This window comes from Miniopterus natalensis, chromosome 8 (assembly GCF_054644295.1).
Source record: "Miniopterus natalensis isolate mMinNat1 chromosome 8, mMinNat1.hap1, whole genome shotgun sequence".
Classification (NCBI taxonomy): domain Eukaryota; kingdom Metazoa; phylum Chordata; class Mammalia; order Chiroptera; family Miniopteridae; genus Miniopterus; species Miniopterus natalensis.
The window spans coordinates 34200563-34320348 of NC_142088.1; the positions used below are offsets into that span (position 1 = coordinate 34200563).

A 119786-nucleotide genomic window follows, 5' to 3' on the forward strand; every position below is an offset into this window, starting at 1 on the left:
TAAAATATCTAAAGTGCTTCAGAAAACAATCCAGGAGGGAGAAAATAGCACATCAGATGGAGCTGGCGGTGATGGTGGTGTTTGTTTTCTGTTGGTATTTTTCCAAGCTCAAGTAGGAGCACAGTGCTGACAAGTCAGCTTCTGGTTGTTATCAACCCATTTTGCACCTGGAGGAGAAAAAGAAAATAACTAACCACTCCAGAGCCAGTGGAAATGTTCCAGAGAATGCAGCGTCATGTCACGTAAATCTCTGTAACGGGAAAAATCTGTAGGCAGCGCTTCAGAGCAACAAAGCTTGTGTGATCGGACAGAGTAAATTATCCAGCTGGTGGTTAGTGGGAGGAAGTTTTTCCTGGAAGGACTTTTAAATCTTTAAAAACAAACAAAAAACTGATCACTTTTTAGATCATTTTCTAGAAGTTTTAAAAGACAGACAACATAATTGGTTACAATGGTCACCACGTGCACACATATGTGTGTGTATTTCTTACTCGAACGATTTTGTCCCGCTGGCTGTCATACAAGCGACGACATACCCCTTTTCCCTTCCAATCCCACCATCCCTTCCGATTGCTGGTTTCTGTCTATTCCTAATTTCTCTCTTTTCCTTTGCTTCTTGCCTGCAGTTCCTGAAAAAGAATCAGAGGAGAGAAACAAATCTTAGTGTTGAAAGGAGTCTCACAGGGTTATGTGGTCACCGCCCTCTCACCCGCCTCAAATTATTCTGCACGTTTTACTGATCAGAAAACTGAGTCCCAGAGTGATTAAAGGGCTTGCCCAGTGCCACCCTCTGCCACATCATCTTGTTTTATTTTCTCCTGGGAACTTATCACTATCTGAAATGGTCCCATTTATTTATTAATTCATGTATATATTGGCAGTCTTTAAACACTAGGATACGCATCCTTGGATTTAAAGGCCTCGGCTGTCTTGTTAATACCCAAATCCTCACCACTTAAACAATGTCTAGCATGCCCTAGGATTTCATGCGTATTAACGAAATAATGAACTACAATAGTGGGCTCTTGTTTCTAATGTAGACTTTTAAAATCTACACCAAATTATTCCCTGAAAAATAGTATAGAATAATTAAGGATATCTGCTTGTTCTGTCTAGCTTCAACTCTATCATAAATATTACCAAATTTATCCATTTTAAGAAGCAAAAATTTCTAGTATTAATGTTTTCAACTCCTTGAGATGTCTAAGTAGCCTGTGCTTTCTTTAGATGCCCCAGGGAAAAAGTCCTGAATTCTGTTTATCTGGAAAGCAGATACTGCCAACTGTTCAACTGATAACCATGATCACTTTATACCCTACAAAGAGACCCTTAATTTAGTTGGAAGGTGGCAAGGACAATGGTGTGATGAGGGACTGGGGCGAAAATGGGGAGGAAAAAAAGGCATCTGTAATATTTTGAACAATAAAAAAAAATTTTTTTTTTGCTTTCTCCAACTCCTTTGACTCAAGGGGTGGTCTTGTGACATAGTTCTGGCAATGAGACATTTGTTGAGGGGTTCTGGGCTGGCTTTGCTTCTCTCTGCTATGGATCTTTCCCTTTCTCTTCCTACTGGTCTTTTTGCTTGGAACAGACCAGAAGCCTGGAGCAGCAGCTCTCTTGAGACCATAAATTAACAAGTTTGAGAATGTTAAGAAAAATGAAAGGAATCTGGTGGCCCATTAGCACCTTGAGCCATAATTTTAGTCCTGGACATTTTATTGCATGACATAAACAAAGCTCTCTGCCATTGTTTTCTGGGTTCTCTATTATTTGCTGCCAACTGCTTGTCCTGGATGATAATAAAAAGTCATTTGTTGAACATACTCTAATATTCTGTTACTTTTTAGGATTTTTATTTGGTAGTGTAATATACTCCTGGAGTTCACTGTGCTCAATCCCTCAGATTAACCTCATTGTTACTAAAGTCAGGAAAATGCTGTCATATTTGTAGAGTAAAAAAAAAAAAAATAAAGATGAACCCAATACTATTTTAATGTTCTTTCTCCAGTTTCTTCATCAAGTTTCCAGAATTCTTTGCATTCTCTCCTTCACCAACTTTTCTCTCTGATCCACTCTCATGTACGTCTTCTCTCTACAGACCAGTCTTAATCACCTGCATAAACTAGTAGGAAATGCAATGAGGAAAGTGACTGCACCAATGTCTGTCCACAGAATGAAGGGGCCTCACAATATAAACGTAAAGGAAATAGCTATAGTTGAGTGATAGCCTCTTTACAAAATGCAACCAGGCACCTGTGCATACATGTAGATTATTTCATTTAATTCACAAAACACTGCAAGGTAGAAATCTTACCCCCTTTCTGGGTGAATTAAGTGGATATTAGTTTCTCACCTTGAGTACTTACAATGCCATTTAAAACCACGATGCCATCCATCATTTTCTGAAGCATTTCTTCCTCTGGTATTTAGTTCTTCAGAATGTTATGATGTCATGAAATCTAATAATTTATTATCTTTAACAAAGTTCACATTTCAGAAACATAAAAATGTTTAATAATTAATATGCATGCTGGAGCTTTGAAGGCTGGTTTGTAAAATCAAAGACTTAGAAGAGTAAAGACATTGCTTCCTCCATCTTCCTCCTTCAAAAAAAGCAAATTCTCAAAATTATGTATAAGCATGAACATTTCATAGTTAGACAGGCTTTTTCTATTCAGTTTGCACTTACACTATTAATAATTGTTGCCTAGTATTGTTATTATTAGATTGAGGCTATCTATCCAAACCTTATCCAGCCAAACTTGACACTGCTTTTAGATGCAGGTGAAGAAACAGAGTTTTTAAATTAATACGATGTGATTTATTTATGAATTCATAAATTTATATTGCAATTAAGTGAACTTTGAAATACTTACCTTTAAGTTATTTGCTATGACAATACCCAAAACCAGTTTCCAAAACTTTATTCAATTGTATATCACTTTTGTGATTTTGTGGTACCACCTCTACTGTAGTTATTTATTATTTTTCCTTAAATTAATTTAAAAAATACTCACACCTTAAGCTCACTTCATCCTAAGCAACAATAGCTATAAAATTATAAACTTAGGGTTGCTGATTATGTGTCTTTTGTAATGTATATTATAATAGTATTTATAAATATAAAAATAAACATATTTTGTCCCTGGCCAACTTAAAATAATGTTTCCATAATGTAGAAAAATATTGACATAATTGAATTACAATTAAAAATGGATATCAAAAACCTTATTGAGAACAGAAAATCATCCAAATTTTTATTTTTATAGAAACCCTTACCCTGGGTAATTCTGGGACGAAAATAGGGTCACCAGGTTATTGTCTAAAAGAAAGAGCCCTGGCCTAGAGTCCTGGTCTGCCTTGCCACACTCTATGCTTCAGTTTCTCAAGTTTGGGGGGATAAAAAAATGATCCTCAACTTATCCACTGGACATAACCTTCTTAGATTCGGGATACACACTGGAAGAAGACCCCAAGGCCAGAGGCCAACATGATGAGAAAAGTTGGGAGGAACTGGTGATGTTTTATCACAAAGATGAGATCACTTAGGAAATGACATCAGCGTGCTCCTCAGTATCTGAATGGCTTGGATGCAGGAAGGGTGGTGACGTGTAGGAGAAGGAGAGAGTTTAACATAGAGATGAAAAATTAGAGCTCGTTGGCTGGGCTTGGGGTTCAGCTGGAGTTATTCAAGAATAAATGAGGGAACCCATCACTTGTCTATGACGCTGAAGAGGATCATGCATTAGATAAGGTTTGGATAGATAGCCTCAGGTCTTTTCTCACTCTAATAATTAATAATAATAATAGGCACCAATTATTAAATGCTCATTAAGCTGAGCTAAGCATTTTATAGGTCTTACTTAATTTTCACAAAAACCCAAGAGGGGTAGGTATGATTGTATCCATTTTGCAAATAGAGAAACTGAGTCAAAAATTTGGTACAGGTTTAATTTGAACCCAAGTCAGAGTGATTCAAAGCCTGTGTACTAACCGTTATGTTATACTATAAATGTGGTCTGGGAAAGATAAAGTTATTGTTTTATTTTGTTTTGGTTAGAGAGTTTCTTTGCCCATTCAGCCAAACTGAAGCCAAGTTATCTTCTTGAAAAAAATTTGTTGTAAACTGTAAGGACTGTGCGAAAAGGAAACTGAAAAGCCATTATCTCAGCTGGTTTCCTTCAAATTTCTGAGAAAACCAACACATTTCCCAAGGACAACTTATGCTTTTAATTGTGATCTCTGTGTTTTCAGAGTGGAGAACAGACTAGAAGAAACCAATATTTCAAAGGAAAATTTATGTTTTTAATTTTATCTCTTTGTGTTTTTAAGGATGTAGAACAGAATAGAAGAATCCAGAAGCCATGCTGTTTATTTTTCAAATGATGTTACAAAATCAGCAAATGCTTTAGTTTCTTTTGTTTGTCTGAATCCTTTTGAAAAAACATTTATGAAAGTGTCTGTTCAAGGAAAGGGAAGGGCAGTTTTATTTTTTAGCACCTCAGGGTGCTCAAATAATCTCAAGGGGTATCGGGATGTTTTCCAAACATAAATAATTTAAAATCACTTAGAGCAAATGTGTGCCTTAATCAGGTTTTATGTAAAGTGAAACCTAGGAAATCAAACACTCACAGCAGGTGGTCTAGAAACTCCAGCAAGTTTTGGGCGAAACTGACTTAAAAAACAACAACAAAACAATAAAGGGCAGGGGAGGGGAAGAGGAGAAGGAACGGAGGGAGGGCGGGAGGGAGGGACGGAGGGAGGGAGGGGAAACTTGGAACTAGAGAACTCATTCATACTTGAGATACTGCTTATCACCCTGTTTTGCATTTAGTTTCTTGCAGAAAATATACTAAGGAAAATGATCATCTCTACTATTTTATCCTATAAATTCGCACATTTTCTCTTAGTCTCTATAAGTATCACATTCAAAATCTAAAAAAAAAGTTGTATTTCTTTGAATCTTGCTTGATATTATTAAGATTCCACACTGGAGTTCACATTTGATTTTTTTCTTTCTGTCCTAATTTCTCTTTTCACTGACTTTTGAGAAATTTCTTTCTGTGTTGTTTTTTTTAACCCACGAAACATTTGAACCTCACTAATATCACCAGTGTGGGAACCAAGCTGGGCATTCTTTGGTCCCCACTACATTTTTACATTGAAATGCCATAAACAATTAACATTGTTCAGGAAGCCAGAACTTTGAACTATCAAAAACCATTTTTAATAAATGTACACTGTCTTAGAAAGCCTTGCTTTATACAAATGCTTTATCTCCTCTGCCAGTCCTATAGGAAAGAAATTATTTTTCCTTTATTTTCATAACCCTCAGCAAAGTGCCTTCCTAGAGATCTACTCCTAATAAATAGTTGTTGAATTAATGAATGACTACTGGCATGAATTAATGGAATTTCTTATGCTATGATAATAGATTTATAAAATGCTAATGATGAATTAAAATGCAATAGGAAATAACTCATTTCAAATAATAACCAAAAAAACAAGGCAGGGCAGATTTTGCATATTTTATTTTAGATTTAGCATTTTTCTTCTTTAATAACTAGTCTAAAGACTAATACATTGTGGTCTTTTGAATCAAGAAATCTGGCATTTCTTCATCATTCTGAAATAAATATTGTGTACAGATCTTAACTTAAAAGTTAACAAAAATATTAAATATTAATATTTGTTAAATATTCCTCTGTAAGTTAAACCCAAAGACACATTCATGTCTAAATGTATTTCATATTTATTTTTAACTCTTCAATTGATGCTATTTACATTTGACCTTAGAAGGCAACCTATGTCAGTAGAAGGTCAGGGATTAAGCTCAGCAGTATTAAAGTTTGCGAATGTCAGTGTCATGAAAAAGAGAAATCACTGTAAAATAAATGCTTGTTCTTTACTTGTGAGTGCTACGGAACAATCTCTACTTCGTTCTCAAGTTCAATCAAGGAGGGCTTCGCAGGAGGCGCACTCCTAGTGTATGGGTGCGGAGAGCCGGGTGGGGAGCGCTTCTGGAAATCAATCAATCCGTGGGTATCTGGAAAAGTGAAAAGTTCAGTCACTCCCAGGAAGCCTTCTTCTGCAGGCCCGTCACTAATGGCCCCACTGCTTCTCCCTCTCGCCGCCGCCTTCTTCTTCCTCTGGGAACGCTGATCCGTTCTGGCCTTTCAGATGTTTAACCCCTGGAATTATAAAAATTCATTTAAGTGAAATTTATCCTGACAGATTCACTGCTTGGCTGCCACAGATAAAGAAAACGAGTGGAGAGCTTTCGCTGCCGTGTATGTATTTCTCCAAGAATCTCGGCAATCTAATCCTATGCAGCCCCTTTAACTCACCAAGGAAAAAAAGCATCCCCAGTCAAACTTCTATGAGAGGCGGGCAGTCTTTGGCCATTTAATCTTCTTCATTAAGACCTGCGTCACAGCCTGCTAAAAGCCCGTCAACTAAAAAAACCTGCTCACAGGCTCCTATTGTAATTCTGATACATCATTTTAGTTCAAATATTTCTTTTGGCGTCCCTGGACTCTATTACAGGGAGAACCACTGAAACTCCTGGGAACAAAGGGGTTGCTGTTTGCCATTTCTGTAACTTATAAACAACAAAAGAATCATAATATTGTTACTGGGAATAGGAACATGCCCATATGATTATGAAACTTCTGTACTCGAAATTCTCCAGTAACTTCCCCCACCACCTACAGAGAGAGAAAACACTGGCGGACCTTTGCCTGCTCCCCAGGCTGGTGTGATCTGGCCTCTCCCTGCCTGTCCTCATTTCTCACCAGCGCTTCCTGCTTTCGCCTTTCACAGCAATTTGCCCTTTAACAGTACAACCTACTCTTCCACATTCCCCTGTCACCCCAGGTTCCACCAGGCCCCCCTGCTTTTCTTGTTCTGGTCTCTGACAAATAGCTCCTTCTATTCCCGCACTTGATAATCTCCCACTCATCCTTCTGGTCTCGGCTTGCCTCCTCTGTGAAGGCTCCTAATTCCCTGAGCAGAACCACCTAGATCTTTCTCTTATTTCTCCACTGCTCTTGGGTTACTTCCTCTTGGATCAATCACCCAGCAGAACTGTACTTGCTTACATACCTTTCTCACAGAGCAAACTTATTGATGTCAGGATTTGGTAGTTTTACTTTGGTGTCCCAGACACAGTGCCTGGCAAACAGTAGGTGCTCAATAGTATTTATACTGCATAAATGGCTGGTGGGACTAATGAAGTAACAATTTGGTATATGTTTTTGGCTGTTGAGCAATAATGTATATTTGGGTTTTCTTTTTCAAAATTAATTCAGATTTGGAATATAAATCAGAAGATAATTTCTACAACCATATTCAATCTACAAAATTATCTTTAATTTCACTTGTGCCTATTCTGTTAAAAGATCACACTGACACTTTGTGCATATGGGAAGTCTTATATATATTTTATATTTTTAGAAAGTCAGTTTATGAGATTTTTATAAGTATTACTGATAAAGAAAGTCACTGCTCATGCTTGCTATGAAACAAAGAAACTAAAAAAAAAAAAGTGTACTGCGATTAGTAAGCCGCGGAGTACTGTTTGGCAAAGAAAGGCATCCCTCAGCTTTGTGGATTATCTTGCAAAAATATTTGATCAGGTTGTAATAATATTTAAATACTTTAATTTGATCTGCAGACACAGATCACTCACAATTCCTGTTGACCCAAGACTGTAGAGAGACTTTTGTTATTAACAAATGGAACCTTTTCATATTATTGCAAATTACATGGGTTAAAAAAAAGAAAAAGTCTAAAGGCTAAGGAGAAAAGAGTTCAGAAGCACCCAATTAATCACTGCTATAGTCTTACATACCTCACTAACAACTTTATAAGGTAAATACCTGGATGGTGAAATTTAGACTCCAAGAAGATAAAGTTTGCTCACAGTTATAAGGACAGTATAATTCTAAGAGAAGGTCTGATCCAGCATCGTCCCTCGGTGTAGATTGACTGACTGACTGAGGCATAACATTCCACTGTCAGGAGACTCTAACTTATTTTCACCTTTAGCTTTTTGGATGCTGACTTAGATTTTTTCTAACATTATCTAGGATTTATTGTAGGTTTACAGTATCTATTAACCTGACACGGATGATCTCAGGATTCCTTCTGAGATATTAAAGCACAGTAACTGTTTAGCTGTCTGTGACTCTCTTTCCTGGGCTGAAATCGTCTGTGCCTCTCTGAGTTTGCAAAGGTTCTATTGCCTCCAGAGCTCATCCCTTTCATCCACAAGGTAACTAACTACAGAGTAATAAAGTTGTGTTCAAGACAATTTTCTTTACATCAGGGTTAATAACTTAATGCCAACATTAATTTGTCTATATTAGGGGGTTAAACATTAAAAAAATCAGTAACCAAAATGCCCAACTTATTAAACCACGAATCAACTGTTAAATCAACTTTCCATACTTGAGTATAGGTCTACTTGCTTACCCTGATCCACATTTAATTGATTTAATAGTATTAATGATTACAAAGTTATATAAGTAAGCTTTTTAAAAAGTAAAACCTCTCACTTGGGCACACCTTGGAAAGGGCCTTTCTTAGCCTTATTCGAGTGTGACATTAACTGTTTCCAGGTAAAAGGTTTTGATGAGGCAAGAGTTGGTGACATATTCCAGAGATGTTCTATAGAACCTTTCTACAAAACCACAAAATGTTTGGCTCCCAAAGCAGTTTACACTAATGCCATCTTTCCATTAGATAATGGATGGCTGGTAAATTTGTGGTTTGAATCCCCCCCCATTAGCAATATTCATTTGGTTGCAGGTATAACAATGCTGAGGTTAAAGCGTGAAGTCTGCGAGGACTAATCCTTTCTCCCGCTGCCCTCCTCCCCTCTCCAAACACCGCATACACGTTGTTTGTAAATTTTCTTTGAACCCTTCTTTGGTATTTGAATAGCTCTGGAGGTGGAGGAGAGTAACCTGGTCTGGGGGTGCTGATGAAATGTTCAGATCCCCCTGGTCTGCCAAGTGCTAATGAGCATGCAGGAGACCCCCCCCCCACGGGCTGGCTCTCGGGGGGACCAGGAGCCTCTGCAGCGGCATGGCCCCGGCCAGCTCTGCGCCCAGGCGGGGGACACAGGGCTCCCCAAAACACAACACAGGTTCTTTTCTCCGTAGTGAAATGAACACATGGCAAAGGGGACCATATAGAAGAGCAGGGTAGGCAGTGTGAATACAAGCAGGAATGAAAACAGAGTCTGAGGAAAAAAGGAGCCTCAGTGAAAGAAAAGGAAACGGAATGAGCACTGTCCCCACACAGAACCTCAGACCCAAGCTCCTCTCCGCGCTGCAGACCAGGAGGTGAAATGCGACCTGGATGAAGGTGGGCAGAGTGACTGAGGGAAGGGTCGTGAATACTGAATCCAGAGGGAGGCCTATACTTGGCAAGCCACGGGTCAATATGTTTACCAAAAAATCTGAAGGGGGAAAAAGGCAGGTTTATTACATTGTAGAAGACACAAAACTTGGAAGAAAAGGTGATATAACGAATGACAATACTAGTATTCCCAAGGGCTTCTAAGAGCTGGGTAGATGGCCTAGACAATTGTGGTAGAGGTCAACAGGGAGTTTTGTTTTTAGAAAGATTATTTTCAATCTAAAATATAGAGAATGGGGGCAACCTATATCGGTTATAGTTAGGGGTTTCAGGTGACCACAATTTCAAAATGACCCACTTGAGTCACCTGTTTCTAGGGACAGAGCTCTTGGTGGTGTTGGCGGCATTCCTAACAGCAGGGTCAGCAGTGTAAGAGAGGGAACCACTCTCTAACCATGCGTTAGTCTCAACTTTTCTGGATCACGCTGCCTAATTCTTGGCTCTGAGTTTCAAGAGTTTCATTGAAGAAAGTAATTAGGATTAAAATTAATCTTATGAAATCACTTTTCTAGAAGAATTATATATGGAACTGGAATGTTTAGCACAGAGAGAATTAACACAGGAAAGAGGCTGCCACTAAATTCCTCAAAGACTGGAGAAAGAAATACAATTTATTTATGTAGCTCCTGAGAGCAGAAATGGGGTCAATGGTTAACATTTAGGTGACGAGGGCTGATTACAGCCCAATATAAAGAAGAAAATTCCTAAACTCTTTATGTTCGCTCAGCAATAAACATGTGAGTGAGCTCTCCATCACTGTGTATGTTCAAGCCAAAGCTACATTTTGATCTGTGAGCCAAGTTATAGAAGGAATCCTGCATTGAGTAGCAGGGTAGACTAACAACTTCACTGACCCTGAGATGTTATTAATGAACAAGAGACAGCTTTCTTTCTTTTTTTTAACTAAAATGTTTGTTCTGCTGTGAGTACTCTAAGTTACAAAAAGTTATTATAGCGTCAAAAGACATAAGTGGCTCAAATCTACACTTTAAAACTAATTCACATTGGGAGTTGCAAATGTAAATGGATTCATCTTTTTTTAACCACATACTTTAGGCTTTAGAAATCATCTGAAAGTCCTCTAATGAATCTGTGGGTGGATTATAGAGAACCTCTGACCCCTTTTGGAGTTTTATTTATAGTTGCATTTGTGCCTTTTTGGAAAAGAAGGTCCATAGTTTTTAAATTGTGCTTATGAATCCTAGTCCTTTAGCTTAAAGATGAAGGAACAATGTCAGATGGCAAAATGACTTGCTTAAATTCATAGAGCAATAATTGGCTCAGTTGGGACACAAACAAGGGTCTTTAATTCCTATTGGGAGCTGTTCATCTGAGTCACCAGGACTCCATCTTCCACTGTCATTGATCTTTTTAAAGGTGAAACCTGGAGGAAAATCTGGTGACTCAAGATCATGAGGCCCTTTTTATCATCAAATTCTTTCAAAGGACATTACATAGCTGATAGATTAGATGTAACTTTTCAGTCTTTGTTGTTGTCATTGTTTTTAATAGAATTTGGAATCAGGAAATATAGAATTTAACTTCCAGAAACGTTCCCAGCATAGAACCAACTTACAATGTTTAGGTTATTAGAAAAGAAGCAGCGTTTCTCTCTGCTGTGCTCAGACCTGGGACTAGACTCTGGGAAACACAGAAATTATATCATGATCTTGTCTGGAAGGTGAGACATAGTAGCCATCAAGCAATATGAGTTAATATTAAAAAAAACAGGCTCCCCACCCCACCCTGCAAGGGTGATGGTGTAAGCATAAATGTAGTTAATTTGCTGAAGAGGTGTTATGTACCAGTAGAACAAATAATGCATTTGTAAAGTTCTGATATAGGAAAGAAGAGCTCCAACTAGGAATATAATTTGAACAGCTATTTAATGGTTAGATTAAGGGAAAGGACAAATCTGATTTCTATATGAGAAAACTATGTGCAAAAACACTAGTTTTTGGAAAGCCTACTATATACAAAAGTGATTTCAGTGGCCCTAGAAAATAAGTTTTCTAATAGTTCCTTGTGTATTGATCCTTCAAATTTTATCAAAATGATCATGCTAGATATACTTGAGAAATATGATTTAAGCTATAATATGGTACCTCAAAACTCCTCAGGAAAGGCCCGTCTTCTCTCAGATTAAAAATGTGCTTTACATTTCCCCAAATGCTTTCACATATAGTTTATTTAATCTTCTTGTCATTCATTTATAATGAATAGCTATATGCTGATACACTGGGGGTCACAGACATCAAATGACATTGATATCATTCCAAAGCTAAACACATATCATGTTCTGAACTCACCTTAAATCTCTCTCTTTCTACTTTATTTGAAGTACACTATATATACACAGCACAGTTAATCTCTGCTTCAATATGGTGACTGGTCAGTTAAGATAAGCAGTAAATAAACACAAAATCATTTCACTTAACTGCCTATTAGTTAGGGAAGCATTTTTCTACAGGAGAATCAATGTATAATATGCTTCTATCTTCATAATAGATAAGAACAGGGGCAGCATGTTTATTTGATATTTATAAGTATTATATATTTTATATATATTTTTACCTGTCATATATTTTACTAATGCTGGTGCCCAAGAGTAAAGCCTTAGTGAAAGATTTAGCAGTAAATACCGAGAAGGCAGGCGAGGAGGTACACTTGCATACTATTGTTAGAAGTATGGATTCAAATTAAATCTTTGGAGAGTAATCAAGGCTCACTTGTCAAAATGTAAAGTGCCGACATCTTTATCAGTAAGTCTGAGGTTGGGGCCAGGCACGAAAATATATATATTAATTTTTTGAGGATCCTGCTACTCAACCTAGGATGAGAATCACTTTGATAAACTGAGTGCCTCTTCTGCCCTCCATAGCCAAGTGCTCTTCTACTGCCTACTTTTTCTTCTTAGCTAACCTGTTCCCCATGAATTCATAAGTAAAGTTAAATTTTTAAGCCTACACGTAATGGATCTAAACTGTGTTGGGCAATTTCACTTTAGAAAGAGACAGAATGGCTCCCTAGCCTGCGAGACTTGACTGCCATTGATTGAACACAATAGCATATCTAAAATAAAGAATGCATCAATCAACAAATGTCAGTGGTTAGCCTTGAAAGCACTAAAAATAAAATAATAAAAAGAGAATTGCATATACAGCCACGAAAGCAAATGCTCTCTGTGTTTTTTAAGTGTGTCCACAGGAGGATGTCCTGTGCTGGTATTTTTGAAGGCTGTCTTCCAGGCAGTACCTTCTTATTGAAGCCATGCTCATTACAGGGTACCAGATCCTGATGCCAGTATATGCCCAGTCACATAACCAAATCATCCAGCTCTGATTCTAAGTTCACGGAGAAACCTTCTAATAAGAGAGTTTGCTCACAAGAAGAAAAGACCCTGACCAGACTTAAAGATAGCTCATGGATCTATATGGGTAAAGACCATCCCAGGCAGATAGAATAAGAATTACAAAGGCTTTAAGTTTAGAGAATACCTACCATGGTCAGAGAACATCAATGAGACTGGAGTTTCAGAAATAAGTTGAATGATGGAGCGTAGAAGAAGGTAGGCTTAGAGAAATGCATGCAGGCCGAGAGGAGGAGCCTGCCCATGTAGGACCTTATTGGACATTATAAGAGTTTGGGCTGTTATTCTGAGGAACCACTGGCAGATTTTTTTTTTTTAATAGAGGAGCAACATGATCTGACTTATAGTTTCAAAGACTCACTCTAGGGTCTTGGATGTAAGAAATTTCGAAGTCACCACTCTGTTCTAACAAGTAAAATGCTGAAAAAGCTAAAAAAACCCCAAAAAACTCTTGGATCCATTAGAGAAGTAAGGGCACAAGGCAGATCACTGCCACAACATGCCAAAATATAGAGAGACAGACAGGCAAATACAGACAAACACAACTTACTAGAGCAGTAGCCTGTGAAGGAACCAGTGCCAGGGTAGGAAAACCTAAACTATAATTGATAAATGGCTGGAGGCTCAGTGTGGACAAGATGGAGAGATAAAAAACTCTGGGTGGGTGGGGAGTGGGGGATCAGCTACAGGGGGACCTCAGACTTTTGTAAATTTTACCTCCTGGAGCTCTACTAGTTTTTCACAATAAAAATCAAAGAAAAATCTCATGCTTCTGATGGGGAAGGGGAATAGTGGCCATTTTCGAAAACAGAGAACTCTGTTCTTAACAAAGTTTGCTCTCTGGAGAAACTATTTTACTACAGCCTAACCTTTTGAGGTTTTATCAGAGACTAATCTACCTGGGGGAAGGAAATGACAATTCCACTCCCTTCTAGTCATTTTGTGTCACCTAACAGGGGAAGGGGAGACTGGGAAGCACTGGTGAGGTTCATAGTTTAGAGACACAGGTTCCCTGAAAGACTGAGACCTGATCAGAGTCTATAGAACACTTCTTCTCCACACATGACTTTACATTACTAAATATCTATTTACCACCGTTTCTTTTACCCGGTACATCATGTTCACCTTTTCACAAAAAATTACAAGGCATACTATAGGCAAGGTACACAGTGAAGAAGTCTCTTCACAAGCATCAGAACCAGAGTCAGATACTGCAGGAATGTTGGGATTATCAGGCCAGGATTTTTGTTTAACTATGATTAATATGCTAAGGACTTTAATGAGAAAAATAGACAATATGTAAGAACAGATGGATAATATAAGCAGAGAAATGGAAATTTTGAAGAAGAACAAAAAAGAAACGCTGGAGATAAAAAACACTGTAATAAAAATAATAAATGTCTTTGATAGGCTCTTTAGTAGACTGGACATGGATGATGAAAGAATATTTGAGCTTGAAGATATGACGCTAGAAACTTCCAAAACTGAAAAGCAAAGAGTTAAAATGCAAAAATACAAAACACTATATGCAAACTGTGGGACAACTACAAAAAATGTAACATAATGGGAATACCAAAAGAAGAAAGAAAAAGAAACAGAGGCAATAGTTATGCCATAATGAGTGAGAATTTCTCTCTAATTCATGTCAGAGACCAAACCACAAAGCCAGGAAGTTCAGAGACCACCAAGCAGGAAAATGCCAAAATAACAAGAGGTAGGCATGTTATATCAAATTACAAAAAATCAAAGATAAAGGGAGGGGAGAAAAATATGAAATAAACTGAAAGATAAAGCTCACCTGTAAAGAAACAAAGATAAGATCTACATGCAACTTCTCCTTGGAAACTATGCAAGAAAGAAGAGAGTGAATAGAAGTATTTAAATTTTGAGAGGGAAAAAAAAACCCCAGCATCTACCAACCCAGAATTTGGTACCCTCTGAAACTATCCTTCAAAAGTCAAGGAAAAATAAAGACTTTCTCAGACAAATAAAAATGGAAGAAATTTGTTGCTAGTGAGCCTGCCCTGCAAGAACTTGTGAAAGAAGTTCTTTAGATAGAAGGAAAATGATATAGTCAGAAACTTGAATCTATATAAAGAAAGAAAGAGCATTTTTAAAGGAATAAGTAAAGATAAAATTAAAATTTTAACTTTTCTTATTCTTAATTGATTTAACAGAGATGAGTTGTGCAAAATAATAATAGCAACAATGTATTCAATTTATACAAGCTAATGTATATGTTTTATGTAGGTATATATGCATATGCATGTCTGTAAGTAAGATAAATGAAGGTAATGATACAAGGGACAGGAAAAAAGAATAGAATTAATTTGTTATTTTAAGTTACTCACACTTCCTGTAAAGTGGTATAGTGTTATTTGAAAGTAGACTTGGATTAGTTGTAAAATATATTGCAATTTCTAGTACAACCACTAAAAAAAGTTAAAAAAAAAAGTATAACTGATATGCTAAGAGAGAAAATGACAAAAATAAACTGATGAACGAAATAGAACCAGAGGAATGGATACATGGAACAGACTGACAGATGTCAGATGGGAGGGGGTGGGAGGGTCTGGATAAAAGAAGGTGGAGAGATTAGCCAAAGAACATATATGCATAGCCCATGGACACAGACAGTAATGTGGTGAAGGCCGGCAGGCTGGGGGGAGGTGGGCAAAGAAGGGGAAAGTGGGGGACATCTGTAACAATGCTAACATAAAAAAATGATCAGCTAAAACTACAAAAGGCAAAAAAAGGAGTGGAAGACTAAGAAAAGGGGCAGAGAAAAAGGGCAACAAATAGAAAGCATGGTATTAATCCAACTGTATCAATAATCACTTTGAATGTCAGTGGTCTAAATGCACCAATTAAAAGACAGAGATTGTGAGAGTGGATCAAAAAGAACCAACTATAGATTGCTTACAAGAAATTTACTTTAAATATTAAGATATGTAGACTGAGAGTAAATGGGTGGATAAAAATATACTTTGCTAATGTTAATTTTAAAAGGTAGAAGTAGCTATATTACTTTCAGGTAGAACAGACTTTGAAGCAAGGAACAGTATCAGAGATAAAGAAGGTCATCACACCTAACAAAACTACAATTGCTACGAAACCCAATTCTCTGTAATTATAATGTATGGACAAAAAAGCTTACTACCGTGATGACTGCTTTCACGTAAAACTTGTCACCACATTTTTCAAGTGGGCTTCAACATTTCCTGAAAGATCTACTTTATTTTTATAAGTAACAAACTATTCCTAATTAAGGATCAACCTTCGTTCCCTTGCAGTATAATATGGAGAACATATTAACAATCTTTTTCCTGAAGAATATATATTTCTTTATCATATTTCCAAAGAAATGTTCAATAGCAGTTTTAATCCAGGTGTCAAGAAAGACCATGTTAGGTGAAGAGGTTTCAGGAAATCAGGACTTTGTACATCGTAATATTTAGATAGGTCCTTGTTTTCTGCCTATTTGTAAGACTGATGCTGCTTAGAAATAAGACAGCTAGTAATTTCAAATACTCTTAAGTGCTTGTCCCATAAATTATAGAAATGTCCTAGGAATTCCAACATCTAAACTACTTCCTGCACCAATATAGGGCGTTCCACCCGAAATGTATACACACTTTGAATGATTATAAAGTCAGTGTTTATTAACATACAGTCATTTCTAAATTTTAAAAGAATCTACAAAAATGAATAATTTTTTTTGTCAACTCCTGTTTTCAAACTGATGACCATTCTGGTCCAGGCACGGCTGATAATGAGAAGTGATGGAATCGCAAACATCCAGAATCATTTTGTTCATTATTTGTGCACCTCAATTCATCAACTGTTGCCAGTTTTGTACCATAAACTTTATCTTTTATGTATCACCATAAAAAAAGTCTAGTGGATAAATTTTCTTTGTTCAAAGCTTAGTCTGACTTCACTCATTATTTCAAATCAGTTAAACCTGAAAAAGAGTGAAAATTGAGTTATCAGCTGTTAAAGTGAGTATATAGTTTTGGGGGTGACACCCTGTGTCCCAAAACAACGTATGCATACTTTGAATAATTATAAAGGCAGTGTTTGTACTTCAACTGCATTTTCAAACTTCCAGTAGTATTTTAGGATGAATTTCCTTTGTTCAAAGCTTAGTCTGATTGAAAAGAAAGAAATATCAATTGAGCCATCTGCTGTTAAAGTGTGCATGTATGTTTTTGGGACACCCTGTATTATTGCAACATTGCAAATGACCTTTGTCTTGATTTTTTTCCTAGAAATTATGCTCACCAAAAGAATGTAGAGACAGATTACATCTGTTGAAGAGTCAATTACTTAAATCAAATTTTTCATGTTTTTGTCCAACAAAGTTATTTTAGGGAGCTTATTATGATCTCCCAATTATTTTTAGATATTTGTTCTTAGGTTAATACTCTGTACACAAATAACTGTAGATTAGTGTGTGTTGAGACAGCACAGCTTGTACCTTTTTGTTACATGCCAGATACCATCATAAGAAGCCACATCCATTATATTTGACAAAAATAAAAAATAAAAATTTGTAATTATGCAGGAATACTTTATTATTTATCTTATAAAAGCAGTATGTGACTTTTGCTGGAAATCCAGGAAAGTACAAAGTAGACAAAAATTATTCATGGTTCCTCTAATTAGTGAAAAATACTATTAACATTTTACCTTTTCCCCTCAGCTTTTGTTCCATACATTTTAATCATGTTAGATCAAAATATAACAAAATATTTTGAGGTAACTCCATACTACATTCCACAGTGGCTGCACCAGTCTGCATTCCCATCAGCAACACACGAAGGGTCCCTTTCCTCCACACCCTCGCCAACACTTGTTGTTTGTTGATTTATTGATGGCAGCCATTCTGACGGGTGTGAAGTGACATCTCATTGTGGTTTTAATTTGCATTTCTCTGATGATTAGTGACATTGAGCAACTTTTCATTTGTCTCTTGGCCATCTGTATGTTTTCTTTGGAGACATGTCTATCCAGGTCCGTCACCCATTTTTTAATTGTATTGTTTGTTTGTTTGGTGTTGAGTTTTATAAGTTCTTTATAAATGTTGGATATTAACTCATGAGATGCATCATTGGCTAATATGTTCTTTCATTCAGTGGGTTGTCTTTTCATTTTGTTAATGGTTTCTTCTGCTGTGCAAAAGCTTTTTGGTTTGCTGTAGTCCCATTTGTTTATTTTTTCTTTTGTTTCCCTTGCCCAAGGAGATATATCAGAAAAAATATTGCTACAAGAAATGTCCGAGATTTTACAGCCTATGTTTTTTTCTGGGGAGAAAACATTTTAAGTCTTTAATCCATTTTGAGTTTATTCTTGTGCGTCATCATAAGAAGTCACATCTACCATATTTGACAAAACTAATGAGCATGTTTTCCTATTTCCATTAGTCAAGAACTCTCCAAATTAAGGAGAGATTGTGTTCCAAAACATATTTGTAAGGTGTTTTGAACTCAACCTATCTTTCTATAAGAACAGATGTAACACTGTGGGATATTTACTTTTCTTTTTCTAGGCTGCTGACATGCACATCCTTCGGAGGAAGAGACCTATATTTGCTGTTTTGATAAACTCATTCACAGTGAAAGCTGGAGCTCTGGAGCCTGTGCTATCACTTTGTATCTAGAATTCAGAGAAAATGGTAAGGCTGTATGCCTGTAAAAGAAAAAGAACACTTATGTTTTTGGAAGAGAAGAAGGGAAGGGATCAGCAGGGTTTGCGTGGCTTCTAAGGGAAGGGAAGAAGAAGAGAGGACATCTGTTTGATCACATGTGAGGTAGAAGAGACCTGAAAGAAGAGTGATGTCTCATGAGAAATTTAAGAGAGTTGACCTTGGAGTGGAGTATTTGACATTAGATCCTCTCCTTAGTTTATCTTATGAAATTCAGTAAATTCTATGTTGCTACCTACATGGGTGTAAAATAATTTTTTTGGAGAAGCAGGAAGAAAAAAGGAGGAAGGGCCTAACTTGGGTTTTATGATAATTATTGAAGGAAGCCTGAAATGCCTATTTAACCCATAAAGATCCAGAAGTGCAAACCAACGTCTCCATTTTAAGTAAAATCAAGACTGGCTTTGTTTCTGTGACCAAACACACTTAAAGTTACAATGGAAGATACCAGAAACAATTTCTTCAAATTCCATATGAACCATGGAAAGAGTAAAGGGGTGAACCAGATACTCTTAGTTCCAACAGCAAACTAACCTGTTAGTCTCATGTCAATTTGCTCAAAATTGGTCTTGGGGGCGGTCAGCGCAAACAGGATTCTGTCATTTGTTCTATGTATGAGTGATTCTCTAATTGTTATGTTTTTCTATGATTTACTTTAAAATATATCAGAATAGAGAATATAATATGTGTGAGAATATCTGTATAGGAGTGAGTGTGTATTAATTTTATCTACCTCTTAGGGATGGTTGATTAATATTTCAAGTACACTAATAAGGACTAATACTCCAGGGATATTTTGTTAGCATTTGAAGGACTCTAATGGAAAAACCTACATCAGAGGAGCACTATTTTTAACTCCAATCAATACCAGAAAGTTTATTAATTAGCATATGATCTGCTAGAAATAATTTTTCTTGAGAAAAATAAGTGGTGTTCAAGATCTATCTATTGGCTAGATACACTGAAAGAGTAACCTTGCATTTGAATAGGGTTGTTAAATCTAGTATACAGAATAGCATACATTCTTCAAAGTGGAACATAGTCTTGTGATTCCAATTTGTTCTGTGTGCAGTCTTTGTGACCTGATTCTGACTAGGATTTTAAATTAATCCTGCCAATAGGAAATTGTCTCCTTTGCCTTGAGTAAACTTTTTGAGGAAGGTATTTGTTGGAGAGCTTGAAAGGGCAGAGGGCTGAAATGCATTGAGATTTCAGAACATCTTGTATGGTTTTGAGAGAAGAAGCTGTTTTTTAATAAATGTTTGCATGTGTGGCAAAATTAGGAAAGAAATTGCAGTAAAAGGAAACTGAAAATATAAAGGCACTGAGGCTGGTGGGAACTTGGTATATTTTAGAAAAATGAAGAAGGCATCGAAGGCTGAAAATAGGCATGCAAGCCAAGTGGAGAGTTGTGAAGGCAAGGTCAGAAGATAGGAGCAAACAGGTCATATAGGGCCTGATCAGCCATGGTGAGGAGTTTAATAGCCAGGCATACCTCGGAGATATATTGGGTTCAGTTCCAGACCACTGCAATAAAGAGAGCATTGCAATAAAGTGAGTCATAATCTTTTTGCTGGTGGAGAATCTTGGCTTCAATTTGTAAAAAAATTAACATCTATGAAGCGCAATGAAGTGAAGTACAATAAAATGCAATATGCCTGTGTTTCTAAGGCTATCAGAAAACCCCCTTGGAACACAAATTGTTAGTTGAATACTATCAATATCATGGATTTTAATCACATCTGACTAAAGAGGCCAGGCAGGTAACATAAATGGATAAAGCAGCCATACTATAAAAAACAATAACTCAAGTTCAATAATAAATGACAATTGATAATAGACTTAAGAGTTACACTACTGTAGAGAATGGTGAAGACTTTGGCAAATGAAGTGCTTTATCTTGTGAACCTATGTGCTGGGGGGTGGTGATGAGGGGACAACCTCGAATCGCATCTGGGCAATTGTTGTCAAACAGAAATGTGAGTCAAGTGTTGCTATCCTCTTGCTTTCCAAGACAAGCCATACATCTGAACCTGTACCTTAAATCTATGTTTAAATGATGACAGGTAACAATAAAGAAAAACTGTTATATGGGATAAACAAATCATGAACTTAAATAGCACTCATGGGCTTCCACAAATAACCTTGGATCTATAGAGCAAATATTTAACTTTCAGTATGTATGAAATCTCTCTTCCACCTGCCTTTCTTGTAAATCATAGGTTATTAATGAGTTATTCCTACTTTGCGTGTAAACAATTAAATATTTTAAGCTAACCTCAACAATTTTTATTGTACATTCCAATATTTGTTCATTCAACAAGTATTTATTGAGTGCCCACCATGTTCTGGGTACTTGAAATATATGCATGAATAAAAGATAAAGATCCCTGCCCCTGTGAACTTCATAAAGTCCTGGGAGGACACTTGCATTTAAGGGATAAGAAGGAATAGTAGAAAATGAAAAGATCACAGAGGAGATTAAGGGTGGAGAGGTGGAGAAGACAAGTGATAAATGTAATAGATACATGAATTACACAGTATCATAGAAGGTAATCAGCACTGTAGAGAAAGAAATATAGAGCAGGTGAGGGGGATTTGGAAGGCTGATGGCCTTGGGAGGGTTTCTACACACCCTCAATTCCAGTCCCCTTTGGGATCTGCCTCTGCCCTTATCTAGAGCTTCAATCTATCCTCTCTCTACTGCCTTCTTCCCTTAGTTTACAACATGGGCTCCTCTATCAATCTATCCTAAAAATAAGCAAGCAAACAAAAACCTAGTCTAACCAGGCATGTCCTTCTTGCTATGTCTCATCTTCTAAGAAAGGAGCTGCCTGCACTACTGGTCCCACTTTCGCGCTTCCTTTTCTCTCAGCCACCAACTCCGAAATGACTTGCACTCCAATCTCTTTACCAAAACTGTTTATAGATGACTTTTGATTGGCCTACTCCAGCTGGCTTTTATTAAGCTTTAGTCTTATTTCACAATCCCTCAGCCTTTGTCATTGTTAAATGTTCACTCTTTCTGGAAGATTCAACTTCTCTTGCCTTCTGAGCTGTAATTCTACTGGTGGTCCCTTCATTGCCTTTAATTAACCCTCATCTGTCTCCTTTGTGTTCTAATTTTCTGTTTTTACTATCTCCTGAAATGTAAGTGTTCCCCCAGAGTAATTTATTACTTAAGACTAGAAAAAGTCCTTCACGAATACAGGCACCATAGACTCAACAGAACCCAAACTATGCAATTATTTATTCTCTTTTAATCCTGATTTTGCTTAACTGCTTTGAGTATTTGTTCCCGGGAAAGGAAGGTAAAACTTGGATGATTTTGTCTGCCCTGGGAAACAGATTGCCTATTATTATTTTTAAATTTTAAATTTTTTATTTTTTAAATAATAGTTGACATTCTCATGTAACTGTGAAGACAGTGCATGTGTGAATAGAGAATTTGGGTATTAAATATTTAGTTTGCAGCTTTACATGTTGTGAGAAACTTACTGGCTATCATCTAAAAACATTTGACTTCCAAAACCTAAATTTATTCCTAAAGAAATTAAGATCATAGTGTCATTTCTGGAAGATTACACTTGAGATGTTTTCAACTATTCATCCTAGACTATCTTTTCAAATAAGATCCAGTTTATTAAGAACAGCATTTAAAGAAATTGAGTTTATCTAGTTATCAGAGGTTAGAGCAGAAAGAAATTCTTGTCTGGTTTTTATCTGCTGTTAATAGCAAATGTCACAGAATATACCACTTGTTTAAGGTTGAAGAAACATCCTTCACCAATTAACTCTCTGCAGCCTTGTTTTAAGAAGGTATGTTCAACTACATAACCTCATCTCACACATGCACAAACACAAATTTAGAGTTCAAGAGAATTGTTTTACAGTAATATGACATAACATCAAGTGGCAAAGTGAATTTTGGCTATGGTTTCAAGCTGCTACCCAATCATAATTAGCATATATCTTTATACAAAATATTTTATTGGGTAAGCTTATTAAGTTTCCATAGATAAAAGTGTCCAAATGAAGCATACAGCACAGTACATATACTAAAGGAAAATAAATCCATTTCTTCTTGAGAGACCAAATATTTATACTTGAAATGATTTGCTGTTGGTTGGGCGTTCAAACAAAAACCATATTCAAATATATAATTCATGAATATGTGAGTATTGGGAGAATATACTACAAGTGTATGTAAAAATAGCACTTTGATTCATATTAATTTTATATTTATTAATTTATATTAAATAAATATAAATTGTTTTAAAATATTTTTGCTATTGGAAGATAATTCTGGATACAAAGCAAAACTGAGGAGACATATTTACTTAGAGTACAAATTATTCAATCTAATTTTCAGAGATTGATATGAACTATCATTCATTTTAGTAGTAGGACTGTATATATGACCAAGACAGATTACTACCAAATTCCAGAACAATATAGGGACGGCTATTGTTGTCAGAGGAAATTACCATCTGGTTATTTGCCGCGTTCCTCTTTGAATATTTGTGTATGCTTTAAATAATACCTGCTTTATGCTGTGTAATAAAAAATGACTTTATATATAGAAATATCTATACCGGCTTGCATTTATAAAAAGGCAAAAAAGCTGCATATGAGACAAAAGACACAATCCGAAAAAAGTATGATACATGAAACATTTATCTCAAAACTGGCAAATTCTTAAATTTCCTGGAAAAGGGCTAGCTTTTCCAACTTGGAAATATGCACATCTAGCAAATGCTCGTACTTATGCTTGGAACAATTTAAGATACCAGGAGACTTGTGGTAGTTGGGCCAGTTGAAACCACAAGTAAGAATTAATCTCTTCCTCTTACTACCCTTCCAAGCTACTGCTGAGTGGGAGGGGTCTTTAAGGATTTGGCTTTCTACCTCCCTAAAACTTCGAACCAGAATTTACTACTGATAGTTCTTTTCAAGGCAGTATTTAGTTGTTCTTGGGTTGACATAATCTAAACAGCTGGGATCCTTTTCAGAGTTGTCTGGCTCCAGCTGGACATGCCTTTGAAAAAAAAACCCAAAAACTCTTGTTCAGAGCTGAGTTTTCACTGTAATCACAGAATTTAGTTTACAAAACTAAGACATAAATGGTGTTTTTGGATGGGACTGGTTTGACCTGGTTGTCTAGATAGAAGAAAGCCCAACTGTTTATTCTTTTCTCTAGCATTTAAAATTTTCTCATTTTATTAAAAAGGTCTAGAGATCTAGTTCCTACTGGTATTTTGCTAAAATAGTGTAAATTAATTTAAATAAGAAATGCTGTATGCACCAAGGAATACTTGTGATTCATTTAAATATAGCATGTTTATAGCATGCTTGCTAGTAGTGACTCTATTAGTAAATTGGTTTTAGTCTTGATTACATTGAACCAAACATGTAGAGCTAAGAAAAGAACATATTACTAAGGAGTAGAGACAAAAAAAATAATGAATGTAGTTGAAATATCCACACAAGTTTTCAGGGCAAGAGTAATAGAGAGATAAGAAAACTGCCAGACCCTCAGTCAGCCTTGGGCTGATTGTCAGTCTCAGCCAAGTTATGGGAAATCACATATATTCCTAGGTGAGTGCCTCTCTCAGTGTCCCCATCACGTTGGCTGTTACCCATGAACTTTATGACCAAGCAGGTAGATAAATACTACTTACGGGGCTGCTATGATGAAAATCAACAACCATCTTCCAAATGTCTATAGTCCTTTCATATCTATAGTCCTTTCTCACTTTTTTGGTAAATTCTTAACTTTTCATTTATGTCTTAGACATATTTTGCAAATATATTTCATATGTATTCACATTGTCTTCTGGGTTATTTTATTTATTACATTTTTTAATTCTATGATCCTACTGAGTTTATTTTTTATGTTTTTATCAACACACTTTCATTTGATCAAAACACTAAAATATACTGGAGGGCAAAGTAGACCAATTATATATGTTATGTGATCAGCTTTTTTTCTGTCCCTTTTCTATTTAAAAACAATTTCCCTTGTGGCATGTTGCAGTGTAGTTTATTCTTTGAAGAAATACCAAATATTTGAACTTCAACAAGTGTAACCGAGGTCAAGTCTGTCAGAGAGTCAGGGCATATAGTTGCCTTGGGCTGCAAAAGCATTCCATGCAGCAAATTCCTTAGGAATTGTTTTTAGTGTGAGAAGCTAAAGCAATAAAATACAAGACATTTCCCATTTTATCTAAAGTGAATTGGACCAGAATTTAATCATCTCTTAGAAACATTACGTTTGGTATCCACATTCATGTTTACATTCCTTTGGGGGCTAGAGGGTAAAGCTACATAAATTATTCAAGGACATTTTGGAAAACAATTTTTTTGTATCTACCCATTTCCTGCAATTAAGGACAAATATTCAGAATATTTTACTTTTATTGGATAGAAGTACGTGTGTTTATGTGCATGAGGCGAGTACATATGAGAAGACTTACAAAATAAAATTGATAAGAAAAATTAATTTTTATCTTTAATCTGGTTATTCACCTCTGTCAATTAGAAGACCCAAGCCAAAAACCTATAAACCACTGGAAATATTAAATTTAATTTTTTTATTAAAAAATTTTTAAATATGTCGATTTCAGAGAGAGCAAGGGAGAGGGAGAGAGAGATAGGAAGACAGAAACAGAAACATCAATGATGAGAGAGTCACTGACCGGCTGCCTCCTGCACTCCACCTACTGGGGATCGAGCCTGAAACCTGGGCATGTGCCCTGACGGAGAATCGAACCCCAATCTCCTGGATCATAGGTCGATACTCAGCCATTCCAGCTGTTGATTTTTCCTAGACTTTAGCAACTTGAGAAACTAATGGGATCTTAAAATCAGTAATATGTCCTTCAAATTTCTTTGACTCTTGACCCACCTAAGTCTTCTTTACAAATCCACTCTGCCTTGGTCCTGTCCTGAGGTGCTCAGGACTTTCCAGGGTGTAAGGATGTAATTTTGTCCACACCTAAGTGTATTCCAGTTGGACTGTATTGATTCTGTCCTACCCTGTACCTTGGTCTCCCACTGGGTGTCACCAGACTCCACTCAGTGGAGCAGTTTCCCATCAGGTACATCTTTGCCTCATAAAGTGTTGTCAACTAAGGTCCTCCTGACACCAGGCAGAGGATCATCTGGGGCAAGGTAAGAAAGAAAGTCCTTTCTCCCTTCATGTTGCAGCTGATTAGAGCCCCCCCACATAGTAATATTGCTTAGACGTCAATGTCCAATAGTGCCTTTACTGAAACAACTCTTTCAGTCTCTTAGTTTCTCTGTTATTTACCTTAGTCTCTCATATTATTTCTAATGAGTCAACATATATTAAATACTTATATTCTTCTAGGGCTCAGACCCAAGGCCAATAAAGAGAGCAGGAAACAAGTGTGAGTGACAGGATGGACCCTGTGCTCAGAATCAGTCCCTCAATGACTAAGTCTTTCTTACTAGGTCAAGCAGCAACTCAGGGAGCCTGGTCCCTGTGTCCTTCAGAGTAACTTTACAACTGAGTTTTCTATGCCAAACACATACAAATGTTCTTTAGAGACAATGAGTCATGATTTTGTCAGACATAATCTGGATCATTCTTTAAAACCTGGTGAGACCTTTGCTACACAATAGTTTCATAACATACTCCCTCTGATCACCTCTCTAAGTGCTATCACTTTAAAAGCACATGACTGCCAGTATCACAGGCATGCATTCATCTCTTGCTTTATGAGTGTATCTCTGTCCTTTGTGTGGGTGCAGTGAGGATTCCTAACCAGCTCACGAGCTTCTTATGAGCAAAAAATGTCAGTGGTAGCTAAAGGGCAATATATAACCCTGAGCAAATCTCAGTATGTTCCTATCTGCTTTGTCAAAGTGATAGCTCTAAAAAAAACGGGGGGGGGGGGGGGATTTTTAAAAGGATGTGTGTGTATGTAGTTCGAATACTTTTGGTATTTATTTTCCTTTAACTACAAAGTTTATACACATGAGGCTTCTCTCCTAGACATTTATGACAATATGTAAGATATTGGTAACATGCAGAATAAAACATGCAGTTATGGTAAGATCAGCATGGTCTTACATAGGATATAAGGTGTATGCGTAGAGTTGTCTGAGTGGCTTTTCAACCACACACTTTAGACCCAGTTAATGTAATTGCTGCTAAGTACAGTTGTTATTGATGGTATAATATTTTTAAAAGAAGCCATCTATATTGCTTTTAAAATAAGCCGTATGAAAGCTCACCTTTACTTTAACCCTGCTAATTGTATCTCAGAATTCAGGCTCTCGCATTCACTTTAGTGAGCGATCACTTTCACCTGACCCAGCGTTCTCCAGCATCTCAACTTTCCGTAGGTGTTGAATGCATGTGGATTATTCTAGCTTTAGAACTATAAGGATTTCAAGAGTTTCTATCACAATGCTCAAATGTTTTCTGTCCAGATACCTCGTATAACCTCTGCACCGTAATGGATTGCACCCATTGATATTCACATAGAATCTGAGACCAGAAAAAATCATATAACACTGATAACCACCATTTATTGAGTGTTTACTATGTGCTATTTAGTTCATCTTACCCCCCCCCCACCCTTATAGATAAGGACACCAGAGGACACTAGGCTCAGAAAGAGCACACCTCTTGCCTAGGGAGTTGTCCAACAGCAGCTGATGACTCAGAAGCCAAATTCTTCCTAAGAGTTGCACACACTGCACCCAAAACACACTGCCCTGTGAAAATGCAGCAGTGTTTGCAAATACACTATCAATGAAATGAGCCACCAAGTGAAGCAGCAAACAAATAGGTGCAAGAATTTTAGAGAATGAATGTCTACATGATTCTAAAATTATATCTAATAGCTACTGTGTATTGCCATGTATTAGGGACATAATACTATTCTGAAGCATTTTACACAGTTTCCTCATTATTGAGTTTTTATGACAACCTTATAGGTAAGTATGACCTCAATTTACAGATAATAAAACGTCATCTACAGGATTAGAGAACTGAAATAACTTTCTCAAGGTCACATTTTACTGATAAGGAAACTGACGCCAGAGCTGTAAAATGTCTGGGCAAAATCCATTACAGATCTCCACGCCTTTATTTACATTTTACAGATTAGAAGCATAGCAAATATTTTCCTTTTCTCTCTTGAAGTTTCTCTCTTCTCTACAATAGAGTCAGTTTACGAGGAGAGCTACTAAATAAGGCCACCTTATTGTAGTATATTATACTCCATATTTTTCATTAAATAATTAAAAAAACCTTTCTCTGAAATAAAGGAAATGTAGTTATTTTCCTGCTCTATGAAACGTGTGTGTGTGTGTTTACTGTGATTTACGGTGTGACCTCTCTCATGCTATTTCTCATGTGCGTGAATGTTAAAGAAGGCCTGACCTGGAAAAGGAGAAGTGAGAATATAACATGTGAATTGCTTTCAAGGTACACTTGAGACCAAGTGGCTGATTAGATAAGACAAGAAAGAAGGAGGAGATGGAAATGTTAAGACTTTGAATCTTGGGAAATGAGAATTGGGCAAATGGGTTAGTAATACCACATAAAAACTGGGGAACCCAGTGGTTCTCTCCGGGAGTGAAAGTGTAGGCAATTTTAAGTGGCTTGAATTTAAAGAACAGTGGGCCGTTGGGGGAAGCTGTCTAGTGGATACTCACAACGGGGCACCTATAACTTTGGTAAAACTGCCTGAACTGTATAAAATTTTAGAAGTCATCTAAACTAAAACATCTGTGACAGGCATTGTTCTGTGCTTCGATTCCAGTGACTTATGTAATCCTCAAAACTACCCTGTGAGGTATGCAGTGGGTTGAACGGTGAACCCCTAAAATTCATGTCCACTTGGAACCTTAGACTGTGACCTTATGTTACCAAAAAATAGGGTCTTTGCAGATGCAATTAATATGAGCTCAACCGGATTAGGCATCCAGTATCCTCATTCCAATGATCGGTGCCCTCACCAGAAGACAGAACACACGGAGACACGGCGGGCGAGCCCTGGGAAGGGGGAGGCCGATTAGACGTACGCTCCCACGTGCCAAGGATGCCCCGGGCCGCCAGACCCGGGAGGAGCAGGAAGGCTTTCCCCAGAGCTTTCCATGAGAGCAACGCTCGCTCTTCTGGTAACTTGATTTCAGACGTCTGGCCTTCCAAACTGGGAGAAAATAAATTTGTCATTTTAAGGCACCAAGTTGGTGGTGATTTGCTCAGGCAGCCCCAGGAAGCTGATACAAGGTGCGCACTTCTACAGCATCGTTTTGTAAGTGAAGAAAGTGAAACAGATGTGGCATGCCATGCACTCTCTCAAGGTCAGTCAGCTAAGAGAGTTAGGGTTCAAACCCAGGTTTTCTGGCTTCAGATGTTTGCACTTAACCACTACTCTACTGTCTCTATTATTTTTTTATTACCTGATAATAAAGAGTGACCTAGACTGTGTACATAGTACTAGAGACAGCACAGCATTCTCTGGAACAAACTGTTGCTCAGAATATATAAACATTAGGCTCAAACCACTTTTCCTTATCTAGCTATTTGATTATCAAACCATTGTTTACTGTGTCATAAAAATCTAATCTATTAAAATTAACACATTTACTATATGCATAGCAAAAGAGCTATCAATGACATGATAGTCTATAATCTGTAACAACATCTACAACTCGCTACCTAAATCCTTCTCATGAGAATATGCTGTTTACCTAGCTTCTTTGTAACCCAATTTAATAGGTTTCTGGGACGTGCAAGTCTGTAGGATCAACTATATATCTGATCTTGTCTCCATATCAAAAAATAAATATGACTGGATTGTAGACTATATAAAAATGGTGAAGTCAAATCATAGTAATTTCTCTCAATAAAAACTATATGTTTAATATGATGGAACATGTGTTACCCTTTCTGAATTTTGAGAAGGAAGTTATCTCTCTTTGATACTCTGGCTCATTCGGTTGATTGGAGCAGAAACCCAGATTTCTCTGGAATAGTGTTAACCACGATTAATATGCAACTGCCACAGGCCAGCATTATACATACATTACTTTAACCCTCACGACGACTCTGAGAATTTTATCTCTGAATTATAAACATGAATAAGAAAGAGAGGAAAGGATACGTAACTTGAGGGTTACACAGCCTTTGTCACATTTGGAATTCAAGGCCATGTTTCTGCGACCCCTGTCCTCTCTTTTCCAGCTCCTTTGGCTATCCCCAGAGAAAATGGTCACTAATGCCATAAAGATGAGACGCACAGGATTTTAATTGCTCGGTTTGGGAAAGACATTCATGTCTTCACAGCTTTCATTTGCCACCCCTGTAGATGGAGTAAAGGTAACCTGATGCCCCTATGAATGACCCCCTGCCTTATGTTGCTCATGGACTCACGATGCTTATTTGGGTTGAAGTCATTCAGAAAAATTACCTGCTCATTGTTTTAGAGCCTGCTTTTTATTGTAAAAAGTTAGACGATGCAGGTATACATAATGATAAAATGATTGGAGACGATGACTGAGGTGGCTCACAACTTAAGAAACATTAAAATGAGAAGCTTCTCTGTTGCTTATGTCCTTAGTTTACCCTCATTGCATATCTAAAATGACACCTTTTTCTCCTGAGACCCTAGTTCATAAGCATTATTTCTACTTGTACTTTTTTAACTTTGTGAACCAGCAGAGGGAGCTATACAGTCACAAGCAATTTGCTTTTTTAGAAATGATGTAATAAGCACTGAATGTGCAGCTCTTTTTTCTGGTTTCACTGCCAACTAAGAAAATACAACATCCCTACCCCCTTGCCCATAAAGTGTTTATTTAAAGGATCAAAACCTTCCTGGGGGATCTACTGGCCAATTACCAGGGGTGGAAGGGAACATGTTTGCACAGCACACAGTGGAGTGGCTCCATGGGCTCTGCTCTGGTCTCTTGACTAATTCTGTAATTACGTGAAAAAGCATATTCATCTCAGAGGCTGGAAGAAGTTAAAATGTGCCTCTGGGAAATGAGGGATGCTGATATATATGCAAAAAATTAAAAGGTTGGGCTTTCAAGTAAAACATGGGACCTGTGGAGATTCAACAATTAGTAAGATGAAAGAAAACTTTGGTGTTGACAACAAGACCCTGTGATATTTACTTTTGGAATATTTTTATTGCTAATTGTAACAAATTGATAGGTTAATTAAATCAATTTGCATTAAAGTGAGGACTATGTTTCTCTGATTTATCTTGGTTCAGCTCTTAGAAAAAAATCATTTTCCTGTGACATTTCAAGTTATTCCAAAACAAATATCTTACAATATCTTACAATATTTAAGTTATATCTGAGGTTCTTTGAGGTTATAAAGGAGAGTTTTAGTTTTATTTTGTCAAATATGTATTGATGCTTGTACTTCTTTTTAAATTTGAAAACTAAATTTTTTGGGACTTTTCATTACTTCTAGAATGCATCTGTACACCCAAGTGATCACAGAAGATTAATTAAATAATAATTAAATGACACTTTGCCTACCATCTTCCAAGAAAGCCCAAAGTAAAATTAATTCTATTATTGTTTTTCACAATGTTTAGGATGAGTAAGATTGGTACAAAGGAGTATGTAGAGATCAACATTGTCAAATATGCTAAGGCTCTTTGGCAAACAAACCTCTCTCCCATATTTCATGTTAAGATTTACAGGTGTGTTATTTAAAATCCAATTGAATTACTTAATAGTAGAAAAAAAAGGTAACATTGAAGAAAATAACCTAAGCAAGATACTACAGGTACACATAATTGGAAATGATCAACAGAAAAATATTTTGGAGAAAATTATTGCATATATACTAATTAATTTATCATTTAGAGGAGAAATTATGTGAAGGAGGAATGGTAGGGATAGAAGATTTGGGATAGTTCTGATCAACTTTATTAATGATCACCAAGGCTTAAAATAAGAAAGCAGAATGTGTAGGAGATCTCAGACCCAATACTTTCCTCCATTCCCCTGACCTAATTTTTACATATATTTTTACTTCTGAAACATCAAAGGTAAGGATAGGAACCTTTGCTTGTGATTTAAAAAAAGATGAACATATGGAAGGAGAGGACTCCTCTTCCTGCTCTGTTCTAGAAGTTCAAAACCCTTGATTTATAGTTACCTACAGAGACTAAGAACTGTCTCAAAAGACCCAGAATAATTCCCACAGTAGTAGAATAAAGCTTTGAGGGTAACATCAAAATAATAAATAGTGGAATTAAAATTAAAACCTAAAAATAAAATAGCACACATTACATATACATACTTAAAAGTAAAATACGTTTTTATCACTTTTCAAAACTTCTTTTTGCCATACAAAAATCTGTATTGACACTTATTGTTACACAAGATAAACATGATTATCCAGTGGTGATTTTCAATACACAAAATATATTTATTTTTCACTGAACTGTTACTGTGTTAAGAAACAAAACTAATAATATGGAGATCATCAAATAAATGCATCAAATTTGAACTAGAATGCTTAGACTTCACAATTTCACATGAAATGGACAGCAAATCTTACACAGGGTCCACAGTCAACAAGATTTTAAAATTCAGTGAAATATTTCTGTAAGTATCATAGTGTGAAAGAATGACTTATTATGCTAATTACTCATTGATTGCAATATGGCTATCTATGATAATGAATCTCTGTGACATTGGTAATTTGGCTCAAATTTCACTCCACTCTAGAAGGAAAAATAAAAACAACCTCTGTTGTTTCAAGGGGATCCTTTCAACTTTCCAGGTGAAATGCTATGTAGGGAATGGAAGAAATCTTGAAAGTTAGTCTTTACCTTTTTGTTTCTGAGAAAGATTTTAACCAACATTTATGTTGCATTCAAGAGGTAAGATGCTGGCCTAAGCAAAATTGCTAACTAGGTCAAGTTTGTTTTCATAGCCTCCTGATGTCCTCGAATGACTAGAACACCCAGTTAGGAGCTACTGAGCTCAAGACCTCTCCTTAGTTCCTGTCATTTCCCACCCTCGCTGAGCGGCCGCTGTAGATCATAAGAGTGTGCAACAGGCTTTAGAAAAAGAAAGAATGCGCCTGGCTAGTGTGGCTCAGTGGTTGAGCATCAACTGCGGTCAGGGCACAGGCCCGAGGTGCTGACTGGATCCCCAGGAGGCGCTTGCAGGAGGCAGCCGATCGATGATTCTCATCATGGATGTTTCTCTCTCTCCTCCCTTCCTCGCTCTGAAATCAATAAACCAGATTTTTAAAAAAGCAAAGAAAAAGAAAGAACGAGAAGGCACGAGCATTTGTATTTCCATGTAATGTGCAGTAAGTACCACACTGAGCAGAAACTCTAAAAATAAAAAGTGGGATTTAAAACCTTTCATTGTATACTTTCACTTTCCTGCCTTTTAAAAATACATATTATCATAAAAATAGCACTGTCCAACGTTTTCCTGAGCGACTCCAGGTCACTGTTCTGAGTATCTTTTGTTTAAACAGTGATGTCGCACAAATGTGTAGTTTCTGCCCCTTCCCTCGGGCAGCCGGCCCCCAGGCCCCTCGCAGTCACGTTACTGTTACCTCCACTGCTGGTCCTTTTTGTCATTTGCTTCGGGACTGCCAGGGCCTGGGACAACCAACAGGCTTTAAAGGATTAAATATTTAATAACAGACTGAGTAACCGCTTCAGATTCAGAAGAGGCAAGATGACAGCATTTCTAACACTCACATTCCTTTATCAATCTTAGTGCAGCCCTATTTAAAGCCGAGATTGTCTCTTGGTTGTTACCGTGATGGAAACGTGGGAAACCCTTGCCCTGAGATGGCTTGTTGGAAGACAATCGGGTAATTTTACGTTTCATTTTGAGAATAACATTTTAGAAAGTTGGCCAAGTGTGCAGCGAATAAAATTTCTGTTAAAAAAAACAAACTAAAAAGATAGCTTAAGTCCACCTATGAGGGTCAAGGAAAGCACAGACGGCTCCCATTGGTAATCACAGCAAGAAGAAAAGATGTAGAATACAGACGTAGATACGGTGCTTATCATGTGCTTTTTATCCTTTTAAAAAATATGTTTTTATTGATTTCAGAGAGAGGAAGGGAGAGGGGAAGAGAGAGACAGACATCAATGGTGAGACTCATCAGTGGGCTGCCACCTGCAAGCCCCCTACCGGGGATCGAGCCCAAAAACAGGGCATGTGCCCTGCCCAGGAATCAAACTGGGACCTCCTGGTTCAGGGGTTGATACTCAACCACTGCGCCACACCAGCCGGTGTAATTTTTATCTTGGGGGCCTCGTAATTTCTTGAAACAAACCTTTGGACACTCTTACTTCTATTTGGTATTTTGTCTTTTCATGAAAAAAACAAAACAAAAAACCAACATACATACACAAAATTGTAAACCTTCCTCAAATTTGACCTAGGGTGTTTTAGTACTTGAGAGTTTATTGTTTAAAATAAAGATAGCTCAGAGCTTGACACAGAGTTTGAGTTTAATAAATATTTGTATATTGATTGACAGCAGTGCTGACACCTTTATTATCCCGTAATCAACACTCCGCAGAAAGAGGGCAGCCTGCTCTGCAAACTGAAATGCAGAGTCTCTTGTCATGAGGACCTACTGAGACAGGAATTAATGAAACTGTTCATAAAATTATCTTGCAAATCAGACTTTATTTTGAGGTTCAGACAAGAAGATAAGGTTTTTTAAGGGAAAATGTTTAGAGAAGTTTTATAGACCAACACAAGTTTGTAAAGAGTGTAATCCTATCTTAAATTTGCCCCACTAAAAACCAATTTCTCAGTTTATCTTGACATTTATATAGTATAACACATTTCTAATTGGATTTCCTTTCATTTATTTTGGAAGATAATATGATGAATATTTCACCTTCTCATAAGTCATAAATATTACTTAGAAAGTCCAAATGCATTAAAGGAAGGGAAAAATGTTGGCCCTAGCAGTTAGTCATGCTTTTATAAATAAGAGCATCGGAACAGACAGATGAAATGAGGCAAATAAAATCTAAGGCAGACTAATCTTTAAAAACTAACTCTGTGAATCAACTTCTTTGTCCCTTCCCCCCTCCCCCATGTTTTCAAAGCATCCAAGAGAACACTGTAACATATCAAGTAATCTTAAAAATTGCCCAGACATGCTCTGGATAAAATCCTGATGCTGAGCACACGACCCACAGGGCCTTTGACAAGTCCCCAGCATCTGTTCAATGTTCTCTCCTTTGCAGGCTCTACCCCCAGCCTCGCCATGTCCCAGGTCCATGTGCCCTTTCAGAGCCTGCACCTCTGCATCTGCTCAACCCTTCGCTTGGAATGCACCCCTCAGGCTTCTCTGAAAATCCTACTCGTCCCTCAACTGACAGATGTTTATTTCTTCTGTGATGTCTTCACTCTCGATGACAAGGAGAGCTAGTGATTTCCATCTCTGCGTTCAAATATCCTTGTCCATGTCTATCGTATAGAACCTATTTTTTACACAACTGTCTTTTCCATTTAACTACATTTTTCCTCTGGACAAAGACTGCATTTTATCTCATCTTAAACTAAAAGAGCCTAATATAATGACCTGGCAGATAGTAAGCATTTTATAAGTATTTGTAGAATGAGTCAGTGAGTGAGCAAATGCATAAGAGAATAAAATGCACACATTAAACCATTAAATTCACAGTTTTAAATCAGAAAGGTTATTCACTCATTGATTCAGCATTTACTAAGAGCCTTCGGCAATACAAATGGAAAATAAATAAGAATACTTCTGGAAGACAAATAAGACATTGGCCCAGTCCCCTAGGAGTTCAGTCTATCTAGAAGGCATTATATATACACACTAGGGAGGAAGCAGAGTTTTCCACCCCAAAATAAGACTTTTGGAATATTGATTATTTTAAGCAACTTATTTTCAAGACATGAAAGACTCAGGAAATAACTTTGGCCTTCCCTCTAAATGCCTAAAAGAAGTTAGATAGAGGACCTGCTCCAAGAAGGGAGATAGCATCATAAGTAATTACAGTTTAATATGAATTCGTGTGTGATAGGGAAGAATCTAGCAAGGCCTTTTTGATCAGAGTCCTCTCTGTGTCCCATTGTTAAGATGGCCAGGAAACATCTGCATGTGAATTGCTCTCCTGCTTTTCGAAGTTCCAAAGCTCAGCCCATGTACCCCCTTCTCCTCAGCTCAAGGTGGCATGTAAGCCTCAACTGCCAGATTTGTTCTATGGTCCCATATTCTTATGGAACCACCATATGTACATATATAACAAATGTAGTTATTTTTCTCCTGTTAATCTGTCTCGTGTTCATTTGACTAAGTTAGATCAGCCAGAAGAATTTAGAAAGGTAGAAGGAAAACCATTTATCTCCCCTACAACACAAATAGGAATGTATAATACATTTGGAGCCTCAAAGTAGCCCAGCTCAAAGGATTCAGAATTAGGATGGACAAAGAAAGGACTCCTATGTAAACAAAGTTGTAGGACAAATGTGCAGGCTAGAAAACAAGTGCTATTTTCAACTACATACAATTCAGCATTAGCACATCTTGAAATAAAAGGAGGCTGTGGCAGGAGGCGAGGCTGGACAGATATGAGGGGGGCTGATTGTAAACAGTCCTGCACATTATTTCCAGGGTCTTATTCTAAAGGAATTGGTGCACATTTGGAGGGCTGCAAAACAGAAAGACACAGGGTCAGATTTTGTGGTCAGCTGTCAGGGTAGCGGGAAGGTTGATTGGCGAGAGAAGATGAAAGACAAACTTGGTTTGAGCACAAAATTGTTATTACATTTGGATCTATAATCAATTTAATATACAAAAATCATTAAAAACAAGGTACTAAGCATTTTGTAGAAACTTTGGTATAATATATCTTGTAAAATCTTTCCATTAAGTTATAAGGTTGAAGGATCTCTGGATTTTAAAGAGCAAACAGCATAAAAGGGTAAGTAGAAAAAAATGAGGCCTATTGCTATTCCAATAGAAAAGCAAAGAAAGGCTCATGTGAGAATTTAGCCTTGTAAAGGACAGTGACATTTAACATGGGAGCTCTGCTTTTCTGTGAGCCTCAATGTCCTCTAAAATAAAACACCCTAATTAACTTTAGATGGTTTTTCTGCAAAAAAAAAAAAAAAAATTACACAAAACACATTGCATATGTTGAAGGACTACACAAGTATAAGGTGTTATAAACATCACTTTTTCTAATCCCTGATTTAAGTAAAGCAAACAGCCAACCTCCAAAAGGCTGCAAATCTATTACTAATTCTACATCTATAAAGGGGCAATACAAATCTCATTCCAGAAATCATCAGGGAATACTGCATTAAAGGTAGGAAGTCAAGCCCATAAAGACAACATCTGCCTATTCTGCTATTAGGCATTGTTTTTTTCCTTCCTGGAACTCCATTAGCATTAAAAGAGTGGAGTGTGTACATCTGAGCACGCTAATAGTATAGCATTAACCCTCCTAAGCACTAATGGATATGATGCACATATATTTCTACAGAGCAAGTGATAGATTTTTCTATTTTTAGTAACTATATACTGATGAAAGCATATATTTTACAATATACTGACTCAAATAGAAATTAAAATTGTAATTTGAAGGCTCCTTGAAGAAATGACTGAGTCTAAGACTGGGACAGGAAATATACAAATGAGCCTTAAGTATCTTTTAGTGCCATAAAGGAAGGATGTGCTAACACAAACAAATAACCCACAATCATGGTTATGTCAAAAGGACACAGCAGTCAATGGAGAAAGCTCCCAGTGACCAAAGCTGGAACAATTTGAGCAACAAAATAAAGTAGTATTGAGTTAAAACTCAAAGTGTAAAATCAATATCCATGAGTCCATACTAATAAAAATAGATGGTTGAATAAATAAGTAAATGGGAGAGGAGAGACAACTCTCCAGTGCAGAATTCCAAACAATTTTGTAGATACATATCTTTCAAGGAGGTGGAGCATAACTCTCCGCTCCTTAACATGAACTACACATGGTGACTTCCTTCCAAAGAGTACAACATGGAAAGGGGGTAAAAAAGAGTAACTTTATTGCAAAGAATCCTGACAGACCCTACCTCAGCCAAGCGATCAAGATCAACATCAACAGCAATAAGTCATGTTGATAGTACGTGCCCTTCATATCATGCAATGGAAAGGTCCCTTTATATCTACAGTCTTTCTCCCCAAAACCCATAACCTCAGTCTCATCATGAGAAAAACATTAGAAATAGAAGGAAATTCTAGAAAATACCTGCCCAACACTACTCAAAACTGTCAAGTTCATCAAAAATAAGGAAAGATGAGAAACTGTCACAACCATGAGGAGCCAAGGAGACATGACGCTAAGTGCCATGTGATATCTTGGATGGATTCCTAAAACAGAAAAAGGCAAAAACTAGACAAATACGACTAAACTATGGACTTCAGTGAGTAATAATGTATCGATATCTGTTTATTATTTGTAACAAATGTGCCACACTAATACACGTTATAATCACAGGAGAAACTGGCTGCAGGGAATGTGGGAACTCTCTGTACTATCATCATTATTTTTCTCTAAATCTAAAACTGTTCTAAAATATCAAGTTTATTTTTAAAAGGTAGAATTTGAGCTGTTTTAAAAGGAATATTATGAACAGCAAAGACAAAGCTGTGAACCCAGAACTTTTAAAATGTAATCAACCGCACAAGGATTTCCAAACGCTTCGGAAAGTGATGTCTACATCGTCCATTAGTGGGACCTGTTGAGACTTTGCGTGGCAGCAAAGGTCTTCAAGATGACTCATGCAGGATTTAACTGTCTACATTAGGGTGTCATCTTAAGTGCTTTGCAAGCTGTTATGAGCAGGAGGATTGAGAATGCTGAGCGGCGTGCTCCACTTTTCCATGACTTGGTTTATTGTACTCTGCAGACACACGTGTAAACATGACTGCTCCCTCTGTGATCTGAAAGTGGCCTCACCCCCTGCACCCAGGGCCAGTGTGTCTCCTCACACCCCCCAATAACTCTGTCAAATCCTTATTCAAGGATTTCCGGTGAGCTCCACCTGTCTGCTGTGTGTTGCTTCTTCTGGAAGGGTCCCCAGAGGGAGGGACTCCACTCCCCATCTCTGCAGCCACACCACTGTGATGCAGCAGTGACACTTAGCAGAGGCTCCCATGGGGTTTGTGGCAGTGGATTATTACTGCTCACACAACTGAATTTTACCATTTGCATATCTGGGAAAGACCTAAAGACGCTGTTTAAACCAAACACAGAAGTCCATCTCTTTGCCTGCTTCTAAATTAGGAAGCAATTTTAAAAGTTGTGTATTATTTATGCAGAGTGATGCAAATTTAAAAGATTAATTTTGAAATAGGTAAATCTATAAAGACACACGAATGGAACCACATTAACAAAAGGTGGTCTCCTTTTCAAAATGTAAGTGGCAATCCATGAAATTAAGTTCCTTGTCCCAAATTTCAAATCTGCTACCATTTCATTCATCTCAAGATCCTTTGGACCTTTCAACCTAATGATCCATGAAAACTATAGAAAGCATGAAGCCCACTCCTACTTGCTGGCATTTTCCTCCTGCTTCACTCTCAATGTTGACCTCAGAATAAAAGGACATTTTAGTGGCTTTCAAGACCGTACATTCTCAGATCAGGTCTCCAAACCCTGTCCTCTGCATTCAAAGACAGGAGGAAAGATGAACATAAAACTTACTGGAAGAAATTAAACAGAAGTGAAGGAAGTGGATCTGGAAACAGAAGTATATTTGGTTTAAAAAAATAAACAAGACTTGTATATATTTAGAATGTTCCTTGTTATCTAGAAATCTGTTAAAACGTGTCTCCGGTTGCATAAATAAGCCCCACCCTACACAGTAAATAAACTGAGCCAGCACAAACAGAAAACCATGACTCAGAAAGGCACATGTGATGGATACCTGAAGAACACCCACAGAGGGACAGACAAGTTTAAAAAAGGAATGCAGCGTGGAGAAGCTAAAATCTTTCCCTGCCTTTGACTTGCAACGTGTGGGGAGTGATGAGAACAGGCTGGCCTATTCCTTTTGAATACCTTTTTGTCACAATTATAAGAGACTTGAAATCAGAAAGTGAAATGGTCACAGTTTGACATAATTATCATCAATCTACTTACACTGCTTAATTACAGACTGAATTTATGTGCTGTGGTTTCCTGCTCATCCCTCTGGCTAGAAATATTTATTGTATAATCTTCTTTAGCACCCCCAAATTCACCATGAACCATCACTTTGCTCTTAAGCTTTTTTTGAAATACGAGATTTATTTATTTATTTATTTAAATATCAATACCTCTGAGAGGGCTGTTAGTTAGCTGGGAAGGAAGGGACACCAATTCTGAGGGGAGGAGGGGAGCGAAATGAGGCAAAAGCCGGATTTTGTTGAAACGGAAGTGAAAGGAAAAGACGAAATCCACAAATCCACCTGCGACTGGTGTAAATAAAGTGGAGTGAAAGCTGCCAGGGCTGGAAATCTACCTGCTTATGAGGAGCAGCCGTCTAACCCTGGCCTCCCAGTCCCCACTGGGGTGAGAGCAAAGCTCAGCCGGTATTTCCTTCTGCTCCAGTCCCTTCGTCCCGCCCTGGTCCCTTCCCCAGGCCCCCTCCTCCCTGCTGCCCGGCTCAGTGGAAGCGGCCGAGGGGTGTGCCAGGCTTCAAATAATTTATTTCCCACATAATGCATGTCTGTTCTGAGCTTTGTCTTCACGCATATTGTTTCATTTTGTCCCTCAGCAATGCTGGGTGGTAGATAGTATCTCCTTTTTACTGATGAGAGAAGAGAGACATGTTAAACCCGCTGCCTTGCTAAAGTAGAACAGTTAATAAGTGGTGGTGCTGAGGTTTGAACCCCGATCACTTGCCCCCAAAGTCCATGTCCTTTCATGTCAGGGCCCATGAAATTATCATGATCAGCAGCCTTCTTGGTTTGAAGGTTATCCTTCGGTTAAGATTACTGGTCACATCCTTGCCACTGTTAACTTCTTATAGGGCCTGTTTGACATTTCTCCCCTCCCTGGGTTATTCCTTCTTTGCATTTATTGCTTTATTATAAAAAGAGGCTAAATGGAGATAAAATATCGAGATCACAACCAACCTTGAAGAAAAAAATGTAGAAGTTACAATGCCACAAGCATTCGAAGAACCACCTCTGGACACCAAACTAGCTGAACTATACGGATAGAGAAGTTATGAAGAATGAGAGAAAGAGAATGTATTTCAGAAGTGCAAGAAAAAAATCTGACTTGCTACGCATTAAGGGTGGTAACGTAATACCAAGAGGACCTGCTCTACAAAGCCATTTCTCAGTCAGCCGCTTTGTTTCATGTTCAGATTTTCTTTTAAATCAATAGCACTTGCTCTGCTTTCCTCAATTTGAAGGCAATTGCATTCCAGTAAAACACACATAAACATGAAATGGGGGTGGAAATGAGTCAGTCGTTTCCTGTCCCAAGATTAAAACCTACTTTGCTTTTCTGAAAACATGGTTCAAGCTATCCAACAATAATTGAATCGGCTGTTCTGTAAATTACAGGGCTGACCACCACATAAACACCAGAGAAGTGCACAGGGGTGTTCAGCAGTCAGCTACAATTTTTCTGATAATCTTCAGAACTTTCTACTTATATAATTATAAAGCACTATAATGAAAAAGTGAGTGATGGAGAAGTGAGTTTGTTTTCTATGCAAACTCCAACTTCTGTCATGTCATACATAATATACATTATAAGTTTATGACTCGTCTGTATAGATGAAAAATGTGGTCAGCACAAGATATCTGAAATACAACAATGTACCTAACAAGGGTGTTCACACTATCCTCTGGTTTTAAGGGATGGAATCCTATATAATAGGTCTATTTGATAACTGGTTATATTGTGGCATTTGGGGGGATCCTGGTCAATTAGAGGGCCCTCTCTTTGCTCTTTTCTATTTGTTATGTTTATTACATATGTGGATAAAAACACCAAAGATAAGTTATCTTATTCATGGATGACACATAATTGAGATAATAAAAAATAGAATGGGTGATAGAATCACGATGTGAAATATGGCATGTTCGCATGACAGCCTCACTCTAACAAGAGGAAAGAATTGCTTTTTGGTTAAAACAAGGACATCATTTTTTTTTTTTTTATCTTCACCAGAGGAGATATATATATATACATTTTCCATTGATTTTCAGAGAGCATGGAAGGGAAAGACAGACAGAGAGACAGACAGAACCATCGATGTGAGAGAGACACATTGATTGGTTGCCTCCTGCATGAGCCCCGACCTGGACCGGGGGGATCAAGCCTGCAACTGAGGTACGTGCCCTTGGCTGGAATCGAACCTGGGGCCCTTCAGTCCGCAGGCCGATGCTCTAACCGCTGAGGCAAACTGGCTAGGGGGTAAAAATGACATAATTTTTAAAGGGGGAATGCATGGTGAATAACATGGCTGAAAAGCAATACATGTAAAAGACTTGAAAGTTTTGAATTTATAGTAAGCTCATTGTCACCAATGTCAATGGTTGCCAGAAAAAGCTAATAAGATTTTGGGTTGCATTCATAGAATTAAATTATCTGGGATGAAGGAAGTGATAGGTCTAACTGAAGTCTACACTCTGGTTTGGTCAGACCACACCTTAAATATTCTGTTGATTTCGAATGTTGTACTTCTAGAATGACATAGGCAAAGTGGAGCTTATTAGGAGGTCAAGGATGAATGTGAAAGAACTGGCAAGCATAACTGACTTCTAGATATTTAACCTGGAAAGAAGGAAACTAAGGATGAGCCAAGAACTTGATAAATGCTTGAAATCTTTAGATAGTTGTCATTTTAAAATTTGCCACAAATAGTAACATGATATAGAACAAGAATCCATGAATACAAATTTCTAGGGGACTTAATAGAGAAAAGATCTTTCTGACAGATTAGAGACAAGGTGGTTTTCCTAAGGAAATGATTCACTCACCAACACTAGTGTCGGGTATATTTTAAAAACTTATTCCAAGGTGTATTTGTGAGCATAGCTTATGTCTCAAGCATTATGTTGAGCCCTGCAGATATGTAGAGGACAAGATAGACACTGTCACAGCTGCCGCATAGGTCACTTGTGGTCTAGCTGCAGAGACAGACACTAAATTAAAAAATGGACATTGTGATTATTTGCAGTGAAAAAACTATAGGGAGTTTATAGTTATCAATAGAGAAGTAGAGCTATAGAGAATTTAGAATGGAGGGTTAAAGAAAACTCCTTTCAGGAACTGAACTTTAGAAACAGGGCTTGAAGAATGAGTAAAAGTTAGCCAAATGAAGAATGATGACAAGAAGGGGACAAGAGTGAACATTCTAGGTGAAGGGAGAAATGTGCAGGTTCTTTCCTGAATCAGCAAAGAACTCGGTGCATTCAGCAGCTGGCAAAACATCTGCATAGCGGCAACCTAGTGGGAGTGGGGGCCAGTGAGCTTTGAAAACTGCTCTGGAACAGGGATTTTATCTAATGACAATAGGGAGCTACTGCAGAGTTTTGACTGGAAAGTGGTATAAGCATTTTTGTGTATTAAAAGTTCACTTTGGGTCCTGGCGGGGTGGCACAGTTGTTTGGAGTGTCGCCCCATGCACCAAAAGGTTGCAGGTTTGATTCTGGCCCAGGCATGTCCAGGAGGCAACCAGTCAATGTTTCTCTCCCACATCGATGTTTTTCTCTCTCTCCCTTCCTTTTCTCTCTAAAATCAATTTTAAAAAATATCCTCTGGTGAGAATTAAAAAAATATTCACTTTGGCTACAGCCTAGAAAATGGATGGAGGGCAAAAAGGGAAAGACTAGATGGAGAGTAACCAATTCCATCCTGGCAAAGAGATGATTGCCACTTGAAATATGGTGGTTGCCCTGGAGATAAAAGAAGAGGGAAGGTGAAGAGATACTAACAGGGTGCAATCCACAAGACCTTGGAGAGGGTCACTGGAAACTCCCGGAACTCGGGAGTGTACCTAGGCCCATGAAAATTCCACTTCCTCAGAAGGGAACAGTGGAAGACAAATCAATTTGTTGTGGAGAAGATCAAAAGGTCAGGCTTTTTTCAGAACTCTTAATCATATCTGTTGCTGCTTTGCTCTCCCAGCAAATGTTTTTACACTCAATAACTGCATGTTCCGGTGCGATCTGAAGAATTATATATTTCAGAGCAATTGTATTATTGCATTTAACATCCCAATAACATTTCCTTTTTAAATTCACCTTTCTTATGATTGAAGCTTTCCAATGTACTCACAATGCACCATATGTTACCATTGCTTAGTTTTGTCTTGAAATATTTATTTCTAGTTCTTAGGGACAGGTAGACTGAATAAAAGATGTGGATTTAGCTTTCTCTTTTCTTTTATCAGGAGCAGGAGACTTACCTAGGTATTTACTAGTTATAAATGAGGATCTACCTAAGTGGCTTGTAATAACACTCTCATAGTCTCTTGAAAGAATTACTGTGCTTTCTCAAGCCTTTAACTCATGACCAAAAATGATTAATATTGAATGACCATCTTGGAGTGCTTGACAGTCATAAGATTATATGTAAAAATGTGCAATATAACTAAATTTCCTAAATGTTAGGATCCCACATTCTTATGATATTTGAGAACTAAATATATTGAAAACCATGAGCCCTTGGGGCCTTGGTTTTAAGATTTCTCTTTAAAAGTAATACTATTATTCTCTGAGGACATGAGAACAGTATTACTTTATTTAGTTAAGTTAACCAAAAATAGAACAGAGGAAATCATTAAATGAGTGAACATATATCTTTCATTGTGGCCTATTCGTGCCAAAACTTATATGTCTTGGAAGTTCAAGATGACTTACAATAGAGAAAGTACCTCCAAAATGATACATTTATCTTCAGAGAGGAATGCCTGAGTCTCGATAATTACCCTGGCATAAACTACAGTGTTGATGATTGGATTATTTACTGCAGTCTTATGAACAAGCAAACATGGTGTTTTATAGCTGCACAGGAAGGAAGTTAACTAAAAAGTAGCTCTTAATGCGTCCATTTATATCCCACCTCCCTGAAAAGGCCCCAAATCTAGAGAGAATACAGTGGAAAATTTCACTCTCAGTTTAGCTGTCTGTCCATGCTCCAGGGGAAGATGCTCAGCTGGCCTCTCCTGCAGCTGAAACCCAGCTGAATGGCTGCATAATGAACCCTCGGGCCGGCGGCCCAAGCACCGGACTGGAACACGAGCTACTGGGTTGGACGCACTCTGCCTCATGTCAGGAACACTTTGGTGTGAGAAATAAAAGAAGCCTTTCTTGGAATTGGTGTTGGTCAAAATTCTGATACATTTAGATCTTCTTTTAGCAGTTCCAATTTTAGGGAGAAATTCCGGGAAAATGCCAGAAGTTGAGTTAGCATTCTTAGTTGTTATTCCAACAGCTGTTCCATGTACAGCTAATAGCTGTGTGATTGGGTTTCTTAGAGCTGCTCCCAACACAAGGCAATGAGGCAACACTTGACATTAAATCTGACCAAAATTCTACTTCGGTTAAGCCAAGAAAAAAAATGACACTCATCGGCCAATATTGGCAAGAATAATTAGGGATTCTGCGAACATATCTTCAAGAAAAATATGTGAGGAAGGGTTAAAGAAAAACCTTTGTCATTATTTTAAAAATCTGAATTTCCAGACATTCTTAGACATCTCTGGTTATTCCTTCTCCAAGCACTTGTTTTACTCTTGATGAAACCAAGTTTTCAATGATAGAGTATCTTACTAAAATTCACATTACTAAGTTGTGGAGCTGAGACTAAATCTAGGTTATTATCTTTTTGGTTTTTGTTTCTTGTTAATCCGCACCCGAGGATGTTTTTTCTATTGATTTTTAGAAAGAGTGGAAGGGAGGGAAGAGAAGATGGAGAGAGAGAGAGAGAGAGAGAGACATCAACTGGTTGACGGAATGCTCCCCAACTGCAGCTGAGGATCAAACCTGCAACCTAGGTACTGCCCTTGAACCCAAGATCCTTGGGTGCTTGGGCTGATGCTTTAACCACTGAGTCACACTGACCAGGGCTAGATCTAGGTTATTTTCAAGCATATGGTCCTTGAGAACAGACAGCCTGCCAGCTATGAACTCATCACTCGCAACAACACAAAACAATACCTGAACAGTACCTTTCATGGCAGGTGGTGTGAACACGCTCTGCTTCCTTTGCTTAGGGGATGCATTCTGTGACTGTGGACAAAAGAAAAAGTAAAAGTCTTGTATTTGGATAAAAAGACAATGCCATCAGCCCTGTGAGGGACATAAACACTGTGCTACATTTCAAAGAGATTTCTGATTTCCCACTCGGGAAATATAACTCTAATCAATGAGAAATTATAGCCATGTTCACTGATATTACAGTCTTAAAAGATATATGAAACCATAGAGTATATTTTATCATAAAACTCTTCCTCCATTGCAGTTTTAAAATTTCTTTTTATTTTCTCGTCTAGTAATATTATTTTATTTCTAAAAGAAAAAGTGACATGAATTCTTTCCATTTGAAAGAAAAGCATAAGTGCCAGGAGAAAATATATTCTGAAAGCTATGTCCACGGGATGATTATCCTGTTCCTAGGACTGTCAAATGGTTCTGGTGGAATAATGAGGCTCTGTGGTCAGTAATACCAATCAATCTATAAACCTCTGGAATTGATAGATTCAATCTAATATCTACATTTACTTCAAATTTAAATGTTAAGGTAATAATTTGTCTAACAAAACTGCTATTTAACACTCTCGCCTAAGCACACTGGATCAGGGTTTTTTTCTCTCCAACAACCCTTGAACAATGCAGGGGTTATGGACACTGAGACCCCAACCAGTTGACTTGACTCCCCCAAACTTAACTGTAATCAGCCCTTCACATGAGCAGATTTAACCAACCACTTAAGGAAGAAAAGTGTTTTTGATGCAGGGTAGAGAACCTGGAGTTTGGATGGGGAGTGAGAAGATACTATTTGCAACCTGCGGTTGGTGAATCAGTGTATGAAAAACCCATGGACTGGAAGGGTCAACTGTATTCCCTAAAGGAAAATCCCCACATAAGTGGACTTGCACAGTTCATACCTGTGCTGAGTATGCGTGTTTATATAATATTATTTATTATAATAATATATATGTGGTCTATATTCAAATCAGATTGTGTAAGACTCCTTTTTAATAGTGTGTCAATTTGTATTTCAGAATGTCAAAGATAGGAGTTTTAGTTCTGGAGCAATTATTTTTGCTTTGAAATGCTCAAATATAAATAGTTACAGGATACTTTTAGGGAATTATTCTAGCCTTGTCATGTATATTAGCAACTGTTTCACAAAGTTGTAAATAGAAATTGAAGAGTTTTTCCTGGTACATACTAAAGCTTAATTGTCCTTAAAGTATCATCACGAAGTTGGTTTTTACCTGATTCAAAAACAATCTATTAAAAAGTTCAAAAAAATTATTGGTTAATAAAATTAGATAGGGATCAATAATTTAATTTATTGAATTAATAAATTTAATTTAATAAATTTAATTTAAAAATTTTAATTATATTTTGTCACTGTAAGATATATTTGAGTAGAAATATAGAACATAGAAATATACTGACACTAAAATCTATTGAAAATAAAAAAAGGATTGAAAAATAATGTTTTAACATAATGGTTCATTTAGCTAATTAAGTGGATCTTTAATAAATACTACTATTATTTTTAAAAAGTAAAAAATTGAAACAAAAGTTGCCAAATCCATATCAACCAAACAAATGGTACAAGCAAATTCTCCAGAATGGAGTGTTTTGGTAGCAGTTCACTATGCATGAGAGCCGGCAGGGCAACTCTACATCAGTGGAAACGTGAGGATGATTGACATTTCTGATGTACCTCTACTGCACTCAGTCCCACCTGGTTGATTTTGGAAAGCAATCTCTTCCAGGATTTCTTATATATTTATTTTCACACACGTATACAAAGGTCAAGTAGAAAATTAACTCTTTAGAAAAGACTCTTACAACAGCAGTAGAACTTAAGTAATAAATACTGTATTTATGTGAGAGTCCATTTCCAAAACAGTTTCACATATATAATCTCATTAAATTTTTAGTATTTTGACATTTTGTTCTTTCTGTATTTTTCTGAGTGTTTACTATATGCCTATTTATGCAGCTTTATGGAAATTGACTAAGTCTGCATGCAACTTATTAAATATTTGGTCCATTTCTGGATGCAAGTTGACTCACTTCCTGTATTCTATATATTCTATTATCAGCTCCCCTAGCCTCTCTTGGTTTCTGTTCTCTATCTGAACTCCTAGTTGTGTATTTGGAGAAGCCCGCCTCATGATCTGATCTTACCCCCACACCAGAACTCTTTAAGAGGTGGCTGTCCCCCTCCAGAATTCCAACATTGCCTGTCCCCCAGCCTGTGATGGTCCTATACCAGCAGTCACTAAACTGAAGTTATCAATGCCATATCTTACCACTAAAAGCAATGGTTTACTTTAGAACTTTTTTCAAGGGTTAGCATTGTGTAGGTAGAAAATTAAGGTAACCTGCAGGCAGAGACTTAATGGCACATTTTACTGCATGTTCAGTCAGGAAAAGCAAACTAAGTAGTTTTTACATCACAGTTATATTGGTATCATGTTTTACATGGCATAAAATCAAGTAATTGTGTTTTTTATTGATTTGAACACCTATTTATACAAATTATAAGAAAACTTACTTCTGCTTGTGTGTTGGTCACCCTCTTGTCATCTATTTCTGCAAGAGAAGTAGGCGTAATTTATTAGAAAGATGATATTATTCTTTCTCATAATATTAATATTTTCAATAGCACAAATCAAAATGATTTCATAATTGCCTATGTTCATATAGCATCTGTGCCTTAGTCTAACAGCTGAAAAGGAAAGGAGTGGTTTCCTTCTGCGATCACCTCCTCCAAAAGCTTTTTAAAAGGGAAAAAAAAAAAAAAAAGCCTCCTGAAATCCCAAATTGCCCACCTTCCAGGAGTGCAGAAAGGATCCGGGGAAATGACTCTTAGAACTACTATTGGTGTCGTCCACCTGAGATGCAAAGGCACAAACAACCCGCTCTCCTCGTGGATTTCGCTGCCACAGCCTGCAGACTGTAGCCTCTGTCGAATTTCTTCAAGCTTGCCACCAAACAGAACAAGCCCCCTTTTCATTCCGCCCAACTACTCTAGGACCGTCAGCACCCTCTTTTCTGTACCACTGGAAAGAATCAGTTCCTTTGCCAGAAATATTTCTTATGACAGTGCTAAGGCAACTTTACATCATCTGAAAGCAAGGATATGTTAGTGGAAGACGAATGAAATGATTTCCAAACTAGTCCAGTGGTGATGAGGGCTCTTTACTTTGATCCATTTACTGATTAAACATTGAAAAGGAAGAAACAAAGTATAAGAGAAAATACTAGTAGTACCTGTTGGACTATACTACGCCCCAGCTTGCTTTTCTGTGTTTGGTCCTCAGAGCGGAATGCTCTTTCCCTCAACACTACCATTCCCTGAAGCCCCATTCAAACGGCGTCTCCCCTGGAAACTCTTTCCCAGTTCATGCCCCCCTCTTCTCAGTTAGAAGTCAGCTCCTTCCAGCCAGTAACCACAGCGCTTTCTCTACGCCTGCCATAGCAGTCACCATTATGTACCCTGAACTATGGTCATTGCTGATTTATCTCCTTCAATAACCTTTGAAGAAATGACGATTAGCCTCCATGAATGATTTTACCTCAGCTCTTAGCACAGTAGCATAGATGATGCATAAGACTGTCAAATAAATACATCTTAAAGCCTGTGCTTCTTAAAACAAGACCTTTTGTCTGCTGCTTCTTTATATTACAAAACACAACAGCAGTGCAATTAGTTCCTCATATTAAGTGCTGAATAAATAATTTAAACAAATAAATATTTGATGTCTAACCACTATGCCATACACTTGAAACTAATACAAAATAATATTGAATGTGAACAGTAACTGAAATATATATATATGTATATATATACATATACATACATATATATACATATACATATATACATACATACATATATATATGTGTGTATATATATATATATATATATATATATATCTGAAAACAAGTAAGTATTTGATTTGCAGACTTGTTAAATAGAGACCATGACTTCTATTTCTTTAAATCAGTTTACCAGGCCCAAGGTAATGATACATGCATGCCAGTAAATATTGCCCACATCATTTAAAAGGTAGTCTTGGCGGGAAGAAAAAAGATATACATTTTGCTTTATTGATTTCTAGAGATTAGGAAGTTATCTGGGTCAAGGACAATATAATTCATAAGGGCAATTAAAAATAAATTAATTAATGGTGGATAAAGTCAAATTTAATATGCTATTTTATGGATACCAGCCTCAGACAATAACTAAAAGTGTGAAAATGCACTATTTACTCAGAATATTGTCTGCAGAAGAGCACTGACATATATAGAATGTTTTCATAAGGGGAGATCTAGTTTCTTAGCATACAACTAAAAGATACAGACTTTTGATGAATTTAGATAACAGAGAGCCATTTGAACCTTTATTTCAGGCAGTTATATTGGAAATGTGAGGGGAAAAGTCAGTTTAGGAAATTGAAGTACTTCCAATAAAAAGAGTGTTCTAAGTTCATGCTTTGAAAATTCTTCTGCTCAAAAGCAATAACAATGATGGATTAAATATAAAAAGAGATGACTGAAGTGATACAACCACAGTCAAAGTTTAGTCCAATATCTCTATGGACCATAAACATAAGAAAAGCAAAATGCAATAAGCAGGTAAAAAACCATGGGCCTGAAATAATTTAGCTCCAGAAGCAGACAGAGACAGCTGGTTCTTTTCCTGAGTAAAGGGATTGACTTCATGAGAAGGACGGGACAAAATCCAGGCTTGCTGACTGAAACTAGAAGCGAGGATCTATCGCCTACGCTGAGGAAAGGCGCTGATCTCTATCCAGGAAGACAGGAGAGAGCAGGCAACCGGCAACAAGCCACCATGGGCTCTGTGACTACATCGGCTCTGTGTCTAAAATCTCCATGGAACAGGAGGCCTGACATCCAAATTAAGATCTGATTCTAGATTAAAGGTCTGTAATATGGAATGGAGAAAGACTCAATAACATTAATAAGGAAAGGTGAGCACAGGTGGTGAGGGATAGGATTCTTACTCACAGTGAATGGAAAATTAAAATATCAAAACATAAGAAGAAAAGGCACATTTAAGAATGACAAGAAAAGCAATTAGAAGATGAATTCCCTCCAGATGAAATGAAAACTTCAGAGCAGTGTAAAAATGTCTTTTAAATGAATATATGTGGGACTCATGAAGAGATAAAGAAGCAAATATATCCATCTTAAAAAATCACAAATCGTTGCTCTGGACAGGTGGCTCAGCTGGTTGGAGCATCATCCCGTCCACCAAAAGGTAGCGGGTCTGATTACAGTCAGGGCACATACCTAGGTTTTGGGTTCGATACCCGATCTGGGCAAGTACAGGAGACAACCTATGGATATTTCTCTCTCACATCGGTGTTTCTCTCTCTCTTTTTCTCTCTAAAATAAAAACAATACATTCTCAGGCAGCGATTAAAAAAACACTCAGCATATCTTTCATTTATCATGTTCCACTCGTCTGCCTAATAAATGGGATTTTCTAGCTTGGTAGAAAATAGAGATACTCTCCTAAGTCCTTAGCATATTTTCACTCAGCTTATCTTTTTCATCTTTTCTAGCACTACTTTGCAGAAAACATTAATTCTGTTTCGTAGAGGAATAGCAACAGAGAAAAGCAATTTATAATCCTCCTTTTGAGGTGCCCACGAGATATAAACACAAGAACATTGGCGCCATCCTTGACGGTCTCAGAAGGAATTTACCATCAGGTTTCTGAAAACAGCAGGGAAATCTAAGTGATCACATTTCAGCTAATTTTCCATTTTTGTGCCTAACATATTTGAAGGTAGAGCATCTTTCTTTCCAGAGACCATTGGATCACAACTATGGGCGTTAGGTTTACCCGTTCAAGATCAATCACTGACCCACAATCTTTCAGAACTGAGTGAGAAAAAATCAAATACAAATGAAAGAAATTGCTATGTACAGCTCAGCTCTTCACTTTGCAGGTAAATGTGTCACTGCCTTGTGGTTTTAGCACGCTAGCAGAGACTCAGTCAGTTTCCGGTGCTAGAGAAATCTATCATGTTTTTCTTACATATCGTAGGGGATTAGAATACTCAGTGTTTCTTTTCAGTAGGTCTATGCAAAATATCCTAAGGCAGCTATGAGAAAGCCCCTCTTTCTGACTTGTCAAACTCTCTATTTTTCCAAAATGAGCTCTAGTCATCAGCCTTCCTGCTGAAAGCCTGCTTGCGCGGCTTTGATGGAGGCCTATCATTTGGGGCTGTGAGTTAAGCCACCAGGCAGTGGTTTCAGCTGTGTTTTCCTTTGAGTTCTTAGATTTAGTCGTAACTGGGGCCAAACTGAAACCACCAGAGCAATGGATCTATATGCACTGGAAAGGGGACATGGGGAAAAGAAACACACGGCAGGAATAGCTTCACCCTGTTGTGCCAATATTCACACAGCTGTATTTTTCTTATGACATTCTTTATAGTTTTCCACTTTTAATTGATGAAAGTAAAGACATAACCCCATTAACAAGAAGATTTGGGTCTCTCAGAGCCCCCTATAAGTGGTTTTAGTGGCAGTCACAAAGAGCCAGGTGGAAAGTATTCTATGTGGAAATAGTGAGGGAGATAACAAGAAATGTACAAGATAGATTATGTTGGCTTATTAGGAAAGAACTCTCAACCAGTAATTATCTTGTGATAGAGATTAGGTATCTTCCAAACTACCTTTAATATGCTTATATTTCATAATTTCTGCCACCACTTCCAAACACAATAAAAGAACAGAAAATTAGATCATTTAAAACCTCAAAAGTCTGCCTTTCATCAGTATTCTTGAGTTTTATAAACTTAGTTTTTCTTATAAAACCTATTTTATCCTACCACAGAACCAGTTTTTATGAGGGCCAAAGAACGATTGCATCATTCTATTAGTTGTAATTTTCAACCATTGTTAAAGTTTTTCTGCCTATTTGGGGTTGAATTTCCCACATTTCCTCCAAGAAAATACATTGGTTCATTGAATGCATGGGTTTTCTTTTGGAATAACATCAGTGTAAACAGTCACACTTATTCCAGGAATTCTAATTTTAAAAATTCCATCTCCTTTTCATAGATTTACCTAAAGAACTGATTACAAGTCATACTTTTCACATCAATTTTATAGACTTATTTCAAATAATTATTAAATGTCTCAGGCATAAAGACAACCAATCAAGTAATCATTTAATGAGCACTTACTATTTCCCCAACAATGTGTTCTATGTCATTTTGAGACTTAATAAACCTAATTCCTTTAAGAGTTAGGATTTGAATAATTTTGTTTTTAGCTAGTTTAAAACACTAAAATTCATTATCCTACTCTGTAGGATATTAAAAAGGTATTCTTAGCAGAGTCCCCAAATGAAGCCCTATAGTCAGGTGCTTTATAAGTCAGAGTAAGGGAAATGATTGAGGTTAACATGAGAAAATTATTCAGAGGTTAATGATTTGAATAGTGATGGAAGAAAATTTTGAGAACACCTACTTCAGAGGTGGGTAAGAGGCACTGGAGTTAGAATTACCTGCTTACCAATATTTGGAATATTTAGTACTCTTTCCACTCCATGGCTGCTTCCTCTTTTTTCATACTGGCTGCTAAAATTGACAGTGTCTTATTTAATCTGCTTTACAATTTGCACCAGTCAGAGAAAATGTGATAGTTTTCATTTCTAGGAAAGGTATTGGGATATAAAGGTAAACTTCTAAAATGTTTCTTTATATATCATCTATTTAATTACTAATGATTGTTCATTAGTAATTATGAACAATTACTTGAAATTATGATCGGTGTATTTCTAATTTGAATTATTAGTCAACTTGGGGGGACTACACTTTGCACAGAAACTGGGAAGCAAAGAGAAACTTAAAATAATGTTTCAATGCATTCTCATGAAGACAAATATATGTGACTATTAGATCATTTTGAAGCTTCCCTAACTTGATCAAACTATTAAACTAAAAGATTTCTTGTTTAAATCATATTCTTATTTCCTAACCATATTACTTTATATGCTCCATATGAAAAATATTTTTGATATGAAAAATATTTGATATGAAAAATATTACTTGATATGAAAAATATTTTTACCAAATCTTTTTGCACCTTGAACTGTGTATACATACCATCATAAATTTCAAAATAATTTTATCAGAGTATCTATTCTGAGTAAACCATTGCCAAATGCCAAAATAAAGCAATAATCTCCTTTTACTAGAATCTGTAACAAGAGGCAAACTTTCCCCCCCTTTTTTTTTTTTTGCTATAGATGGAAGGTATATTTGTAAAAGCCACAAGCTGTCACTCTACACCTTAAATACATGTGGGTATCTAAAAGCAACATAGTAAAATTTTCATGGCTTAATCTGAAGGCTTCCCATCATCAATGGTAAATATATTTCTGTTAGTAAAGGGAAGAAATACATTGATCATAACTTGTAGTCAAGCAATCATTAGTAATTAAATTTATGATATATTAACATTTTAGAAGTTTACCTTTGTATCCCAATATCTTTAATAGAAATAAAAACTATTACATTTTCTCTGACTGATGCAATATGCAAAGCAGATTTAATAAGTCACTGTCGGTTTTATACCTTTAAAGTCCTACTCTACTCTACTCTACATAACTTTTTGTAGGCTTAAAAAATACACATTTGCCCAGCTGGTGTGGCTCATGGTTCGATTCTTGATCAGGGCACATGCTCGGGTTGTGGGCTGGATCTCCAGTAGGGGGTGAGCAGGAGGCAGCTGATTGATGATTCTCTCTCATCACTGATGTTTCTCTCTCTCTCTCCCTCTCCCTTCCTCTCTCTGAAATCAATAAAAACATATTTTAAAAATACACAAGTGAGCTTTTGTCATTAGATGATCTGTAAATATTTACTTCACATTCTAAGTAACATTTCTTTAAAAAATGATGCTTTGTTCATTTAGTTTTCAAGTGTAAAGTATTAAATATCTGTGTAATCAGGTTCTCTTTCCATGTCTTGGTGTTTTATCTGTCTAGGAAATCATAACCTTCCAGCAATTTCTCAATTTTCTTGTCTCAAACATAATTTACTTGAGGGTCACACAGTGTGTTCTAAAAAGCAATGATTATTCATTATAGTTTTGTGGAAGAACTATTAAAAGACAAAGTGCTGTAATCAGATACTAGTTCAATGTGTATCAACAAAGATAGGATAGGAAGATAGAAAAAAAATTATACATGTGTGTACATCAGGAGGAAAAAGAGCTCTATATTTGTATAAGCCTCAAAAATTAATTGTTACCTCAAGAATAGTGATACAAGAAGAAAATTGCATAAAACATAGTTGAATGCAGTTTACAAGTAAGCACTTATGATGGCTTGTGTTTCATATGTAAGGTTGTCACCATGGATCTAAAATGCATCTAGTATGATAACAATAATGTAATATGTGTTGGGCATCCTGCTAGGAACTTGGATCCAACCCTCCAAGGGACCTTAAACTCTTTTGAAAGAGACAGGCAGCTAAAGAAACAACCACATTACAGTGTGATAAATCAGGGCTGTAACAGAAGAAGCACAAAGTGAGGTAGAAGCACATGTCAAGGGCATCTAGCTTAGCCTTGGCAGAGTCAGAAAGGAACTTGGGGAAAAGGACACCTAAGCTGATATGGCCAACAAAGGTAGGCAGGCTAAGGAAAGTTGATGGGACAGGATAGTCAAAGAGATTTTCATCAGAAGAAATAGCTGGTGGGACTGCCCCTGAGGTGTGAGAGCACATGACATTTTTTTTAGAAATTGAAAAACAACTTAAATATTTGGACCATAATATGCCAGGGACGAGTTCAGAGAAAAGAAGGTAAAGACTTAATCAGAAGCTGGATAATTTAGGGCTTTGTGACTATATTAAGAAGTTTGGTCTTCATTCTAAAAGTGCTGGGAAACCACTGACATGATTTAAGCCAGAAGAAACATGACCAGATTTCTTGTGTAGAAAAACTTTCTGACAGTTGTGTGGAGAATTGATTGGAGGAGTCCATCCTGGATATAGCTAGTTTAGTTAGGAAGGTATTGCAGTAATTCAGGTGTTGGAAAATAATAATTTGAATCAGTTTAGAGAGATGTTTAAGAAAAAGAAAGGACAGAACTTGGAGACTGACAGACTGACTATGGGATGGGAGTGACAAAGAAGAAGAGAGTCAAAGATTATATCAAGTTTCTGACTCACAAAATGAGTACTTATGGAAATGCTGATTTTGAGGTCCTTATTGACAATTCAAGTAGGAAGAGTTCAGGAACAGTCACTCTCAGAAGTGAAAGCAGAGCTGAAGATACAGGTCTGGGAGTCATCAGCATCCAGGTAGTCAGTGATTCCATGAGAAAGGATAGGAACACCCAAGAAGAGAGTGGTGAACTAGAGAAGCAGAGGGCCTAGGTGGCAACCCTGAGTGATAGCAGCAGGTAAGGGATAGGCTGAGGAAAAGAGGCCTGTAAATAGACAAAAAATTAGCCAAGAGGTTGGGGGGGGGGCACTTTATTGATAATCTAATGACCTAAGTCATTCTTCAGAGTGGACATGAATTTGTACTGGGTCATCCACTCCATATTTAAATAGGTGACACATGCGTAAACTGCTTACACATGGCTTGCTATCTAGAGAGATTATTTGTATTATACCATATCTGGGTATATATATAGTAAAAATAGGTACTGTGTAGGTCTTCTTTTTTATATTTTATGCTTTTTTTTTTTTTTTTTACATGTATGGCCTTGTAGCAGATAAATCAGAAATTCTTTTGCTTGTTTTCTTGCTTATTTTAATTTTTAAAAACAACAGTATATTTGAAGAAGTTTTGTGCAATAGCCATTTTTCAGACTTTTTGAGCAGGCTTGGCAGGAGGTTGGGGGTATCACAAGACTCCTTGGAAATCAGTTCTTGTAAAATCAAATGTTGGTGGTTTAAGAAAATAATCCAAGAACAGATGGATCGAATTTACTTCCACACACATAAACTTAAATATGAGTGGCTGACCAAACGTATTTTGCCCTCATCTTAATATAACAACTACGAGTACTGAGCTGAACAAAGGCTGATCTGTGTGTTCTTTTGTCCTTCTAATGTCTGACTGTCGTCTTCTACTAGTCAATCCTTTCTTTGATTTCTCTAGTGGCTCATTATTTGGAGGAGCATACATAATTTTAAGGTTAAAAGGAGAGTTCTAAAATAATGTTTTCTCAAAGATTTCTCATCTTCCCAGATGCTTCAGATGCACCCCATCTCATCACATCAGCCCATCCCTGGTTTCATGGTGGCTGCAGTGAAGTTCCAGAGAAGCTCAGATTCACCTCTAGTTGGCTGGACCTATGTTTTTCTCCTATCTCTGCTCAAAGTTAATACCTTCAGCTTCCTTAGTGCTTTTCCAAGTCACTTGGTTTCTGTAACTTATGTGATCCAGTTTGTTTTCACCATGTGATGCCCCTTCTTAAAAACTGGTGTGCAGAACTGAGCATAACATTCTGGATCAAGGCACAAGACATTGTAGCAAAGGACGTGTCCTTGTTCCCTGCATCCCACCTCAAAGAGGCATGTCACATTCCTCTTTCGTCTGTATCCCCAGGGCATTCTCTGGCTCTAGGAGAACCAACTGCTGGTGGAGTTAATGCTCCTGGGGGTGAATGTGTAACTACTGGGGGACTAGACACAGTGGATACCAGCTCCAGTGTCTTGTTTTTCAGGTAGGCAGCTCTAGAAAGGCATTCTATATAGGTCTCTAGAGATCCCAGCACAATTGGCCCTCCATTCCACAGCAATGACCTTGATAACGAGTCCCCCCCCCCCCCCCCCCCGCCCCATCTCACTCATTCTTGTTTACTGGTATTACATTTCAGATCAAGTACTTTCATCCAAATCATTTTCCCAGGCTCTGCATTCCAGAGAATCCAAACCAAGTTATTTAGCATTTTATCTGTGACATTGAAAAGTACATACTTGGACTTAATTAAACAAAGATCAAGAAGTATTCATTTCGATCTTTCATTGAAATTTCACTGAACTTGTAGGAAAAATGAGTATATATTTTTATTCTAGTCCAGCAATTCCTTTTCAGTGACTATAATGCATAGTCCAATTGAATATAGGTAAAATGTTGTGTTAAGTACAGTGTATGCTGCCAGGTAAGTAGAAGAGAGAGAAACCCACATATATATATAAAGATCACATCCTTGACTCCCTTCTCCTTTGTTATTCCTTTCTCATAGCCAGTCAGTCTCCAAGTCCTTTCATTCTCTCTCTTAAACATCTTTCTAACCCAGGAGAAATGGGGAGATGGTCAAAGGGTACAAATTTCCAACTGTAAGATGAGTGAGTTCTGGAAATCTAATATACAACACAATAACTATAATTAACAGTACTATATTATATATTCAAAAGTTGCTAAGAGAACAGATATTAAATATTCTCACCACACGCACCAAAGATAAATGTGTGAGGTAACAGATTACCCTACCGTGGTAATCTTACATATATCAAATCATCAGGTTATGTACCTTCAACTTAAACAATGTTATATGTTAATTATATCTCAATAAAGCTGGAAGAAATTCCTACTCAAAGCAAGAATTCTTTCTGTGGGTTCTAACACTCTGTCTTTCAATATTAGCCTACACGGTTTCAGTAAAAGGGAATGAATTAAGAAAATTTTTTATACAATTCACTGTAAAATATAACCATTAGAAAATTACTTTCCGTTCTGAGCTAAAATCTACCATCCTGGTGCTTCCGCCCACATTCTCATTACTCTTGTCAGTTCATGACCCTCTTAAAAGCTAATTTTTAGAACTAAGCACTACATTCCAATGACGGTACAGCACAGTTCTCTTAATGTTGCAAAACACTACCTGAGCTGCCATATCCATTAGGCTCACACAGCCTGTTGGCCCTTTCAATCCATGGATTTGATTCACGTAAACTCTTTTTCTTTCTTTTTACTGTATTTGACTTTAAATAGTTAAATACAGGCTCTTACATTCTTCTTTAACATATTTAATCTTGAAGGCTTTCAACACATCTAAATTCTGTCAGGATGTCTTTGACTTTGATTTTGCCATCCAAAACCTACGTGTTTATTTTCAGCTTTGGGGCACTAGTAAGATTTCATTTAGAGTTATTAATTTAAAATATAAAACAAAATGATTCAATAAGAGGCAAATCACTAAGATAGTTTACTCCATGCCCACATATACTGGCTGATCTTTAAGTATGGTTAGTTAAAAAATTATGAATTGCCATAATGTGTTATAATCCAATTATTTTCCATCCTATATACATGAAAGTCAGGAGTTATTTACCAAATATCTTATTGATATACATATGGTTTCAGCATTTCCTTTTCCCTTGATCCATCAATGTTGTAATCTAATAAAAGAGTAGAAATAAAGTTGTGGGCACATGATTTGTTTTTATGAACCTACTTGTGTTTCTAAGAATCAACATTTTAGATTACTTAGAAGTCTGTAATAGATTTTGCTTCAAGTTAAGTTCAAATTAACAGTTCACAGTTTCTAAACGCCAGCGTTTTCTTAGCCATAAACAGATGACTCCCTACAGTCTTCTGGCAGCTCATTTATTTTATTTGACTCTTTAAATGTTGACATTCATAGCTCTTTGATCATATTATTTTATTATCTTGTTATATGCTTTTTTTTCCCCCTGAGCCTGGGAACCTGCACTTAAAGTAACAAAAATCTCTCTTATTGTTATAGTAAACTTATCTTCAAGTCTCTTTTAATAATGCTCACAGTACATTCTTGCTTGGGGGAAAATTTGTCTTGTAGAAAGTGATGAAAGAAATATAAAAGTTGAAGACCTCTGTCTTTGTTTGCTTTTGCTTTAAAGTTAAGAATACAGCATCTGAACAAAACAACTGGGATACTCTTTATTTCTAACTCCTAAAGGAACTAAAAGCTATTTCATGTGTATGTTTCAAGGTGATTTATTTTTAATCCTCAGCTTGTTCTGGTGTTTAGCCTTTCTGACATAATCCTTACAAATCCACAAAACTATTTGAACTTTATATGTTGCTGTATGCTTCTTTCATCTATGTTGTTTCTGAAAATGAAACATGTAAGACTTTATTCTTATTAAAACAGCTAACATAACAGAATGACAGGATGAAAATCCAGGCCTCTAGTGAGGTTACCTTGAAAATGCAACTTATAAATGTAAGTATTTATAAATATATCATTCCCTATTAAATATATACATATATATGTATACACACACATAGTGATAGTCTTTTTTTAATGTTTGCATTGATTTTTTTAGAGAGACAGAAAGGGAGAGGGAGAGAGAGAGAAACATTGATGTGAGAAACATCAATTGGCTGCTTCCTGCATGGCACGCTGGCGGCATCGAGCCCACAACCTAGGCAGGGGCCCTGACTGGGACTCAAACTAGTGGCCTTTCAGTGCACACTCAACCATAATATACATTATGAGTCTATGTCAAATACTTTACCAGGCAGTGTACATTGTAATTATTACATTGTCTTTATTCTCAATAAATTTAGAATTACAAAATATTGATAATGGAATGCATAGAAATACCTTAAGGATCATTTTCTAGATAAATATGGTCTAGTTGATTATTACAACTGTCCAAATACTAAAAAATATATTTACTGAGAAGCAGAATTAAGTATTAGTATATCTGTGTAATAATTTCATGTTTGAAATGTGTGTGGATTTTAAATACGCATATGGCAATGAGCAGTAAATAATAATAATAATCCAATAACTACTATTTAATGAGTACTTACTTTGTATCAGGACTGCGCTAAACTTAACACATTATCCTATTTAATCCTTTCAACAAATATTGAGTCTTCAACTTACAGGCAATAAAAGAGGCAAACAAATAGTGAATGGTGAAAACAGGATTTGAAGCCAGGTCTGAGAAAACCTACTGAGTCCTTAAAAGGAGAAGTCGTCTAGAGTTACAGAGACTATAAGAGTGAAGCTTCTGTGCTACCAAATAATTTTAACGCAATTTGCACTGAATCTGTAGCTCCAGCCATCTAACTCATTTTCTTGAAAAGACTTGTTCCAGAGAATTTATTTTCCCTTCCACCATTTAGTCACACTCCTTGTATATGAACATGCAAAAAAAATATGTGTTTAAAAGCACAGTGAAGTGAGTGAGTACAGCATAGGTCTCTATAGAAAACCAAGGTGAGGTTAGAAGCAAATGAAGCTTCTTCATCTTTCCATAGTTTACCAATTGCCCCCTTATCTGACTTCCTTTTTACCTCATTAGCTCCCTTCTGCCAAATTGTTCTTCTTTCCAAGAGAAGTTTTAAAAAGGCTGTTTTAAAAGGAAAGATGATTAACATCTGTTCTCCTATGTTAGAGATTCTGAAATTTTAGGAAAATAGCAAACACTCATTCACTAGACAAGGTTAGATAATTTGAGCCATATTAATAGATTATTACAGTTAGAAGAAATTTCTAAATGGTCTACTCGCCCACTTCTCTTTAAACAATGGAGGATTCTTTGTACCACATCTCTGAGAGATGATCATCTAGATCCTCTTTGAGTTACAGAAGATTCATTTACATTCTGGTTTATCTACCCCATGGTGGAGATTTTGATTGTTACAATGTAATGCTTTAGATTATATTAAAATGTGTCCCTATATCTTCAACCCATATGGGTCTGCACCAAAATTATGTACATTACTTACTGTATTATAAATTATACATATTTTGGATTATTGGAGGAACACCCCTCTGCATTTTAAAAAAATGTTTTCTGTTTTCTCCTTTCAGGTCTACTGCTAGTTTTACTGTGCCCTTTCCTTAAGACACTTGACTTTCATCAATTGGAAAGTGATGAGATTGGATTGATTTTATTGGAACAAAATCTTTACTGCCACTGTTTAAAAATTGTCAAAATAAATATATAGTTCTATTATGTCTACAATGTGAATTACTCTGGAGGCTGGGTGTTTTTTTTTATTTCAAAAATATTTTGTGAGTATCTATGAGTTTGGGGGCACCATTCAAATTCAGGCACATTTCTCAGCCAGAAATATTCCAGAAAAAAATTAAAAATAATAAAAACAACTAGAATTATAAATTTTCACTTACAAAACTCTAAATTCAAAATATGCTGGTTGCTGGCTGCAGCCGATCAATGACTCCCTCATCATTGATGTTTCTATCTCTCTCTCTCTCCCTCTCTCTTCCTCTCTCTGAAATCAATAAAGATATATTTTAAAAAATACATGCTTACAAAGTTCAGATTTCTCAATAACTAAGACTATTTTAAAGTGGAAGTACAGTAAACTAGCACTATTTAGCTCTCTGCCATATATGGAACAATCTCACCCTATAAATCTGTTCACTGAAGCGTACAAAGTAGACTCCCATGAAACAGCTTGTGGAAAATTATAAAGCAACATAACCATGTCCCAGAATGATAAATAGAAGGAAAAGTTGACTTAGAATCAGAACAGTTGGGTTTGAGAAGCAACTTTGGTGTCTACCAACAAGGAAAGTTGTTTAGAACTGGTTTCCTTATCTTTAAAACAGAAGTTATATAAGAACATAAGGTTTATCTACCTAAAGGCACTGTTAAGAGAAGCAAATGAGATTATAAATATAGAGGTACTTTGCATGAAAATGCAAATTAAAGGAAAGCATCTCAGTAAAGTAAGAGTAGTATAAGATGGGGATTCAGATAAACCTAAGTTTGATTCACAGACCTTGGACTGTCCTCCCTGAACTTCAGTATATGAATTTGCAAAACAAGTATTAAAATACCTTGGGAAATGGTTGTAAGTTTAATAAATGCAAAAACATATATAGTTATTTGTATTACAAATATTAAAGATAATTGCTATTTAAAGCAGAAAATGCTGAAAGAATGCAAAGTGGCTATTAAAAGGTAGCTGACAGACATGCAGTTGGTGACACTAATTCTGAGTAAGGGGAGAACAGTTGAGCCCTGGAAAACCAGCACTTATTGAAGGTGAGAGGAACAAGGAGCCACTAGGCAACAACACTGAGAAAGAGAAGTCACCTTGGCTAAGACACTGAGGGCAGGGAATCACGAAAGCCAAAGATGGAGAGAATTTCAAGAAGGGAATTAGCAGTTTCAAAAGCAGCTGACAGATCAAGAAAGATAAGAACAGAAAGGACACAAGTTTGTTTCCATAAAGTGACCTTTGAGAGAGGAGGTTTGGTGAAAGCCAAATTGAAGTGGGTTGAGTGACTAGTGAGAATCTAAAAGCAAGGACGGCACAACCTTAGAGAAGCTGAGTCATGAACAGCCAGAGAAATCAAGCAGGAGTGCAGAGGGGCTGGCGAAGGTCAGAGCACGGGTTTGCTGCTTCTCCTGCTTAGGACAGAGGCTCCAAGTCATGCTACAAGGCAGGAAAAAAAGGAAAAGATAAAGATACCGGGGAGAATGGGGACTGAAAACTCTTTGGGAAAGAGAAAAAAGAGTCCAAGAATAGAAAGAGGAGCTACATGTGGAGAAGAGCTGCGACTTCTCATGAGGCCGTCGGGGAAACATGCAAAACAGTGTTCAGGGCAGGAGGCACCTCCAGAGACTACGGATTCTGCTTCAGCTTTCTCCACATAGTGAACTTTACCCTTAGGTCCCTCAGAGTCAAGGAGGACCCTTATAGGGTTCTCAGAGAGAAAAAGAGCAAAGTACAGGCCATATATTCTTTCACATTCTTTATCCCCCAAATCCAGAATTCGTATAATGTCTAATAATTTTTTATTACCTAAGACATTACTCTCCTTTGCTCTAATTCTATGTAATGATAATGTGGAAATTAAAACATAAGCTACTTACTTCAGATGGTCCTAGCAAGATTCACAGTATGAATATTTATAAGTACATTAAAATGACTTATCAAATCAAAAATAAAAATGCTTCTTTCATTTAAATACATATAGGGTATTATAGTCCTTTTAATTATTCCTTCAGTCGTCAGTAATCTCATGCAATAATTGAGAACTAATTATGTTTCTAATGAGCTTTCAAAATTAAATGTCAAACAAACATCTAGCTTGTTTAAGCCAATTTCAACATGCTCATATTCCCAGGAAATTGATTTTTTAGGCATCTCAATTATTTAACATATCTGATATTTTAAGCTGCTGGTATAGAAATGTATCTATATGCCACTGCCTCCTTTATAGAAAACTTCACCAAATTAGTTTCTAAGCTTGGCTTCAGTTCAGAGATGTCTGTTTCTGTCTTACTAATTTGATAAGACAATGGCTCTGATCCCATCTCAGAGTTTAATACTCTCTTATGAGATTGCATCAAGTCATAATTATTTTTAAAAACTCTGTGTATAAGAGTACAAAATTTACAGTCAGATAGACCTAAATCAGCTCTGCCACTGATTTGTCATAAGGTATCTGCCACATTACTTAATGTCTCTGAACTCAATTCCTCATCCAAAAAATGAGGAAAGGACCTATAAGTAAAACCATCATACTCTGTACTAAACTCGCTCTTAAGTATTTTGGATCCTCACTAATGGATTAATGCCAAGAAGAGAGGGACATTTTTGACCAAACAAAGCATGGTGCCACTGAATTACCCAGAGGCTCAGGGGCGAGAGTGGCTACAGACTGAAAAATGATGTGCCTGGTGGATGAAACAGTTCCAAGTAGTAGCAGCTGTGCCCAATGGAGCAGTAAAAACAATGAGGAGTGGTACAAATGTGATATTTCACCCAAGGGATCCAAGAAAATGTTTGATTGGGGAAAGCACTTTGTATCAGGCTGGAAGGCCCACATTAGCAGGTAATGGCCACCACAACAGGGAACTTTAGGAATTATTTATTATAAATAAGATCATCTCTCTGTATGTAGATTAACAAGACCTATAACACTTTAAGTTGCATCTATGATGATATGAACCTCCACTCTTTTAAAGAAATATCATTTTTAAATAGAGCCAGCATTTGGGTTTATTTTTGAGTTGGGTTATTATGTATAAGCATATTGTCACTGTGTAAATATGGTTATAACTATAATATATATAAAATAATATATCAATAACATATGTTGTATACCCAGTATTAATTTGTTTAATGTGTTATTAGGTAGCTATATAACCATTACTTTTATTTATTTATTTTATTTTATTTTTTTTAAATATAGCTTTATTGATTTGAGAGAGAGGAAAGGAGAGGGAGAGAGAGAGATAGAAACATCAATGATGAGAGAGTCATTGATCGAGCCCGCAACCCGGGCATGTGCCCTGACCAGGAATAGAACCCCGATCGCCTGGATCCTAGGTGGACGCTCAACCTCTGAGCCACGCCCGGCAGGGCACCATTACTTTTAGATTTATAAAAATCTAAACTTCGTTTTTACCAGAAAAGTATCTCCCTCTTCCAGGTTGCTTCCCAGTGTCTCCCTACTACTTATTCTTGGATTCCTACTTTACTCTCTTGGCTTCCTCGACTCATACCCATTCAGGCAATCGATGACTCAGGCAATAAATTGATTCATTCCTCTCAATGCCTCACACATTTGTCTTTTACAACCCATTACTTTGCCACCCCCACCCCCAGTTTAGATCCTTCTCACTCATTCCTAGACTATCCCACTGGTCTTCCAACTGACGTGGCTGCCATTGCTCATTCAACACCATATGCTGCAAGACTGAACTTCATTTGATCTCACCATGCTCTAGCTCAAACAATGTCAGCAATTTCCACTTGGCAAGACAAATTCAGAAGTTCTCATTCTAGTCCCTCCACACATTGGCTCCCACACACCTAAATTCTCATTGGTCTCCTATGTTAATTAGCCATCTGCTCTGATTGACCAGAGCAATTAACTTTGCATGTTCTACCTCCGTGATTTTCCACAAGCTATAGCTGGAATGAAACTCTATCTCCTCCATAATGTCAACTCTAAAATCACCAATATTCTGAGAGTTCTCACTCCTCTGAACTTTTACAGCATTTACTGTTGACTTCATCCATTAACTAATAAATCATCTGAATTACTATAACTCCTTTATGCTGTTTCTTGCCTCTATTAACTGTTCTCATTTTCTTGTCTTGTTTCCTAAGACCAGTTGGTAAGCTCACAAGTCAGATTCTTGCAAACTATTTTATTAGCACACCTAGCACAGAAACTGGATTTAGTAATTACATTTCAATATTTTTTACTTTGGCTTAATTTGGATCTATCATTATATGCCAGAGCTATACACTATGAACGTATTTTTTCACATTACTGTTCTTTTTTTTCTTTAAATATTTAAGAAGATAAGATCACAAAGATTAAATTTGAGGGAAATCAATAGAAGTGGTTATTATCGATTAGCCTAAATGGACAGAAAGTCTCAAAAAATTTGAAATACACCCATGCTCTTTTAACTGGCATTAATTTAGAATAATGACCATTCATCGATATAAACAGCACATTGTTTTACAGTGCAAAACAAAAGAGCATGATTTTCTTCCCTTTGCTGAGTTATTCCAGAAATCTAGAACTTCAGCATCACAATCCAATTTGAGACAACAAAGGGTTTGCAATATGACAGTTTCAATGAAAACTATTTGTTCTGTAGTGAACTACTATTAAATACATGATGGTGAATGAATGTATTTTTCTAAATATAGCACAAGTCATACATTATAACTTATTTCTCTTATTGGACAAAACACAAATTCACAGAAACTTTCATGTTGGAGATAAGAACCGAGTGACTAATGACACCTTCTCCCAGTGTATCCCATTAGAAGGTGTGAGTTCACCTAAAGAATTTCTACAACAGCGTAAAGACTTGCATCGCGCAGCTCTTCAGTGGGTTTTTGCACAAAAGTTCTTTCTTTCCACCTAGAGCTAAAGCAGGACCTTCACTAGGAAGCAGTAAGCAACTTCTACTTTAGGGATCTAACTTAGCATTTGGAAACCTCCACTTAGGCCTCCAGTTTCCCCCTCCTCCTCCTTTGGTTAATTGCCTTTTTCCCAGCTTTACTGAGGTATAACTGATGAATAAAATGTCTTTCCTCCTTTCATTCCATCTCTTGAATATGGCTGATCATGCGTGCCCGCACACCCGCACACACCCACACACACCCGCACACAGACATGAATGTTTTACCCTTGATTCCAGGTTTGCACAAAGGTTTTGCTTTCTCTCCTGTCTGACTTTGGTCATGCCTCAAATTTGCTCTGTTGAACAAACTTCCAGTATCTTCCTCATGCTCACCGCGCATCTAAACCCTGGTCAGGCTGATTTGGACTTAGCCTTAACTCCGAAAGCCCGCACCATCTCACCTCCTCAAAAATAGATAGGTCACGCCTTCATTTTATGTACCAACAAACCAAATGCCTAGAAAGGTTTATCAACCTGCTAAGCAACATAGCAAATTAGAAAGAGACTTCGACTATTAACTATATTGTTCACAAAATATAAATTATTAACTCCAAAATGTACTGACATATCTTCATTACATACATTTATATATGTACATATACATATGTATTTGTATATATACATATGTGTTTATAGACATATAATACATATATATATATAGTATATATGTCCTCCCAGAAATGTAGCTTTTTAAAATCAGTTTATTAATGTATTGCTAAATTCATACTAAATGAATAAATAAATAAACACCCTAAAGATATAGTTGATCCACTTGGAAAGTCTACCATTAGTGGAAACTTATAAAACCTGTTGGCCCACCTAATATCTGGCAAAGACTTCAAAGATGGCTAAACTTTCTCAAAGATGGAAAAACTATACACTATCATGTATTTGTGATGACAAGGAAAGATTCCTTTTGGATCATGGATAAAAGTGAGATTAAACCTTTAGTTCTGTAATTGGAAATTTGGCTATGATTCACACAAACTTAATATTTTAAAGCCTAGCTTATAAAATGAACAAAAATTAAACAGATGTCTAACTACTTTTAAGTAGATAATAGAGGGATAAATGCATTGACCATATAATCAGGAACCCAGACTCTTACAGTTTTTTATCAGAAACAAAGACAAAATTAGATACCTTGTCTGACTAAATGATGCCTATAGTTTAAAGAAGCTGGAGTGGTAACATGTTTTAGCTATAAAGATTAGGAATCTGTTTCCATTTCAAATATATACATAATTATTTCTAAAAAATTTCAACTTTTTATGTTCAAAATGGAAAGAACTAACATTTCATTAAGAAACTACCACATAGTGCCAATAACTGTAGTATTTCATTTAACTTTCATTTAATAGTCACATGAAATGAATAGCACTGTATTATTTTTCAGATGAAGAAACTGGGTCTCAAAAAAATTGTATCACTTTTGTGATCCCTTAACTGCTAAATGATAAAACAAAGATACAAACCCACATTTATCTTACCCCAAAACCTTAAGCTTTGCTCTACTACTTCAAAGGTAAAGTTATAATAGAATCACATTTTCTAAGTTTTCTTTGATTGAAACCATTAATAATTATAATAAAAACATTTTAAAAAACACACTGTAAAATGTTAAAGATGAAAGTGTCCTCTTTAAGTATTGAATCTGTCCCTCTTTACCAATGTGTCTTTGTCAAAGGCACAGGAAGTGACTTGGAGGGGCCTATCATATCAAGCATATCACAATGCACTCATAGCTCACATTAAATAAAATTTATTTATAACTATTGTACATTCTTTGTGTTTCAAATAACTGCCTGACATATTTTATAGATATTTATATAAAACATTGATTTACATTTCGAAATATTTTTAAAAGTACTAAGTCCACTTAAAATTTCAGGCCCTTTGTTTTTATAAGTTCAGTAAAACTCATAGTTCTCAGGCACTATGTCTTTACTGTCTTGGGGAGAGAGCGAGGGGGAGGGAATGGCACTAGGAAAAGAAAGGTAAAGTGCCTTACCTGGGTTACTTAGTAGATGTCAGGACAGGAGACACTGTGGCCTAGTTTTCTTTTATTTCACCATCACATGCATCAATATGCATAGAATTTCCACAGTATGCATTATGTATAAGACAGATTTGGGGGTCTATGCTCAGGGGGTCTCTCCTATGAAGCTCTGTCTTTGAGTGGAATTTCAGTTGGATATTAAATGACATTTAGATTTAAAAGGAACTGTAACTAAGGAATTAGTAGCATTAGTAATGATATTTGTATTTTATAAAATAAATAAACCATAATATGCAATCATAGGATGATGGGGCATCATGAGCAATCAGTTATGCAGTGTGTTTGAAGACTGTGCGTGTGTGTGTGCACGCGGGAACACGAGCACATATGTATCTGTGTGTATATCCAACAATAACCATAAATTGTTAAATCTCAATACAGCGAAAGGATTGAAGAGGTTAGCTCATCAAATCTCTTCATTTCATAAATCCAGAAAATGACATTCAAAGATGGGAGGTGATTAACCCTTTTATATAGCTAGATCATGGCAAACTTGAAACTAAAATACAGATATCCTGACTACCAGTATACAGGTTGTTGTTTTTGTTTTTAGTTGTTTTTATGCTGCTGCAGCTGCAAGAAATTTCTATAGATAAAACATGATAATATGGACAATAACCTAACCAGTATTCCTTTTAAGCAAGGAATTCCTACCATACATCCTCATTTTAAAGACCGATATGGTAAGTAATCTGAAAACCATTAACAAATGTGAGAAACCAGGTTCACCAGTTCAAATCCTGAGATTGCAATCTTTCTTCAGTCCATGCTTTTAACTTTGATCATTGCCCAAAACTTTAAGTTCCTTGCTTTTTGTAATAACTCAAGTATTTCAATAATGTCTCACACATAGGGTTGGGTTTTAACTCCTTTGTGTTTCACTAATAATGGCACATGGCTTCACATGCAGGTTTCAACGCATCTGTCCTACAAGAGGAAACTACTTAAAACTCAAGGCCACTGGTAACAAAAGAGAAGATTAGGCGGAAAAGATTTCAGGAAATTTTAAAGATAATTTTTAATTAGTTCATGTAATTGTGTTCACAGTTGTAACCACATTCAACAATAACATTTATCCTTCAGTAAAACTCATACTCCTGGGAACCAATGGGTGTCATCAGCAGATATAGACAAACTGGCTGAAGTGTCACCTTTAAAAAAAAAAATCTTCTTATTCTCTCAATGCTCTACATTGTTTGTGCAGATCTGATTAACTTGAAACCCACATTTAGTCTTCCTCATCTAATCCTTATTTTCTGACTAAGAAATTAAAAGACAATTTTTTTTAAGTTTTCAGAAGGTTTCAGTAAATATCAAAGTAAGTGTCTATGACCTTTTATAACCAAACCCTGACTTCCAAATATCATTGTTTTTATCTTGTTTAGTAAAATCTTGGGCAATAATAAAAGATATTAGTTTAAACTTCCTTTCAATAATTTTTAAGTTGCCCATCCATTCATTTCAACCAGTGGTCTGTGGGGACACTTCATTCCACAACTCATAAAATTGCCATAAAACATGTGCAATGACCAGATTGGCAGCACTTCTCGTTGAAGAAAGAGCTCAACTCTTTGCTTCAATAATTTCTAAGAGATTAATGTTTTACTCTTACTGGTATTGGCTCTAATACTGTGATGCTATAATGCCAAACATTTTTATTCATTACTTTCATCTTCAAAACAACTCTGTAAGTTATATATTAATAATTATATTTTGTATGTAAACAAACTGAAACTCAAAGAGGATGGGTCATTTGCTTAAAGTTACAGAACTAGTAAGTGGTAGAGTTGGGATTCAGTCCTAGGTCTTTCTGTTCCCAAAGGTTATACCTTTTGATTATACCATACTTCTACAACTATTGTTTTTTAAGATTGAGGTAGAAGGGACTGAGAACAAGAGAATGACAAAGTAAATGACAAAGGGACTTATTTGAGACCTGAAAATAATGCTATTATCAACATAAATGATAGAAAATATGGGTGTTTATATGAGGTATAACAAATGCCCTTAGCTACAGGTTGAAACAATGTGCTGCTTCTGACTTTATAAATCTTCGAAATTTCCAAGATCCATACTTAGATAACTTGTCCAGCCACACGTGCTCACTTTACTAAACACTGAAAATGAGAAGTATATAAAACTCATCAAAGAAGAATAAAATTTTGCTCCAATTGGACTTTGAATTTAAATGGATATATTGCATTGAAGTCATACAATTCAGGATTAGCTAGCTATTCCTTGAGCCCATACTTACGGAGCATCTGTCAGAGGTAGGGTAGATTGCCTGGCAGCATGTCTGTGACTCAACAGAGAAGTAGATGTGAGTAAATAATCTTAATTGTTTGACTAATTAGGTATGTGTCTAAATGGAGTTCTTTAATGATTAAGAGCAATAATGGTTTTTCAGGTAGTTATACTGAGCTTATCGTAGATAAATTACCAATATTATTAAGGTAATAATTACAGGTAAACACTTTCTTTTTATAAACACATTGTGCTTACTCTTAAAAGGCTCTAGTAAATTGGTTTTTAAATGCCAGTGGCTCCATTATTGAGGTATTACTTCCAGGAATGTTTTAAATATTTCATATGAAATTAGAATGAGAGAGATTTTATCCACTATATCTAAAGTAATGTATTTCATTCTGAGCTCATCACCTTTCCCCACTCCTCTCCAAAAGTGCTCTGCCTTCTTGGAAAAGGCCCTAGTATCTGTAGCCTTGATAAACAACAATAAACCTTATTTTTTATCACCATCTCCCCATCTGCCATCCAATTAATCAAGTCCACTGACTCTTCATGAACTCAGACTTTCTCACTCCTATTTATTCTTTATCTGTGGCCACAGGAACTTTTTTAGATTAAAATCTGAGCCCCCCTGCTTGAAGCCATTTGATGGTTCCTAATCATAACTCCATAAAAATGTTACCAATGTCCCCCAACATGGTGCCCACCTAATCCCCACCCCACCTGATGCCACTCCATGTTGCATCATGATGGACTTCTTACAGTTCCTCAAACCCGCAATGCCTTGCCCTGCTTTTGAGACTTTGTCCCTGTTTTTTCCCCATTGTTTTGAGTAATCTTCCCTGCCTTTTGCTTCAGATTTTGGCACAACTTCCTCTCCCCATTGAGCCTTTACTGACTGGGTTTTGTGCTCTCACTGCGTGCTTCTAAAGTATCTGATATTTCTGCTACCACAAGCCCCATCACCTTTTAATGTAAGTCCTCCCACCAAGCACACTGCCTGACCTACAGTAGATGTTAAATAACTAACTGTTAAGTGATATTTAGATATGAGGCTGAAAAATATGAATATCACTGGGGAGCAGAATGGTGAGATTTTTGAAAACCATATATAATTGTACAGCTTAAAGTAACTGGAAATTTGGATAAGAACTGAGGGCAGAAGAAATATCGATCCCCAAATAGGAAGGGTTCTCAGTTAGAAGAAGCAGTACACCATTTAGATGGATATATCAAGATCAGCAGTTGAGAGATTCAAGAAGGATATTTCAACTAGACGTAAGGCAGGATTTTCTAACAGAGCTGTCCAATCATAACAATGATGCTTTAAAAACAAAGACACAGATAAACTCATCATGAAATGGTCAAGTGGAATCTGACTAATCCTTAGTTGGGATTACTGGAGAAAGTAATCCTGCATAAAGTTAAGCCAAAATAGAACCAATACTATGGCTTTTTACCAATTTCACTGAATGGTTTCTTTTTCAAACAAAATTAATGAAAGAGTGCTTTCAGTGGAAGGTAGGGTGACCACTGAGCATTCTTATTTTTCAATAGGAAATTACATTTGTGCCAAGTTCAATTGGTAAGGTTCAGTTTCAGGGGGAAAAAAGTGGTAGTTCAACAATCATACAGGCTAACTCTTGAGTTTGTTAGGGTGAAGATGCCACAGAACTGAATTAATGTCCACCATCAGTGGAACGTAAGAAACTTGTGAATTTAAGGCACTATAACTGTACTCTACTTAGTAGTACTTTTCCAGCTCTGAGTTGCTAGCAGACATATTTCTGATAAATGTCCATGTCCAGAAATGAATAAAATGAAATAGATCTGAACACCTTAAATCATGTAAATATTCTGTAAAATAAAGAAGTGACGAAGGCATTCTAACTAGGAAGAAATTTCTATCCAAGATTTAAGGTGGAAATGGTTAGAGCAGAAATATTCAGTCTGGCCAGAGATGCAGATTCAGGCCTGGGAATAAAGTAGAATTGGAGAGTTTGTCTTAACCCAGACTGTCAAGGATCTTAGACATCAGGCTAAGGAATCTACATATTAATCCATAAAAAGCAGAAAGAGAGCACAAGTAGTGGAATACAAGAGTACCATCTGGAAAAGATGAGGCAAGAATATATAAAACAGATCTCAGATTTAAGCACAAATTATAGATGCCTTTATCACAATAGCTCAAACTATCGACAATTTATGCACCTCTTTATAATTTTGACACATCGATAGTTGTCACGATGTTATTAACCACCGCCACCCCCCCCCACCAAAAAAAGCTCATTATTTACTTGGCTGCGGAAGAAAATACAGATCAATGCTGTCCCAATGGGATGATTGAGGATAGATTTGGGGAAGGGGTATTTTTGCTTTTTTTTTTTACCATAGATCTGAATGGAAAAGCTCTACAAGTTTTTAGAAGAAGGGGACAACTTCATTATACAGATATTTGATATGATCTTATAAACACTTTTTTTTTCATATATGCTTTGTGCTATCAAATGTTTAGGGGCAAGTAGTATAAATATTATTGTATTTGTAATTTTATTTGGAGTGTTTAAAGCATGTAAATCAGTCCAGATCAGGAAGCATATTAATAAACAATTTTAAAAGCCAATAATATTTTATATTTGAGTTTCTTGAAATATCATTTTGGTGCTTTTTTGTCTTAGTTATTTTCTTCCTCCATCTAAAAATTCAATGAAAATTATTAATAAAAGGTAAAATTCAAGTAAGGAAAGGATTTTTATTCATTATTATATAATAATTACATTATCAATTAAAATATAAATTTGTTGACATATACAAATAATATTTTAATTGTTTTTATTTTTGCTTTGTCTTGTTTTGTTTCAACTTGCATATGCTCCTTAGAACATAAAATTTGGAGTAAGGAGTCATATTCTGTTGTTTCTCAATTTATTTTATGTCAAAGATTCAAGTTTGTTTTATATCTAAAAAAGATACTTTCTCATTAGAAGTTTGAAGCTAAAACCTTTCAGGATTTTCACTGAAGTGAAATGTAGGCCTATACTTCTAAAAACAATGTGGTCAATTTCAAATTCAAGCTTTTGGGCAGAAAAAATTAATACTAAAAGGGGGAGGGGAGAGAATCACAGTAGGAAGTAGGTTGTGGTATGTCTGAAAAAATTACCAAGAAGAAAGTCAAACTAAGTTAGAAATAAGGAAATGGAACTGATGCCTGCAATGAGCTCATTTTTGTGTAATATACCAGCAGTACGCACATAATGATAGATATTTTAATAAGTACTCAGATAATAGAAATACATAGAACACAATCTTATCTCAATCAGCTGGAATGTTGTAATGTGAAGCTATATGCTTACAACATGCTTACAAATAATTCACTGGGGCCAAAGTAAGTTGTTTCTATGGTTTCCTTGTGTAAAAAATGAGGAAAGGGAAGGATAAGATACAAGGTTCACTCCAAAATTAATTTTCGTATAGTCATTAAGTTCCACTTACATTGAAATCTTGTGTGCAAGCCAAAATAGGTTTTTGGATGAAGTGTGTAACTTTAAATGCTTTTGATAAGTCATGAACTGTTTGACTTTCAGTATTGACTGCAAGTTACTAATTATTCCCTAACAGTTTATTGTAAAGAAAAACAAGTTAAAGAGCATTCCTGGGTAAAATGTTTATTTCACAATTCAAAGGAAATGAAAAAAAAGCTTAACCCTTATTTATCTGGGCCCATATACTAGTCAACTTAGAAAAAAAGTAAATGATCATTTGTAGGATAGATACTGCTGCTATACAATGGTATTGAATTGAACTCTTGAACTCCTGTGATCCTGTAAGAAAGCAGCCAAATTGATTATATATTCAGTTTTCTCCTATCACCATTTTAATGACTTTTTAAGAACAGATTCGAATAGTTTAAAGAGAGCAATTGATCAGTGGACAAACATACTCAGACTCTGGGACCTAAGTCTCAAAATCATCATTATGCAAAACTGTCTATTTATCCATAGTTGTTAGCTGACTGTGGTGCTAATTCAGAGCATGCTGATAGTGAAAGAGTGACACAACCTGCTCAGTCCTCTACTAATAAAACAACCTTGCTGAGATGATTCCGAGAACTATTTTCTGCAAAAGCCACTTTAAATTACTCTTATAAATATTTAATGTAAGGGCTCCTGAGGATTCAATAGGCTATCATTTGTAAGCGCTTGTGAAATGTGAGGGCAAAGATAAACCTTCTGAAATAATCAGGTTAGTTTTAAGTGGTCTCTATTTTCCTTCCAGAGTAAGGGTTCCTCTTAGTCACTCTCCCTGATTTCCAGAGCCCTATTCTGCAGTCCTGCTACCCAGAGAGGACTTAAGTAAAGTCTGATACACATGGAAAGACCTGGTGACACAATATGTCTTCAACTCACATCAAAAAATATAATCCTTTCCTTCAAGGCATTACAAGGTGACAAAAAGTCATTGGCAATCAGTTGGAGTAAATGAGTCAATGGATCTAGTGACTTGTTACTTCTACTGGAGTAAAGCCTTCCAGCTGGAGTGGTCTTGAAAGGTTCCTAAGGAAAAGGGGATTTGATATGAATCTAGGGGGATATGAAGAACTACAATAGACGGAAAGGGAAGATGGCATCTCAGTATGTGTACAAATCAGTCATATTGGTCAGCTAGAATACAAATTTTTAAGCTGTTAACCTTCCAACTAATGTGTTAAGTCAAGGCAATGATTGTTTTAATAAGTGTAGATATGTAGGTAGGCAAACAGAAATAAAGAACAGGGTCTAACTCTAAGAATGAAATAATGCATGAGATTTATTTTTCTGATTATCTGAATTTTTGCTTATATAATAAAAAATCTAGTATTAATAACTCTACAATCATCTTATTTAATACATTATCAAAAAATAATAATAAAAAAGGTATAGAATCAACACTCCAAAACAGCATCACTTACATTGGAATAGAATAGAAAAAAGTACATTCTGGTATTACATCAAACAGAACCTCACGCGGCTAAGTTACAATGAGGAATTTGCTTATAATTACTTCCATGAGGAAGACAGAAATAAAATAGCAAGACTATGGTGTTACTTATCTGTAGAAAAAAAAGTATTAATATAGTGAGAAATCACATTGACTTTGGGTAGACAACTTATGTTTAAATTTCAGGCCTACTAACTTACTCGCTTCTTTGACCTTGAGCAGCTCACCTATCACCCTCCTTCTGTAAAATGAAGGTAATACTCATCTCACAGCATTTTGAGGATATATATTATAGGTGAAATAGGTTTGAAAACTATAAAAGGTAAATACATTACTGTTAAACTCTTTAAATTTGCCTTTGAGCTCATATTATTTTAAAAATTGTTTTATTTGTAGCTTATAGGTATTTTTGTTTTTATGTCCTAAATGTATTTAATATGTTCCTTGTACTGTAACTGTCCCTATAAACAGAGCAGCTGGTGTTGGCCTTCACTCTAACTATGGCTGTGAACCGTAAAACTATGGTATGAAACTATCTTCGACCGTCTCCAAGACCTTAAGCAAAAAGTGCCTTTTACTGCCTTATTAAAGCAGGAATTCTGGGCTCTTCACCAAGTAAAATGGCCTGTGGTAGAATCTGAGATGAGCCATTCTAGCTCAGTCATTCATGACATTTTTCTTCACTGAAATGTGATGGTGAGTAATTCTCTGGCATTATATTCTGAAAATCACTGGGGGCAAGTGGGCAGTGCTTAGGATCCATGAAGGGAGAGTGGACAGTCCTTTGAAAAGCAAACCAGTCTGAGCCTGTCCTGCTTGATATGAAATCACTGCTCATATGGAAAAGTTAAATTCAATAAGAAGGTACCCATGGCACATAAGCAAGGTTCTTGTATTTAGCTTTTGAACCCCCAGCCAGAAATAAAGGAAGAAATAGAAAAGTCTAATGAACAAAATGAACCAACAAGCAAAATAGAGACAGACTCATAGACAGAGAGCAGGCTGACAGCTGTCGGGGTGACGGTGGTTCTGGGGGCAGTGTGGAGGAATTGAACAAAAAAGAAACAGAGGAAGAAACTCATGGACACAGACAAGAGTGTGGTGATTGCTCAGGGTCCAAGGGTGGGGAGGGGAAGGTGCAGGAGGGTACAGGGGAGATAAATAGTGATGGAAGGAGACTTGACTTGTGGTAGTGAACACACCATGCAGAGTACAGATGATGTGCTGTAGAATTGTACAACTGAAGCCTGTATAATTTTGTTAACCAGTGTCACCCAAATAAATTCAATAAAAAGGGGGGGGGGAGGGAGAAATTAAGCCAGGTCAAAAGTAAAATAATAATAATAATAATAATAAAGCAGTAATATTAACCATGATCTAACTCAATTGTTTTTCTTTGTTCTGTTTATTTCTTTCCTTTAATTAAATCTCAGCTTTAGTACAATTATCACCAATTTGTGTAATAAAGTTTTCATAGACTATGGGGGAAATGACTGAGTGACTTAAAGCAAGAAATAGGAGTGATGTGCAGATTATGATGAAATATATGAGCCCTTCATGAGAAGACCTCATGTGTCTTATCAGAGCTAATTGAAAGCTAGGACAGGTAAATTATAGGATACAAATTAAAGGTCATAAAAAGCCAATTATGAAAAGTAAATCTTCCATAGTAAATCACCCATATATAATTAAGCCTGCCAAAGCCTCTCACAGAAACCACAGTGGGGCAAGAACAAATCCACTATCAATAGTATTGCTAACATACAACATCTTGCTCGATTCCAGTATCACCCGGGTTACCATGATCTGTGTTTCGTGGAACTGGAAACCAAGACTCAGAGACTGACAGACATGTCATGTTTACCAATTCTAAGTTTAGGGCTCTTAGTTCTACACAAAGCCAGCTCCCAGTGTTAAAGTCACGGAAAGCAGTTTCAAAGTTACTATAAGACCTTGGAATAAAGCAGTAGTGTCCTAGACTGAGCAGCCAGTAAAAATATAGAAGGATAGGTTCAACCTGAACACTAGAATCAGCAGAAAAGCCATCGATAGATTTAGGGGGCAGGAGAGAGAGGAGCCACAGATGATTCCAAAATTGTATGGTTCAACAATTAGAAGAACAGGGATACCATTAACTGAAACTCTGAAGTCAAGAGTTAAAATGTTGATTTCAAATTGGATGACACATTTCATTTATTTATTATTTATTTATTTATTTATTTATAATATGTTTTTACTGATTTTAGTGAGAGGAATGGAGAGGGGGAGAGAGACAGAAACATCGGTGAGAGAGAAACATCGATCAGCTGCCTCCTGTACACCCCCTACTGGGGATTGAGTCTGAAATGCCAGCATGTGCCTTGACTGGGAATCGGACCTGTGACCTCTTGGTTCCTGGATCGACGCTCACCCACTGAGCAACACCAGCCATCTGGATGACACATTCCATTAGACATTGACTTTCAGGTGCAGAGGAGAAATTCACTTTCTATATCTAATTGTAATACTTTTCCTCATATTCACAAATTATGAAAGTGAGCATAGAACGCCCCCCCCAAATGAGGAAATATCCTTAAAGCAACTAATATTTAATAAATGTAACTTATTTTTAAATATACCTCTGATTTTAAAAATCTCTAATTAAATAAATCTCACCACTTGAACCTATGCCAGTAATTTCAGGGTTTTATATTGATGATTTTTCAAATTATATGATTAGTTTTTTATCTATTGGTCTTAAATTCAAATTGTTTTTATGATTAGCTTTGTTCCATTTATAACCTGAATTCACAAAGCTTTCCTAGATCTTTTGTTAGATCTTGGACTTTCTGTAAGCCAGGTCACTTAATGAAGGTAGGTTTTATTATATTGATAACCTGTTATATTTTGACACATAGCTAGATATTTGAATTATATATGCATGTGTACACATATTTGTGCATATAAACATGTGTATGTGTTCTCTAATCGTCTGTTTTTCATCAGACAGGAAAAAAGCATAAAATAACGTTACGCCATTGAGACAAATTATTCCAAACTCTTGTTCTCATTCTTCTATTTTGTACATTCATTTCTATTTTTATAAGCAGGTCAATATGCATTTATATGTAAAGAGTGTGATTCTAAAAATCGCTTTCCATAATGATGGAAAATTGCTCTCCGACAATGAAAAATAGAAAGATCACAAATTTCCTAGATTTTCTTAGTTCAAACAGTACATTTTCATCAGCATTATTGCCGAGGTTGAACTGTAATTGTATTCTAACTTGACTGTCAATATATCTCCCTTTGATGATGCAATTTTCAAAGGCTTAGCTTTGTTAAGCATATTATAATTGTCTCTATATCAAATTACTCTAAGTGATGCAAAGCCATTGAGTTAATTCAAAGATAATCTTCCACCCATAGCACAGAGAAGACTCATAGATACAGATGTAACATTTTCGAATGTTTGTTGGGTGTCCCCGAAACATTAGGGAACAGATTGGGAGGGAGGAGACAATTCTGAGGTCCCTGATCTTTGCAGCTGGGACATTTGCTCCAGGACATTCCTCTTCCTCCGCCTCAGGCTTTCAAGGTTCCTTCTGAGCCCCAGATGGACTACTTCCCTAAATTGTCAGGGACAATGTGTAACACCTGGTCAGGTCCTTGCATTTTTAGAAGATAGAGTGGCAGTAATAACAACAACTTCAAAAGGTAGAATTTCAGGTAGTATGGAAACAGGTTCAGGGAGATATTTTTCAGCATCTCTAAAATTTCACCACTTAGGGGCCCCCATCGCTCACAGTGTATTTTTCTTTCTTTGTAGTTTTGTCTGTTTAACTTGAAAGGCTTCAATGGAGCCTGCTTCCTCCACATAGAACACAGGGCCCGTAACAATGTCCCACACAGAGCCAGGGCTCTCACCTGCCTGCGCCCTAGGGGCATTTTAGTTTAAGCCCTTGGTAAACTCTGCTACCAAATGTGCCTGGAATTGTTGGATCACTACTTGGTCAAAGTCAGGACTAGAAAAGGATGGGAGAAAGGGTAGAAAACTCCAAAGCTTTCAGGTTTGCTCCCTAGAAGTTCTAAAATAAAGAAATATATAAATAACTCTTCTCCATTAATTACATAGCTTGGCTATATTTTTTTGTTGGAGGTCACCAAGTACCACCAATTTACTGTTTTTCTTGAGTATTAGTATGAACTAGAAACAATTAGAAAGAGCTTATAGTATCTCTTTTTTAAATCTTAAGTTTGAAACTGTGCCCTTAAACTACCCAGGACAGCTGACAATGATGTGGTCCGTGTGTATTATGCAGACACAAAAATGCACATTTAATTCAATGAACACAGAATAGCCTTCTCTCTAATGAATATATTTCTATTTAGTGAAATATGGTAGCGTTAGAGGAAAAAAACATGCATTTCAGAGTCGCAAGAACCTAGGTTTCTCACATAATGGAGCTTGAAGGGTGAGCCACTTTACTGAGGTAGCAGAGGTAATAAGCAGCCCACTGACATCCACATCCAGACCTGAGTGATTTCAACACCTCTACTCCTAGGGACTCCATGCCGGCCTCCCTGAAGTAATAGCTGCCATTATCAAGCATCTAGTCTTTGTACTGTGCTTTACAACATTATAATCTAATCCACCCAAAATGTCCTGCAGTAGACATTTCTGTTTTGTATTTTTGCCATAAGCTCTTGGTTTTACTATCAATAATACATGTGTTAAATGAAAAAAATGTCTCAGGTAGGTTTCTCCATGAGGGTAGAAATGGTGGCTTACCATTTTATCTCCTAGAGGATCTAACACTGTTCCTTAATCAGAGTAGGTGTCCAAAATTTTTGATGGATGGCCACTAGATTTAAGGATCTACTTTTTATCCATTTAAACTTAATAATCCATAGGAATCTGATATCTACTCTACTAGATATTCACTCTGCCAGTTTGAATAGATATATCTACTCTACTAGTTTGGAATAAATAGTGAAAATTTAGCTCTGACTCCAATCCTTAAAAGTTTAAAGCAAAAGATTAAAATAAGTCATACAAATGTGTTATAGACCAGTGAGCATGATAAATAAGTGCCTCTATGTCTTAGCTGGAATTAATCTTACCGTGGACTGAGAAATTGGGAATTCTATTATTATTACAATTGCATCAGGTTCATCCCAATATATCATTCCCCACTACGTAGACCACATGTTCCTGGAAGATTTAGAATAAGAACTTGGTAAATATGTATCGAATTGAATTGAATGCACAAATCAATAGAGAGCTTGGAGAATTGGGGATGGCAGGAGTGTACTGGAATAACAGAGCTGGACAATGGATCAGACCAGTCAGGGAAAACTTCTGAAATGTAAGTGAGTGTCATGCTACAATTTAAGTAAGAGAAATTGGTGGAAAATATGGAGACTGATTTACACTAATGAGCCAGTCTAGACTTAGTCTTAAAAGCTGGCAAAGGACCAAACGAAGGAACCAAAGAAAGAAAGCTTAGCCAGAAAATTGCACAGAGGTGATGTATGAAAGGAAGTGAGAACAATTGGAATGGGGTCAAATATGAGCAGCCAAAATTAATGTTTAATGGATACCTCTGAAGGATGTTTATACTCAGTGCTCAGCCTTCTTTCTTTCCTCATACTACTAGAATACGAATTTCATTTTTGGTCAAATACAAATCTGCCACAAAGATCTCTAATGCTCACAATAGTATTTTCATAATTTTATAGACACCAAATGTCATGCTTACTTTAAAAACTCTAAAGGGCTAATATTTCATATAAATTATATTTGTAAACATGCTCAGTTGAACAAATACCACAGTATGAGGTACATAACAACGCCTTGTGTATTCTTATCCTGATGAATTAGGAAATATGGTACATCTTTTCTCTTATCAAAACCCCCCGTCTCTTGGCGGCACTCTTTGACACTACCTAATGCAGTCAGAATTGAAAGAGTTGAGCCACCTTCCAATAAGAAATGCAGGCTTTCGGAAAACTCAGGCTTTTCTAAGCATACATAATGACACAGGGGGATTGCATGCCTTCAGGGTTATTTCATTGCAGGCACTGTTCTATGCACTGTTTCAGACCTCAATATTCTATTTAAGAAAGGCAGAAACCAAGCCCATAGAGGTTAAGTATACACCTAATTCTCACCACCAGTAACTGGCAAAGCTGGCATTCAAACCCTGATCTTACCCCAAAGCCAGTGCTTTACAAACACTGCCTCTCTACATCAAGCAAAAGTGCCATAGAGTTATTCACATCTGTCATATCCACCACAAGGAGGGATACAAAGACCAAGGAAATGAAGTGAATTGACCCTACCCCTATTCTGTCATATTTTACTAAGCTATTTTTTATTAAAGTCAACATAAAGGTGAAAAGTATATGATATTACTCAAAATGAGTAAAGTAGTTATCTTGCTGAAATAAAGTAGAACTATTTCATAGTTTTATAATTTGCCCTTTCATCTTCTTTCATTTATTTGAGGAGTAGACTAGTTCTTTATACCTATAGTATAGCAAATTTTGACATTACTAAAAACTAGAACCTTATCTTTGGCTCACAATTATTCCAATTGATTGGGCTATTTTGACAGGTTGAACAGATTAAATAGTTATGAGAAAATAAGTCAGCCGATTGTATAATACATGAATCTCCGAAAGCTACATGCATCACTTGTCTTTATATCATTCAGCATGGTTTGGCATTGAATAACTCATAAAAATAAATGCTGAAGAGGAAAAAAAAAGTTTTTCTGAAATTCCTTAGAAATTGATACCAGTTCACTCTTGAATGGTCTTCAAACATTGGTGTTTGTTTGTTCGGTACTGTCATTAATACCAAGAAGGCAAAATAAATGCTAAACGATCAATAAGGACTGTGGATCAGAATGAATTACAGCCACACTCCCAGAGAAGACAAGAAAACCTAGAATGAAACAAAACTGTCTGGACTATGGGTCCAGCACAGCTTTCACTTGAATACATTTGATTGGAGATCCAGGGGGTTACAGGAATTTGCAGGTCTGGGCTGATGATATCTTACCCAGGAAAATCCTCAGTGTGATTTCTGGAGCTTTCATTCAAGGTGCCCATTGCCTTTTGATCACAAATCGTTCATTTTGTTACATAGAGGGTCTCCATGAAAAGAGATTGTGTGCATATGAATGCCCTAACACTGAAAACAAATCTCCACTCTAACTTTGTTGACCCTGAAAAACCTCCCACCATCAGAAATCCCTGGAGCTTCTCTGTTTTGAACAATTCAGTCTAACTCCAGCAATCTTCTCTAGGTATCATCCAATGTCTCTCAGGATTATAAATGCAAAGGCTTCAAAATCTCATTTAATCAGAGTCCTAAAGTGCAAGCTTCATTTAGAAAGCCTTAGGCTACATCCAGAATGGACTATGGATTCTTTTTAGTATGAAAAAGACTGAATAGCACAGTCAATTGGAAAGCCCAATTCTCTCTACTGACTGGACTTAATATCAAGGTTGAAGGGAGATAGTGTGATATTTAATTCATATGTCTCATATTAACTAATTTTTAGGATCCTGATCTATGTAAGAACATGCTTTTGTTTTTATTCCGAATTTCTAAGAATATTTGGAGCTAAAAGTGTCAAAGAGAAAATCAATCTTCCCCAAATTGGGTGGGATAGAAAGTTCAATAAATATCATCCCCAAACCATTTTACATTATATTTCTGGTCCCAATTTTTAGATGTATAAGATTTTAAATGATGCCGAAACTCCTGGGTACTTGCACAAATCTTTGCTAAGTTTCAGACCTTTTTTGGTTCACTCCTGTTTAACAGGAATCAGGTCCATTAAATTTAATTGTAACCATATTGTCTCTGCTTAACCATAAGTGGAAAAGAATGGATGCCACAAACTTTAATAGTTAGAATGCCTGGTCTAGGTTGGCTTTTTACTGGAAGATTGTGTATAGCTCTGGGCTCCAAAGGCCAACAGAAAAGGAAGGCTTGGATACAGTTCACTAAAACCTTATAGGAGCTTGGGAATATTAATACAGAAAAGAAAATGATAAAGAATATTTTTATCAATTTAATAAGGTGAATAAATAAACTTTTATTGAAGGCAGCAAACAAAGAGTTACTTTAGAATAAAGTGTGGCATTACTCAAGTTTGGTATAAGAAACTATTTTCTAACATCTAAAATTACTGGATCTGGAATTTAAAACTAGGGGTAACTATGAATTCTTTTCTGAAATATTTAAAATGGAATGAGTTTCTGGGGCTTGGGTTGATTAATGTATCTTTCATGAAGATGCGTGGTTAGGTTAGGTATTTTCTGAAGTTCTTTTCCAATACTAGATTTCCATTACTGGTAATCAAATATGTAGTTTCTCATAAGCCTACTTAAAGATAAGTATATTTAAATAAATCTGGAAATGTGATGAAGTAAATTGCAGAAAATGGCATTGCACTTATTTCTAAATAGAGAAAATTTGTGTGTAGTCATCCCTCTCAGTAAGAATATAGGAACCAAATTAGTTAACTACAGATTATCCAAGAGTAAAAGCAAAGTGCACACAGTACAAGAATAGACAATGAGGCTCTACTGTGTAGCCTCAGAGAGCTTGTCATAAATAGGCCCTTGATAGAAGATGAACTGAAAATACAGAAAAATAAGCAGTTTTCTACAAGGTAACTCACACTGTTAGCCCAGAAAATATTTTTAAAAGATGAAAGTTTTCTTTTGCTCTTCTCTGCTCATCTCAAGTTTCCAGTATCTTTTTACGGCCTCTGGCTGTTCAGAGTCATTCCTAGGAGCAAACACATAGTTCCTACCCTCTCCACCCTAAACACACACCCTTTGCTATTACATTTTTTTAAGCAGATGTCTTCAATTCAAAATTTTTAGTCCTGTTTCCCATTAAACTGATTAATCTATGCCAGAGAATGACATACCCTTAACAGGTCATATATCTGTTTCTGTAGTCCTCCTGCTGAGAACTCTGGGCTACTAGTTAGAAGGGGATTGATGGGGCATTTTGTTGACCCTGGAATCCTATTAATCAGGTGCCTGCCTCATCTATGTGTTTAGATCAGCATAGATGAACTAGCAAACAATCTGGATTTACGTGTTGAAACATCTTTCTATTCTGTTTTTCCTCTATCAAATATAAACAGAATGCCTATGTATTTCTAAATATAAAATCACACCATTCTTTCAAATATTACTTGATAATTGACTATTTCTGCAAACTCTTGAAAAGGTTAAAAAATACACTACGTCTAACTCATTTAACAAGGATTGCAATACACCGATGTAATCATATGAATTGAAAAGGTTTGTTAATTATGTCTCTATATGGAAAATTTAATTTTCTTGCTTCATTAATTAACAATAAAGAAAGGTTTCTTTCAGGGATTTTAAACAGCATTAATGATAGTTGATTCCAAGAACACTCACTTGTTTCCTGGGCAATTTCAATAAATTAAAGAGATTTGTTTAGTTTGCCAGGATTTAAAGCTGCAATCAATTTTTATTTGTCAGCGAACATATTGCTTTTGAGAGCTAGAGGAAGTGAGTGCTTAAAAAAGGTCATTTAACACTTAATGAGGGTTTTTTTGTTGTTGCCGTTATCTGTAATGTTTTGTTTGATAGACAATGTTCAGGTAATATTTGGAACATAAGGAATTGTTGGGTAGGGCAGAAATACTTAATACAAATGAGGTTATGAAGAATCTGTTCTAGTTTTTATATCTTAACCTTAAATATCATGTGCAAAGTTTGTATTCCAGAATGCATAAGCTAATGACACCTAACATTTGTTGCACTTTGCAATTTTTAAAGTGTGTTTACATTAATTCTTTTGATCATTACCACAACACTGTGAAATATAAAAGATGGACTTTATAACCCCTATATTATAGATGAGAAAATAAAGCTTGGAAATGTTGTTCCTTACCCAAGAACACATGGTCAATAAACATCAATATCTAGGGTTGGTTGGGTTTGGCATGGTGTTCTTTTATTGCTGTTTGTTTGTTCCTTAGATTTATTTCCTCTGTAATTTATTTCCTCCTTTGGTTCTAGATCATTTTTACAACAAAACTATATAAGCATTTTGGTTTTTTGCTGCAAGAACCCATCACTAGTCCAAAAATCTCTGGTTGCCATATACATTGCTATATATATCTAAAGGCTGACCAGGCCTTGGAAGCTATTCTAATTTCCAAAAGTAGGCTGAAGATGCAGGGAGATGACATTACTAAAACCACACAGTTCTCCGTGAGATGCTATTTGCATCTGTGTTCTCTCCAAAGGTGCTTATAAAAAGAGAAAATGGTGGAGTCAATAAAGGAAATAACACAATGCCCTCTAGTGATTAAGAGCTCTGGTAACAAAAGGTTTCTAGGGAAATATCTAAATTTTGTTCACAGGGATATAAAATATCATTCTTAATTTACTAAACTAAGCGGTCTAGACAAAAGACTTATTTCAAGTTTGGGTTTGCTTGTCAATAGGGCCTGAATGTCTAGTCACAGTTACAGAGCCTTCACTGCGTATTGCAAGCTAAAATTTGCAGGGCCGGGATCATGCCACGGGAAATGCATAGGCTCTAGATCAGAATTATCTGTTTGTCTGTGTAATTTGTCACTTCTAGAGGAAGAACTTCTGCAAAAATCACTTTCCTCAACTGCAAATGGCAAATATTTGGCATTCAAGAAACAGTAGTTACTATTTTGGGAGCTCAAATGAGAGACAAAGGTTACAAGGCTTCCCTATATTCAAACAGTAACAACGTCTGCAGAATTCTTCATTAGTCAGAGGGCCCCTAGAAATCAAGGTGGGCAATCCTTTTCAAGGTTGGCATAGGGAGGTAAGTTCTAGGACATTATGGAAAAGTCTGCCACAGTGATGAAAAACTGCTATAAAATTACCTCCAATCTGAGATTTCATTATTACGTTTACTTATTTGTATTGATTTGTAAACTATAAATGCATACCATCTGCGGCTCTGATTCATCCAAATATAAGTTAACATTTTTAAGTGAAATAATATATTTCAAAATGATTTTAAAGTGCTATAATACTTTAAAGATATGGGATCAAATTATAATTCTTTGTTTTCACCAGGAATAAATTTGCTTATTTGTTTTCATCAGCTCAACACTTTCCTAGATTTGGGCTCACTGATGAATATTCCACTAAAATTTTACTTTCTTTCCTTATGTATCTTTCTCTAATAAGAGAGGAATCTGAAAAAGTCAGACTATTTTGCCCTGAAATTCTTAAAAGTAATTATTTACTAAGACCTATACTTAGACTTAACACTTATGTTTCCACTATTTGAACTCCTTTTGTCCACCCTTATTGTTTATACCTATAAAAATCCAACACTAAGGCCTGCCTAGCTACAAATTAATCCCATGACCTTTGCTGTCTTACTTTACTTGTATCTAAAAACAGCACTAAAATGTGAGATTAAAGCCTAACCCATGGACACAGACATTGGTATGGGAGAAGGCCTGGGGGTGGGGTGGATGGGGGTGGAGAGGATCAATGGGGGTAAAAAAATGTGAGATTAAAATCACCTCCAGTAAATAAGTGAATAATGTTTGTGTATTGCAGACCATAGTTCCTTATCAGAAATAATAATCAGCTTTACTTTTTACAGGAAATGGAAAATAAAACCTCCACAAATGGATGCAGTCCTTTGGAATGGCTCTCAAATGAACAGTGATGAAAATTGATCTGGTTACTTGTCAATTGCATTATTCAGAGATGACATCATCAGCAAAGCTATAGCCAGTGCTGGCTCATTGCCCACCCCATGACAACCTTTCATAAATAAGAAACCTATTCTGTAAAGATGTAAGCACCTCGAGAGCTGTAATTTGAGCTTTGAAACCTAATTAAACAACTTTCTACCAGCCTCATTAGTAAGCACTGAACCAAATTCTGTACAAATATCTGAACACATGACAGTAAAACATCTCACAGCATATAATCACCAATGTGTCATTTTAGAGGAAAAGCGGCTGTTCCCTGAGACAGTTTCTATATGTTTATTTCTGGTTTTGTTTATAATCCATGGTATAGACGAATTTGTTAGATTATTGCTAATTGAAATCCAGAACTGAAATCTTCTGGCAAAGATACTCTCTTTGATGTTATTTTAACAATTCTATTCAGTTCTGTTAGTGTGAAACACAACATGCTTCTTTACCTGGGGGGTTATGTTCATTGAGAATCACAAGGGATGCTGGTGTAGGTCTTCTTTTCCTGATCTGTGAACAACAAAGGCCCAGCTTAGGTCAGTGAGAGTCAGACCCTGCTCCAGGTTACCCTGCAGCTTGCAAAGCTGTCCCACCCTCATCTTTTCCCAACCCACAAAAGCTAATATCTGGAGGGCACACAGTAGGTGCTCACAATTTTTTTTTTGAAATATAGAAAGTCGGACAGAACTGCCATATATGAGTATCACCTTTGTTGACCAAAAAGCTACATTTCCACAGAAAAGAGGTAGTTGTATATAATCAAATGACGCCACGAAAAATTAATATGCATTGAAGGTACAGGGAGGTCTTGCTAATTTTAATGGCTTTCTTGGAGCCTCATAATATTGCCGATGCTTTCAAGATCCATTACCCTTATTTCTAAATAAGAGAAGCTTAGAAAACTCAAATTTCTAGCAGGTTAAATTTAACAACATGACTTTTTAATTTTAATTAATATTACAAGCTTTTCTTATTTTCTAGTATAGTATTTAAAATAAATCAACAAATAAAGAATGGATATGGATCTTATGAAAGTATGTAATTCATTTAAAACTAACAGGTTTTCTTAGGTGGGGGCAGTTCTTAATTTTAAGAGTTACAGGAGCATATTATGACTAGAGTCTCTAATGTGACCTTGATCCCTTAAATATATAAGCACATTCCTAAAGTACATGTCAGTAGGATAGTAGACAAAATTTACCAATGGCATCTTGTCCAAGATAGAACCAGTGTCCAATTCAACACAGATACATGTACAAGGTTGCAATTATCTGGCCTGAGACTGGGTCGAATGTACTTCAGATTATCAAAACATCCTCAAAAATTATGAGTCTCGGATTTAATAATTAGTTTTAAAGCTTTGTATATAGTATTTGGGAAAAGATTCATGGATAATTTAGGTCTTAAGAAATTAATGAATTAGGCTGATGACCCTGTACGTTTCTTTGCTTTTGCCTCCCCATTGCTATAATTTTACCACAAATGATCTTTTAAGTGGTTCCATTGCACCAAGAGTCTAAATCTGAATATGAAAGGTAATACAAATGTAAAACAATCACACATGAGAGAGGCAGAGATAAAGAGAGAAATACTGATATATAGATATATCATACATGGAAAAGGAATTCAGGAAATGTTAAAATACTATTTTTAATATCTGAATAAAGTATTTTAAAAATTATACATATACCTACAAATCCTACCTATTATACATTACATATGCTTATAATTACTGCTCTGGATACACAATAAAAAATATTAAAATAAAATATGAAGTCTATAATCTGAAATTATTCTAAGATTTAATGCTTTCATTGTTAAATGAATCTTTTGATTTTATAAATAATGAAATAAAAAGTGGTTAATTTTTAGAATATTTTTGAAGTTTCTCTAACTGCTGAACCTGTTATTTTAATAAGCAAAAGCAAACAGATTTTTGGATCCAAATCTGAATTGCTAATATAATCATTTTCCCTAACAGGTGCCAATTGTGTATCACATGAAGTGCTGCATTTTAACCAATAGTTCCCCCAGTGCAACTCAAATATAAGTACATATGGAAACCAACTCATTTCTCATTCACGTAGCCTGGAAATCCAAGAAGCTAGGCAAATTCAAGAGGTAGAGAAGCCTTCAATTAAGAACAAGAATGTAGGTCCTGTTACTTTATATCCAGTAACTGGTCCCCACCCAGTTCCACTTACCTGCTCTGCCGCTTCGGGTGCAATCTGACTCTGGAATAAAGGCACAGCAAACTGTATCTTTTTGGGACTGTTGGGCTCCATGGTGCCGATGAGAATTAGTGAGAGACGTGAAGGGCTCAGAGAGACCAGCCCCAGGCGCGTCTGGGATGTTTCCTCAGGCGCCCTCGGCCAGCACAGAGCACTTGGTGATGAATAGCTGCACTTGCCGAGCGAGCGGGCGAGGAGGCCGAGGCCTGAGGAGCTCCCCCTGCACATCCACAGCGAGCCTGGCCTGGCTGCTCCCCCACCAGGCTCTCGGGTCTCCTCGGCGCAGCCCAGAAAGGAATAAAAAGCTAATTGTGTACCTCTTCACTAACACACATGCCAAACAGTCGCTCAGCAGCTAATTGAAAATGCGATGCTAGCCTTGAAGGACCCGCTGCCCTGGGATTTGAAAGAAAGGCTCTATCCACTGCACATTACTAACCGGCTGCGCCAAAGTGCCACGTAAGCTCCCTCTGAGCATCGCAGGGATGGGCCATTCATTATTGATGAACGGCAGGCAGGAAGTTTTGGGAGCTGGGGGCAGGGTTGGAGTATGGAATCATTTCATTTCTCTTGCAGCAACTTACAATTCATTCGCCTTTGCTATTTTATAGCCAGCCACCAAATAGATGAATGGCCACAGAGAGTAAGCCACAACCAGTAATATCTGCTATGCCTGGCTAGGTGAGGCTGATCAGAGCAGGCAGAACATCTGAGGCTAGTGAGGACAGCATTGCCCCCAGCTGAGCGGGTCTTAGTTCAAGTTCCATCGCTTCCATTAACAAGCTCTGTAGCCTCAAGCAAATCGAAGGCTATGTCTAGGCCCCCATACCCTCATCGGAAAAACAAAGGGTTGGATTCAATGACCTTTAAGGTCCTGTTCTGTTTCAGCATTCCATAATTGCAGCTCGCAGTTTTCATTCGCGTGGAAATTATTGGGCAGCTAAATTTAGCAAATAGCTTGGAAGTCACTGCTGCTGCAGTGACCTCTATTTTATTTTCTGGGGGAGCTGGTTATATCCTCCGATGTGGAAGAATACAGGAGTGACTAGAAAACATCAGTGGAAACATAATGGTATCCAACATTGTGTTTTGTTGTCAGTTGTGAAGATATGTGCAAAGATAAGAAAACTTGCAAAGAAAGCACAGAAGGGGTAATCTCCAGAACGACAGAGGCTGGTGGTCGTATTGGCTAGCGGTGCATGAAGGCAGAGAGGGGGAAGCACTGCCTGCTCGCCACACTGTGCATGAAGGGGAGGCCACAGCGTAGTCGGTGGCCTTCAGGCACTCGACTTCTTCTCTGAAGGAAGACTGAAAATGAAGCGGCTTTCATGGAAGAAAGACCATGAGTTTTTTACTTCCTTATTTGAAATATGTTGTTTAATGAATACTAGATTTCTTATATGTTTTTGGATTTGTAGAATACATTTAGAAGTTGACTATTCCAGTTATCAACAAATGAATCTTTTTTTTAAAATTCCGAGTCCATACCAGGAATCCATCTTAATGATTTAACTATGCAACATTCGGTTGAAAGAATATAGAAAGTAATATGCATTATTCAAGCAGGTTTCTATACCCACTAGGGGAAAAAGCAAATGAAGATATGGATGTGAAAGCACTTTCAGTCGGAGAACAGTGCTGACCAGCAAGAAACTTTGTGATGGGTTCATCCTTGTACTGTTGAAGGAAAACTTATAAATTACATTACTTGTAACAGCTTAGAAAGGCCCTAAAAGAAAATCTGAATTAATATCATTAATGAAGTTATTCCTCTGAATCTTTTTTTCAAATTATATAAAAGGAAAACAAGAACATATTTCTAGTGAGGAATTAATTCAAAACTTCATTTAAGGTAGTAATTAAGGTCTAGCAAAGGCACAGGAGTAATGAAAAGAAGACGAGGGACTTATTCCTTACCCATCTCTCTTTTCATTTGTTTTGATACTTTTCAGTTTTATTGATTTACATAATTTTAGCCTTTCCCTACCTTTTATTTTGGGCAAGATGATTATTATATGAAACATAGAAATTGTAATTAGTGAGTTTACAGAAAGTATATTAGTTTTCAAAATGCTTTCATAAATATTATTCTTTTATCCAACAAATATTTATTGAGTATCTCATTCTATGCCAAACACTGGTATACAAACATGAACAAAATAAAATTCCATCCTTCAAAGAACTTACCATTAAGAGAAGGCAGAATCATAAACAAATTAGCATCACAGAACTACAAATGTTATAGTAGAAAGTGGTGACAAGAAATAGAAAGGGACCTGGATAAGAAGGTGATTCTGACTCTGGACCACAGATACTTTTGTTTCCCTACACAGCATTTTAAAATATTGAGATGACATTTAAAAACTCTTAAAAATAAAGACATCCAGCTTATCTTAATAAAATAGAAAGTCTAGAAAACCTGGGTTCTCATATCCACAAGGTTGCCATCAATCCCAGCAACATAGAGCTACCTTCTGCAAACATGACAGTGATTTCCACAGAGAACAACAGGCTCCATCAGCTCTAATACAGTGTGTGCATGGTATTCATGCCCAGCTAGCTCCAGTCAATCCCTGAGCTAGAGGAAGATAGGCATGACAATATTTTATACCATGCAAAAAAGGGCAAGATTTACTGCAAAGGCAACAAGTAGAGCTAGAGAGATATAAATAAGAGAGTATCATAACTGAATTTGAGTCCTAGAATGGTCACTGTTGTGCCTGTGTGGAGCATAGATTTGGAGTCAAAATCAGAAGCAAGAGTATCTGAAGACTTTATAATAATTTACTCAAGAGATGACAAAGTCTTTAACCAAAGTAGTAGCAGTGAAGGTCTGGAGAGAGGGAGATTAACAGAATACAGTTATTTAATGGAATTGAATGGTGATAAGGAAAGAAAGAGGTGGAAGAATGATGGATCCAAGATTTCAGATTCAGCAGCTTAGAACATGGGGGTATCACTCACTAAGAGAGAGCATGCAAGGATGATAAAATATAAAGCAAAAAAAATCAATTATATTAGATTTACAATTGGGTTGGTACCAGTGAACCCTCTAAGTGGTAATGCTCCTTACATTTTATCATCATTAAAATTAGTGAAAATTAAATTTTAAAATAAGGATGAAAATTATGACCATTTCATAGGGTGGATATGAGCAGTCAGAGTCATAATTCATGGAAAGTGCTTACCACATTGCCTGATTAGGTGGTATTTTGCAAAGATGGTTACAACATCTCCTATTCCACATATTCTTCTGCAATATTCTCTTACTACTCACTCACAATTAGAAATGGAGTCTAATTCCTCTCCTTTAATGACTCATCAGTAACCAATAGAATACAGAAGAAATGATGCCACATGGCTGCAGAGGCTAGGTCATAAAAAGCTATACTAATTTTACTTAGTTCTCTTGCAACAATTTACTATCTAGTCCCTCCATCTGGGAATGCTCCCTCTTAGAGACCAGCCACCACACTAAAAAAGCCAAAGCCACATGGAAGAAACATGTAAGCACTCTGGTCTACAGCCTCAACTGAGCTCAGCCTTAGAGCCATTCTTACCAAGATGCCAGAAATGTAAATAAAGAAGCCTCCAGAGCATTCTAGTCATTAAATGGTAATGTCACCCCAGCTGATTGTGTCTTCGGAGCTTACAACATAAAGATGCAAAAAAGGAAAATTCCCACTCTGCTTTATCTGCCTACATTCCAGGTGCTTGCTCTTGGGGCACTTCCTTTCAGAACCCAAGAGTAGTGAGAAGTCCAAATGGCAAGAAGAGGTCATATGCTGACTCCAGACCACAGACAGCCCCAGTGAAGGCCAGCCTTTGAGTCATCACAGCCATCCCATGAGACATGTGAGTGAAGAAGCCTCCAGATGATTCTAGCCCCCAGCCATATGAGTCATCTCAAGCTGTTTGTGTATTCCATCTGAGGCCCCAAACGTCATGGAGTCATCATCACTTTACCCTGTCTGTATTCTTGACCTACAGAATTTGGGAACATGTACATTGATGTTGTTTATACCACTAAGTTTGGAACAAGCATATATAGTCAAAATTCAGTAATTGTTGGCTACTCTTAAAGTTATAATTATTTTTATAACAGCTGGCCATTATATATATAGGTTATAACTCAGAAGAGAGGTGTATCTTGAAGATATGTGCATAAAAATATGAGTCATTGTCAAATAAGCAATTGAAGACATGGGAGTAGATAAATCAACCCAAGCAGTATGTAGGATGCAAAAAGAAGGAAGTATATAATTTTGAGGAAGCCAAAGATTAAAAGAGGAAAGAGAAGACAGAATGGAAACGAACAAACATAAATTAGTCAGAGAGGGAGACAGATCAGGAAAAAATGGTAACATGGAAATCAAGGTTATAGAAGGTTTCTTTAGGAACATATAATCAGCACAAAAACAAACAAATAAACAACCTGTAGAGAATATAAGTATGATCATTAAAATGTATCTGTTAAATTTTAGTAGCCAGGATGACAAAAAAATTGGGAGATGGGTAAGTGAAGAAAGTTTAGACTAGCTCTTTAAAAATAAAAATAAAAATTGGCAATCAATAGAAAGTCTCCTTCATACATAGGAGAGAAAGAGGGTGAAAGAGAGTGGATGCTTTATAGATGAGCAAGGCATGAGTATGCCCTGGGCTGCAAGCAGGTAGCCATTCAAGAGAGAGAATGAAAATACAGAAGATACAGAAAAGAGAGGAGAATTTATAAAAAGAAATGTAAGTATAAATTTTTTAAGTTGAGGAGAATAAAGTGTAGGCAATTTATTTCAGATAATATGTCTTTTCTGTGCTGAAATTACTACTCTGGATTCCTGAATAGTAGAGCAGTCTCTTTTATGGACGCCATGAGTGTGTTTCTCTTTCTTAAAAATATAAACAAATTAATGAAGAAATAATTCATTTGTAAAATTCTTCACATTTTACCAATTTTTGATAATATGATAGAATGATCTTATAATGGCATTTTATTGGGTTTGAATTTGGACTAACTCCTAAAATCTCACACCTAGTTGTTGGTATGGTTTTTAAATAATTTAAGGGTTTTTTCCCCCCACTGTATTAAGTACAGTTAAGTTTAAAAAGGTAGGTTATTAAGCAGTATGTCTAGTATAATTTCATTACATATTTTTATGGATACACATATATACTCATGCATAAAACACATACACATATACACATGCTTATATTTTTATGTGTGATGTGAGAAAACTTTAAAAGAACCTGTTCTGAGATGTTACTAAAAATTATCTCTGGGTGGTGGGATTATAGGTTATATCTTTGCTCTTTATGCTTTTCTGTTTTATAAAATGGGCAGGTGTTAATTTTATAATTAAAAAATTCTTTTCCAGAATAACAAAGATAAGTTTTTAAACAATAATTTCTATAAAAGTTCTTAATTTTCATGCATGAAAAGATTGTTTTTACACTTTCCCTTAAATCAAAGAAATGAAAATATAGTAGTTTTTCAAAAAACATGTTTGTTTTAAATTAAGGACAATCTGCTTTGGATGAGATCATTATTTCCATAAGATATTGAATTTAACTTCACTATTAAATGCAAAAGAATGCTGTTCATAACACTCTTATATTTACCTGTAAGAACAGTATTGCAGGATATACTGCAGGTACACGGAGGGCTTTTCAATATACTTGCTGATATATGCAATATGGTGCATAGGAGCTACAATAATTGAAATTTCTTGTTTTTTGTCATTTGTTTTCTTGTAGTTTCCTCAAAACAGCTATTATTTTCTTAGCTTTGTTGATTCTTTCTCTAAACTATGAATAACAAAACATAGTCTTACTTTTACTGACACATAATTAAAACAGAATGAATGAATAAGTGTGTGTGTGTGTGTGTGTGTGTGAGGGGGAAGGGTCAGCGTTAAGAGGGCAGAAAATGAAGCTCTTTAGATTTTAAGAAACTTCAAGTCTTCGACTCAGAAAAAATATTCAAAATGCAAATGGTATTACATACTACAAAAGTGTGATCAAGCCAAATAGGAAATATATTCTGGTGCTACTCTGCAGTCAGAGAATACTTGAAGGAACAAGTTCTCTCAAATTCCTGCCCACTCTTTATTTCTTAGATGTCTTGCAAAAGAGAAACTTGAATACACAAAACATTCTGAAGAAAACAAAATGGGCAACAAATAACTCCCTAGCTAATATAATAGCTCCAGTTTTGCTCTTTAAAAATTCATCAAACGCCAGATATGGAACATTCAGCCTGTAACGACGCAGAAAACTTATTTTCTCTACTCTGGACTTTATTTTGATTTATTTCCTTTGACTCAAACTGGCCTCACCCAGCACCCTGACTCACCCACCTCCCTCTCCCTTGCTCAGTCATTAAGCCCTCAGGACAGTGAGGTTCTGGTCAGCATCCAGTAGGCGTAGAAACAAAGTCCTGGGTCTATTGATTATTGAGACAGAGTTTTCAATCAGCCTAAACATAATATCTTGACCTCAGCTGTGTGGACAATCCAGAGCTAAAAAAGCGGAACAAAAAAGCGGAACAATCCCACAGAACAATTGAAATTGGACCTCTCCATGGCTGACATCAGGACCAGATGCAATGATCAATGACCCCCTACCCTAGCACCAACCAATCGGTACAGATCATGACCTTAACTCAATTAGTCACCATGCTGAATGATTTTTTCCCCTATATAATCCATCTCTTAAAAGCCTTCAGGGAGCCAGATTTTTAAGCATTAGCTCGCCTGGGACTCTGAGTGTGGTGCCATGTCCTTAGTAAATCCTTACTTTCTTGGCTGCAAATACCTGTTCGTGTCTTATCGGGCTTTGATGTGCACAGGCAAATGGACCCCTGCAGTCTGGTAACAAACTTCAGTTACCTCCAAGATTTTAAACTTATAATTTTTCAAGGCAGAGTTTTGTGAGTCACCTAAGATCTGTGCCTTATAACCTTGTATGATTGATGTCAGGCACAATTTTGATAGGTGTCAAAATTTTGGTAGACTCTTAAACTGTTTCATTCATTTTACAGATATGAAGAACAGCATTTTGTGTACTGCCTCTATCTACAGACTATTTTAAATGATTAAAGGAGACAGGAAAATACTGTATTCCTGAAATGGTGAAGCACTTTACTTTAAAATTCATGCAACATTTTAAAGGATACTCAGCTATAGCTAGTGGGAGACCAGGTAAATCCCAGCAGCGGCTGCTTGCCAGCCTACTTCTGACCCCTGGGAACCAATGAGAACTCTGACTTGTGGCTCTCAGATTAGGAGCTTCTTCCAAACCAAGACTGACCTCTTGCTGGTGCTTTGGTCCATCTCCCCCTTCATCCCTTCATGCTTGGACAGTCACAGATAGTTTCTTAAAACTCTGGAGCACAACTAGAAAAATTGAGTTCCCCCGAGGAAGGACCTACCCCGTGTGTAAGGTTGTGATTGAGATGCTTCAGGTTTATCTTAATTCTGGAGGGATCCCATCTCAGAGTAGATACCAAATCTTTATGCAAGGGGTATGACCACCGTCTTTTCCAATTACAATTTGTACTAAGAATAGAACCTAGGTTCTGTAATGAGGTAAAAAAGTAGTAAGAAATATTCTGAGTGTAATCTTCTGTATGGTTAAAATGCTAATACTTAGGCGATTGCCTACAGGCAAGATACAGAGAAGAAAAGATCGGAGGCTAATGTCTGTATAAGTCACAAATTAATTCATCAATCCTCAGAAACAGAAAGTTGGTGCTAATAGTAATTGCTCTAAGAAGCTTCTCAAAATCCTTTTTTTAAGAAAACAGGATGTAAATTTAAATTAACTATATATTTGATTAGAAATGGTTCATACAGTATAGATGTCAGTGAAGCTATAGTATTACATGAATTTATATTATATTCAAGTTGAGTATGTTTTCCAAGAAATATATTTGGTTAGAACATCTCTGTAGAAAGATGCCAATTGTTTTCTGTACTCTCAGTGTCAGAGAAAGATCTACTTTGCCAAAAATTCCTTTTCTTTTGACTAATACCTCAAGAAATGACTAGCTTAAGTTGGCACTGTAACAGTCATCATTTTGCCTTTATTATTATTATAGTAAAACTTGACAAATGCTGTCTTAGTCTTTCTGCTCACCTCCATTCCTACTCTGGAAATGGTATTTACACATTTAGTACTTTGTGTATGTTTCCTTTGTTCTAACTTCCATTTAAAAATTAAAGTTCTTTATAAGATGATTGCAACTCTTGGCTTCATGCTGTTGCAATTTTGGAATCTCCTGGTTCTGAGTGGACTCCGAAAGGAACGTGATAGCTCTTCTTGATTGTTTGCCTGTATTTCCATGCAAAACGTAGGCTTATTTATATCCACAAATACTCTTAAGTAATAGAAGGTTAAAAAATAGGATACTGCACTGATTAGGTTGAGTCACTTCCCCTGAAAGCAAAGCTCTCAGTGAGAACATGAAACCTGTACTCAATGTCGGAGGCCTTCACCATTGTTTCTTCCTCCTGCTGCTCGGTAGTGACTCTGGGCTGGTCTCTAAGACAGACTTGCTTGTTGGTCACATTTATTTCACAGCAACCTGTTATGGGTTTTATTAGTGCTATTCCATAGTCTGTTTCTTGAGAGTTTAAAATATAAACCTCTTTTTTATGATTCCATAACCGCCCAGTTTTAAAGGTATAATTAACATATGACTCATTTGACTGTTTGTATAATACATGCATAATGTTTTTGAAAGCAAAGAGATTAGTCTTCATTCAGAAAGAACATACAATTTCTAGCAGGTTGCAATGTGCTGAGCCTCTTCCAGTGCAAATAATGAGTCATGAAGCAAATCGATGTCAGGAGTAGATAATTAAGAAAGTATGATAAAGAAGTCAATTAGATCATCAACTGGCCCTTCAGAGAAGAAATTGAAAAACATTTTTTTCTAGACACATCAACCCCTGGACCCAGCAGCCACCATCTTCTTATTCCATCTTGAATAAGCCAAGCCCTTGCACAACGCTGTTCCATGTGGGCATTTTGCTCAGAACATCTCTCTATGCCACCTTTGTTACTTGACAAACAACTTTTCCCTTAGGAATGAGTTCAAATGCCCCTTCTTCCGAAATGTCTTCCCTAAATCCTATCGATTTCACAGGACTTTGTCTTTACACTGTTTTTGGCCCTATTAAAAATTAATTATACTAATAATAAATGTCATAGATGAATAACACTCATTGTCCACATCTAGTTCCAAGCTTAGCATGTTACCTTCCCCAGTCTTTATTCACCTTACATAGTGAAATGATCTTTTATTTTAATTCCAGGTGTTTTTTTTATTTACAGTATGCTTTGACTATTTCATTTCACTGGTTTCTTGGCTCACCATTGTTTCTACACCCCACTTCTTCATCTTGGATTCATTCTGTCTTGCTGAAATGTGTTCTTTGGTAATATTTTAACAAATGATTCACAGGCAATAAACTTTCTAAGTCTTTGCATATCTAAAAATGCAAATCTTTATTTTGTGCTCCCATATGAGTAAGTTAGGCTGGGTAACAAACTCAGGTTAATCATTTTTTCTTTTTCAGAATGTTGATAATATTTCTTCATTGCCAACTTGTACGCAGTGTTATTGATTTTAATTGGAAGAGAATCTCTTTCATAAGCCATCTGATTTTTTTCTCTTGAGAAATATTTAGGATTTTATCTTTAAGTTTGGTGTTCTTATATTACACTAAGGAGTGTCTAAATGTGAGTAGTTTTGTTTGTTCGTTTTTATCATACTACTAAAAACTTTTTGGATCCTTGCAATATTTTAAATAACTCACTTTTATGGTTAAGTTTCTTCAGTTAATTTGTAGCTTCAGGTTGCTATTTATATTTATGGTTGGGCATCTATCAAACAAGATTCTTGAAATATATTTCATCAGATCAAATGAAAACTTCTTTTACTGTAAGTGACTTTAAATTCTGAATATAGAACACTGCCTTGGATGTTTGGGAGGAGATTCAGACTGGAAAAATTTGCAAGGTGTACAAATAACTTTTATTTAAGGTCTGAGGTATCCCCAAATGTATAAAACAAGAAAAGAGCAGACTTTTTGGACACCTTTGACCATCCAATATGGAACCCCGGTCAACCATGACAGTTTTGTCAAGTTCTATGTCAAGGCTGAGGTAAGGGATGGAACAGAACACCCTTAGGAGAGGCCCAGAAAGCCCCAAACCACAAATCTGGACACTTGGATAAGGGGTCCATCTGGACACTGATATGAGTGGGACCTCTACCCCTTGTGGGCTGTAAGAACTTAGAGCTTCCACAACCCAGTGCTGAGCTTGGCTGTACCAGGGTCCCTATCAGATTTCCACTCCATCAGGTGCATGCCGCTACTGTGGCCGCCTGGCTAGAGACCAACGCCTACCTCTCTACCTGCAGACACTGCTCTGCTTGCATCATCTATCACATAAGCTCCCCTCTCTGTGTGTAACCTGTGTGTGACTCTACTGGCTTATTGGAGAGGTCTTCCCTAATAAACCTGGCATTGCGAAAAGACACAAACGTGTGTGACTCCTTTCAAGGATGCTCCCTTGTTCACAACACCAGTCCTACTGGTTTTTGTGCATTACCTGGTACACTGCCCATTCTAGGAGTAGCCTGTGTCAGAACTCCCATTTCAGGGCGTCCCGTTCCAAAATTTATCCTGTGGACAAAGGGTTCAGTGGTTCGCCTTTCTTTGCCCTCTTTGGTTTGGGTTTGGAAGTTCCAAGTTAGCTCAGGCTCTGCAACACTTCATCTCCAGCCCCAACTTTGATTCACGGGACTCACTTAAGAAAGTGACTCATCTTGTATATGAAACACTCCAGGTTTTACCCCAGGGCAAACACTGCTGCTATGGAAACTAAAGGCTTGCTTGTTAGCTGCAGTTTTAAGCCCTACACCGCCTCAGGATCACCCAGCTCCTGGACTACAATGGACATCAAAGGGGCAATGCTATTCCTGCAGACAAGAATGACACTGAAAAAGGGAGTGCCCTGGGAAAGGGCCTCCTCAAAACCCATACCCCCTCTGCCGCAAGTTTGGCCACTGGAAGAGGAACTGTCCCGGGGACCAGAGGGTCCCTGGACTAAAACCTACCCACTCTATGACCTTGAACTGAAGAGGCCCTAGAGTTCATACCCCAAACAGTCCCTTTTAGGGATTAAGGTCTTGAAAGGTTTCCATTAATTTAATAGAGACATAATCTTGGAGGTATGACTCCTGAAACATTTTCAGTGATTTGCATTTTAGCAAAATGCAATTAGCCATACAGTCATCTGGCAAGACCTTCAGCCACCAGGAGACCCACCACTGGCTGGTGATTATTGAGACAAGGAATGCTGTTCAGAAAAGGTCCAAAGCACAAGCCTTGCCTGGGAAGGGAGCTGAGTGGGACATGAGAGACACATTCCTCAGGATATAAGCAGCAATATCAGATTTTGGTCACAGATTTTGGGCACAGGAAGGGAAGAAAGAAGACTCAAAACAGAAACAATTTTGAGCAGAAGACAATCTGACTGCATGAATTTTATCTAGGACTATTCCTCAACTGATGAATATTTATTGATTCTATTTATAAACAATGGAATAAATGCATGTTATGATTCAACCAATCAGAGGGGCTTGTAATATTTTTAAGTGGTTGAGAAATGGGGAAATTACTACTTGTCCCAGATGAAACCCAGATGGTTTCATAAATTGAGATTTCAAGGGCTCACTTGATAGTTATCTAGTGGGAAAGCACATCAATACTTATTCCAATTCAAACATCTGATCAAATTATTTTTGGCCCAAAATCCATTTTAAGGTTTAACAATATAAGCAGCTGGTGGTATGAGCTTTAGAATTAATTACAGAGTGAGTCAATAAACATAAACTTATGTAATATTTCAGATGGAAATTTATAAAATAATATATTTTAAATCTATACTTCACAACTTCAGTTTACTTGTATCTAAAGTAATCTTCAATTGGCTTTTGTAAACAGCTTGTACAAAAAGAAAGGTGTTGAGTATTACATGATTAATTAAATTGGAGTGAATGATATTCAAAATTACCCAAATAAACTGTGACACACAATGAGGTTAATAAAATCTAAAAAATGGATATAACATAAAAAAGTTCACAGCTGAAAGGCTGGCCTGAAGCACACACCCCAACATTTTGATAATATTTATCTCTGTGTGCTAGGATTGAGGATCCCTTTATTTTCTTCATCAGGAAAAGTACTGTTTATGAAAAGGATAATGTATAAGATCCTCCCTGTAATTCTAAGTTCTCTCAAATAAAGACTTGTGGGTGAATGTTACCTGAGCATGGGAATATTATCAAAGTACATTATTATAAAGGCTTGTGTGAATTAAGCAGAGATTTACTTTGATCTCTTTTGAATTACCATATACGTACTGCTTAGAAAACATTTTAAAATAAGGTAGTGTTGCAGACCAAAACAGAACTGTTTTTGTTGCTACTGGTGAGATTAGACAATCCGACATTTTCCTAACATCTATTTTCTTGATGGACAAATACTGAAAGAGAAGGGATGTACACATTGAAATACACACATGACTTTTACTTGGTGGAAAAGAAATTATATTTGTGCAAGTGTCCCTTAAGTAATTGCACAATGACTTAAACCAATTTGAAGGTATTGTAAAGGGGAAAGGAAAAGGAAGCGAATTTCAGAGAAAAGGCACAGCTGATAAGAAAAATCAAGTTTCCATCACATAGAAAGGGATTAGCTGTGAATCAGTAGGACAGTTTATCTCATACTTGACATTTCCTGTGAGTCACACCTTTAATCTGAGTATCTTAGAATATTTTATAAACAAAAAAACCCTCAATAACATCTGCTTATTTTCTTTGTTTTATAAATGGATTAATAAGTCATCAAAGAGCTTATAAAGCTGACCGAGGTCACCTAGGATGAGACTGATTCCACATCAACAACTCTCATGGCCCTGTTAGGTTTTGAGAACTCCACAGCTTCTACTCTAGCACATTCTGCAACATGAAAACCATATCTTTAAGTTTTTTAAAATAATATTTTCAGGCTTCTCTAGGGAAAATACTCTATATATGCACATAAAGAGAAATATCATCTATTTATATAGATGCAGATAGGAGCATATACATAGAAAGAATTCATAACCAGTAAAGTGGCAGTAAGCTGATCACAGGCAAGCAGTTGGACCCTGGTTTCTGACCATGGACATCTGCCTTTGTTTACATAGCTCAGAACAGAATGGAAGTCTGCGGGCAATAAATAGAAAGGTGGAATGTTCGCAATTTTTGTTGTTGTTGTTAACTTCTTTGTGAATTGTGATCTTTCTGGCACCTCTTAATAGCTGTTCAGAGGTTCTTAAGCTTTCTTGGTGGATAGCTCCCTGAGGTCTCAGTAAATTTTTCACAGTACCCCCCAGGCCAAAAGAAATACCTAATAGTTGGGTTTATTAAGTTGCTTGGTCCAAACAGCTTAATCCGCAGCTGGCCTTATTCCCGACAGATGGCGCTGTGCTTTCTCTGGACAGTTCTCGACACCTCGGTGAAGCTGCCAGTTCCCTGAGAGGGAGGTCTGGGCACCTGGGCCCCTGGGCGCAGTTGTCGAACCCTGGCTCTCAGTCATCCCTAAACAAGGTGGAGTGAGCAGCAGAGTTGGCCTTGGTAGATGGGATTTGAAAACAAGTGAAAGGGACTCCATGGAAGAGTCTTTCTCCCATTATAGGAACTCCAGAAAGTGATCTGGTTCTAATAAAAATGCCTGACTGCTCCCCTTTAAGCCTAATTACTATTGTGCTCACCCCACTAAAGAGGGGCAATAGCTGGTCTCTCCCCACATTGAACATACAGGAAGCCTATTGCTACATCAGATTTAGCTATCTCCTCTCCAGACAAAACCTTCCAAAACGACAAACCAGCTAAGTTGATCTGCTCTGTGCTATGAGTCATTCTCCAGTCTACACAGCCTTAAAGATAACTCTACAAATAAAACCAGCCTCTGTATCTGAATCACACCAAAAGACATAAACAAGTTTTTTGCAAATATTGAAACTTTGTTTGGGACAGCCTAACTTAAAACATAAGCATAAATGAGTTTTTTTGGGGGATCCTGAATGGACACAGTGAAGAAACAAGCAGTCCTGGGACTGCCTCTGAGAACGAGCTGGGATAGATCTGCGCGCTTGCCGGTTGGGTGACGGGGGCTGGAGGCAGTAAGGTGGCCCAGGCAGAGGAAAGGGTGGTGTTAAATGAACTGCAGATGAGAGGTTACAGGAGTAGAATGCTTTACATTGCAGGCGCTGATCAGCTGCCGAGCTGTTTCTCATGCAGGCAACTCCCTGAAGCAGGTATCTGGGAGAAGAGCAGCAGGGATTTTTTGCTTAAACCAGTGATTAGCGATTCACCCAAGCCATACCAAGAATGCCACAGAGTTTCTAATCAGGCTCTGATGAAAAGGAAATACTCTGTTCTGAGTTAAATACAATCATTTTATTTATTTTTTTCAAGAACTCTATCTTGAGTGCCTATGACGTGCCAGGCGCTGTCGGGTTTAGTGGGAGAGCAAGGACCGTGGCTGGGATGAGCAAGCAAAGGACGGGCCCTCCCCTCCCAGAGCTGGACCTGGTGGTGAAGAACAGCAGGAGGCTCCATTTCACACCAGGGAAGAAATGGAGGAGGTGTCTGGGCAATTTGCTTTCCTCTCTGACCTCAATTTACTCTTTTTTAAATGAGGGGGTTGGACTACACGATCCCTAAGCCCTAATGTTCTGATTCTAGCACCTTACAAAGTTCACTTCAAAGTCAGAGAAGGAGTTGAAGCCACATAAATAGACCTCTGGGTATAAACACTATGTTATCCAAAGAGAAAATAAAGATGACAGCCTACATGTTTTAAAATAAACTCTCTGTGGTTTTTAATTCTCAATTTCAACCTTGAATTTTATGAGTATTGATTTCCTAAGAAAAGAAAGCCTACAACTGCTGCCTTCCTTAAGTACCTTTCTATTCATTTTAAATAAGGCCATTAAAAATTTTCAGGCCCAATATATATAACTTTCAGTTTAATTGTACTTCTTACCCTCACCAAAAGGACCTTTCTTATGTAACTAAAACAAAAAGTGTAATTTTGGACACATAAAAAGTTAAACTTGATACTGGGCATCTATAAGAAAACAATAACTTGCTATCCTAAAAAAAAAAATCTTGACTATGACGTACTTTAAATGTTGACATGAAGCGTTATTGTCAACACAATGGAATGGGCAAGCCAAGCGACAAGACCTGAGACATCTGTGATTTACTTAAGGTCGCAAAGTTATTTTATGCATCTGCCTTATTTTCATCTTATTTTATTTATCCCTCACAGTAGTCCTGTGGAGCAATTTCCCTGCTCTACAGACAAGGAAGTTGAGTTTTAGAAATAATATGTTCTTACAAAAGTAATGGATTTGAAACTAGGTCTACCTAGCTCAAAAGCTCTTTCAGTGTCCCCCTATAGGAGGAGATATAGCACCTAACCCCTACTTTCCAATTTGTACACTCTCCCATAGATCAGATGGAAGGATACCTTTATTTTTCTTCAGAGAATGAAAAGGAGGCAGTTGTAGAGGAAGATAAAGGGTAAAAGTGATGTTAAATAACTGACATGCTACTCCTCTAAGATGTTTCCAGACTTATCTTACCCTAATCATGCGCAAATCTTATATTGTACCCAAATTAGACTACCGCAATTCCTGGAATTCACTCTATCCAGCCTCGGCTTCTTTATTTTTCTCTCCTAGAATTCCCTTTCTTTTGTCTCTGCTTACTAAAACCTATTCCTACTTTTAAAGTCCACTTCATGAGTCACTCCCCTTCCATGAGGCTCTTTGAGCCTCAGTTTCCTCAGTTACAGAATGGAGAAAAGAATTCTTACTGAGATAATCATATCTCCTCATAGAGTCATTAAAATGATTATATGACACCTCAGTCAGTAATGAAATGTAAAAATGAAATAAATATATTGTTCCTCACTATTAAAGATAAAACTTTTATAGGCCCATAGCTTTTATACTCACTCTTAGATAATGTTTTGGCATTAAAAGTTCCAATCTAGTCTAATAATTGCAAAACTAGAGTCCAGTCCAGCAAAGAAATAAAATATCTAAGCTCTTCTTTTGTGTCAAGCTTTCTCCATTCCCAGAGTGGGGGCCCACGTCGATGGATGACTTCTTAAGCAGTCGCCCCTCTGCTTCCTCTCCCCCTGTGTAAGCTACACTCCTGGCCTCTGGGAAGTCGCCTAGGAAGCAAGGGACTAGAGGAAAGGGGACAGGTTTCATGGCTGGTATAACGCAGTCTGAACTCAGTGCCCTCTGGCCCGAAACCTTGCTGACTCTTCTTCTGTGGGACAGTTTTGTTAATTCTTTGGAGATGCTCCCTCAGGATCACGAATGAAGTTCCCCCGCCCTTGGCAATGCCCTCTTCTGAGTAGCTCTGTTCTGCGCATGTAGCAACAATTCACCATTTTTTCCTGTATTGTAACTCACTGAGGCTGTTCTTTTGGAAGAGATTTCCTTTTAAGATAACCCAGGTCAATTCACCTTTGGAAGTGTCTCACTTTGTCCCCATGAGCCAGTTTGAGTGGAAGTGCACACGACCCCAGTGGATTGTCTTCACATCTCTTGAATTTAGGCTTCTCAGACTTAAGTCAAACACCATTGTCTATCACCCTCAACCTCCAGTGCGCCAATATCAAAATCCCCTCATAGTCTTCACTCATTGGCTTGAGATGAAAGTAAAACATCCTTCTATTCCCATGAGGAGGGAGGAGAGAATACCACATAAAGCTAACACAAAGAAATCTCTTCCTCTCCTCTTTTCTCTTACACCAGCTGGGGTACATGATCGAGCTGGCTGGCTGATCCTTTAGCCCCTAACAAGTCATGCACAGGTGGTCCAGCGCTTTACTTTAGTATCTGAGGCATTGGGTCGAGGGAGGGGATGTTCTCTGGAATCTATTATATTGTCCCTTGGGGTCCATTTTAACAACCTATTACACAGGTAATGGGCCTAAGGAGTAGCTGCACCAGTAGCTGAATGTGAAAGTCATTGGAAACCAAGGAGCTTTTCTGTCTTCCCCTCTCTAGGGTCAAACAATGACCTTAACTGCTCATAATCTACTTTTTTCTCCTCCCTCTTCCCAAACAGGTTTTCTTTGTTTCTCTAGGCACATACAACAGCCACTCCACAACTTCCAGTTTTATTTGTTGCTCCCACAGACCAGAAGAGACTAACTAGTTTGAATCCCATCACAAAATTCTTAGAGAAGGAAGGCAACTGGCCTAACCTGAACCAAGTGTCCAACAAACAGGCTATCAGAGCCCTTTGCTGTGGGCAGGGAAATTTTCAAAGAAAGGAGGCAATAGTCTGGGCAGATAATCTCCAACAATATCAGAAACACACATATTGCTTGGCACAAGGCCTAGCATTAGTCCATATAGGGTATATTTTTCTTCACTTCCAAGACATTTATTATCTTTTGAGTAGATATACTGGACATTGTGGTTACTCTCCGTTTCCTTAGTTCTACTCGAATTTTAATTCAGATACCTTCACCTCCCCTGAACATATCACACTAGCAGTGGGGCAAGTGGCTGAAGCCCCAACTACTGGACATAATAATCTCTCTCCTTGGTCACAGTTATTTGTTCCAGAATTACTTGTGTCAGGCTGATGAGATGAAAGGAGTAGTTTCAGGAGAAAAAGTGCCCTCCCTCTTCTGAAGGCACTCTTGGAAATGATCCTTTCTTCCTATAGATGTGCATGGAGAAGCACATTGTCCTGGGAGTGGACATAACCATCAAAGTAGACCACAAAGCAGAACCACGCTTAAGAAAAAGCTGAACCTATAAGAGGCAGAGAAGAGATAAAAGGAAATTGAATCTTTGAAGACAAGATTGAACAGCTGACTCAAAGCAAACCTGAAGTCAACTTATATGTCAACTTCCAGTTATACAAGCCAATAAATCCTCTCTGCTTGGATTAGATTCCAGAAAGACCTAATTTGTATATTAACCCCAAATTCTAACATGTTAATACATATATTTGCAAAAATTTTGATGTTCCTGAGGGGAAGTTGTTTTCCCAGAGGGGACTCTAGGAAAAAAGGGAATTAAAATTCTCCAAGAAGATTAGGATAAAGGCAACCTTAAAACCTCTCAGGGAATATAGAAGATATGTTAAAAACTCCGGGAAAGTTATTCAAAGATGCTTGAATTGAATCATGGTAAACTGGCTGATTCTGTACTAGCAGGTGCTTTTTCAAGGTGACTCCATGTGATGCCATATGCATTGTCTTCTGACTCTGATCATGGAGGATCTTGTTCTAAATCTTTCAAGAAATTGAAGGGAACATCAAGAAGTGCATAACACCTAGGGTTACCTGAGAAAATAAAAAAGACTACTCTACATAGAAACCACATAAAATAATAATATTGGGGGGAGCAGTGGCATAGGTTTCTATACCTTTAATAAACCCAATATAGAGAAGCCCTTGGACACCAGGACCCAGAACCAAGAGGAGATGGGAGGAACTCACTAAATGCCAGGGTTACATCCCAAAGTAAGACATGGAAAATGTCAGACGGGCAGCAGTCCTGAGACCAGTGTAGGGGCCAAGCATGTACTCTCATCAGAATTTCATACCAGAGATCCTGCCAAGGAGAAGAAATTTGCCATTTGAGTTCTAGCAGTTCCATGGGATAGAGAAAAGGAAGAGAAGAGCTTATAACAGAATGCTATTTTTAAAACAAGAACAAAAACATTGTTTGTTGTTACCTAGTTCTTCTCAATTATTTTTTAGGCACGGTTAGACAATCTTGTTTTATACTTGTGTAATGAAATAATATTTTGAGATACATTATTTTTCTTTTTGGCACTTCCTTGTGGTTTTTTTTTTTTTTTTTTTCATCTTACTCCTTCTCAGCTGGAGCTCTTCATTACCTCTGGGAGGGTTAATATTGTTACAATTAAAAAAGAATAGGAGTCAGTAGTCAGAGTTTGGCTTTTGGATTCCAAAATTAGGTTCTTAAGATTAATTTCAGTAAGGACAGACTTGAACTTCATTTTCAATTTCAAGAGCCAGGCAAGAGATTGAGATAGAGAAGGTTTTTGTTTTTTGTGTGTTTTTGTTTTGAATTTCACAATCTTTCCTTTAAATGTCAAGAAACAAATTCTAGAAGGTTGAGAATAGAGTTTTTACTAAAAAACTATAAATATGAAGAATACAGGAGATGACGGGGGGGGGGGGGGCAGTTTTCTAGCCCAAAGAAAGGAAACAAAAAAAATAACAAAAGCTTCCTTAGGTGTGGTGTCTTAGACTGCTGTGACCACAATGACAAAATATCAGACTGGGTGACTAAACAACAGAAGTTTATTTCTAATAGTTCTCAGCCTGGAAAGTCCAAGATCAAGGTGTCAGCCAATTGAGTTCCTGGTCAGGACCCTCTTCCTGGCTTGCAGATGATTGCTTTCTCTCTGTGTCCTCACATGGCAGAAAGAGAGAGAAATTAATTAAACTTTCAACATTTTATGAGTTTTTAATGTAATATTTTTATTATTCTTATATTTTACCTGTTAATTTATAGTAGAGTAACAAAATTTGTGACATTTATATTTTTATAAATTTATTTTTAAATTTATGATTTGTAATCTTTTCACAAACTTTATATTTAAATTTATTAAGCATTTTGTTTCATTAACTATTTTGCTTTGACTTCCAAGCACACTTTTAAAATAAAATAAAAAACAACATCAATACTGGTTTTTAGTTTTACATAAAAAAATGCCAAAAGATTTGTGTCATAATTTCACTCCCTTGTTAAAATCACTACTCAGGAAGAATCACTCTATATTTCTCATCTTGAGAAAAAATATAATTAACCACATCATTAGAGTAAAAAGAAAAATCCCAAACTGGGAATTGGCAAAAGACTGATTACTTAAGAAGAATATATAGTTTTGTTTTGACTTACTATTTCCATTCATTGTAAGGGCAAATCTTACAACTGTAAAAAAGTAAACATTAACTTATGGAAAACTTTAAAAATTCAATCTAATTTTCTTATTCTGGTATTCTTTTTTTCCATTATATTTCTTCCTGTCCAGCACATTTTAATGAGCCTCATTATTCCTCTGGTTCCCTCATTAATTAACTAAAACATTCTTTGACACTTCCTAATTTTATATTTGTTGAAGAATCATATTTTTAATTTTTTGAAAGTTATAATTTGATGGCCATCACATGCAAAGACATGGTGAGCAAGCACAGTTTTAGAGAAATAATAATCTGAGTTTTTGCACATTTAATTCATAATGAATGGATTAAAAACTCACTCATTTGTGTCACAGGATTAGTCAACTGCATGGGAATTTCTGCTTTCAAGAGATCAGTGCCTTTTTCACAATATCCCTTAGTCTGATCTCCCAAAAATGTCTCAACACTGGACACAACCTCATCAGTTGACACCCAAGACAAGTACACAGATCTTTTAGGATTTATGTGTATCACAGATGTTCATTTTAGGAAAACAAATGGACACGGAAAAAAAATGAGAAAACTACAAACTTAAGAAATCCTCAAATTGCTTCACTCATCATCCTTTTTCTAGTGTCCCCAGCTCCCTTCTGACCTAGTGATAGGAAGTTCCATTAGACTGTTTACTTTTGCATGAACTTTGAAGTTCATGAAGTTAGCCCTAGACAAAGGGTGTGTGGTCATCTTTCTACAGGAAGTTCTTCTATAAAGTCACCCATGTCTATAAAAGTCACCAGAGCTGAATAGTGGGTGTCTGGTCTGAGAATATCCATCCGGCACCATAACCACTTCTCCAGGGGCCCTGACATGGAATGGTTCTAGTTGCTGTCATATGGTGGTAGTGGATTTTCTTCCAAAACTGTAAAAAGATGAGGGCCAGAGTGAAGCCCCCTCGAGTGGGGAGCCCCGGACAGCCGCTTCTCCTTTAGTGTCGGAGAGTCAGCCTTGCATCACACCCTGAAGCAAGGTAGTGTAAATCCTGGCTAGTGTCTCCTTATTTAAGGAAATATAAAAAATCATCCTGCCAGAATAAAGTCAGGAATGAAGATCTAACAGACATCCACGACGCTCTTAAATTCCACAAAACTGGTGTAATCAAATGACAGATAACTAAGAAGTGAAATCCCACCACCACTCAACATTAGGTCTTAAATGAATGATTTGATCAAATTGGCTTTGTTTCTTTGTAAGGAAATGCCTTTGAATCCAGGAAAGGCGACTAGTTGTTCCAACAACAGAAAGCTGTTGGTACAGGGCTTGCCTAGAAACATCAACCGCCTGGGCTGAGCTCCGTATATGTCTCTGCGAAGCTTGGGAAGCACAAATAAGGGAAGCGCGTTCGCCTGTTCAGGTTTCCATAAACAAGGTGACAGAGAAAAGGATGAGCTGCTGATGTTTTTCCATTTCACCCTGGGAACATTTTCCTCTGGAAATTGTCACCGGGCTGAGGACTTGGGGCTCGCCGTAATTAGATTGCTGCCCAAGGAATGCAGCTCAGGGGCGCCTGGTTACTGCGGACACTCGGGCAGCTGCAGCTCACAGGGGAAAGCGCGCTTCACGCAGAGTCCAGGCAACCAAATATGCCCCTGCTGCAGCGCCAGCTTCCAGTTCCAAAACGCCAAAGCCAAAGGAAGGATTGCAGGTTCCTAAACTCTCTTTCATCTCCTTAAAATTAACATAATGGAAGCGAATAAAAGGAAATGCATGGAATAATCTCCCAGGACTATTCGAACAAGATCCCATCAATATTTACTGTTTCTTCTGGCCACATTGGATTTGATATTTGCTTCCTACTTCATTTCCCGTAATCCACGAACTGTTTCTAATAGAGGCAGTTAACACTGTAATCTCCTTGTTCTGGGATTTGTGACTAAAGATATCTATATAATTTTTCAATCATGCCAAATTTAGTAAGACAATTAGCATCTCCATGATCATCAAGAAGAGTGTTGTGTACTTGCAATGAAATGTCAAGAGTAAGACATCCTTAGGACTCTTAGAAGCCCTGTTATTTAACTGAAATGAGGTGGCCAGGTAGGCATGAAGATTTTTAAAGGATTTTTCCTCTGTTTGAAATGTTTTGTGAGCAACAGTCTTAAATCCTTCTGAGGCATTAACAAAGAGCTTAGCGATTCACCCTGGATTTGATCTTTTCCAGAAGCCATTTTTCAACTTAGTAATTGTTTTTAGAAAAATAATTTTATTTCAAACCCAACAAGTTCTGACTCTTTTCTATTTAATGATTTATGTTTTAGCTCCTATCCCTCTCTCCTCATATTTTATTACAGACAATGAGAGAGAAAAACCTGGTGGCATTTGGAATATTTTGCCTGGAAATCTCCTTCGCTAGGTCAACGAGTTTATTAGGCACATTTGCCACAGAGAGTTTGTCAAAACATTACCTGAGTTTTGACAAACTCTCTGCCATCACCTAACTAGGGCCCCCTTTCCTTCAGTTTCCAATAATGCTTTTTTTAAGGCTTTGCTGACAGCCTCCTCAAGGTGTTTTAGGCTCCCACTAACACTCTACTGGAGACCTTTTGGCTTTTACAGTCTCCTCAGCACCATTCTGACTTCTTCCCTCAATACAGTTCCAAAGCCAATGCTACAAGTTTAGGTTTTTGTTATTGACAACATTCCATTTCTAGGTACCAAATTTAGTAGCAATTATCTGTTGATACATGCACTAATCTCAAAATTTAGTGGCTTAAAGCAACAATTATTTATTTTGTTTATGAATCTGTAATTTGGGCGGGACTTAGCAAGGACAACTTGTCTCAGCTCTACATGGCATCATTTGGTGTGGCTGACTGGCTACTGGAAAACCCACGTCAGGGTAACTTACACGGTTGGCTATTTGATGCTATTCATTGGTTGGGAGTTCAGCCAGGATCAAAGGCTAGAAGTTTCTGTTCTCCACATAGGCCTCTCCTTCCTCGGTATTTTGGCCTTCCTGACAGCATGGTGGCAGGGCTCTGAGATCAAGCAACAGGAACGAACCAAAAGGCAATGCATGGCATTTTTTATATCCTAAGCTTGAAAGTCATAAGTAATCACTTCTACTACACTCTATACTATACTCTGTTGTTTAAAGCAGCCATGAAGTTTCAACCAGTTGCAAGGGGAAGATATATAGACTCCAGCTCTTTAAAAATATATATATATATTCTTATTGATTTTAGAGAGAGAGGAAGGGAGAGAGAGAGAGAGAGACATTGAGACATTGATCGGCTGCCTCCTGCACACCCCCTACTGGGGATCAATCCCTAAACCCGGCATGTGCCCTGACCAGGAACTGAACCAGTGACACAGTGGCGCGTAGGACTATGCTCAACCCAGCCACACTGGCCAAGGCTAGACTCCAGCTCTTGATGGGGAAAATCATAAGGTTTTCGAAGACTATGTGGAACAGGGCATATTGTTGGACCTATCTTTGGAAAACATAACCTGTTAAACTGAGTAAAAAGAGGAGTGCATAAAGAAATTGATATTTGGGGGAATATTTCTACCACTGATGGAGATGCAAAAGAGACTAACTCAGAAACAATGGGGATTCATTGAAAGTCTTTGAACAGTAGAGGTGAAGGGGTAATAGAACCACATTTGCATGTAGAGCAATCACTCTAACGATAGGGTATGCGGGATATGGACTTCAGATGAATTACTATAGGCAGGAAGACTAGGTAGAAACTAGTGTCACAACTCAGGCAAGAAGTAAGGGGGCCTGAACTAAGATGTTAGTGGTGAAAATTATTAGATATGAAGGAATGAAAATATCAGGACTTGGTGGAAAGCAGCAAGGTACCTGGCATAAAAAAGACAATAAAGATTTGCTAAGCAGAATGGAAGTTGGGTAGGGCTGTCACTTAGCTATTTCAACAAGGGAGAAATGTAAAACATAATCTAAAATGGTTGTTTCAAATGACATAATCTTTGCATATAATATTCCCTTGAAGGGAAAGAAATGACATGGCACAATCTATAAATGTATTTTTATGTGCTTAGAATCTATAAGTTAAAAAAACACCTCAAGTATATAAAACTGTTCACACATATCTTCTCAAGGAGAAGTCAAATATATATTAAAAACTACCTAACCACCAAACCAGGGGCTTATTATGAATATTACCAAGTTTTTTTATACTTACTTTTATAGATCAACATTATCATTAATTGGAAGTCCTTTAATTTTTTAAAGAACTAACTATGAAGATTTGTACCAGCAACTGTAAAAATAGGGGGGCTGCAAAGAAGCACCTTCTACCTATGGGATGTTTTTCTGGCATTGCACCAGAATATTGTGGAGATGTCTAAATGTTCCTTGTTTAAAGAAAAAACCAGGAAGTTGGCAGTGGCCATCACTTCTCAAAAGTTCCTCTTCTTTTTCTTGCCTGTAATGAGATATCAAGGTCATGAAACACTGATGTCTGTACTTCCTGACCTTCAGTCTCCAGGATACACAAGTCATGGTTAAGTGTTACCCCCTTAGCAATCCTCATGACCCACAGCTATAAATTCTTCCCCCTAAGAAGATGCTGACTGTTCCATTGTAGTGCCTTAAAATATTATTGTACAAATTATTTGCAGTTTTTACCAGTTGAATATTATTTAACTTTAGATTTTCTTTCAGAATTATATTAACTTGAAAATCATTTTGCTGATGCATATCAGTTAGATCTCTAATATTCTGCATAGAAGAACCTCTTAGAAGTAAATAATTATAACCAACTCTGTATATAGTACATTTTATTTGTAATACTTGTTAGCCAATTTTTTCTCAACCTCTTTTTAACCCATACCCCACTAGTTCAGAAGATTTAAAAAGGCTGTGTTTTCTGTAGTTTATATTTCAAAGAAATATTTCTCCCAGTGTAAAATTGTATAACTCAATAAAAACAACACACCCATCTGTGTGCATAGCTACACGTACACACATATACTAATACCACACATATTGTGATCATTGCCCTGGCCCAGCTGAGAATCTCTATGCTTAAAGGGTTTTTCAAAGCTCAGCTCATTATTTTTTAAAAAGAGGAACCAAAGAACAAGAGACAGGAGGATAATGCTAAGAGAATATTATTGTCAAGGACATTCTTATAAAAAAATAATAAAGAGCTACAAATAGCCAAAATTAAGGCTGTCAGTTCCCTGAAGCTCCAAATCCTTTAAATGAATGATTCAGAGTAATGTAGATATATCATCATTTGCAGTTATCCTGATTAACACTTCATTGTGGTGCCAATTAACTATATTTTTAAAAATAATAGAAAAGATGAACTTTTGACAAATCTAACATTGAACTTTTCTGAATTCAATAAAGCTTAGTTTAAGCAGGGCAAATCACACAATTTTGATAGTGGTTTATTTAGCATAAAGTTGGAACAACAACAACTATATATTCACTTATACATATTTGACTGATAATACAGTATATCTTCTTGATATTTTAATTCACTGCTATATATTTTTGCTTTGTCTTCTATTATTATTATTACTACCTCTTGCTAATAGTTAATGTTTATTGAGCTCTTACCAAATGTGATGCAGTATGCTAAATGTCCTTATTACATCTTATGAATTTACCCCAATAAACCTGAGGGAGGGGCTATTGTTATTTTCAAGAGAGTGAGTGAGGCTAAAACAAGTAAGAAAGTAGAAGAGCAGCCCAGCCAACACGGCTCAGCAGTTAAGCATCAACCTGCGATCCAGGAGATAGTGGTTAGGCCCAGGTTCCTGGCACAATCCCCAGTAGGGGCCTGCAGGAGGCAGCCAGTCAATGACTCTCTCATGATTAATGTTTCTATCTCTCTCCCTCTCCCTTTCTCTCTGAAATCAATAAAGACTTTTTTTTTTTTTTTTTTTTTTTAAGTAGCAGAACTAAGCCTGGACCTGAGGCCTATCTGCTTCTAGACTGGACCTCTTAATGTTTACATTTTCCCACTCCCTTCAGTTATATATATTTTAGCAATGTTTTCTTGTAAAAAGAAGTGAGCATAGATAGCTTTGCTTTTCAGCAAACTCAGTAGACTCAACTGTATAAGCCAGATCACATAAAGAACTGACTTGTTCTGTACAATCTAAGTTCTCATACTCTTAATAGCATTCAGACTAAAGTGACATTGGAAGCGACATGTTGGCAAAATGTGATATTTTTACCCAGCTCTATCAAATACTATAATGCACAGATTTGAGGAAGAAAACTGTGCAGAAAGTGGGGTTTAAGAAATCTCTCCATAAGGAAACTATTTCTAGGTCTTGAAAAAACAGAGGTAAGTAAAGGAAAAACAGAAAAGAAATACTGAAATTGAGAACCCACAATAAAAGAAGTCCATATTACTCTAAAGGTGCCTGTGGTTAGGATTTTTCCACCCTAGAAATATTTCCTCACCAAAAGATTTATATTTAGGCTATTACTGACCCCCCTCCCCCGCCTCCTCCTCTGTGCCCTTTATTTTTGATATTAATTGAAATGTATGAAGTACGAAAGTTGATTTGCTGCTAGCTTTGTTATAATTCAGATAATCCATAAACCAAGATGTATTGTAAATGGACAGTTATCAGTTTCACTGATGTCCCATGAGTTCCACATTGGTTTTTTATAAGCCAAGCATCCTGTCACTTGGATTTCTAGAAAAAAAAAGAAGTAATTTATCTATGGGTAGATACAAATCCAAAATCTTTGGGAGGTTAAGCCTATTTTAGAAAAATTGTGAGTGATACTTAGACTGTTTTATAACCCACACAATTTCTGACCATGCACGAAGTTTTCTTCACTGCTGTTGTGCTTCTTTACATTATTTCTATCAAAATGTGCATCTAGATTTTAAAGAGGTAAAATATCTCACGAGATGTGGGTTGTTTCATTCATTTCCATTTCCCATTAATGGACATTACAGGCAGACTGGACCAAACTAAGATTTCTCTAGGAAATTAATACCCACTAAAAAATGGTTTAGGATTACACCTGACACAATTGTGATATTATTTGTGTTCTGCTTTTGGCTTCCTATAGAGCAATTGAAAGATAACAAAAACAATAATGAACTGAACCAAAATAAAAACTCTCTTCTGAATCGTAAACATCTTGACTCAAATGCTAGTAGAATGAGCAAACAGTAAAATAAGGTGGTAAAAATATTAACTTTGTCGCCAATTAGTGCTTTGTACTCAACAGTTGTTCATTAAATATATGTGAATAAATATAATTGTGAAGAGGAAATCACTTAGAATCAATAGATAAGTACAGTTGTGAAGACATATAAAAAACTCCTGGGGGTCTCCCTCAATATAAATGTATGAGATTTGGGAGCGGATATGGCTCAGCAGGTGCTGGAAGAATATTTTAAAATCTGTCTATCATCATTACTGCAATCCCATATGTCCTCACAGGCTGATGAGACCTGGGTAAACACATTCCATTTTTATTCAAAGGATTATATGAGTGAGTTTATTTAACGTATCTCAATAGGTTAATAAGGGTATAAGTACTTTCTAAACCAAACACAAATCAAAACATTTACAACTGAGATTTATCTCATGACCCCTTGTGATTCAATCAAGAGCAATCTCTGCCCAGGCACAGATTGTGATAAATGTTTGCGAATTGACTCATCAGATAACATCTGCTCTGTAATACCTCAAGGGATCTGTTTTTCACCTTGGGACTTGAGAAATAATAAAAGGAATTATTTGTGGTGTACTGAAACAAAACATGAATCCTCTGTGGATGGATTTACTAAACAATTAACTCGAGCACACGAATAACATATTACAAAGTGTTCGGCACAGGTATAACTATTTTTAATCACTAATTCCTTCCCCAAAGGAATGGTAAGCAACTCCAAATACCAACGGCGGAAACAAATTCCACATCTTACAGCTGATTGATCTTCTGCAGCATCTCCAGAGCTACTTCTTTCCTTTTTGGGTCTCGCTCTCGTCCTTGACTGGTTGATTCTAGAAACACTCAGACTGTCTTTGCATTTTCTCAATGTCTAGTCAACAGAGTATGAAGACTTATTACCCGCTACCATTAATGACAAATAGCTCCTTGCTCATGCTCTTATTGCTGCCACCGGGCCTCTCTTGGTCACTGTTTCCATGAGGACTTAGGTAGTTCTCCTTGTGCTTGCCTTCCCATGTGCTGTACTTACATTTGTTTTTCACTTTGAACTTTGGGCTATAATAAAGTTTCCTCTAAGATAGTATCTCCTTAGAGATAAATGTCCTTTTTCTGCTTAACATATTTCTCCCTTCGAAGCATCTGGCAGACAAATAGTAAGACCTGCTATTCTAAATCCTTGCTACCCAGAGAGCGATAACCTAATTCCTAAATGTATTGATTCTTTCAAAGTTCCGAACAATGTACTTTATTACCTTTCCTGAGAACATGCTGTTATTCATTCTTTCTTTATATATCCATCTTCCTAGGGGGGAGTACCCAGTAAACTTTTAATAAGTCAGTGGAATGAGCAAGTAAGGTAATCATTGTTTACAAAAGATTCAGTCTCCTTTGGGGTAACCAAAAAGACACTCATGAGGAAACAGACCCTGATATTTGGTTGACAAGCTTATCTTTGAGTAAATTTCTGACTCACTGCCGAGCACACTGACATTTTGTATGCAACCTATTATTCGAGGATCAGAGAAACAGCTGTGAAGAGAACAAAGGAAACAAGGTAAAGAATTTGACTTAATAGTAATAAATAGAAATTGAAAAACTGTATGAGAGCAGCTATTAATTAGATATGACATCTTAACTTTATATATTTAGAATGCAGCCAGAATAAGTGCTAATTAAATGCTTTCAATATTCACAAGTGATTCCAACAGTTATATATAACTTACTACACAATTTAAATCCTTGGCTTTTAATTATAAGATAGAATGTTTCCTCTTCCCACTTCCTAAAACTGCTATAAACTCTTCCTTCTCAGGAGGGGAAAAAGAAAAATAAATAAGTAAAGAAAGAAATAAAGAACCTGTGTTTCTTCAGTTTTGTGCTACTCTTCCACTAGTACCACTCCATCTGGACAGGTGAGGAGCATGGGCAGAATGGATCTTCAAGAATCCCCCAAACATACTTTTCCATTACATGATTTTTTACATGCATTATTATTTTCCTTTTAAAAAGCTGAAGTATGTCATACACCTAAAACTGCTCTAAAAATATAGCCTTAAAAAAAAATTGAAAATGGCCAGCTGAGCAGTCTTAACTGACATAATACATTTCATTTTTTTAAAAAATATGTCTTTATTGATTTCAGAGGGAGGGAGGAAAGGAGAGGGAGAGAGAAAAACACCAATGATGAGAGAGTCATTGATCGGCTGCCTCCTGCATGCCCCATACTGGGGATGGAGCCCGCAACCCAGGCATGGGCCCTGACGGGGAATCAAACGTTGATCTCCTGGATCATAGGTCGATGCTCAACCACTGAGCCACATCGACCAGGCAAAATAATGCATTTTAATGTTACAGAAATTCAAATGAATATTCTTAGAGGAACAATATGTACTTCAAGCTTGAGAAGCTGCCATTATTGACAACGGTGTATCATCATTCACGTTGGAAATTTGAAAACTCCCAATTTTCAAATGACCATTGCAGGATCCTTTTTCTTCTATGCCTTCTTCATTCAGGCTCTTAGCACAATATGTGCCAGCTTGGACAAGTTAGGTTCTTAAAAACATTCCTTTTATGGTGCGCATAGTAATTCAAACGGAGTTTATACATTCTGGATAATCTTTGCTGACGTTCTTGAC

General features: G+C 36.8%; 1 protein-coding gene across 2 annotated transcripts; it reads right to left on the bottom strand.

The window, feature by feature from the left end:
• Positions 1-6102: 6102 nt before the first annotated feature.
• PPP1R1C (protein phosphatase 1 regulatory inhibitor subunit 1C) lies at positions 6103-90080 on the bottom strand. 2 transcript variants are annotated; one of them, XM_016225205.2, is made up of 5 exons: positions 89896-90080; positions 88141-88201; positions 48283-48320; positions 45710-45770; positions 6103-6191 (listed from the first exon to the last, which is right to left on the bottom strand). In XM_016225205.2, exons 1-5 carry the CDS (start codon positions 89974-89976, stop codon positions 6103-6105), a joined length of 330 nt encoding a protein of 109 aa, XP_016080691.2. In that variant the 5' UTR covers positions 89977-90080. The 2 variants fall into 2 exon arrangements, with proteins under 2 accessions (XP_016080691.2, XP_087675534.1); XM_087819408.1 differs by having other exon boundaries at positions 88141-88222.
• Positions 90081-119786: the final 29706 nt, after the last annotated feature.

Coding starts and splice junctions, on each gene's coding strand:
- PPP1R1C (XM_087819408.1), bottom strand. CDS start 89,976: ATGGAGCCCAACAGTCCCAAAAAGATACAGTTTGCTGTGCCTTTATTC. Junction 48,321..88,140: donor CAATGAACATAACCCCCCAG/GTAAAGAAGCAT, acceptor CTTCTCTTGCAG/AAATAGATGACAAGAGGGTG. Junction 45,771..48,282: donor TGACCAACACACAAGCAGAA/GTAAGTTTTCTT, acceptor TTTTGTCCACAG/TCACAGAATGCATCCCCTAA.